Source organism: Xenopus tropicalis, chromosome 7, assembly GCF_000004195.4.
Source record: "Xenopus tropicalis strain Nigerian chromosome 7, UCB_Xtro_10.0, whole genome shotgun sequence".
Classification (NCBI taxonomy): domain Eukaryota; kingdom Metazoa; phylum Chordata; class Amphibia; order Anura; family Pipidae; genus Xenopus; species Xenopus tropicalis.
Window position 1 is genome coordinate 65,936,929 of NC_030683.2, and position 144,179 is coordinate 66,081,107.

A 144,179-nucleotide genomic window follows, 5' to 3' on the forward strand; every position below is an offset into this window, starting at 1 on the left:
GATCATTATATCATTATTATATTGTTATTGTTGTGTGGTGATTGTCAGTCTGCCCACCGCCCCTTGACAATGTTTGACCAAGATCAAGTAACTGCTCACAAGAATTCAAACTTGTGTTTTAGTTGGAGGTGTAAGCATCCTCCAAATAGCTGTCACTGGCGTATTTCTACCAATATTACATAATTACATTTTTCGCATTGTATTAGCTTTTGCCAGGGAAAAATTACCGTATATACTCTAGTATAAGCCAATCCAAATATAAGCCGAGGTACCTAATTTTACCTAAGAAAACCGGAAAAACTTACTGACTCGAGTATAAGCCTAGGGTGGGAAATGCAGCGGCTATTGCTAAGTTTCAATAATCAAAATAAATACCAATACAATTACATTAAATGAGGCATCAGTGGGGTATATGTTTTTAAATATTTATTTCAAAGAAAAACAGTAAACTAGCTCTGTAAGTGGAGAAGAGGGTCAACAAAAACAATATGGTATCAACAATGATACCTTAAGAGTACTACCCCCTTAGCTCAATCAGCAACCAAGCTAAAACACAAAGTTAAAATCATTCAAAACTATATATAGATTATATAGAATATAAAGTGCAATGTCTAGTGCAGAATGGGACAGGTGAGAACGGTAGATGAAGATGAATTTGCGCGCGGGCACTGGAGGGTCTGGTTGCGGGAGGCCTAATTTGCACACAAAAGACAGAGGGTGCTAGTCTGGAGGGACCCATGGCACCCGACTCGAGTATAAGCCGAGGGTGACTTTTTCAGCACATTTTGGGTGCTTAAAAACTAGGCTTATACTCGAGTATATACAGTATTGTTGCCACCAAAGCTATTTCTTCAACTAAAAAGGAAAGAATATTTGTGCAAACTAGGGCAGGGTTTTCCACGCGTTTTAGACAAAACAATGGCTAGTTTCGGCAGACGGTAGGTGAAACGAACCACAATTATCTTTTATTCTTCATTTAATCTAATCTATGCAGTTTACCTGTCAGTTCTGCAGGGGAACGTTCCAGGGTCCCAAAAGGTCATCCGTGAAGACCAGTGTTTTTCCTACGGAAAGTCGTTTTGAGTACCAGTCACAATTTACAGACAGATTATGGACAAATATAGGAGAACATAATGGGTAAAATATGCCAACAGTATAGTTTTAAAGGAGAAGGAAATGTAAAAACTAAGTAAGGTTTATCAGATAGGTCTAAGTAAATACAGCCATAAGCGCTCACAGAATCCTCTATCAAAAGAAACACAGGATTTAGTGTCCTTTTTTGTAAACATGTTTTTCCCATGTCTGACTTTCTCTCTCAGACAAATCCTTTATTCCTGTGGCCAGAGTTGCACTATTCTCTCCCCTCTCCTGCTCCCCCCTCTCACAAAAATGCTAAGAACTCCCACCCCCCCTCTAGTGTGATCTGAGTTATATAGAGCTGCAAGCAGGGAGCTAATTAAAATGGCAGCTGCTGTCTTAATCAAACGGAGAAAGCTTCTAGGGCTCTTTACTCAGGTATGGCAATGCTTTCTGCAGAATAAATATAGTGTTCTAGGTGGCACTAATGTGAATTAATTGGCAGTAAAATGCTAAATTGACTTTATTTCTCCTTTAAGTTTTTTTACACAGAGGTGTGAGAGGGGTCCAGTGACTTGGGAAAACTATGGCCAGATTTTTCACAATTTAAGGACAAAAAAGGCTAATTTAGCAGACCTGTTGTTAATATATTTAGCGTTTGCAGGTTTCCTGTCTGCAGCAGAAAGTACACGTAAACCTTTTTGTACAAAAAAAAAATAAAAAATCTAAAATTACTCTATACAGCCCCAAAATAACATACCTTTCTTGCTGTGTTCAGATTTATTTTGTTTCTCTATTACAAGATGCTGAACTGCAGTTCTTTTATTTACTTCTTTGTATATAGCCACCTTTTGCTGTATGAGGGCTCCTTTCTCCAGAAATGATGACCTCTAAGAGGTGCCTACTGCACATTCCTGATTTCCATTGGAGCAGTAACAGTGAGCATGCCCAGAAGGCACCTCTTTAAGGTCTTCATAGTTGGGGAGAGAAGGAGTTCTCAGAAAGCAAAAGGGGCAGAGCTTTGTCTTAGACAAGGAAGTAAGTAAAAGAGCTGGAATACAGAAACAAAATAAATCTGCATGCAGGTACAAATGTTAGAGCTGGGCGGTATGACCAAACATTTATATCACGGTATTTTTCTAAATTATATCGGTGTCACGGTATTTGACGGTATATAAATAAATATTGGTGGCCAGGGCCCCTAAATGTTTTGGAACTACAACTCTCTACACCCTACCAATTCAGCAGCTTTAATCACTAAACACACGGTGACACTGCATTACTCTATAAGAGGCAGCAGCACTGCAAATACCTTGCAATTCTATTCATAATCTGTGGGGGGTCCCCAGCAGGGGAGAAACTGTTCTGCTCTCTGTGGTAGACTTTATACCTGCTTTTAACCAAACGTGTCCTGTGTACTTAAATAACATTTTACAATCCCCGCCCCAACAGGTGCCCTCCTAATGCTGGAGACCAGGGCTAATTTTCCCTCTATACACTAAAACAATTAGCTTTACGGACATCTACCACACGATCTCTCTCAAATGGGAGTCGCTTGTTCAGAATCTCATTCTATTGCAAAGCAGCCAGGGATCTAACAGCAGGGCAGTATCAGAGAAGACGCCGCCCCTTCACATGACCAGAAAGAGAGGAAGTGGTTGGCCAGAGAGGGGAGGGCGCGAAAGGTCAGAGGTCAATACCCTTCTTTCCAACGCAGAGAAACTGAAACTGGAGGGAGATTCAAAATGGGGTGAGAGAAAATGGCGGCACTTCGGGAGATAGTGGGAACGTGTGCGAAGGGGGCATGGGGGGATACGGGGCGCACTGTGTGGAAAGTGAGTGGGAGGTGAGGGTAATAATAACAAAGGTGGAGGAGCAGGGTTGTGTTTATGGCGGGGAGCTATGCACTTATGTGATTGGATAATTAGACACAGGTCGAACCCTGCTTCTCTATAAATGAGTGCGCCCGTGCGTACTGACGTCACGTATGCACGGGGCGCACGTGCGTACGGATATCACGTACGCACGGGGCGCAACCCCTATCTACACCGGTATGGAGGTATGTAAAAAATGAATATCATTTTGTTTTAAAAAAACGGTATTCGGTATATGGCGGTATACCGCCCAGCACTAACAAATGTATGTTATTCCGGGGGCTCTTCAGAGTAATTTTTGGGGATTTTAAAATAAAAGGCTTACATATCCTTTAAGAACACCAAAAGGGTGTTAATAATAACAGTGTTGACAGGGCTTTTGTCTTATTCACTGAGTTTTCCCTATTTAAGCAGAAAATATTGGCTGATTTAAAGGAGAAGCAAAGGATGAAATCACTGGGGGGTACCAATTTAGGCACCCCCGGTGATTGTATTTACTTTCCTGATAACCCAGGCCGGTGCTCCTGTTAGCAGAAAACTAAGAAAAAGCCTGAGGTTCTCCTCAGCGAGCACCAAGAAGCCATCCTCTTCCTGCGTATTTGTCTCATAAACCTTTTTACCTCAAATGACCTTTAGTATCAGACTTTTCCATAACAATATACACCCCATTCTAGCTTGTCACTCCCTCTAGGCAGCTAAGTGAGCATCACTGAGCTAATATATATACAGTATATATGTGCAAGATGAGTTTTTGAAGTCTGGATTATCTGTCCAGGCAGACTGGTTTTCTATCTCCTGCCAACCTCCTTCTTTACAGCTCTCTAAGCTGTTAGGGCAGTGACACACAGGAGATTAGTCGTGCCACGTTGTCGTGGGTGACTAATCTCTCGCAATGCCATCCCACCGGCTAGAGTGTCAATCGCCAGTGGAATGGCATACACAGCGCCGCGATTTGCAAAGTCGCCCGTAGTTTCCTCTCAAGGCTAGCCGGTGGGTTGGCATTGTGGGGAGATTTGTCGCAGCGCATCTAATCTCCCCATGTGTCACTGTCCTTAGCAGTCAGTAGCCAATAAGTGACTAGAGGGGGGGTCACATGGGACATAACTGTTTAGTTAATTTGCATTTGAATCTGAACTGCGTGCTTTACAAAGTAACTGAACTAAAGTAACTGACTAACTAAGGTTAGAGAGCTGAAAGCAGGAAGTAGAGTTCTGGCTATTATATTAGACACTTGCTCACTCCAGCCTTTAAAGATTACATTTTTGCCTAACTAACTATATTACAAATATTTTTCATTTTGCACAGTCTATCTTACCCAGTTTCATTTTTACACTGAACTATTCCTTTAAAGTGATACTCACACCAAAAAATTTCTTATAAAAATATGAACCTACTCCCAAACCTACCTATAGGTCATGTTGACTGTTTTTTTCTAAAAATCCTGTATCTCTACATAAATCCTACTGAAGATCCTGAACCCGACAGTCTGGCAACCCGACTGTAGCTTCTCAATCTGTCAAAAGGACTACGTCATAAACTGGGAAGAGTTCCCCCTCCCTCTCTCCCTCCCTCGCATTGTGAACTAGATAGCAGACAGGCTTGACCTTTCCATTGCCTGCCTGCTTCAAAGGACTGCCCCCCCCCTCTGCTCTTCGCATGAAGAATTTAAATAGCAGGCCAGCTTAAGCTTTCCCGTGCCTGCCTGCCTGTCTGCTTCTAAGGGCTCTCCCTGCACCCCTCCCCATTACACATAGACAATGGAGCTGAGCTTGTCACACTCCGGCTGAAAGCAGAAGGGGCGTTGCAGGTTTGTGATTGGGCATATTTATTCACTTGGGAGGCATTTAAATTAAAACCCGGAAGAGGGTGCCAAACATGGCTGCTCCGTGGGTCTGTATTTCGTGCTACCATAATTATGAAGCGAAAAAACTTTGCAGATTTAGTTTATAAGGAATTTAAAGCTGATACAAATTAAAACACAACAGCAGGTGTAAAAAAAAATTTAAGAGGCTGTCAGTATCACTTTAAGCCTCAGCAAATTATCCTAACCTGTAAGTAGTTTTTGTATGCTTGTAGTTAATTTGGCCAGATCAGTCACACTTCCATTGTATTTGTATATTGTATTTAGCCTTGTAGTGCTCCCACAACTACCTTTTCTGTATCTATAAGCAATATTCGGCTACAATTTGTGCACGAAACACAGAAAGAAATGGCAAGCATTCAGTCTAACCCAAGCTGTGGCATTGACCAGCTGCTAGAAGCATCCTTGTGCCAGCGCTCGGTCTAACCCACATTCTGGAGTTGACCAGCTACTAAAATGCTAAAAAGGCATTATTTGTACACAAAAAGAAGGAGAAAGGTGCTCAGCACATTTGCAACTTGCTCAGTTTGCCTTTAAAAAAAACAATTTTTACAAAATTACACTTAGGCCAAAATATTAAAACTGACGTTCCAGTCAAGGCCCTTCATTGTACGGGAGTCCTATACTGCCTATTAGCATTCTGTAGTGCAATTAAAATCAAATCCTCCAGCAGTGTGACTGAGTAGTAAAACCATGTTGCACTTAATTTAAGCCCCTGCCAATTATCCTACACCTGTAAGTAGTTCCATGTTTTAAAGGTTGAATGGCAGCAAGAATCTCACAATGAGGAGCACCTAATTTTTTGTAAAAATTATTTTTAAAGGCAAACTAAGCCATAGTAATCTTTTTCCATCACTTAGAATTGCAATTGATTTGCCATTCCACAGATTCTCTTTCTATGCCTTGACCATACTGCAAATGATTAGTGATGAGCAAAGCTGTCCCGGGCAAACATTCATGAAATGCATTTTTTTTGACGCGCACAGCTTTTTTTGACGTGCCTGTGAATTTTCCATGGCAAAATTGTGCTTCCGTTTTGTGAAAATTTCGCCAATGGTGAAATTCAAAGTTTCGCTGTGAACCTATGTTTGCCGAAAAAATTCGCTCATCACTATAAATTATCCCTAGCATATATGTATTATACGTATTATGTATAATATGTATTATACACAGAAACAGATCTATCTATGCACTCACATATATAAACTGTAAATACTGATACCTATACAGGTAAGCGATCCATTATTCCGAAACCTGTTATCAAAAAAAAACTGCAAATTATGGACTTGCCATGTGCCACAGACTCACTTAATCAAATAATTTCATTTTTTTTTTTTAATAAAAATTGATCTACAGTACATGTATTTACCCATTTTAGTTTTGTCAGAATGTGTACTAATGGAAAATATATGGTTTTCTTGGTTCGCTGTACTGTTAGGGGGTCTTATTTTACATAATATACATTCCCATTTGGGTGCCTCTGTATATTTTATGCTGGAACATTACAAAACATGGGGCAGATAATGGAGTAAAATGCAAGCTTTAATACAATTTTTAAAAATTACATAAAAATCACTTTATTTAGCTTAGCTTTGCTGTTTGGTGCTTTACCATGCAAAGACATATTCATCCATTTTAGATTGGGCAGAATGTGTATTTTCTGAAAATATGAGGTTTTCTGGAGTCGACTTCCTTATTTGCCAATTTTACCACACCTAGTAGCCCGGGGGTATAGTTCTCCTTTAAGGGATTAAACCAAAAAGTTCTATTTTGACCTCATCCATTCACAAAACATTCTTCCAGTATCCTTCAGGTTTGTCCACATGATTGTTAGCAAACTACACGATCAGCAATATTATGGGGGAGAGCACTGGCTTTCTCCTTTCTACCCTGCCATACGCACCATTGCTCTTCAGTGTTCTCCTGATGTTGGACTCATGAGCATCAGCATTCGTCAATGTGAAACAGGCCTTCGGTTGCTTAGTTACCCTGGGTTCCTTTGTAACCTCTAGGACTATTGCAGTTGAAATTGTCTTTGATGGTCAACCGCCTCTGGGTAGGGTAACAATGGTCTTGAATTTCCTTCATTTGTACACAGTCTGTCTGACTGATTGGTGAAAGTCTTGTAACTTTTCCAGCTTTGTAGGCATCAACAACTCAATTTCTGAAGTCCTAAGACACCTTCTTTATTCAAGCCATGAAACACATCCACAAATGTGTTGTATGTGTGATCAGGCTTGCTGGATCCCTATTCTTAAAGGAGAAGAAAAGGTAAAAACTAAGTAAGCTTTATCAGAAAGGTCTATGTAAATATAACCATAAGCACTCACAGAAACACTGCACTGACTTCTCTGAAAAAAGATTTTTCCTGCTCCCCCCTCCCTCAAGAATGCTAAGAACTCACCCCCCCCCTTAGGAATGTGGATCTGAGCCAATCAGCAGGAAGCTGGCTCATAGTCTTACTAACTGAGCATGTTCACTTGGTCTGCATGTTTGTGCAGGAGCGAGGCATTTTGGGAACTTTCTTTACACATCTTAGCTTTTTTTCTTCCTGTCTGGCTTCACATCTTCTGAACAGGTGAAATATGGGGAGACTTAAGGGCACTATTGAGACAACTGAAGGTATGCCTGCAGCTTGAGATTAACTCTTTACTAGCCTTTCCTTCTCCTTTAAAATAAAACAGGGTATCTCACTCACACCTAATTGTCATCCCATTGACTGAAAACACCAGACTTTGATTTCACATTCAAATTATATGATAATCCTAAGGATTCACTTACTTTTGCCACACGCAGATTTCTTATTGGATAATTTTTTTTTTCAATAAATACACAACCAAATATAACTTGTGTTTCATTTGTTTAACTAGGTTTTCTTTATCTACTTTTAGGACTGTGAAAATCAGATTATGTTATTTGTCACATTCATATAAAAATATAGAAAATTTTAAAGAGTTCATAAACTTCCAAGCACCAGTGTATATGATACCACATACTGTATGCATATGATTGCATCCAGTCCCATTTTGTGGTTGCTCAATGTGTTGAAATACATTAGCAACACATGCACTATTTTTGAAGAATGTACAGTACATCCAGTATTTGCAGATATGTTAAGTTTGCTTAAGTATACTTGAATCGAGCACACATATGCATTTTAAGCACCATAATCCCTTGGTTTGCAACACTAGAATGCATCAGATAGATGAACTTGAAGGTTCATTTATAGACACAGTTGCAATGTGCAAATGGTAAAAACAAAGAAATTACCATGTTTTTTTTAGCCACTATACAGTCATAATAGTGGTTTTACTAAACTTGTATACAATTTACCAATTGGTGCAGGTATTTTTTAGTTTAAATAGTGTCATTTTGCCAAACAGGTGCGACAGTAAATGCATTACTCCGTCATTCACTAGACACCAGCTTTCAATGGGGGAATTCAACCTGCTGCCATTTTCACAGTATTTACACCAGGGTCCCCAAACTTTTCACGTTTGGTCACTAGGGGACTGCAGTTTTAGTTTTGAAAAGTGGGCCGAGCCACCAATAGCCAATCAGATTTTACCTATTGAATTTTATTGGTTTGATGCCAGGGTTCCCAAGCTTTGCACACTCAAGGTTACAAAAAGTGGGTGGGCCGCCAAAAGCCAATTGCATTTCTTTCATTGTCTTCAGTGGGGAAATTTTAACTGCTGCCATTCTCACATGTTTAATGTCGGGGTCCCCAAACTTTGCACAGTTTGTCACTGGGTGACTATGTTCCAAGTTTATAAAAGTGGACGGGGCTTAAAACAGCCAATCGAATTTCACCTATAGACTTCATATGTTTTGTTTAAACTGCTGCCACTTATTATATATATCAGTACTAAGGTCCCCAAACTTTGCAGAGCTAGTCACCAGGTAACTGCGGTTCAGAGTTAGAAAAAGTGGGTGGAGCCCCCAACAGCCAATCAGATTTTACCTATTGATTTTCAATGGGGAAATTCAACTGCTGCCATCCTCACAGTATTAACACCAGGGTCACTAGGGGACTGCATTTTTTAGGTTTTAAAAAGTGGGTGAAGCCACCAACAGCCAATCAGACTTCACCTATTGATTTTTTTTTGGTTTAAACTCAAAATGCTGCCTTTCTTACACTATTTATGTCAGGGTTCCCAAACTTTGCACAGTCAGTCACTGGCAGTATTCAGGGTTAGAATAAGTGGGCGGAGCCACCAGCAGCCAATACATTTCCACCCATTACATTTCATTGGTTTATATTTAAACTAATGCCATTATTTAAGTATTAATTCCAGGGTTGTTAAACTTTCCAAAATTAGTCACTGGGTATTTGCCATTCAAAGTTTTAAAAAAAAGTAGGCGGGGCCACCAACCACCAATCACATTTAGTTTCAATGGTGAAGCGTAAAATGCTGTCAGTCTCACAATTTTTATGCCCCAAACTTTGCATAGTTGGCCACTGGGCGACTGCAGTTCAAGGAAAAGTGCGTTCGGCCACTAACAGCCAATCAGATTTCATCCATTGAAGTTTAAATTTAAAGTTCTGCCATTTTCACACTCTTTATGCCAGGGTGCCCACTGTTTGCCACTGGGTGACTGATTCAAGGTTAGAAAAAGTGGGCACACCCACTAATCACAATTTACCTATTGACTTTTATTGGTTTAAATTTAAACTGCTGCTGTTCTTTAAATATTAATGCCAGGGTCCCTAAACTTTGCAGAGTTAGTCACTGGGTAACTGCAGTTCCAAGTTAGAAAAAGTGGCCGGAGCCACCAACCGCCAATCAGATGTCACTCGTTGACTTTCAGTGGGGAAATTTAAATTGCTGCCATTCAGACACTATTAAAACCAGGGTTCCCAAACTTTGCACAGTGGTTTTTAGTATATAACTGTGGTCCAAGGTTAGAAAAAGTGGGCGAAGCCACCAACCGCCAATCAGATGTCACTCGTTGACTTTCAGTGGGGAAATTTAAATTGCTGCCATTCAGACACTATTAAAACCAGGGTCCCCAAATTTTGCACAGTGGTTTTTACTATAGAAAAAGTGGGCGGAGCCAACAACAGATCAGATTTCATTTACTGACATCTTCAAAAATGAATGAAAACACAATTTCACAAGCAGAATTTTCATTTATAGTAAGTAAGCTCAGTATGACACTATCAGTGTCGGACTGGCCCACAGGGATACCAAGAAAATTCCCGGTGGGCCCAGGTGTCAGTGGGTCCTCCTGCTTCTAGCCATTTGGCCTAATTCATTGCCATTACTTATTTTTCTATGGGAACAAAGCAACTAAAAATATAGATTATAGTATAGATAAAGTATAGTAAAGATAAAAAAAACTAGGAAAAAATAGTTTGGCTAGTGGACCCATAGTCTAAGGTTTTCTGGTGGGCCCCTGGCATCCCAGTCCGACACTGGACACTATGCTATCCCTTTGAACACTTTAAAGTATTTGTCTGAGGTGATGCTACTATACTATCAATCGCATTCCACAAGTACATCTGCCTGCAGTCCGTATAATAAGTAAACACTACTTATGCTACATCCTTCATATGCAGAGTTTTTCTGTACTACATGCAGCTGTATGTATATATATATCACTGCAGGGGTTGCATTGCCATATACTATCCTGTTTGTTACATGTCAACTTGCATGCACTCTGCAAATATAGTAATTGTACTGTAATTACTATGTACAAGGAATTTAGTTTAACTGTGATATTTAGGGTAAATATTGATTTGCTGTCCTGGATACCCTGGGGAGTAAAATAAGGCAACTGCTGGGACAATGCTATGAGTTAATCCTGAGCATATGATCACAAGCAAAGGGAGGCTTGAGTTTGTTAACCTAGTATGCTAGTGTGTGGTTTTAATGGGACATTTCATCTAAATATTAACTTTTATAGGAAATCAGAATTAGCCCTTACTATAAAATACAGATTAATAAATTACATTGGCTTTAACCATTTGTTTGCTGGCCAGTTTCTAGTTTTGCTTTGAATAAATGGGAGCCAGGAGACACAAAATAGTTGGCATTTTGAATCTTTTACTTGAGTGTCTGTGGCTTTGGCTCCTGCAGCAAGTGCTTCAGACATTGTCCCAAGCAATTTGTTACAAAGAGAAGAGCCAAAGGCTGTAGGAAGGGGGTTCTGATCACCCCTCTTTTTAGGAACAGAAAATATGTGCAAAAAGAAAAAGTAGCAAAGGGATAAACAAAGGGAAAAGTAGACAACAGACCGGAATATGAAGGGCAAAAGGAGAGTGTAATATTGAGATTGTAAGCTATTGGACAGAGCCCTCTTTACCTCTTGTATCAGTTATAGGGTGCATTTATCTAAATCTATATGTTCAATGTATACACCATTTATAGTACAATGCTGTGAAATATGTCAGTGCTTTTTAAATGATGTGATGATAATAATGTAATGAGTGGAGATGTAATTAGATTTTGGAGGAGTGGGAAGAAGAGAAGGGAGCAGAATAGAAGACGACAGCACATGTTAGTGTAGTAGTGTAGTAAGTGTAACAGGAGAAAGAACAGGGTAGTGCCTGACATGCACAATGCACTCTGCTTGTCCACTGCTAAATATCCCATGAGCAGACAGCAGCACATCGTATTTTCCCTGCTGCTTTAGACCATTTTATATAGAATGTAGTTAAACTGTAATAATTGATGTTGTGCTTCACTTCATTTGCTGATGAGAATCAGTGTGCCCATCACTGTGCCATTTAAATCACATAATGTGGGAGAAACTGTGCCATTTGATGATGGGAGCAGCTATTTTCATTAAATGATGATGCTCACTGTGATACTGGCAGTGATTTTGTCATATGATATGGTTGGTAACTGCCATGTGATGCTGGAAGTTACTGGGAATCAGTGTGCCTCCTGTGATGCTGTGAGTTGCTATGCAATTTGATATTGTATACAGGACAAAGCACAGGATAAATGTGGTGCCAACTAAACCTCCTAGAGCACATGTTAGGATAAAGTGCAATTTGTATGATACTATATTCTGTGTGGTAAAAAACGCATTGGTGTTTCATTCAAATACTTCAGTGTGTTGACTTGGACTTGCGTAAAATTTATTAAAGATGGGAAAATATTGTTAAGTCATGCTCGTCATTATTTGTAGAACCATAAGGTATAGAGTAAGTATCGAACAATATAAAATAATAAAATCCATAATTTCGAGGGTTTTTTGTAATAGTAGTAAAATAAATCATAGTGAAATTAACCGACACGTTAAGACTAAAATCGGTACTGGCACTGAACTATTCGCCCCTGCTGCATGGGGGCACTATGCGCGGCACCACACGTGTTGCACGTACTCACTGCACATCTGGCCGGGGACACAGGCATAGTGCGTGACGCGGAGAGTGCCCAGACCTGTCCCGACAACATCTCAGAGGCCGCGGGGGGATAAATCGCTTCCACTTCCAGTCGCATTCATATACTTGGAGAAAGGAAATATCAGATAACACGTGTTAAATCGATATTCTATAAAATCTGCTAGATGACAAACTTAATTGCAAATTTGTTTTTGGGACGTATAACAAACTATTCTCCAGTACCTAACCGGTTAACGAAGAATTCAGGAAGTTAATATACGGGGGGGACAAACGCTGACCTATCAGAAGCAAACATTTACATAGGGGGGCGTACGCTTTCAATGCCGGGGGAGTGGTCGCAGCGTGGCAAAATTTTAGGGAACTCGGGATTGCCTGGTATTCCAGAGAAAGTTACTGAGTGAACCTTCAGGATGCGTGGGCTGTTATTGCCTCTTCTCCTGGGGGTCCTGGCCATCCAGCCCCAGAGCATGAACTGCGCTAACGCCAGTGGTAAGGGATACTATTGATAGACCTTTGTAATTTGTTAAACAACTATGGTATCTCTGAACTGAGTTATATAGCAAATAGCCAATTTATTGAAATCTATGCTATTTTAGAGCCTGTAGAGCTGAATTGGGTATGTCATTATTTAGACAGTTTGGTTCACACTAGCGCTTCCTTGCGATTCACGCAGTGTGGATGTGATTTGGGGGTTTTCGGCCACTTAAAAAATCATTGCCCCCTGCAGCATTTCAGATATGTACACGAACTGAGGGAAACTGTTTTGTGCAAATTGTGAGTGTTTCGTGTAATGTATATAACGGCTTTTACAGCATCGTTGTCTGAATTTTACCTGCTCATTTACCTATAACCCCTATTTCATTCTTGGATAATCCGAAGGCTACATTTATTGCAGAACTCTTATTTTTATTGCAGTTTATGTTTTGTCATGTCCGATCAGGAAATTTTCAGACAAATAATTTTTATGCTTTACAATGTATAACAGACTATTTTGCCCCTCTGCATCATATTTAAAGGGGCACTGTATACCTATTCACCCTTTTCACCATGATCAAAATAAGTGAAACTTCTGAAATAACCGCTATTGAATGTAATGTAGCATTGATCAACTTTCACACTTTTCGTTAGTATCACATTTCGGTATTAATTAGCTGAACCACCCGTCAAGTTACCAATCTGCGCAGCAAAGGAAGTCCCAGTACTCTGCATGCAGAAGTGTAACATCTACTTTCATGTGAAAAATCAAGTTTTGTGTTAGTTTGAAAGGTGTCAGTGCTGGCACACATTCTGTATTTTTTTTTTAATTTAAATCTCAAGAGTTACCCTCTACAGCCAGTGCTGGATTTCAGTGTATGGCGCCTAGAGGCCACCCCCCCCCCTCAGCATTTTACTCACATACAGAACACTGGGTACAGGACACACTGAAGTTTACTGCGCCTTCTGTCCCCAGTGCTCCGTATGGGAGCAAATTTTACATGTGGCTGGACGGCATGCCACCCTAGGCCCGGGGCTTTGTGGCCTCACCACAAATCCGGGCCTGCGTACAACCCCTAGAATAACATACCTTTCTCCCTAAATCCAGATTTATTTTATTTCTTTATTATAACCAGTTCAGCTACAGCTCTTTTACTGACTTCCTTGTCCAGCGTAAAGCTCCACCCCTTTTGCTTTCTGAGCACTCCTCTCTCCAACTAGGATGGTGCCTAGTGCGCATGCCTGATTGATTTAAATTGGGGTCAGTGAGCATGCCCAGTAGGCATAATAAATATCCAATGGTACCACTCAGGGTTATTACAGTAATAGCCAAGTTGTATGATCTTACCCCTGGTAAAGGTGGGTCCAGGTGCTCATGCCCAGTAGGCACCTCTTTGAACCTCTTTGAGGTATTCATAATCGGAGAGAGGAGTGCTTCATGCTAAACAAAGAAGTAAATAAAAGAGCTGCAGTTCATTTTGTTGTAATAGAGAAACAAAATAAACCTGCATGCAGGGAGAATGGCATGTTATTCTGGGGGCTGTTTAGGGTAATGGGGGATGTTTAGGGGATTTTAAAATAAAAGGCTACTACAAAAACAGATGTAATTTATCTGTTTTTGTAGTAGCTGTAAAAAAAAGTTAGAAATTCATGTCTTTATTCTGTTTTTTTAATATACATTTTAAATTATTTTTGCTAGCTGATAATCTTTTGGTCCTAACCATTGCCACTGAGGAGACAGATGGCTTAAAGCGTTTCCAAAGATCTGCACACTCCTTTAACTACAAAGTGAAGGTATGTGGAATCTACCCATTCAGCAGTTTTCAGGGGGAATGCAGAGACCAAGTGAGACTATGGTTTTGCTAGTTAGTGGCAAAAATAACTGGCCTAGTTATTTACTTTGTGGTTTTCATTTTACTTTTTGTTTAATATTTTCAAATCATTTTTAAAGGACATGTAAGCCCCCACAAAAAAATGAATACACGAACAGCCTCTTTGAAATCTTTAAATACCTGCCATTCATGTTGTTCAAAGGTTAATAGTAAGGCTGCAGCATCCCCTAAATTTGGCTAAGTGAGCATGCTCAGTTCTGATCAACTCAGGTTACCTAACACACCCTCCAATCTAGCAGCCAATGAAGAGATGGCACTGCTGGTTTCCATAGAATCTCAGCTCTAGCTGTGCAATCCCCTGGAGAAACATGTTTTTTCTCCTAACATCCTTTTCTGAGCTCAGCTTATCCATTACAGTGATTTTATCAAATAGGTTCTGCCTAAGTAAGCCTGCATTCTTGACTGCATGAATTTTACAGCGCACCTGTGCTGTTTGCAGATGTAAATGTCACTGAAAATGTGTTAGAGGAAAAATGGCCTCTCGGTGAATGTTGCTATTTGTTTTAGAAAGATGTGTTGGTGCTGGAGAATGGAAGAGATATATGCAGTATAAATGGTGTGGTTTGGATGGGGGAGATGTGCCCAACTCACTGACATATGCATGGTAGGAACATGTAGGGTTTACATGTCTTTTTAAAGGAGAAGGAAAGGCTAATAAAGAGTTAATCTCAAGCTGCAGGAATACCTTCAGTTGTCTCAACAGTGCCCTTAAGTCTCCCCATATTTCTCCTGTTCAGATGATCAGAAGCCAAACAGGAAGAAAAAACGCTGAGCTGTGTAAAGAAAGTTCCCATAATCCCTCACTCCTGCACGGAGACCCAGACCAAGTGTACATGCTCAGTTAGTAAGCTTCCTGTTTATTGGCTCAGATCCACATTCCTAAGGGGGGGGAGTGAGTTCTTAGCATTCTTGAGGGAGGGGGGGGGCAGGAGAGGGGGGAGCAGAGAGCTGCGTGTCTCTGGCAGAGGAAAAGAGACACAACAAATCTTTTGACAGAGAACTCAGTGCATCGTCTCCGTGAGTGCTTATGGCTGTATTTACATAGCCCTTTCTGATAGAGCTTACTTAGTTTTTACCTATCTTTCTCCTTTAATATTAAAAAATGAAGTCCGTATTAGCAACACAATTTGTGAAATAATATAGGTATAGGATCTGTTATCCAGAAAGTTACGAATTATGGGAAGGCCATCTTCCATAGACCGTCTATAATAATTCAAAATGTTAAAAATAATTAAATTTTTTTCTGTAACAACAAAACAGTAGCTTGTATTTTATCCCAATCTAGGCTTCCTGTTCTCTAAAAACTGCACCAGCTTAGGGTATTATGCAGAAGATCCTTGTCCGCCATCTTCTTTGGAGTCTTCTTTCTTCATTTCATTCCGGTTTTGTCAGGTGCATGCTCAGTAGAGTGAAAGTTGAACTTAGAAATTTAAAGTTGTGTCTTTTACTCTAGTGCGCATGCTCACGCCTGCACATTGGGTTTGAGGAAGAAAGGGAATCCTAAATGGTTAAGGGGATGCTGCAGGCTTACTATTAACCTAAACAACTGGAGTGGCAGGTATTGAAACATTTCAAGAGGGCTGTTTACTGATTACATTTTTTTTTGGTGGGGGGTTACATGTCCTGTAATATTTAAATAATTTTTAGTAGACTTGTGGTTTGGTGATCCAAATTATGGAAAGATCCCTAATATTGGAGACCCCAAGTCGCAAGCATTCTGGGTAACAGGTCCTATACCTGCATAGTATTATTATTACAATAGTATAATAACCGGCATATGACCGTGTAACATAAAAAGCCCTTTCTTTTTCAGAGACTTCCTGCATTGGGCAGGGTGTTATAGGAACATTTTCCTGACAGAGTAGTGTTAGGAACTGTCATAAAATTTGAAATGCTAGGAATTCCATTAGTAATTGCCAGTTTGAACTGCAGTAAATCTGTCTATCTGAAGAATTTTAGTTCACAAAAACACATAATTGGACATTATTTGACTTTTGTATTTAATGCAAAAGAAAAATATCCACTTACAACATCCCAAAATGTGGAGAAGTAACCCTAGAGTCCAAGGGGGCCATTTATTAATGGTTGGATTTTGTTTTCCAATTCAGATTTTTTAGCACTAAAAGTCGTTGAAAGAAAAGTTGTGACTTTTCAGAGATTTACTATGGGACAAAACTGTAAAATTTTGAATCCGAAAATACTCCATTTAAAACTTGTTAAGATCATGTAAAAGTCAATGGCAGATGTTCCCCTTATACAACTGGAAGATCTTACTTTGCTTCAAAGTTTTCGGGTTTTTGATGCTGGCTTTTGTGCGCAAATACGAAAAAGTTGAAGTTATTGTGTGCAGATTAGTAGCTTTAAAGGGGCAGCATATTGTTGCAATTTATTGTATTTACATTTTTTAGCATTAAATATTTAGATAATTAGCCTAGAATTGTTCTTTTCCTTATATTATATTTCAATAATTATATCTATTATTATGTAATTATTCTATCCAAAAAAAAGCAGTATACCACTAATTAAGTTTTCATGATTTACAATAATTGCCTTTTAACTTTTAGTATCTGTTAGCAAATTGTGTGATTGCCTAAATGTTTTTAATGCATTTATGTCTTTAACTTGTTGTCTAGGTTTTGGGACTAGGAGAAGAATGGCTTGGAGAAGGACAAAAGGTCCGACTTATGAAGTTTGCTCTGGAGCCATATGCAGACAAAGAGGATCTAGTTATCTTATTCACTGAAAGGTAATATATCCCCAGTGAGACAAGTCTCCAATTATTATCTTAACAATGGCTGACATTGTTGACAATCATTTGTAGGAAATGTTTGTCATCTTAAGTGTATTCTGTATCTGTATTACATTTCTTAAAAATGAATTGCCACTGTGGAAGCACTCTAGGTAAAACACACATAAAATTGATCACCACTGTGCTTAAAGTGATTTTTGGTTACCTTGGCATTTTCATGTGGGACTTTTGAACACCATTCAGAAGCACACTATGTTTTTGAGCTGTGTCTGCTTATCTTCACCACTCACCATGATAATTGGCGATTAAGGGTTTGTTCACCTTCAATGTCCAAAACATTTTAAACCACCAACACTGCTCTCAGCGTTTTAGAAAATACATTTTCCATAAGAAAAAAAAGTAAATAGTTGTTAAGGCTACTTTTATACCTGTTAAATCAGTCCTTCTTCTGTCTCTCTGATCAGTTTTCTGAATGGATGTGAGTGGCCTATTTGGGACCTGACACACTGAGAACTTCTTATTTACATCATCACGTCCAGGCTTTGTCCTTAATTTTCTCCTACTGGACTGTTTCTTTGGTTGCTTGTGCACTCTAACCAGTTGCATAAATTGAAAGGTCATTGGTTAATTTCCCCCATATCACAAATCTAACCTATGGTTATGTAAGATTTGCAGCACAGGAATCAGTGTCAGACAGACATGAGTTATTTTCTTAACTAGAGATTTAGAAATAATTAAAATAATAATTTGCACCTCACCTTCTAATTTTTTTCCAAAAGCATATGTCTGCACTCAAACACATTGTGCACACATGGCATTAACAATATTCCTGGAGAGATTAATCAACCAATTTTTGAAGAACATGGTTACAAATTCCATAGGTTTCACAAGACTATTGCAAGGTCAAGGGATTATTATATGTGAGTGTCTGGGGTAGGGGAAAAGGTTTTACAGTCCCATGTTTAAGTAACCTGTTAGAGGAACTCATCCTACTTAAATTCTGTCACCACAGATTAATCCAGTTGAATATCTACCTGCCCAAGCAGTCCTCAAAAACTCGGGGATGTTCTTTTCACAAATACATTTTAATTAATTGCTCAGAAAATTCACTACAGATTCTACTGATAAAGGAAGCTTTTGACTTTTATTTGTTTGACATTCCAAAAAAGTCTAAAGGGGGGACAAGTTATAAGGATTGTGCCCACAGTCTGCTACAGGGTTCTTTGTAGGTATTGTAAGGTGACTATGGGATTAAACATAGCCTATGTAAAAGTACTACACACTCATGGTGAGATGACATTTTCAGTGTCATTCATGACACTGGGGGCAATGTACATGTGAGAGTGAATGATTCTAATTATGCTGATGCTGTATATGAAATTGTTCTATCCCCCACACTCCTTGTAGATTTGCCCTCTTACATAATTTATCAACAGTAGTAGTTATTATATATGTAAATATCAGTTAGTTCGCAGCAATTTTCCGGGGGGCGAAATATTTTTTTTGAAAATTCTCTCTTTCTTTTTTTGCCTTTTACTGAGAAGATATTTTAGGGAGGTGCAAAAAGCAAGAAAAACAATTATCATGAAATGTAGAACTAATACATAGTTATTCTGTTTAAGACATATGTAATTCTAGAGTCCTGAGCATAAATAACCTTGTTGGTGGATTAGTACTTGGAGAAAGGACAATTATTAATAAAAGGGGTAAGAATGTAAACAGTGAACAAGAAAAGGTGTTGGTAGACCTTGATACTTTTACTCATTTGTGAACAGCTGTGGTAAGGCTTTGTATAGGGCAGATTTACTAATCCACGAATTCGAATCCTGAATAGGAAAAATTCGGATTGGAAACAAAAATTTCTGCTGATCACAAATATCCCGAAAATGCTTACGAAAAAATCGTATTAGTCACGATAATATCGTATTGGCGATCCGAAAGTTACGAAATTTTCTTCCAGTACTTTTGTATTCCTGTACACCCAAAGCATATATGCATTAGAGTAGGAGCAATTATATTAAGAACAGGATAAAATTAAACCAATTACTCATCAATGGCCTAGGACTTGCCTAGGAAAGGAACATGAAATCTTAGTAAAAAACTGTTCAGTCCTAATTATAAAAAGGTTGTATAATGACTAAAGAATAACTTTGTGTTGTAGCTGTATTTTTAAACTTTGTGTCTTTAGTATGCTTTAATTTTAAAATATTTCTACTTCTTTTAAGTTATGATGTGATTTTTGCATCTGGACCTGGGGAACTCTTGAAAAAATTCAGACAAGCCAAGAGTAAGGTTGTTTTCTCAGCAGAATCTGTAGCTTATCCTGACCGACATTTGGAGTCAAAATATCCTGCAGTTGGAGAGGGCAAACGGTTTCTGGGATCTGGAGGTATGTTCCTAGTAAATATAATTTTTTCCCTTGCATTCCCTTGCATTCTATGATGCATCTTGGGTAATGTTGAGTTCTCCGCCTTTAAAGATATGCCCAATACTGTGCAACAGTGACAGCCACTTTCCACTGATGTCAACAGGCCCCGACTGGCAATCTGTGGATTTTGGAAAATACTGCAAGATGCCTAAGACAATCACTATTAACTGGGCCTGTGGGGGTGCTGTTTGGTCCTCTGTATACTATTTTAAAATACCAGTCCGGGCCTGAATGTCAACAACAGAAGGCATGGTGGAGAATTACATGATAAGCCCCCCTGAGCCATTAGTTGTAGTTTCTTAATCCTATAAATGCGTAAATACGCAGTGGATCTTTTTAGGCCACAATCAGACATTCTTTTGTATATTATAGGTATATGTATTTTTTTTGTATTTTGGGCATTCTCCCTTTTGCTTCATACTATTGCTCCTACTTTGCTCTCTACGTTTTATTTAGACGTGCAAGTTAGGTTTGGTAGCAGATTTGTGTCTGTATATATACATATTTGTGTCTGCATGTTCTATGTCAGGTGATAAGGAAAGGGCTGGCATGTGCCCACTAAAGCTGTGCTCTACACCTTGCGCCACTCCCTGGACAGAATTGATCTGTGCGTGAGCACTCTGGCCGTGCTGCTGCCCTTTAATTATTTTGGGCCAACGCCTCCGGTGACTTTATCCGTAGTCTTTGCATAAATTCTAAAAATGTACAGGAAGCTTCTGATAAATGAAAATGTATCTTTTTGGGGCACAATTGGATGCACATGCCTCTACATGATAACATTTATGTAAATTTCACCATTATTTGATACCAATTGCTTATATGTAATTTCCTATCTACAGCATTTATAGGTTATGCCACACATCTGTATAAGATGGTAGCGGATTGGGATGGAAAAGATAAAGACAGTGATCAGCTCTTTTATACAAAGCTCTTTCTAGATCCTGTTAAAAGGGTATGTAGGCACTCCAAAGAAGTTTAATTGCACATATTGATTATATGGAATAATGCATATTCGTACATTCATATTTGTACATTTTTCATATAGACTTTATGGCTCTTGCACTCTTGTGTTTTATATGGGATATCAGTTTTCCCTCAAAGGGGCTCAGAGAACTCTGCTCTAAATACATGCAATTTAAACAGGAAGCAGTGTCTACAGCTGATATCATATGCACACTTACTACTTATTAAAAAGAAGCATTTTATGGGTTTTTTTTTTGTTTTAGAAATAATGCAAATCCAACAACTGATCTAGCAAAAAAAGAAAAGCATCTACCAAAAGTATTCACCAGTTAATGATTTTGCTTCATTTTGTTTTTATAAAGGGAAAGATTAATATAACCCTAGATCACAGATGTCGGATTTTCCAGAACCTCTACGGTTCTGCAGGTGAGACAATTTTGGCTTATTAAAATAAAACACTATATTCACAAATTAAGACAGTATAAAGATAATTTACAAATGTAGTGGTACATTTATTTTTCAGTTTTGCAAGCCACTCTAGAGTTACCACCTTACTGACCCATGTATATGGCCAAAGGGCCTTTTTTGGTATCTTGTCAGGGTCTAGGTTTATATGCTTCTTACTACTGTTTCATTTTAAGTCAGCCTTTCCTTTATGGTTGCAGAGGATGTTGCCCTGAAGTTTGAGAATGGCCGTGTAAGAGCTAGATATCTTGTATATGATACTCTTCCTGTCTTAATTCATGGAAATGGCCCAACAAAGGTAATTAAAGACTTGTATTGATCTTTCTGTCTGTGAAATCCTCTTACTTGTACCATATTTATTTTTTCATACTGGTAAAAATAATACTTTATGATTTCCCCCAGGCTGCAGTTTTGCTCACAATTCATTTAATTTTTGAGCCTGTACAATCAAATCTCACAAATCTATGGAGTGTGTTGGAGCTCCAATTGACTTGTACATGAACGTAAAAGCTCTCACATGCCACAGTCTTACATTTAAGTTTTTTAGCTCAATAAATACAGGTATGGGACCTGTTATCCAGAACACTCTGCACCTGGGATTTTCCAGATAAGGGATCTTTCCGTAATTTGGATCTCCACATTTAAGCCTGTTAAAAATAATGTAAATACTGAATAAACCTTGTTTTACCTCCAATAAAGATTAATTATACCTTAGTTAGGATCAAGTACAAGGTGCTGTTTTATTATTACAGAGAAAAAGGAAATCATTTTTAAAAATTTGAATTATTTGCTTATAATGGAGTCTATGGGAGATAGTCTTTCACTAATTCAGAACTTTCTACAGGTTTCCGAATAAGGGATCCCATACCTTTACTTGATTTAAAGTTATAATTCGAGTTTTAGTGCAAAAAACAAAACTTGAATCGTGGTAATATTGATAAATCTCCCCCTTAGTTTTATGTGTTCATGTCAGTGTTTCCGAATTGGTCCCTAGCCATGAGAAGAGAGATTGTTGCTGCCTGTAATAAAAGGAGGCATTATCAATCACTGATCTCTGTTCCCATGACTACAAAGCATTAGGCACCATGAGATAAATTAACTCACTTCCAGCCATACAGTGAATTAGTACCCTGACCTGCCCAATGTGAACCAGCAATCCATCTCTATAGACACACACCCGCCCAGCCCCATCTCGGACATCACAAAGGGGGCGAGGCAGGAGTGTGTCTATGAACAGAGGCTGCCAGAGTCAGAAACGGGGCAAAGTAAAGTCATGGGCAGGAAGGGAGGAAGGTAAAGCTTGGCCTGAACCTGCCTGCGACCCCCAAATCCTGTGTGAATGTTGGCCCAAGCTCATCTGACCCTGCAGGATTTCGGGCTGGCCACTACATCACTACCCTTAGGGGCTGATTTACTAAGACACGAATTCGAATCCGAATTGGAAAAATTCCGATTGGAAAACGAACATTTTGCGACTTTTTCGTATTTTTTGCGATTTTTTCGGCGCCTTTATGACTTTTCGGAAATTATTGCGACTTTTTCGTTACCAATACGATTGGGCTTTTTCGTAGCGTTAAAACTTAAAAGACGCGACTTTTCGCGTAAGTTTTAACACTACGAAAAAATCGCCAGATTTTGTGCAACTTTCGGAACGGCTACGAAAAACTCGCGTTTTTTCGCGCAAATCGTATTGGTAACGAAAAAGTCGCGTCAATTTTCCGAAAAAAATCGCAAAATACCGATCATTACGAAAAAAACGCAATCGGACGCATTCGGCCCGTTCGTGGGTTAGTAAATGTGCCCCTTAGAGTACTCTGCATTTTTTCCTCTCTGCTGAGTAAAGGGGAATACCAGTACTAGGATAGTTTTATAGCATCTTGTCACATTTACACAATGTATGAGCATTTGGTTCCAGTTCTATTGCTGTCTGTTGACAGAGGCCACATTTTATTTAAATTTTTTAAGCAAATAAAAGTACCAGCAATAATTTGTCATATAGATTTCGTTAGCTTACTGATTGCTGAAAATACACATGAATACTGGCAAGTATTTAATGTTCTAATTGTTTTTTACCAATCCACTCCTGTTGTTAAACCTTTAAACTACGCATTCATAAGGCTTTGTATATATATATATATATATATATATATATATATATATATATATATGATTAACTGGTTTATAACTTTTTGTTTTATGCAGCTTCATCTAAACTATCTCGGTAATTACATTCCTCGTGTGTGGACTTTTGAGTCAGGTTGCAATGTCTGTGATGAAGGCGTGAGGAATTTGGAAGGTCTTACGGTATGTTTAAAAATATGGGCTTCTATTAAAGAAAAACTATACCCTAAAACAATGTAGGTCTCTATAAAAGTATATTGCATAAAACAACTCATATGTAAAACACGGCTTTATTAAAATATACTTTTCTGGTTGTATGTGCCATTGGGTAATCCGAAGCGCCACTTCTCCAGTGTAAACAACCCTAACTTGGCCAGTCTTCTTCTTTTTTCAGAACTGACATTTTCAAGACCCTTTACCAGCTTAGTTGCCCTTCTCTGGATCCTCTCTAAGTAAATAATGTCCCGTTTGAGCACTGGAGACCAAAACTGCACAGTATATTTTAGATGGGGCCTTAACCAGCGCTTATTCAAGTGGAAGAATAACCTCCACTTGCGAATCTATGCCCCTTTTTTCATCTCAAAACCTTGTTTGCCCTTGCAGCTGCTGTCTGGCATTGCTTACTACAGCCAAGTTTATTATCTACAAGGTCCTATTCCATTATGGATTTGCCTAGTGCAGTCCCATGCAGTTCTAGATGGAGCCTTACCAGCATCTGTGAAGTGTAAGAATAACCCTCCCCCATCTGCCAATCTATGCCACTTTTAATACAGCTCAAAACCGTGTTTGCCCTTGCATTTGCTGCCTGGCATTGCTTACTACAGCCTAGTCTATTATCTCCAAGGTCCTTTTCCATTATGCATTTGGCTAGTGCTGTTCCATTAAGGGTATCTTGCATATTATTATTTCCTTACATTTATTGACATTAAATCTCATCTGCCATTTAGCCCAGATTGCCAGTTTGTCAAGGTCCTGCTGCAAGGATGCCACATTTTTTGAAGGAATCACTTGGGATGCTGAGTTTATTTACCATACCTTCCCTTAAATTATTAATGAACAACCTAAATAAAAGTGGACTCATTACAGAACCCTGAGGGACCCCACTAAGCCAACCTTACTCCAAGCAGAGAATGTACAATTAACAATCACCCCCAAACGACTTCACTAAGTTGGGGAGCTCTGCATGAAACACTTTGGCAAAATCCAAATACATCATATCTACTGCGGCTCCTCTATTGTATACACTGAAGAAAAGAACTGATGTAGTATGTTTGCCTTTTCTGTATCAGTTATTACATGCCCAGTCATGTGACTCATTGAGCCATGTTTCAGCATGTTAAACCTGATAAATATCTCCACTCCACCTCTTTCCAGGGCAGAGTCATCATATTCTGGTTCCCATGGTTGGGGGGCTGTCTGTTAAAGGTGTAGTTCACCTTTCGAGTGTTGCTTGACTTTTTCATTTTAAAGGCAGATGCTAATGCCAGAAAAGCATGTCTGGAGCAGGTATTTTTCTATGTTATAGTTAATACAACAAAGTTTGCACCTGGATTACTCTGCTGCTGGACTGAAACACCAGAGAGAAACTTTTAACTTTATTGTTAGAAAAACTGTTAAAAATAAAAACAGAAAGTGATTAAAAAAAAGTATTTCTGGTGTACAATCTGGAAACAACTGAATATAAAAATTGTATGGAAGGTCAACTACCCCTTTAAGCATGGCAAATGACTTCCTTTGGAGTCCTCTAGTGCCATAATGCTTACTCTTCATCATTAGTCAGACCTATTGAAAGCATGTCCATTCAAGATACAGTCTTTATCGTGATGACGGTAGTCTACATTAGATATTTGGGGCTCACTCTATTTGCGATTTTTCGATATTGGACTAGATGGGAGATTTCTTGAGTAGGATAGTGGGCCTTACATCTAGAAGTGTTTTCAGATCTGATCTGGCTATTGTGATGACCAGCTTGACCCTATGCCTTTAATAAAAGCCAGTGCCAAGCTCACGAGCTGCATGTTGCAGATCAGAGATCCAAACAATATAGGGATGAATATATAGCATCTTGACTTCAGACTTCATTCTTTCTTTACCTTACCTCACATCTTTACACAGAATTAGGCTAGTGCCACACAGGGCTGATTGGCAGTCTTCTACCTTTTACGTACCCTTGAAGCATTGTCTCCTCCCTGGTGCAGGCAGACACGGTGGAAATTGGCTAGAAAGTCTTGCATTTTTTGGCTGCGTCTGCCTGCACCGGGGCAGAGACAATGCTTCCAGGGACAGGCAAGGTAGCAGGCTGGTGCCAGCATAGGGGCTAATTATGTTGGGTTGAAAAAACCCAACATACTATTCTTCGACTTCAGCTTATTCTTCCGCTTTTTCTACTTCTTTTTCTTATTTGTAGTGTCCCCCAATTTTCTAAACGCTACTCCTCCTACAGTTATAGGGGTACAACACCCAAACTCCCCACACTCCTTCGCCATATAGCGGAGCAGGTTGCTTGTGCTTTTCTAAGTGATCCCGCCCCCTGTCTTTTTGTGGCACTGCTTCGAACACCTCAATTTTTCCATTGACTTTGACAGGGAAAATTTTCAAACTGCTGCCACTCTTACAGCTTTGAAGCTACACCCCCAAACTTGAATAACATAATAATGGGGTCACCCCAAATGAAACAGCAAAATTTCTTGGATGACCCCAAAGTGGGAGGGGCAAACAACAGTCAATCAAATTTCACCCATTGACTTTAATGGGGAAATTTAAACTGCTGCCAATCTTTCAGCTTTGAGGCTACACTCCCCAAACTTGAATCACATAGTCATGGGGTCAGCCTGAATGAAAATATGATGATTGGTGGATGCCCAAAAGTGGGCAGAGCTTAGAACAGCATTCAGATTTTACCTATTAACTTGGAAGAAATCCAACCTGCTGCCATTCTCAAAGTAATTACGCCGGGGCCCCAAACTTTGCAGAGTTAGGTACCAGGTAACTGTTGTTCAAGGTTAGAAAAAGTGGGCGGAGCCACCAACAGCCAATCAGATTGTACCTATTGACTTTCAATGGGGAAATTCAACCTGCTGCCATTCTCACAGTATTAACCCCAAGGTCCCCAAACTTTTCACATTTGCTCAATAGGGGACTGCAGTTTTAATTTTGAAAAGTGGGCGGAGCCACCAACAACCAATCAGATTTCACCTATTGAATTTTATTGGTTTGATGCCAGGGTTCCCAAACTTTGCACAGTCACTAGGTGACTTCGTACTTAAGGTTAGAAAAAGTGGGCGGGCCACCAAAAGCCAATCAAATTTCTTTTATTGTTTTCAGTGGGGATGACCCTGCCATTCTCACATGTTTAGTGTCAGGGTCCCCAAACTTTGCACAGTTGGTAACTGGGTGACTATGTTCCAAGTTTAAAAAAAGTGGGTGGGGCCAACAACAGCTAATCACTTTTCACATCATATTTTTAAATTTAAACTGCTGCCATAAATATTAATACCAAGGTCCTCAAACTTTGCAGAGCTAGTCACCAGGTAACTGTGGTTCAGAATTAGGAAAAGTGGGTGGAGCCACCAACAGCCAATCAGATTTTAAATATTGATTTTCAATGTGCAAATTCAACCTGCTACCATTCTCACAGTATTAACACCAGGGTCACTAGAGGACTGCATTTTTAGGTTTTAAAAAGTGGGTGGAGCCACCAACAGCCAATCAGACCTATTGATTTTTTGTTTAAATTTAAAATGCTTCCTTATATAGTTAAAGATCTATGTTGCTGTATGGACTGGACAAATCCATGTGCCACTGCACAGCCTCTAAACAAAGCACACATCTGTTACTAATGATGTATGTTTGTTCATATCACCAGGCACGTGCTGTCATTTTTCTGTAATCTTTGTAAACTGAGTTTAAATTATGCTTTGTATAAATAATTCCATCATTCAGGATGTAGGCCATACCAAATCCTCCAGACTCAGATATATTAATTGATATGCACTTGTGGCAATTTACTACAGACTACATATTTTTTGGTGTAACAAACCACATTACATTTTCCCTCTTGTTTAATTTTCTTCCAGGTTGATACTTTTCCATTGGTAGTAATTGGCATCTTTATTGAACAACCAACACCATTTGTTTCTGAGTTTTTTAAACGACTAAATAACTTAAATTATCCCAAAAAGCGAATCCAGCTTTATATCAACAACCATGTAAGTAAATACAGACTGCTTAGAACAGAATTAAAATAGAAGAAGGTGAAACAGAGCACAAGCTGAAAGGTTATTGAATGTATTATGTTTATTGTGTAGTGTGTTATATTTGCCTTCAGATATTATTAAGTTGTTTGGTGTACATAGATTTTTACTGTAAATTTCGTTTTTGCTGTTGACTTTAAGCCACAAGCTGTAAATTCAACAAGATCGGCATAAAATTACCATAGTGCTAGTCCCATAGATTCTGCAGTTTTATGTTTCAGTTTGATCTATGCCATGCGTTTACACTTAATTTTTCAGGATTCATTGAGGTCTGGCATGGTGCCAAGAGACTGGCGGATTGCTAATGTGGTGCCGTTATTTAAAAAGGGATCCCGTTCTCAGCCTGAAAACTATAGGCCTGTTAGTCTGACATCAGTAGTAGGAAAACTTTTGGAAGGGGTAATAAGGGATAGGGTACTTGAATACATTGCAGTTCACAATACTATTAGTTTGTGCCAGCATGGTTTTATGCGTAACAGATCTTGCCAGACTAATTTAGTTGCCTTTTATGAGGAGGTGAGTAGGAACCTTGATGCTGGAATGGCAGTTGATGTCATCTACTTGGACTTTGCTAAAGCGTTTGATACAGTACCTCACAGAAGGTTAATGATCAAATTAAGGAATATTGGCCTAGAACATAATATTTGTAATTGGATAGAGAACTGGCTGAAGGATAGAGTACAAAGAGTGGTTGTAAATGGAACATTTTCTAATTGGACCAGTGTGGTTAGTGGAGTACCGCAGGGGTCAGTCCTTGGGCCTTTGCTGTTTAACTTGTTTATTAATGACCTGGAGGTGGGCATAGACAGTATTGTTTCTATTTTTGCTGATGACACTAAATTGTGCAAAACTATAAGTTCCATGCAGGATGCTGCCGCTTTGCAGAGCGATTTGACAAAATTAGATAACTGGGCAGCAAACTGGAAAATGAGGTTCAATGTTGATAAGTGCAAAGTTATGCACTTTGGTAGAAATAATATAAACGCAAACTATCTACTGAATGGTAGTGTGTTGGGGGTATCCTTAATGGAGAAGGATCTAGGGGTTTTTGTTGATAACAAGTTGTCTAATTCCAGGCAGTGTCATTCTGTGGCTACTAAAGCAAATAAAGTGCTGTCTTGTATAAAAAAGGGCATTGACTCAAGGGATGAGAACATAATTTTGCCCCTTTATAGGTCCCTGGTAAGGCCTCACCTTGAGTATGCAGTGCAGTTTTGGGCTCCAGTCCTTAAGAAGGATATTAATGAGCTGGAGAGAGTGCAGAGACGTGCAACTAAACTGGTTAAGGGGATGGAAGATTTAAACTATGAGGTGAGACTGTCGAGGTTGGGGTTGTTTTCTCTGGAAAAGAGGCGCTTGCGAGGGGACATGATTACTCTGTACAAGTACATTAGAGGGGATTATAGGAAGTTGGGGGATGTTCTTTTTTCCCATAAAAACAATCAACGCACCAGAGGTCACCCCTTTAGATTAGAGGAACGGAGCTTCCATTTGAAGCAGCGTAGGTGGTTTTTCACGGTGAGGGCAGTGAGGTTATGGAATGCCCTTCCTAGTGATGTGGTAATGGCAGATTCTGTTAATGCCTTTAAGAGGGGCCTGGATGAGTTCTTGATCAATCAGAATATCCAAGGCTATTGTGATACTAATATCTACAGTTAGTACTAGTGGTTGTATTTATAGTTTATGTATGTGAGTATAGATTGGTAGGTGTGGGTTAGGTGTGCTGGGTTTACTTGGATGGGTTGAACTTGATGGACACAGGTCTTTTTTCAACCCTATGTAACTATGTAACTATGTAACATGGCAGTATTCGGCACAGCAAGATTTTAAAAAAAGATGTTTAAGGCTTAAAGCATCTTCTTACTTCCATTCATTGTTTATAGATTGATTCTTGAAATTTAGCAGTGGTTTGCGAGGTACATTTTTTGTCATTTCTTAGAAGTACCTCATAAAAAAACAGAAGGCTATAGGGCCGGATTGTTGGTCTACTCTTCACTGTATGAAACGTGTCAGAATGAGTGTGACCATCTTTAGAAAACCTCTTCCAACAGTTTATTATCTATCTTTTGTTATATAAGTTTATCTTAGACACCTGTTGTGAATGAGTACTGGCAAGGCATTGTTTTTTTAACATAACCAGTTGGAAGGTCAATTTGGTATCATGCAGTGATACAAACTATATTTTTTTTACTAATATATGTGAAATTTGATGCAGATACCAAGGTCTGAACTTAAAACTAAACTAGGCTTTGTTGACAAACATTTTAACGTTTAGTAGCAAAGTTAGCAGTTTAAAGGAACAGTAACACCAAAAATTGAAGTGTATAAAAGTAATTATAATATCTTGTACTGTTGCCCTGCACTGGTAAAACTGGTGTATTTACCTCAAAAAGACTACTATAGTTTATATAAACAAAGCTGATGTAGCCAAATTGTAGCCTGTATTTTTTTGGGGGGGACTGAAATATATCAGTCTAATCTACTTCTGCATGCATGTTTGGAATTCATTTCCTGTTCTCCACCAGTGATTAAAGCCATTAGTGTATGTGAATAAGCTTTGTGTACTTTATGCACAGGAGCCTCATCACCAGAGACGTGTGGAAAATTTCCTGCAGGCTTATGGTACACAATACAGCTTTGTTAAAACTGTGGGGCCAGATGAAAACTCTGACTTTGCTGATTCCCGTAATAAAGGAATGTAAGTACAAATACACATCTCATTTCTAAAATCAAAAAACCTATTCAACCTGTTGTATATCATGGCTAACAGCCTTACATGTTGTAGTGTAATATTAGTACTAATTGTGTTGGGTTGAAAAACCCAACATACTATTCTTCGACTTATTCTTCCGCTTATTCTTCCGCTTCTTCTTCTTCTTCTTTTTTTTTATTCTTAGTGCCCCCCAATTTTCTAAACGCTACTCCTCCTACAGTTTTAGGGGTACAACACCCAAACTCCCCACACTCCTTTGCCCTATAGCGGAGCAGGTTGCTTGTGCTTTTCTAAGTGATCCCACCCCCTCGTCTTTTTGTGGAACCGCTCCGAACCCCCCAATTTTTCCATTGACTTTGATAGGGAAGATTTTCAAACTGCTGCCACACTTACAGCTTTGAACCTACACCCCCCAAACTTGACTAACATAATCATAGGGTCAACCCGAATGAAACAGCAACATTTCTTTGATGACCCCAAAGTGGGAGTGGCAAACAACAGCCAATCAAATTTCACCCATTGACTTTTATGGGGAAATTGAAACTGCTGTCAATCTTACAGCTTTGAGGCTACACTCCCCAAACTTGAATCACTTAGTCATGGGGTCAGCCTGAATGAAAATATGATGATTGTTGGATGCCCAAAAGTGGGTGGAACTGTGATCATATTTTACCTGTTGACTTAGCAGAAATTCAACTGGCTGCCATTCTCACAGTAATAACACTGGGGTCCCCAAACTTTGCAGGGTTAGGCACCAGGTAACTGTGGTTCAAGGTTAGAAAAAGTGGGCGGAGCCACCAACCTCCAATCAGATTTTAACTATTGACTTTCAATGGGGAAATTCAACCTGCTGCCATGCTCACAGTATTAACCACAGGGTCCCCAAACTTTTCACAGTTGGTAACTAGGGGACTGCAGTTTTAGATTTGAAAAGTGGGCGGAGCCACCAACAGCCAATCAGATTTCACCTGTTGAATTTTATTGGTTTGATGTCAGGGTTCCTAAACTTTGCACAGTCAGTCACTGGGTGACTACGCATTTTAAGTGGGCGGAGCCACTAACAGCCAATCAGATTTTACCTATTGACTTTCAATGGGGAAATCCAACCTGCTGCCAGTCTCACAGTATTAACCCCAGGGTCCCCAAACTTTTCAAAGTTGGTCAATAGGGCACTGCAGTTTTAGTTTTGAAAAGTGGACTGGGCCAACAACAGCCAATCAGATTTCACCTATTGAATTTTATTGGTTTGATGCCAGGGTTCCCAAACTTTGCACAGTCATTGGGTGACTACGCATTCAAGGTTTTTTTTTTCAAGTGGGTCGAGACACCAACAGCCAATCAGACTTTACCTATTGACTTTTAATAAGGAAATTCAACCTGCTGCCAGTCTCACAATATTAACACCGGGGTCCCCAAACTTTTCAGAGTTGGTTAATAGGAGACTGCAGTCTTATTTTTGAAAAGTGGGTGGGGCCACCAACAGCCAATCAGATTTTACGTATTGAATTTTATGGGTTTGATGCCAGGGTTCCCAAACTTTGCACAGTCACTGGGTGATTTCAAGGTTAGTTAAAGTGGACGGGGCCGCCGAAAGCCAATCACATTTCTTTCATTGTTTTCAGTGGGGAAATTTAACTGCTGCCATTCTCGCATATTTAATGTCAGGGTCCCCAAACTTTGCACAGTTTCATAGTCATTGGGTGACTATGTTCCAAGTTTAGAAAAGTGGGCAGGGTGAAATCAGATTTCACCTATAGACTTCATATGTACAGCTTTGAGGCTACACTCCCCAAACTTGAATCACTTAGTCATGTGGTCAGCCTGAATGAAAATATGATGATTGTTGGATGCCCAAAAGTGGGTGGAACTGTGATCAGATTTTACCTGTTGACTTAGCAGAAATTCAACTGGCTGCCATTCTCACAGTAATAACACTGGGGTCCCCAAACTTTGCAGAGCTAGTCACCAGGTAACTGCGGTTCAGAGTTAGAAAAAGTGGGTGGAGCCAACAGCCAATCAGATTTTACCTATTGACTTTTAATGGGGAAATTCAACCTGAGGCCATTCTCACAGTATTAACACCAGGGTCACTAGGGGACTGCATTTTTATGTTTTAAAAAGTGGGTGGAGCAACCAACAGCCAATCAGAATTCACCTATTATATTTTATTGGTTTCATGCCAGGGTTCCCAAACTTTGCACAGTCAGTCACTGGGTGACTTCATACTCAAGTGGGCGGGGCCACCAAAAGTCAATCACATTTCTTTCATTGTTTTCAGTGGGAAAATTTTAACTGCTGCAATTCTCACATGTCAGTGTTCCCAAACTTTGCACAGTTTGTCACTGGGTGTTCCAAGTTTAGAGAAGTTGGCGGGGCCAACAACAGCCAATTAGATTTAACCTATAGACTTCATATGTTTATATTTAAACTGCTGCCATTCTTTAAATATTAATACTAAAGTCCCCAAACTTTGCAGAGCTAGTCACTGGGTAACTGCAGTTCCAGGTTAGAAAAAGGGGGCGGAGCCACCAACTGCCAATCAGATATCACTTGTTGACTTTCAGTGGGGAAATTTAAATTGCTGCCATTCAGACACTATTAAAACCAGGGTCCCCAAACTTTGCACAGTGGTTTTTACCATTTAACTGTGGTCCAAGGTTAGAAAAAGTGGGGCGAGCCAACAGATCAGATTTCATTCAGTTACTTCACGTTTTTCAACCCAACATGAAGTTTGTTCTCAAACTTCCCTTTCTAGTTAATATAATTATTATCGTTAACACTGGTAATTTCTCTCTTTTCCAAAATATCCTACTATTTTTTATTGATATTTCATTCAGTATATCTAAATTAAAATGTTGTTATTATGCTTTTGTGTTGCTAAAGGAAAGGTATAATCACTAGGGGGTGCCAAAATGTTAGGCACCCCCCTCCCCCCAGTGATTGTAATCACTTAATCACTTACCTGATACATTGGGTCGGTGCTTCTTTTAGCAGCACCAGCCCGGGTACCTGCAAGTGGGTGATCCTCTTCCTACTTCTGTCTTTGTGCCGCTTGCGCAGTAGTGTTAAAGCCAAACTTTAATGCAAAAGGCAGCTTTTCACTGTACTGCAGGCCCCGGGTTCGCAAACAAACAAGATAGGAGGAAGAGGATCGCTTGCGCACAGGTACCCGGTGCAGTTTTCTGCTGACAGGGGCACCGGCCCGACTCCACCCCCCGGGTGATTAAACCTTTCATTTTCCTTTAACTACTTTTTCCTTGACGTTACATTTTTTTTCTTATTGTTTCCACTTAAACTTGAAATGACTAACATACTAAACTACTCTTTGATCAGATTTTATGGGCCAGACTTTATCTGACCTACAAAATCATGTCATGCAACAGCATGCAACAACACAAAATTTTGTGGGATCCTACAAATGTTGGATCAGATACATTTGAATGGTGTGTTTTGTTCATGCACCTACATCCAACATTTAATGTATTTTAATAAAAGGAAAAATCTGTTAGACACCATCAGGTTTTATTTTGTTGAATACAGATGCAGCATTTCCTTTTTGTTGGATGGCAAATCTTTCATACATCTGACTTGTAAGATGCGATTTGTCAGTCTGACACCATCTGTGTACTTTTGATGTTAGTTCTCTTTGTTATTAATCAAGTTTCCCACCTGTGTGTTTAGTAGGCCCCACAGACATAACTATGTTTTAGAAGCAGTCATAAAGCAAACTTAAAAACAGATTTTTTTTTTTACACTTTACTTTTAGGGACATGTGTCGGCAAACTCCAGAGTGTGAATATTACTTCAGTATTGATGCCCCAGTAGTGCTGAAAAACATCAACATCCTTCGGATCCTCATAGAACAAAACAAGTATGTTAAAAATATTTCAGATAATGTGAATTGGTAAGGAAGTTGATAGGTTAATGGGCAGATTTATTAACGCTAATATTTTTTCCACAAAGAAAAATTTTTAGAGCATCAAATTGAGTATTTAAATAATAATGCTAAAACCACAAGTTTTTGTAATGTTTTAAATGTAATACGGTAGCGGCATCAACTTGGCCTCCTCAGGACGGCAAGGACTCCTAAGGCGGCACTGCAAGACATTAATATCCATGAGTGAAACTCTGACCATTTGGCCAAGTTATCATAAATATGGTAGTGTATTTACCTGGCTTTTCAGACAGTAACACCTCTCAGATTTGGAAGCAACCAAAGCAAGAATATAGATGGAGTGTTATGTTTGTGGGCTAGTTATTTATTCTCAGGAGGATTCATTTATTTATTTTGTCACATTGTTGCAGTTCACACAGGCAAATAATGTCAATTTGTTTTGTTTCCTTTTTTTTTTTTATTTAATAATAGGTCTGTAATTGCCCCCTTGGTGAGCCGAACTGCAAACTTGTGGTCAAACTTTTGGGGTGCCTTAAGTTCCGATGGATACTATGCACGATCTGAAGATTATATACATATTGTTCAGAGACAAAGAATGTAAGTACAGTGTTCAATCTTATTTACATTTTACTCTGTATTGTGTAAGACGTATGTAAATGTTTATAGCTATTGGGTAGCATAGTTACATCAGTAGGGCATTTTTAGTTTCTTTAAAGGGCCATTATACCTTTATTTTCCTCATAATTTTGGCCACTGATTGTATTAAAAGCTGAATGTTCATTTATTTTACATTTGCTTCTGTGTTACTTAGACAAAAATACAGGCCCATAAATAGCAAGGAGAACACTTTTGTTATCCCCTAGTCTATACAAAGAGATAACATAAGTCAACGACAGCATAGATGCTTCTCTGTATTAAAGGACAATTTTGTTGAATGCAAGAAGCCCAGTTTACTATGCAATAAGCAAAGTAATAAGAAGACCAGAAGCTCTGCCAATGACAAGGTGGCAAAGTTAAAAATGGTGGTATGTATAACACAGCTGAAAAACATGCACTTTAAAGGATTAGACCAAAAGGGGGCCAGTGTCAAATTTTTGGGGGGCCCAAACTCCCCTGCAAAAATTTTTTCTAGCCCCCCACCCTCCCACAAGAAAACATGGGTCACCTGATTTGTCTTTCTTCAGGATAACAAAACAATTCCACCAGTGCCTTTATAACTGATTTGCAAGCATCTGTTGTGTAATGCAAGACTATTGTGTAATGAATTGATGTAAACTTACTCAGAGTGGTCCATTTAGCACTTTAGCAATTTACATTTCTATTCAGAGCAACAGCTGTCTTCGAAGGTCAGAGTGTCAGCGACCCTTACAGTCTATGCACTAATCAGTTCTTGTATTTACTTAACCCTAGGGTTGCTGACTCTAAGTCTAAAAATGCAAATATCTCAGAAACCCCTAAAAATCAAAAATTTGAAAGAGAAGTACTCTAAGTAAGTTTACAGTTTTTGTTTTTGGTTTACACATCCTTTTAAGAACAAAGAAAGGTTTATTTGTTAGGCACCTGCCAGTGGTTATAATTGCTAACTTCAGACCATCGGGTGACTGTGCTCTTTGCAGAAAGCTCCGAATTATGGAAAGCCCTTCTCCCATAGACTCCATTTTAATTAAATAATTCAGAACTGATTTCCTTTTTCTCTGTAATAATAAAACAGTACCTTGTACTTAATCTCAACTAAGATATATATAATCATTTTTGGATGCAAAACAATCCTGTTGGTTTCAATTAATGCTTTCTTGATTTTTTAGTAGACTAAAGATATGGAGATCCAAATTACAGAAAGAGCCCTTTTCCGGAATACCTTTGGTCCCGAGCATTCTGGATAATGGGTCCTATACCTGTACTAGTCTTAGGGAGCAGGGCCACCTCAGGGGGACACAGGGGGGAAGGAAGTCGCTGGGAGGGGGGGAAAGCTGAGGGGAGCCGGAGGAAGTCGCTGGGGGTGGGGGACTGGAGGAAGTTGCTGGAGTGGGGGGAAGCTGAGGGGAGCCGGAGGAAGTCGCTGGGGGGGGGGACTGGAGGAAGTCGCTGGAGTGGGGGGAAGCTGAGGGGGGGGAGCTGGAGGAAGTCGCTGGGGTGGGGGGAAGCTGAGGGGAGCCAGAGGAAGTCGCTGAGGGGGAGGAGCTGGAGGAAGTCACTGGGGGGGGGAGTTGGAGGAAGTTACTGGGGGTGGAGCTGGAGGACAATGGGGGGTAGCTGTGCAGATGCAGCGGGGAGCCACATGAAGTTGCTGGGGGGAGCTGGAGGAGGAAGTCACTGGGGTGGGGGGAAGCTGAGGGGAGACAGAGGAAGTCGCTGGGAGGGGGGAGAGTTGGAGGAAGTCGCTGGGGTGGGGGACTGGAGGAAGTCGCTGGAGTGGGGGGAAGCTGAGGGGAGCCGGAGGAAGTCGCTGGGGGGGACTGGAGGAAGTCGCTGGAGTGGGGGGAAGCTGATGGGGGGGAGCTGGAGGAAGTCGCTGGGGTGGGGGGAAGCTGAGGGGAGCCAGAGGAAGTCACTGAGGGGGAGGAGCTGGAGGAAGTCACTGGGGGGGGAGTTGGAGGAAGTTACTGGGGGTGGAGCTGGAGGACAATGGGGGTGAGCTGTGCAGATGCAGCGGGAAGCCACATGAAGTTGCTGGGGGGGAGCTGGAGGAGGAAGTCACTGGGGTGGGGGGAAGCTGAGGGGAGACGGAGGAAGTTGCTGGGAGGGGGGGGTTGTAGGAAGTCGCTGGGGGTGGGGGACTGGAGGAAGTCGCTGGAGTGGGGGGAAGCTGAGGGGAGCCGGAGGAAGTTGCTGGGGGGGACTGGAGGAAGTCGCTGGAGTGGGGGGAAGCTGAGGGGGGGGAGATGGAGGAAGTTGCTGGGGTGGGGGGAAGCTGAGGGGAGCCAGAGGAAGTCACTGAGGGGGAGGAGCTGGAGGAAGTCACTGGGGGGGAGTTGGAGGAAGTTACTGGGGGTGGAGCTGGAGGACAATGGGGGTAAGCTGTGCAGATGCAGCGGGGAGCCACATGAAGTTGCTGGGGGGGAGCTGGAGGAGGAAGTCACTGGGGTGGGGGGAAGCTGAGGGGAGACGGAGGAAGTCACTGGGAGGGGGGAGTTGGAGGAAGTCGCTGGGGTGGGGGGGAAGCTGAGGGGAGCCTGAGGAAGTCGCTGGGAGGGGGGGAAAGCTGAGGGGAGCCGGAGGAAGTTGCTGGGGGTGGGGGACTGGAGGAAGTCGCTGGAGTGGGGGGAAGTTGAGGGGAGCCGGAGGAAGTCGCTGGGGGGGGACTGGAGGAAGTCGCTGGAGTGGGGGGAAGCTAAGGGGGGGGAGCTGGAGGAAGTCGCTGGGGTGGGGGGAAGCTGAGGGGAGCCAGAGGAAGTCGCTGAGGGGGAGGAGCTGGAGGAAGTCACTGGGGGGGGAGTTGGAGGAAGTTACTTGGGGGTGGAGCTGGAGGACAATGGGGGTGAGCTGTGCAGATGCAGCGGGGAGCCACAGGAACTTGCTGGGGGGAGCTGAAGGATTCTGATGGGAGCTGGGGGGGAGACGGAGAATGCTTGGGGGGGAGCTGGAGGATGCTGGGAAGGACTCTGGGGGGGAGCTGTAGTATGCTGTGGGGGTGAGCTGGAGGATGCTGGGGGGCCCTGGCTACCAATGTTTTAGGGGGACCCTGGCTACCAATGTTTTAGGAGGCCCTGGCTACCAATGTCTGTGTGTCCTTTGTACTAATGCGAGGGAGCATTGGGGGGCAGGTCGTGAGAGGAGGGGGGCCCAGAAAATTTGGTTGTGAGGGGCCCCGTGATTTCTGATGGCAGCCCTGTTAGGGAGCACTGTACAACTATCTGACCTCCTGTCCCAGGGATCCCTTGTGGTTAGCATGTGCAGTTGAGTAAAAGTTTAGTATTTACCATTTAAGTTCCAGTTTTACTTACTGTGCATGTGCACAGCCCAGGGCAGGCAGTGAATAAGCTTCCTTCTCCTTTAATTTCAACAGGAGAATTTGCAGTGGAAGAAACTAATCTATTTCAAGTGAAATTAATTTTTTGTTGCTATTTTATGTTTTTTAGTGGAGTCTGGAACGTCCCTTATATCTCTAGTGTTTATTTGGTAAAAGGAAGCATTCTGAGGTCTAAACTAAGTCAGAACGATATATTCCACAGTGGTACCCTGGACTTTGACATGGCTTTCTGTCATAATATCCGCCAGCAGGTCTGTATAAGAGAAAGCAAAACCAACATTGATTCAGATGCTCTTTTGGTTTTATATATCTTTTATATACATGTATGGGATCTATTATCCAGAATGCTCAGGACTGCCATTTGGATCTCCATACATTAATGGGCTTATTTATTAATTTTCGAATTTGTGAATTCGATAGTTTTTTTTTCTAGTTCGAATAAACTCGCATTTTAAAAAAACTCGAATGCGTGCTTATTTATTAACATGGTAAACTCGTTTGAGTAAAAAGCTTGAATACCTTAAATTTTCAAGTTTACAAACTAAACTAAAAACTCTAATATCTTGCAACTCTTATTGACTTTTACACTGACTTTTAGCTGGCGAATTTAATGTTAATAAATAACAGACATTCGAGTTTTTGAACCATAACTCTAATTTTAGGGCAAAAAACTTGAATTGTGAAAAAAATAAAAATTTGAACGTTGATAAATAACCCCCTATTAGTCTATTAAAAAATCATTTACACATTATATAAGCCAGTGGGATTGATTTGCCTTCAGTAATGTAATGATTAATTATGCCTTAATTGATATTAAGTACAAGATACTATTTCATTTCTTCAGAGAAAAAGGAAATATGTTTTTTTTTTTAAATTCAAATAATTTGAATTACGGAAAGGTTATCTCCCATAGACTCCCTTTTAAACAGAGTTTTCTGTATAACAGGTTTTCAAATAATGGATCCTATACCTGTGTGTATATGTGTATATATATATATATATATATATATATATAACAAAAAATAAAAGGTACCGCACTCATAGGACTTAATCAAAACTCAAAGTAATTTATTTAAGAATTGTGTCTAAGTCCTGTGAGTGCGGTACCTTTTATTTTTTGTTACATTATTCATTCTTTTTGGACTACACCCAGGCATTTACATTCATTTTTTACGTGAGTGCCTGTTGTTACATTGTTGATATATATATTGTAAACTAGCGGGATCCACGACAGACACTTTCTTGACTTTAAGGCAGTTTATTTACACAGGGGTGCCCATTTCAGCATACAAAACAAATCATAAAAATAAATCCTCCCCTGTGGGTGCTACCTTCACACATTAGATTAGTTCCCTCACTAACCTGGGCCCCTTGTGGATTACCAGTGAGAAAACACAAATGTTGGGGCCTGTACTCACAACACTTCTGGGGGATTAGCTTACCCTCCTGGCTTTCCTTTCAGCTACTTAGATCCTCAGTCTCTTGGTAGCTTTCTCAAGTCTGGGCTCCCTCTGCTCCGTGCAGTGGCAGGAAGCACCCCCAGCCCCTCAGGGAGTCCTACAACACAGACAGGTATCCTTTCTGTTCTGTGCCCTGCTCTGAGAGACCGTCTCACACCTATCTATACAATTAAATACCTTTCCACAAGACAGCCTTCCTGTGGAAAGTAAGCTCCAATAGATGAGCTGGACTAATGGAATGGATCGCCTGATCCGCTTGTTCCTTCCAGAACCCTATAGCTTTCGGGGCCAGACAGCAACATCCTTTAAACAGAGAAACCATTTTCTGTTTATCAACATCTCCCCTAAAGGTTACATCTCCCACTATGGAGAACTTAAAGGGAAAACTCACCTTTACTCTCATTTGTTGGGTCACTCTACCACAATATATATATATATATATATACAGTATATAATATGTACACCTTTTTGTAAAACATAGGAATGTTAGAAGTGACAAAGGAGTTCTATGACCATATAAAGCTGCAAGGTTGAAGGATAAGTGTTTTGCAAATCCAAGATGACCTCTAAAATCCTTTTATTAAGTACAGGAGGTTCATTAATTTTTTATAATACAATATATATATATAATTTTTTTTAGTGAGTCATGTGATGCACATTACATTACTATGCATTGTTTATAAGGATATAATGTATAGCATACTCATGGCTCTTTGGCCAATTTCTCCGGCACCCCTCAACTTACCTTTTATCCTGAGCTGGTGCTTTTCCTCTTCAAAAAGCCCATTGACCTGGTGTACTTAGGTGCACAGCAGGCTGCTGCTATATTGCCCCAGACTTCCAGGTGAATTATATGCCCTTCTCTTTTGCCTCTTTTTGCCTTTGAATTGGAGTCACTTACCTTTGCAGCCAAAAAAAATATCCAGTGAGGCATTAATTTTGTTGTTGTTGTTATTTTTTATTACTTGACTTTCTACTCAGACCCTCTCATGTTCATCTTCACAAATAAGACCCTAGCAACCAGATAGCTTCTGAAATTCCAAACTGCTGAAATTACACCAGCTGCTAAACAAAAAGCTTAATAATTAAAATGCTATAAAAAAAGACTAACTTCAAATATCCCTGTCTACAGCATGCTAAAAGTTCATTTTTAAAGAATTTTCTTTCATGCTAAATTTTGGCTCTACAGCTCATATCATGTTATCAAATTAAGTACAAGCCTTCATGTATTTCAGTATTCTGACCACAAAATGTCATTTGGCTGCAGGGAATCTTTATGTTTGTTACAAACAGACAGGAATTTGGCCACATCCTTTCCCTGGAGAATTACAAAACAACACATCTTCATAATGATCTTTGGGAGATTTTTGAAAACACAGAGGTAAGATCATGAAGTAACTTTGTTTTCTTTTGGTATGATATTCCTTAATTTTCAGTTCTACACAAATACAGTAAAAAGATGTAAAACTTGTAGTAAAGTTGCATGTAGAAATATATAGATAGATATATTATCTATTACATGTATAGTAGCAGCAAATTGTGTGATGTTTACATGACATTATTCATTACATGAATTCCTGCCCCAATGGAGCTTACAAGTTCTGTATTTTAGTCATGCAACACACATGCACTAGGGTGAGTTTCATAATGTGCCAGTCAATCTGCTTGGATGTTTTTGGAGTATGGAAAGAAATTGGTCTACCTAGAGGAAATTCACATAGACACAGGAAGAACATACAAACCATACCATATCAGAATGAATCAGGGCACCCTGCTCTGCAAGGTAGCAATGCCTGTTACCTGTGTTTATAATGTTAAAGGCCACCTATCATAGGTTTTCCCTACCTGAGAAGGGAACAATCCTATTTTAGCATGAAAATTCTCAGAGGAAGTACCCAGTTTGGTGATCAGTTTGGGACTCTTTACATGTGTAAAATGAGCAGTGCTATTTTGCACATGTGTGTGATGTAGGATCGTTGATTCCTCCCCCAGTCTTATGTCACATATATGTGTGTGACCAAATATGCCCACCTGCAACGGGACTCTGAGAGCAGGCTGCGTAGCACTTGCTAGAAACATTTTCTGGTCAAAATAGCTTGGCTCTATTAGCTTGCACCTGTTGGGGGGAAACAATATTTATATGCCTTATAAATGAAAACATAAAATTTGATTTAAGATTCACCTCATGGAAATAACAATCTTTTTAAATAATGTTTCTGAAATATTTATATTGAGGACAAAGAGAGTCCAACACACAAAAATAATTCTCTAAAAGAACAGAGGGCACAAGGTGTCTGCCACCTATACTCAATAATCAAGTCACAAAAAGAGAAAATGTTTTAGTGCTTAATCTCTGAAATTAATACTTAACCTTTAATTCATTATATTAAAAATCATGTGAGAAGATAAAAATACATATTTACAAACCAGCAAGAACGAGATCTCAATTCAATGGACCATATCCACTAGTGATATGGTTAGATAGTTAAAAACAAATACACCTGCTCCGAGTGAGTTTGTTTAATTCATTGATCAGTCAGAATATTTAATTTTCAGAGCATGATAAAAAAGGAAAAAGCTAGGGTACCTAGTTCATATATTTACACTCACATAGGTGAAGGGGAAGCTCCCGAAATTCCAAATTATTAAACTACCAAATTCTCAAACAGTTAATAAACACAGGAGCAACAGAGGATCACTGGCATTGCACAAGTGAAAACGATTGTATTACTGCGACTCAATCAAGTGCGTGTCATTATGTAGTGTCTATAGCACAGTGATTATGCAACAGAGACAGGCCATCAAGAACCGCATACTGTGAAGGGAACTAGGCGAGTCCCTGGACACGGTTAACAAGAGCTGCACAGTGTTCCCAGGGGGGGGAGGGGGGGAGATCGAGAGACAATGTGCTGTTAGTATCGGTACAATGAATGACACCGCACAGCCAAGAGGAGCGCGTCTGTTGATTTAGCCGGCGTGTCTCTCACTTCCACTGTTCGCAACTCCCACCATTACATACGGCTATCAAGAGCTGCCCCAGACTTCACAAACAGCCCCTCACCACCAGACCAAATCCCTTACCACTACCTATGGGTATCAAGAGCCGCCTGCTCTGATCCCGTACCACCAACTAGGCTACCCTAAGCTTATCTCCACCCACGCCCAACGTGTTTCATCACCATCAACGTGACTTCTTCAGGGGATATCATTGGATAGGGTGTATTTGTTCTCATTCTGGTTTGTAAATATGTATTTTTATTTTCTCACATGATTTTTAATATAATGAATTAAAGGTCAAGTATTAATTTCAGAGATTAAGTACTAAAACATTTTCTGAAATATTTCTGAAATATTTATGTTGCTTATCCATAGCCTGTCAGCACACCTCATATCTTCACATAAGAGTCAGAGTTTGATTTCGAATGGCAGGTTGAATACATTAGAGTTGGGATTACCACATTACACACTGCAAAAAAGAGTTGGGAAGCCACTCAAGCATATAAAAAAAGTTCCTAGGGGGTTTCTTAATAAGACCTGTAATAGGCTATTTAAAAGCCCATATGTGGAATGGTCACCTTCAGAAGGCTCTGTTTGGCAGTACACCTGATTTTTATGAAAGCAAAACTTGCCTCGAAGCCAGGAATTCAAAAATAAGCACCTGCTGTGAGGCCACTGGGAGCAACATCCAAAAGGAGCAACATGTTGCTCATGAGACACTGGTTGGGGATCGTTAAATTAGCGCGTTCCCCTTTTCCTAAGGGGCAGATTTATCAAAATGTGAGTTTAGAGCTTAATACATAGAAACTCACCATGTCCATGTCTTCGATTAAATTTGTTTAAAATAAATGATTAGATAAAACTGGTCCCTAAAACAGATTCAAAGATTTTCTGATGTATTTTTTTTGTAACAAAACAGGACTGGAAAGAAAAATATATTCATCCTAACCATTCAGAAGCATTAAAAGGGAAATTAGTTGAAATGGTAAGTATGAACAAGGTGCGGTATTCAATTTCATAAAAGTTGGTATGGGTATGGGACTGGGGACCTGTTATCCAAAATGCTTGGGACCAAGGGTTATCTGGATAAGGGATATTTCTGGAATTTGGATCATCATACCCTAATTCTACAATAAATCATTTGTCACCAAATTAATTACATCTCAGATGGGATCAAGTACAAGTTTCTATTTCTATCATTACATAGAAAAAGGAAACACTTCTACAAAGTTGTAGCCCTGGTGGGCCTAGACACTGCTGATGTAAGGAAGATTTTTTAACCTTAGGAAGACAAGAAGCAGTTTTATAACAGTATTTTTTTATAATGCATTGAAAATAATAAACTGTATGCATCATAGGACTATTATTGGAACAGGGTAAAATAGATTTTTTACTTAAAATTTTTTAGTGTTACATTTCCTGTAAGGCCAATTGCTAATTGTCTCAGAACATCACTACATCATAACAAAGGTTAATTTAAAGGTGAACTATCCCTTTAAGGCCAATTCATAAACCAAACACATGTTTTTTTTAATGGGATGACTACTGTAACAATCTTTCTGTTCCATTTTTTTTATTTTTTTAAATTAATCTAAAGAGTTAGCATCTCTCATCTTATTTATCTGGTATGGCATTAAACCTATAGGTGATATTCTTCCCTGTGTTTTTCAGCCCTGCCCAGATGTTTACTGGTTTCCCATATTTTCAGAGACAACTTGTAATGAGTTGGTAGAAGAAATGGAGAACTTCGGCAAGTGGTCAAGTGGCAGTAACAAGGTTAGAACACAGCATATAATTGTAATCTATCTATAATTTAAGGCTGTAGATGTCCAGATTTGGTACTGCCGATTGACCAGCTTTGAACTTACTGCCCTACCATTTGGACATAAATGTCAGCTCAGGGATTGGATTAAACAGACCATCCCCTCATCCTGTCAGATCTTGGCTAATCTGTCAACACAGTATATTTCATCTGCCAGTGTACCTTGTCAGTGGGGAATGATGCTCTCATCCATATTTGCTGCAGTTGTCACAGCCCAGATATATAGAACAATTGCATTTGGTCATCCCTGGATATGACCAGCTGTGTGGTATTCTGTTTTGCTTGCAGGCTGATAGGTGGCATATTCTTAAAGCAATTGAATAATAATAATGTACCGTTGCCTTGCATTGGTAAAACTGGTATGTTTGTTACAGAAACACTACTATGGTTTATATAAATAAGCTGCTGTGTAGCCATGGGGGCAACCATTCAGGTTAGAATATGGTTAAATAGCACAGGTTAAATAGCAGACAACAGATAATCTCTGTAGAATACAATGGGTTTCATTTTTACACATAAATCTAATTGTACAGAGCTTATCTGCTATGTAAACATGCACCTTTTCTCTTTTTAACTACTTCTAACCTCTACTTTAATTACTTTAAAACAGTTTTATTTTGTTGATCTTACTGTTCCTTTAAAGTCAGCCAGTGTATGTACTACCTTAACTGGCCAGTGACTGACCTTATACAAGGCTTACTTGTTAAAGGAGAAGGAAAGGCAAAGTCACTTGGGGGTGCAAAAATGTTAGGCACCCCCAAGTGACTTAAATCGCCTACCTTTTACCCCGGGCTGGTGCCCCTGTTCGGAGAGAACAGCACCAGCCCGGGGTAGCTGCAGCACTTCCGTCTTCGCTCACGCGCGCATGCGCAGTAGAGTGAAAAGCCGAACTTTAACAGAGAAGTCGGCTTTTCACTCTACTGTGCATGCGCCTGTCGTGTAGTCCTTGCAAAACAAAGCCGGAAGGAGGAAGCTTACCCATAGCCCTCCCATTACCTGTGTTGGGCCATGGTTGCTGTTGCAGCAATGATGCTAGGTTTGGTTAGTGTTCCTAAATGAACCTCATATCAGATATAAGATTGTCTCCTCTTTAGGAGTCTGTTAACTTATGTGTTGTTTCCAAGTTCTTCATAGTAAGGGCTCTGGCACACGGGAAGAACATGTAAGTCGCCGGTGGGATGGGACACGCGGCAGCGCGATTTCGGGAAATCGCTGAAAATGCCTCGCGAGGCAACTTCTGCGATTTGCCGAAATCGCCTGCGCAGCGTGTGCCATCCCACCGGCGAGTTACATTTTCACTGGTGGGATGGCAATTCGGGGAGATTAGTCGCCAGAGCCCTAAGAGGTATCTGCTGAGCCTATGGGCCTGATAGCAAATTAGTCAAATACAGGAATTGCTCATAGAGCAACAAGCAATGGGATGTCTTGAACACCAGAGAGGGCTTAGCTGCTTGTACATTTTCACACCTCCTAAAGTCTGAATGTCCACTTATTAATTTCTTACAAATCCTATACATCCACTAGGTGAAAGGAAAATTATTTTTATATAGCGATTTTCTCCCCTGGAACTCAAAGTGCTTTTTACAGCAAGCAAGGGAACCATTATAAATGTACTAAATATGCTAGGACACCAGAGGATTAAGGGACTTGCCCAGGATAACATGGAGTCACAAAATATCTTGTCCTAATTACTGAAAGTTGGTCATAATTTATTTTTATTATGCTTTGTAAAAAAAACTGTTTGTATTGCCTTGATATTTATTAGAAACAGATTATGTAAAATGCTTATAAAGTCTTTACTGATTCTGATTGAGCCCAAATAGCATTATGACTGGCTTAATTCATTTATTTTAGGATAACAGACTCCAAGGTGGCTATGAAAATGTCCCTACAATAGACATTCACATGAACCAGATAGGCTACGAAAAAGAATGGCACAAGATACTATTAGATTTTATTGCACCATTAACTGAGAAACTGTTTCCAGGTTACTATACCAGGGTAAGTATGAGTAGTTGCAGTTTGACAGATTACTTTTAATTGTAACTATATCATAAATACCAAAAAATATGTAAATATCTATTGGTTCAGTAATTTGATTTTAAAATGAAATCCAGTAAGTGATAATAATAATGAGCATAATATAAATATGCCCAGTATGTTTATATTTACCAAACACTGACTGCACTACATGTAGTATCCCTATGTAGGTATGAAATCTGTTATCTGGAAACCCGTTATCCAGAATTTACAGGAAAGTCATCTCCCATATACTGCGTTATAAGCAAATAATTCAAATTGTTAAAAATTATTTTCTTTTTTTCTGTAATCCTATTGGGTTTATATAATGTTTAAATGATTATTTAGTAGACTAAAGGTCCCCATACATGGGCCGATTCTAGCCGCCGATATCTGTCCCTTAGACCGATTCGGCAGCTAATCGGCCCGTGTATGGGCACTAAAAAATCTAGTTGGATCCGTCCCCGAACCAACTTTGCCTATACCCGTCGAATCGAATTAGCCTGGATTCTCCCAATATCGCCCACCCGTAGGTGGGGGATATCGGGAGAAGATCTGCTCGCTTGGCGACATCGCCAAGCGAGTGGATCTGAAGGTGTATGGGGACCTTTAAGGTCTGAAGATCCAAAATTCCCTTATCCGGAAATTACCAGGTCCCGAGCATTCTGGATAACAGGTCCCATACCAGTATATTGATCATTACTCTGTGTCTGTACTGAAAAGCTGTTTGGTATGGTGTTCAGGTACAAGATCCCTTATCCAGAAAGCTCCAAATTACAGGAGTATAATTTTAATCAAATAATTCTCATTTGTAAAAATTATTTTTTTCTGTAAAATAAAACAGTACCTTGTACTTGATCCCAACTAAGATATAATTAATCCTTATTGGAGGCAAAGGAATCTTAAAGTAAATCCTTAAATTATATATGGGTTTATCCTAAAAAACCCAGGTCCCAAGCATTCTAGATAACATGTCCTATACCTGCATTTGTGTTTTATATATTTAAATATCTCCATTAAGTGCAGTTTTTTACAAAATGTAAACACAGTCAAGTTTCAGTACAAAGTTGTAATGAGGTAACTGCCCCAAAGTGCATATAATCCATTCTAACATGCAATTAAATAGCTATTCATGGATATACTATGGCTATTGTTTATATTAGTGCTTTAATCAGTCAGACCCAAAAATTGAAATAAATGAAACAAAATCAATTTCAGTGAAGTGGTATGCATATAAAAAGATCTGAAAGCAGGGCTTGAGTGGTCATAGATAAAAAATATCTAAAAGGGAAAGGGCACACTAAGAGGCAGATTTATCAAAATGTGAGTATAGACCATTATACATAAAATCTCACCCACAATCTATTAATGCCTATGGGGTTTTTAGAAGGGTGTTTATCAATGGGTGAAAGTTAGAACTCACTGTTAAATAAATATTCTTCTAAAAATCCCATAGGAATGAATAGAACATGGGTGAGTTTTTATGTATTAAGCTCTAAACTCACATTTTGATTAATCTGCCCCTAAGGAGCAGATCTATGAAAATGTGAGTTTAATGCATCAGTGGTTGAAAGTTAAAGTTCACTATTTGAAAAATATGCTTTTAAGAACCCCATAGGAATGAATAGAACGTGGGTGACTTTTTATGTATTAAGCTATAAACTCGCATTTTGATAAATCTGCCCCTTAGCATAGGGTTCACGTCTCTCCGCCTGCATTTGGTCTAGCTGCACTGATAGTCACAGAAATGGCCAGAGTGCAGCAACACAGAGCAGAGATGGGGCTGAAAAATACAAAAGCATGCATTTGGCCTGATCTCTGATCCTGCATTCAGGCTAGACACGGGTGGAGTGCTGCAGAGTCTTTTTACATACTTTTATATTCACTGCTGCAGCGTGAATATGAATTCTAAATCCACACGCTTTGTCAATTCAGTTTTCTGCTGTAATACTGTAGAGAAAAGGGGCTGCCCCTGCTGTGAATATACTGTTTTGGAAAAAAATCCCATCCCCAGTATATATGGTCCAGGATATTGCGTCCAGGGGATGACATAGGAAAAAAGTCAAAATATTGTCTGTATCTCTGTAATTTTGCATCAGTTAGGAGCAGACGCTGGCTGAAGAACCTAGCTAACTCTGAATGTATATTGTTTTGTTTTTTGGAGAACAGTGGGCAAGTAAATGTCCTAAATAATTTTAACATACCGGTATATATTTAACAATGTTATATGTTGCTGAAAATAAGAAGGTTATTGAAAGGTGGATTCTCTGACCTAGGAGATTTCTGTTTAGTTGCTGTATAATAAATAATTCTAAAATTATAAATAGCTCTCTTTGTTCATTACATTTATGTTTCAATCCTGTTACATTTATATCTGTAGTAAAAGTAGATCTAATTGTGCATAATTGTTTTTACAGGCACAGTTTGACTTGGCTTTTGTTGTGCGATACAAACCAGATGAACAACCATTACTTGAGCCTCATCACGATGCCTCAACTTTTACGATTAACATTGCCTTGAACAGTGTTGGGCAAGATTATGAGGTCAGTAGTTCAGTATATATGGTATTTTTTTGTCTCCATGTAGATATATGATGCAATAACATTTTTAATGACCTTTAAACAGGTATGTTCAAGGGAAATAAGTATATGTTCCATTTAAAATGGATTTACATTTTAAAAAAATGCATTGATAAAAAATTCACTAGAGTTCTTTCCTGGCAACTTTTTGCAATTTACATTTATTTTCTATTTTTAGAGGCTTCTGGGATAATTGCAGTTTTAGACTGCAAATTTCTCAGAAACAGCAGTTGAGCTGAAAGCATGATAATTGGCAGTTTACTGTCCTAAACTCCTAATATCAGATATTAGAAACCACTAATAATAGAAATGTAAAGGTTGACATATTGTCAAAAAATAAAAATTGGCATTCATGTTTCTTATTTAAAAAAATCTGAAGTTGGCTGAATTACACATGTGAAACAGACATGTACACTGCTTTCCTAAAATCAGTGGTTAATAAAATGCTGTAATGAACATTCTTGGATGAGATGCATATGTACTTTCGTGTCAGGCAGTTTTAATATACGTCATGAGAAAGCTGCATGGGTGGCTTCACTTATTTCTTTGACAGCTTAAATGTGCTGTGTAACTTCTCACTCTTGTATAATAAAGGTCATATATATATCTATATATATAAACAAAGGATGGCACACCGCTACATAACATACCTTGGTGCTCGGTAAAGGGTTCCAATAGTATAAAAAAGACCAGCAACTCCGGGATTTCTTGTGAAAAATCAAAACATGTATTCAAAGTAGCATAAACAGCCTATATATATATATATATATATATATATATATATATATATATATATATATATATATATATATACACACACATACACTTTTGATCAATGGTACAATGACTTCTAACGACAACATTCCCACATCCAAAATAAATTTTACAGTGAAAGGTAGAAGTACCCAATACCCCAAATACTACCTTACATTTCCAAAATGCAGATTACCTAATGGCTGTAGCTAGAATCAATTATTTGAAATGCACAAAGTATAAAATAGTAAGTACTACACCATAGAAATCACGACAGTATTCCTTAAAAAAATAAAAAAATAGATATATAATGAAAGGACATTTCCACTTAGCCATAAATTCTGTTATATTTGACTAAGGTCAGTATCGTATCATGAAGAGACATCTGCTATTTCAAAAGAAGTGCCGAGGGGAGTTTTTATAGTATATCAATAAATAAATGTAGCTAAATGATATCATAGTTTATTGTGTGCTTAGAACATAGATTCTCTGTACCTTCACATTTAAATGGCAGCTAGAATTAGTGACAACAATAATGACAATGCCAAATTAAGACAAGCAATATGGCAGCTACCACTTATATTTAAAAATGCAGCCTGGCAGAACAGATATTTTCCCCTTACACTTATTTGTTTACAGAGCATTAAATAGATGAAAATGTCCCTGAAAAACAACTTTTGAAAGTTTAAGTCTATTCTTCCTTCCCACAAGTGAAAGCAGTTCTGCTTAATTCAGTTATGGGTGTTTTTTATTTACATTTTTCTTTCTCTTGATTAGCAATAATTATAGTTTACAAAAACAAAGCATTATGTAAGACACGTGTTCAGAGATGTGCTTTTTACACGGCTGCTAACTTATATTTGGTTTTCTAGGGAGGTGGCTGCAGATTCCTGAGATACAATTGCTCTGTAAGAGCCCCAAGGAAAGGCTGGGCCTTGATGCACCCAGGACGATTGACTCATTACCACGAGGGACTGCGTGTAACAAAAGGAACAAGATACATTGTAGTCTCTTTTGTGGATCCTTAAGTGTCCCTTCCTGAAAGAATGACTTGTGACTTTACAAGGTCACTTTGACACAGTATTTAGAGAACCTGAATGATAACATATTTAAAAAAGTCCAGTTTCAGAAGCCTCAGTGTGGATATTGAACATTGTCCTTTCTAAAAAAGGACTGTGCAAAACCTATTTTAAAGAGAAGATAACTGTCTAGAGTTGCTCACACAAGTACTTGACAATAAACATAACTGTGAATTCAGTGGTACTCAAAATTGGAACCTCTCCAACAGGTACGTGGGACAGATCCTATGTTATAGATGTGGATTTTACTACATTAAAAACATTTATTGTGCCTTATAGATTTAGATTTATACAATGCAGGATTAATACAATGCAGGTGTACTGTACTAACATTTCTTCTATATATAGATATATATATATATGAGAGAGTGTTTTACTATAAAGTGTTATTTATGATGATTTATTTAAACATTGATGTTATTAGCTAAGATTTCAATTCCATTTTCTCTGTAGCAGCTAAAGGAAAACTTTGCCCTTTCAGAATAAATACAATTTTGGGGTTATGCATGATTTCCAGATCTTAAACTTTTTTCGATATGCATCTATCATGGTATAGCTAAAAAAGCATGTGCAAGCCTAAACACAATAAGGAGGTAAGCTGTTTTTGTTAAATAAATGTTCTTGTGGGGATTATATTAGCCTTTCAGGTTGTCTCTAACAGGGGACCTAGGAAAAATTCTCGTAGTTAGTGCAGTGGCCCAGGAGGGTTTGTTGCCTGTGGTTGAATCTCGGCTACTGTGGGCAACTAATCTCCAAAAAATGCCTTCCCACTGGCAATAAAGTGAATGGCTGGTGGGTAGGCATACATGGTGCTTCTTTTTGGAAAACAATATGCCACTTATGCCTTTCCGCTGGTGATTCACCTTTTTGCCAGTGGGAAGGCATTTATGAAAGATTAGTTGCTTGTGGTAGCCAAGATTTAACCGTGGGTGACTAATCTACCTGTGGGCCATGGCCCTTAGGTCACAGTTATGCACCAAACTAAGTCTGGCCAATAAATGATGTTTTGATTTATCTGTGAGATAATCACTGTAAACTGGATATTACTAATGTTAGTAGCTGCCTCAGATGAGTATGCCTTGTTTATCTGCAGATCTGCTTTACCTGACCTAAATTATAATTTATGGGGCTCAATTTTCAATGCATTGATTTTATGTGTACAGTTTTTTTTTCTACTAGGACAGGAAAGTTAAAAGTTCAGTTTGTTGTAATATTATTTCATCCCTGTCCATAAACCTCTAAATATTGTGCTTTGAAATGACTATTAATGTACAGTTTGGTTTTGAGAATTTTCTATTAAAGTTTTGTGCTTGTTGATTCTGTGTAGTGTCCCTTAATCATACATCTGTACATATGTAAAATTGGGGGTGGGATCTAAAACTGGAGTGAGGAGGATTAATTCTGTATATATTAGCTGCTTTCAGTTTCATTTATGGCATGTAACGCTAAATGGTGGGTGATGGGTAAAGCAGATTAAACACACAATAGAGCAGAGGCTGTGCAGCATTATTACTCAAAGGTTAGGTTATAATCTGAGCGATGAGGCATACATGCCATCAACTGGCCAGTGATATGAACTGCAGCACAACACTTCATTAAATGATTATCAACTGAAAGTATTGAAATAATAGCTGTTATTTTTGAATCTCAGAATAGCTGGGTACAGCAGCCACCCCAAGCCTACCCTGGCATTAGAAATATGCCATGTGCCCCCTGACCTATGGTACTAGAATAATTGGGGTCTCGGCAATACATAATCGGGGGTAGGGGACGGTCACAAGGGTAGTTGATTCTCAGTAGCTGAGTCACCAACAGAATAAAACTACTCCACTGGCACAAACATGAGGCATCACAGAAACCCAGAAAGAAGGAGATAAGAGGAGTCCAAGCATCAACATATAGGTCAATGCCACGCGGGGCAGATTTTCAGTTTGTGGATAAACACAAGCCAAGAACGTGGCATTGCCCATACAGTACATACATACACTGAGATACTTGCCTCAAACCTTCCTAAAGTAAAACATGGTTCATACAATTTTTATATCTGAAAATCTGTTCACTGGGTAAGCAAGCAAAAGGGGCAACAAAATAGTGTGTATAGCCTACTTGTACTCCCAATTTTAATACAATGCATTCAAGGTCATGTCAACCCCAAAAATAATTTTTGCATAATAAGAAAACATAATTCTAAGCAATTTTCCAGTATGAAATAATTAAAAATTTGTAGCGCTTTAAAAGCTATTTGTAAATGTAATTGCTATTGAAAGCAGCATTTGCTGAACTCCTGGTTGTTACGTTTTAAACAATGTTAAAACTGTTAGTCTCCTCCAGCAAGTGAAGTCTGTCAATCTGCTGCCTTGTGTTACATTGTTTTAACAGTCAGAGCCACCAGGGCAGAGAATAGAAAAGGACAGGCAGACACTGCTTTTAATAGCAGTTATATATACAAATAACTTAAAAATCATTACAAATTTGTAATAAATGTATATTGCAAAGCTGCTTAGAATCTTATTTTCTTTTATAAGGCAAAAAATTATATTTTGCGTTGCCTTGTCCTTTAAAATGAATGCATTTACTAAAATGTCCCTGGTAACAATACATTAACGGCATAACAGATCTGGTCAACAGAACTCTAGACGGTCTATGTCAACAAGAAAGTAGAATAGGTGGATCTGAGATCCCCTAGGCCTAGCAAATACGGTACATGGCGTAACAATGCTGTACTGGGACTGGTTAGCTTACACTAAAATCTATAGTCACAGCACACAAAATTTTAGGCATGCAGCAAATTTCTTCTATGGTGGTCTTAGTGAGATCTTTTATACTGTTAAGCTCACTACAAGATTTCTCATGGAAAGTCGCATTCATCATTTCCAGCTTGCTGTTTTGCTAGATTTCACACAGGTAGAAATGAGACCCATGCACCCTGATATGAACTTTGGGCCTATCCCACAATACATTTTATGCCCACGCATTCTACCTTGTCTAGTCACTCGCATCCTACTGCCGCTAAATTTGACACTGTGCTTTGCTCATTATCTATAGGCCCCAATGACCAAGATCAATTTGTTAGGCTTAATAAGGCTTGGTACTCATAGTACTAGACTCTGAACTTTCTGGATAATGGGCTTCCGGATAAGGGATCCCATACCTGTATATATAATCTCATACATGTGAAGAGGACTTTGGCTTCAAGCATCACCTGAAGTGAGAAATGCAGATTAAGGCATAAATGTGTTCATTGTTAGTCTGTTCTGTAATGTGGTGCCATTATTTAAAAAGGGATCTCGTTCTCTGCCTGAAAACTATAGGCCTGTTAGTCTGACATCAGTAGTAGGAAAGCTTCTGGAAGGGGTAATAAGGGATAGGATAGTTGAATCCATTGCAGTTCACAATACTATTAGTTTGTGCCAGCATGGTTTTATGCGTAACAGATCTTGCCAGACTAATTTAGTTGCCTTTTATGAGGAGGTGAGCAGGAACCTTGATGCTGGAATGGCAGTTGATGTCATCTACTTAGATTTTGCTAAAGCGTTTGATACAGTACCTCACAGAAGGTTAATGATCAAATTGAGGAATATTGGTCTAGAACATAATATTTGTAATTGGATAGAGAACTGGCTGAAGGATAGAGTACAAAGAGTGGTGGTAAATGGAACATTTTCTAATTGGGCCAGTGTGGTTAGTGGAGTACCGCAGGGGTCAGTCCTTGGTCCTTTGCTTTTTAACTTGTTTATTTATGACCTGGAGGTGGGCATAGAGAGTACTGTTTCTATTTTTGCTGATGACACTAAATTGTGCAAAACTATAAGTTCCATGCAGGATGCTGCCGCTTTGCAGAGCGATTTGACAAAATTGGAAAACTGGGCAGCAAACTGGAAAATGAGGTTCAATGTTGACAAGTGCAAAGTTATGCACTTTGGTAGAAATAATATAAACGCAAACTATCTACCGAATGGTAGTGTGTTGGGGGCATCCTTAATGGAGAAGGATCTAGGGGTTTTTGTAGATCACAAGTTGTCTAATTCCAGGCAGTGTCATTCTGTGGCTACTACAGCAAATAAAGTGCTGTCTTGTATAAAAAAAGGCCATTGACTCAAGGGATGAGAACATATTTTTGCCTCTTTATAGGTCCCTGGTAAGGCCTCACCTTGAGTATGCAGTGCAGTTTTGGGCTCCAGTCCTTAAGAAGGATATTAATGAGCTGGAGAGAGTGCAGAGACATGCAACTAAACTGGTAAAGGGGATGGAAGATTTAAGCTATGAGGTTAGACTGTCGAGGTTGGGGTTGTTTTCTCTGGAAAAGAGGCGCTTGCGAGGGGACATGATTACTCTGTACAAGTACATTAGAGGGGATTATAGGCAGTTGGGGGATGTTCTTTTTTCCCATAAAAACAATCAGCGCACCAGAGGTCACCCCTATAGATTAGAGGAACAGAGCTTCCATTTGAAGCAGCGTAGGTGGTTTTTGACAGTGAGGGCAGTGAGGCTGTGGAATGCCCTTCCTAGTGATGTGGTAATGGCAGACTCTGTTAATGCCTTTAAGAGGGGCCTGGATGAGTTCTTGAACAAGCAGAATATCCAAGGCTATTGTGATACTAATATCTACAGTTAGTATTACTGGTTGTAATGTATGTGAGTGTATAGATTGGTTAGTATAGGTTGTGTGCTGGGTTTACTCGGATGGGTTGAACTTGATGGACAATGGTCTTTTTTCAACCCTATGTAACTATGTAACTATGTTCTTGCATTACCACATGGTGGATTCCATTAAAATTCAAACAGAATTAAACACTCTGCGAAGCTTAAGGAACACATTTATGAAAGATCACATATTATTTGTGTAGGGACCCATAGGGTTAAGCTCCCTATGGCTTTACACCCTACCTCTTCACATCCTTATTATTATTGGGCAGAAGCCCTTGTACTCAGTTACAGTTGTAAAGCTATCCCTTATAGGTTTAGCCTGGTTGTACATGCCCCCTGCAGACTAATAAAGTGTCTGGCAGGAGGGTGTGACTTTCTCTTTGGCTGCCGGTCTGCTACCTGATGCACCACTCCATTGAGCCTGGGTACAGACACAGGCCCCAGTAGCCATTTCATCCAAATTAAAATCGGGGACAGGGCCCCGTGAACGAGGTACAGTTAGAATAGGTTATATTATAGGACTCTTTAGGAGAGAGACTGTGTAACTACACAGTCAGGATTTATATAGAAAGAGCAGCTAATTTGCTCCATCCAGGAAAAGAGTAAAGGAGTAGTCTCCTAACAGGCTTACTTGTCTTAGATTAGGGACACAGAAGTGCTAGGGACATAGGCCAGCGATTAACCCTGCCAAGGGAAGGGATTAACCGGTGAGCTGCCTCCTACCACTCTGTTGGCTGTCGTATCCTACCCATACTTGTTTATGAGAAGGGATAAACGGAAGGCACCATACTTCATCTGCTTGATCTGCTTTTACGTCATTTGTGCTATTGAATACCTGTTACCTCATCTGATATCCCTGCATTTAGAATTCGGTCTTGGACAAATAAACAGTTCCTTTGTTTTGCAAGAGCTCATGGCGTCCATTATCTATTCTTAAATATGCATTTACATCTAATACACTATACAGTGGCAGGTATAGTTCAACAACATCCTCCATTAGTTTTCTCCCACTTAGCGGAGGCCCATCCTGATGTATGAGAGTCGCATGTAACCAATGCTCTACTCCTAGCCTGGATTTTTCCCCCGGGTGAATGTAGGGACCCATAGGGTTAAGCTCCCTATGGCTTTACACCCTATCTCTTCACATCTTTATTATTATTGGGCAGAAGCCCTTGTACTCAGTTACAGTTGTAAAGCTATCCCTTATAGGTTTAGCCTGGTTGTACACGCCCCCTGCAGACTGATAAAGTCTGGCAGGAGGTTGTGACTTTCTCTTTGGCTGCCGGTCTGCTACCTGATGCACCGCTCCATTGAGCCTGGGTGCAGACACAGGCCCCAGTAGCCATTTCATCCAAATTAAAGTCGGGGACAGGGCCCCGTGAACGAGGTACAGTAAGAACAGGTTACTTTATATTATAGGACTCTCTAGGAGAGTTACACAGTTAGGATTTATATAGAAAGAGCAGCTCATTTGCTCCATCCAGGAGAAAAAGTAAAGGAGTATTCTCCTAACAGGCTTACTTGCCTTAGTTAGGGACACAGAAGTACTAGGGACATAGGCCAGCAATTAACCCTGCCCTCTACCAAGAGAAGGGATTAACCGGTGAGCTGCCTCCTACCACTCTGTTGGCAATACAACTGGTTTTTATGCAACCAACACTTGCCCAAAAGCCAGGAATTAAAAAATAACTACCTGCTTTGAGGCCACTGGGAGCAACATCCAAGGGTTGGAGAGCAACATGTTGCTCACGAGCCACTGGTTGGGGATCACTGCACTACACATTGGCAGTGGGAGGTATAGTTCAACAACATCCTCCATTAGTTTTCTCCCACTTAGCGGAAGCCCATGCTGATGTATGAGAGTCGCATGTAACCAATGCTCTACTCATAGCCTGGTTTTGGCAATATAGCCCAAAATAGTTTTACATTTGGTTACAGGAGTCTTGACAAACAATAGGAATTCTGGGAATGAATTCCAGACTCTTAAAAAAAATCCCATTTACATGGGTTTATCCTGTAGGCTACAGCTCACCCACTGGGTTTGAAGCTGAAGCCAGTACAATAGCTGATCAGATTCTTAAAAAAAATTCCATTTACATGGGTTTATCCTATAGGCTACAGCTCACCCACTGGGTCTTGAGGCAACTGTCCTCTGTGAAACATACTTCATAGGCAAAAAGCAAGTCCCCCTCTTGTTTTATAACATTTAAATTCGAGTGGTCTACGGTCACATTGTTATTTTTCTAGATTTGTTATTTTTTTAGAGTAGTAGCCCACTACTTTTTTATTTAGAAAAAAGGACGGGATGTACCAAATCTCGCCTTCTGTATTATATTCAATCCTACAAAATGTTACCAAGCGCTAATAACCACAGCAAATCTTTACAGCCATCACCTCTGTTTTCTACTTCTTATATCGATTCAATCACCTAACACCCACTACCCCCACGCTATTACTGCCTTTATAATTTCCTTATACCGCACGGTGACATTTCTTGCTACCAGTGAACTACAAATCCCAGCATGCCCAAAACCAATCGGGATTGTGCCGCGCCTCCTTTTTGACCTTTGCTTGTAGGGGCGGAGTGTGTGACGTCACTTGCTGGGTTCCCTGTTCCTTATGGTGTGTGCCAATCGGGGATGGAGGGTGTGGCTTAGCGCACCGCTGGCAGGAGGTTAGTGCAGACCCCTTCCTGTCCTGTACCCTTCACTGAAGGCCTGGATGCTGCTAAGGAAATAGCGCAGCGGTACAGCATGTGAGTGAGCACGGACCTTAGAACATCGCATGTGCTGTGTGCAAAGCTGCCTGCTCCTAGTAGCGTCCCATCCTGCGATTGTTTTCTTTGCTTGAGCAGCCCCAGTCCGGCTGAATAGCATGCGGGCCTAGTAACTGCTTTCCTTGCACTACAAGTAAGACATTTATGATCCTATTGCGCTGTGCTTGTGATGGCAGAAGGGCACTCAGGGTGATAGTGGTTATTGGTTCCCTTCTGTGTGTGTTGTACCTCAAATGCTGCTGAGCAGAACTGTCTCCACACTCCAAATGTAACAACATTAGGAGTGTGGAGACAGTTCTGCTCACATACCACTATTAGGTGCTTTATGAGTGAATACTTATTTGTCAACCTGCTCAGTACCTGATCATCTGATAGGTACTGTTTTAAATCTTATATCATACTTTCAGTGCAGAGCTGTCAAATAAAACATAGCCTGAGGCCAGTGAAGACTGATAGACATTATGGAAAATACTAATATTGCTGCTTTGTGTTGTAGCAGAAAGTCATAGTGACCAATTGAAAATTTGCTGTATTTATTCCAGATGTGCTGGACCAGTCAAAGTTTAATGCTCATCGGTTGCTATGAGCTACTAGACTGGAGTAAAGCTGCACCAGTGTCTTCAACCTGATGATCTCAAACCACCTTGGGGTGTATTTATTAACATTGGAGACATCTGTCACTGGTGATGTAGCCAATAGCACCCAATCAGCAATTAGATTTGAACAGTCATCTACAAGTTAGCAAACAAAAGCAAACATCTGAGTGGTTGTTATGGGCAAAATCACCAGCGATGTTTGTCTCCACTGTTAATGAATACATCTAAGATGTATTTATTAGTGTGGTACTGTCTTGTAATTAGGGAGTTGTTGTAACTGCAGTTTCAGGCCAACGTTCCCACCCTGCAGTGTAATAATTAGTATTCACAATTATATAATGATCACATGTGATACGTAGCCTCTGGTGCACACTGGGTGGGCTTTAAGGTATGGGCTACATGAGGAAGCAGCCAGATCATAATGACACACAAAATTGTGGGCCTATGGTTGTTCAACTACAACTCCTTATTTCTCTAGGGTAATGGCTGGAGGATACTAAGCACTGAAAGCTTATATAATCTTGTCTTAGCCAAAATCTTGACATCTGCTTTGGAAATTACTAGTATTCTTCCATGGGGCAGTGAAGATGTGGGAAATGCTTTACTTTTTTGTGAATTATTTGCCGCTGTCTTCTAATCTTTGCAGTTTTTAAATGGTTGGCACTGATCCCAGTAGCCGAAAAACTTTCTTGAAGCTACAGGTTTTTTTGTTATTGTTACTTTTTGTAACTTTCTTTTCTATTCTTTTCCACTCCCTGGTTGCTAAAGTAAATTGGACCCTAGCAACCAAATAACTGATGAAACTTTACACTGGAGAGCTCCTGAACTGAAAACAAAATAACTAAAAAACTACAAATAAAAAATGAAGACCAACTACAATTTGTTTTAGAATAGTGCTCTAATCTAACTAAAAGTTAACTCAAAGGATAACAACCCCTTTAAGCTACGTCCACACACACACACACACACACAAACCGAACCATACCCAAATGCTATATAAAGTGAAAGATTTGATGCACATTTATCACGCACATGTTAGATTGTGTGCGCTTCATGTGCTTCTTCACTATTTCTATCCATGTGCCACCAATTTCCAGCAGCACAGAGGGTTTGGGTTCGGTTAGGTATCGGTTAGGCCAAATCTGTTATGGGGGATTTGTATAAATACAAATATAGATGCCCACTTTGGTTTTAAGTGAAAATTACAATAATCTTGTAGGCAAGAATGAATAATATATGTGTCAGCTTTTACTCAGGACTCAAAATTATGATTGTTTATCCCGTTTATTGGAGCTTCCCATAAATATGCTACGGTTACTGCCATGTTTCAAATGCCCTATAGGGTTATAAGGTCTTAAAGTGGACCAAATGCAGCTTAAGTGGTTACACAGGTTTTGCAAGCAAAATAAAATCAAGTTTAGTGGTGTTGAAGCCGGTCTGTCCTGTGTAGCTGTCTATGATGCTGATACTACTTACTAAATTACTACTTTTCTAAATTATCACTACAGTGTAGCTGGTTTAAATATACACCAGTGGAGAAAATCCATTCTGCTGCCTTCCACACCTTGAATGTGTGCTCACCGACCGGCATAGAATCAGCCTGTTGCCATTAGCCTAAGATATCCACACATCTACCAAAAGAATCAACCTTCATCATCTTCACTTAACCCCTTGTTATTTTGTATTAAAGGACATGTAAACCCCCCACAAAAAAATAATTAATGAACAGAATGAATAATAAGGCTGCAGCATCCCCTTAATCACTTAGGATTCCTTCTCCTCCTCAAAACCACTTTGCCCCCTCCCTTAGGCTAATGCCACACGGAGTGTATTCTCGGCAAGCTGTAAACTGATATATGCCAAAAATGTGAAGTCTCTCATTTTTTGGCAGATAACGGCTACATGTGCCTACACACGAGAGTATTTCATTTCTTTGTGCAGGCATAAGGTAAGCCCATTTTACAGTAGCGGGGTATATACTTGGCAAGCGTTTTTAGGCTTGTGGCATTAGCCATTGGAATTTACTTTGGCTGTTGGCTACTGAGCATCCTCAACTCAGGTTATGAAACACACCCTCAAGTCTAGCAGCCAATGAAGAAATGGTATTGCTGGTTTCCATAGAAACTTGGCTCTAGCTGTGCACTCTGCTGGAGAAACATGTTTTTTTTTTTTTCTCCTAGCCACCTCTCCTGACCTTATCTTAACCATTACAGTGTTAAATTCAAGCAGGACTTTTTCTGTGTTCTGTGTAATTCTGCCATATGACTGCATAAACTTTACAGCACACGTGTCCAGGAAACTCCATAGACTCCATTTTAAAAAATAATTCTAATTTTTAAAAATGATTTACTTATTTTCTGTAATAATAAATTAGTGTACAGGTATGGGACCTGTTAACGAGAATGCTCTGGATCTGGGGTTTTCCAGATAAGGGACCTTTCTGTAATTTGGATCTCTATAACATAAGTCTGCTAAAAATAATTTATAGTGAGGAACATAAGTATTTGAACACCCTGTGATTTTGCAAGTTCTCCCACTTAGAAATCAGGGAGGTGTCTGAAATTAACGTTGTAGGTACATTCCCACTGTGAGAGACAGCATTTAAAAAAAAAAATCAAGAAATCACATTGTATGATTTTTTAAGAATGTATTTGTATTGCACTGCTGCACATAAGTATTTGAACACCAGAAAATCAGTGATAATATTTGGTACAGAAGCCTTTGTTTGCAATTACAGAGGTCAAATGTTTCCTGTAATTCTTGACCAGGTTTGCACACACTGCAACAGGGATTTTGGCCCACTCCTCCACACAGATCTCCTCTAGATCTGTCAGGTTTCGGGGCTGTCGCTGAGCAACATGGAGTTTCAGCTCCCTCCAAAGATTTTCTATTGGATTTAGGTCTGGAGACTGGCTAGGCCACTCCAGAACCTTGATATGCCTCTTACGGAGCCACTCCTTGGTTATCCTGGATGTGTGCTTCGGGTCATTGTCATGTTGGAAGACCCAGCCACGACCCATCTTCAATGCTCTGACTGAGGGAAGGAGGTTGTTGCTCAAAATCTCACAGTACATGGCCCCATTCATCCTCTCCTTAATACAGTGCAGTCGTTCTGTCCCCTTCACAGAAAAGCACCCCCAAAGCATGATGTTACCACCCCCATGCTTCACAGTAAGGATGGTGTTCTTGGGATGCAACTCATCCTTATTTTACCTCCAAACATGGTGAGGGAAGTTTAGACCAAATAGTTCTACTTTGGTCTCATCTGACCACATGCCTTTCTCCCATGCCTCCTCTGGATCATCCAGATGGTCATTGGCAAACTTCAGCCGGGCCTGGACATGTGATGACTTGAGCAGGGGAACCTTCATGCAATGCATGATTTGAAACCATGACGGCGTAGTGAGCTTTGAAACTGTGGTCCCAGCTCTATTCATGTCATTGACCAGCTTATCCTTTGCATTTCTGGGCTGATTCCTCACCTTTCTTATCATCAGTGCTACCCCACGAGGTGAGATCTTGCATGGAGCCCCAGTCCTAGAGAGACTTAGTCGTCTTTAGCCTCTTCCATTTTCTAACAATTGCTCCAACAGTTGATCTATTTTCACCAAGCTGCTTGGCAATTGCCCTGTAGCCCTTTCCAGCCTTGTGGAGGTCCACAATTTTGTCTCTGGTGTCTTTTGACAGCTCTTTGGTGTTGCCCATAGTAGTAGCTGGAGTCTGACTGACTGTGGGGTGGGCAGGTGTCTTTAAAGAGCTCAGACAGGTGCTACTAATTTAGATTAATGAGTGGAGTAGATGTGGACTATTTAGGCTGATGGCAGACGTGGTGTAGGGACACGTGCAGGCACATGTAGCCGATATATGCATGAAAACGCGAGACTTTGCATTATCTCGCGTTTTCATGCGAATATCGGCTACATGTGCACCCGAGCGTATCTCATTCATTCGAGTGCAGGCAACAAGTAGCAGGCGTAGGGCTGTATTTTCGCCAAGCGTTTTTCCGCTTGCCGAAAATATCAGCCCTACGCCACGTCTGCCTTAAAGGCAGAGTAACAGGTCTTTGAGAGACAGAATTCTTGCTGATTGCCAGGTGTTCAAATACTTATGTGCAGCAGTGCAATCAATTCTTTAAAAATCATACAATGTGATTTCCTGGATTTTTTTTTTTAAATGCTGTCTCTCACAGTGGGAATGCGCCTACAATGTGAATTTCAGACCCCTCCATGATTTCTAAGTGGGAGAATTTGCAAAATCGCAGGGTGTTCAAATAGTTATGTTCCTCACTGTAAATATTGAATAAACCCAATAGGATTGTTTTGCCTCCAATAAGGATTAATTATATCCTAGTTGGGATAAAGTAGAAGGTACTGTTTAATTACTACAGAGAAAAAGGAAATCATTTTTAAAAATTAGGATTATTTGCTTATAATGGAGTCTATGGGAGATGGCCTTTCCGTAATTCATAACTTTCAGGACAACAGGTTTCCGGATAAGAGATCCCATACCCGTAATTGATCCTAACTAAGATATAATAAATTCTTTTGGGAGGCAAAACAATCCTATTTTACTTTATTTAACTTATTTTTTAGTAGACTTAGGGGCACATTTACTAACCCACGAACGGGCCGAATGCGTCCGATTACGTTTTTTTCGTAATGATCGGTAATTTTGCGATTTTTTTCGGCGTCTTTACGATTTTTGCGCAAAAACGCGAGTTTTTCGGCGTCTTTACGATTTTTGTGTAAAAACGCGAGTTTTTCGGCGTCATTACGAAAGTTGCGCAAAGTCGCGATTTTTTCGTAGCGTTAAAACTTGAGCGAAACGTCGCGCCTTTTAAGTTTTAACGCTACAAAAAAGGCGCGACTTTGCGCGCAAGTGTTAACGCTACAAAAAAATCGCGACTTTGTGCAACTTTCGTAAAGATGCCGAAAAACTCACGTTTTTACGCAAAAATCGTAAAGACGCCGAAAAAATCGCGTTTTTACGCAAAAATCGTAAAGACGCCGAAAAAATCGCAAAAAATACGAAAAAGTCGCAAAATGTTCGTTTCCAATCGGAATTTTTCCAATTCGGATTCGAAATCGTGTCTTAGTAAATCAGCCCCTTAATGTATGGAGATCCAAATTATGGAAAGACCCCTTATCCAGAAAAGCCCTGGTCCCGAGCATTCTAAATAATAGGTCCCATACCTGTATTTAAAATTAATATGTAAATATTATATTATTTTGTTTTCTTTTTAAATATTTGATCCATGTTTTCCCTGGAAAGGGCTAGACTTGACTGTCCTACTGGTTCTGAAGGCTGCACTACACATTACACCTTCATACCAGACTGTGGGGTGGGGGAGAATCTAGAGAACAGATGTAAAGATAATAATACTACTGTAACTGCTTACAAACTTGGTGCTACTTAGGGCAGGAGACTGAAGGCTAACTTAAAACCATACTGACTCGCTCCTTTAATAAGCAGAAAAATTACATTTTTAATTTAATAGAAGCCTTTTATAAAATGTCCCTTACGTACAGATCAGTTTCTTTAGTGTTGCCTGTATCTGCCATATTAACAAGACTTCTGTTTATTTGCAGCGCAATGTCCCTGTTGTTTTCCCGTCCAATAATAAAAGTCAACACAAAAAAAGACAAAAGATTCATGGCTGAAGTTACCGCTTCCCCTCTCAAGCACTTTGTTACTGCCAAGAAGAAGATCAATGGTATTTTTGACCAGCTTGCTGCGTACACGCAGGAGAGCTACAACTTTCTGGAGGGTAATTATTATTGCCAGGCAGCTGTGTTTTTTTCCCTTCATCTATTATGTGACTTCCTCAGGGGCGTCAATGACAAATCATTGCCTAATGATTGACACATGGGGAGATTAGTCGCCACGCAGCAAATCTCCCCGAAATGCCATCCCACCGGCTAGAATGGAAATGGTTTTCTCTCAAGGTGACTTTGGCAAATGTATGCCATCCCACCAGCGATTTACATTCTAGCTGGTGGGATGGCATTGCGGGGAGATTAGTCGCAAATCGCCACGTGTGGCCACCTTTAACCTTGTAGAAGTGATACATAATGGCTTTGTATTGTCACTACAGAAACATACAAGGATGCTGAGTTGGATCCAGTAGCCTCAGAAGAGCAGGTGTTTGAAGTTAAGGGCTATCTGACGAATGTTGCTGGCATTAGTGAAGTTTTAGCCCGACGGCACATGAAAGTGGCCTTTTTTGGCAGGTAAGATATTCTTTTATCTAATTAATAACAACATTCTGACATTTCTTACACATTTAAACTAATTATTTCTTTTATAAAATGTAATATCATGCTTTAGATTTGTAATTTAAATTTAGATGAGGCCTGGATTCCTAATATAACTTCTAAAATCCAGCTATTATGTGTTTTATAGAGTATAGGGATTAATTACTTAAAGACTATATTCTAATAATAATCCTGAATTACAACTGGTTAGCAGAGAGCACTTACAATTAAATTGTGATGTTTGCTATTCATTTTCACACAATTGCACTCTTTTACTTACATTGGGGTCCTCAACCTTTTTTTTACCCTTTAGCCACATTCAAATGTAAAAAGAGTTGGGGCACAAACACAAGCATGAAAAATGCACCTGGGGGTACCAAATAAGAACTGTGATGGGTTATTTGGTAGCCTCTATGTGGATTGGCAGCCTACAGGAAGATCTGTTTGGCATTACATCTGGTTTTTATGCAACCAAAACTTGCCTCCAAGCCAGGAATTAAAAAATAAGCACCTGCTTTGAGGCCACTGGAAGCAACATCCAAGGGTTTGGTGAGAAACATGTTGCTCCTGAGCCACTGGTTAGAGACCACTGACTTACATGGTTATGATAATACAATGCTTTTCTACTAAAGGGTAACACTTTATTCCAGTTGTCCTTCAGAACTGGAATGGTGCAGGGGTTGCTCCATGTCAGTCTCTTTAGTTGAATGTAATGTGTGTTTTCCTGTATCAGGACTAGCAATGGAAAAAGTAGTGTGATTAATGCAATGCTGTGGGACAAAGTCCTTCCTTCTGGCATCGGGCACACTACCAACTGCTTTCTGCGAGTGGAAGGGACAGATGGCAATGAGTCTTATCTACTTACTGGTGGATCAGAGGAGAAAAGGAGTGTAAAGGTAATACTACAGCAAACATGATACTTTTCATTCATAGTGAAAATTATTAATACATTAATGGATGTTTTATAACTGACATCTTTGAAAGTGGTCAAACTTTATCTTGTCTGCGACAAGATAGATGCAGCTATTATAAAGCTGCATTTTTTGTCTATACCACTGTGATTTGGACACAATGCCCCCTGCAGCAGTTTGGATTTCTTTTTGCAGTAACCAAGATGCTGTAAAGTACAACCATGCCTATTTCCTTATGCAGGTACATTATAGCAAGAAAAAAGCAAATGGCACTCAGGACTACAAACAAGGGTAATACCCTTTTAAAATTTTATTGCGGAGGTGCAATAAACTTTTAAAAGGGTATTACCCTTGTTTGTAGTCCTGAGTGCCATTTGCTTTTTTCTTGCTATAGTGTATTTGGAGGGTGCCGATCCCTCTAGCAGTGTGCACCGGACAAAATAATTTTTGGAGAGTGAGGGTGTGCGGATAAGGTCTCTGTGGTCTTATGCAGGTACATGCCATGATTTACTTAATGCATGGAGTTTATTTTGGGAAAAAAGTTCAACTGGGAAGTAATTAAGGTCACAAAAGGCACTTATTAGATCAGATCGTAATAACAATTCACCCATAAAGGACATCAAATCCAAAACATTTTTTGCCTAATAAAAGAAAACATAATTTTAAACAACTTTCCAATAAAAATTTATGGAAAATGTTTAGTGCTTTAAAAGTTATTTGTAAATGTAATTGCTATTTAAAACAACATTTACCAAACTCCTGGTTATTACTTTTTAAACAATGTTGCAGAAATCATTCTCCTCCCACAAGACTGATCTCAAAATCTTGTGTTACTTTGTTTCAAAAGTCAGAGCCACCAGGGCAGAGAATAGAGATAGATTACTTTAATACCAAATACTGTCATGGGAAAACATGTTTTTTTTTTTTTTCTAAAACACATCAGTTATTAGAGCTTCTCCAGCAGAATCCTACATTGAAACAGATTTTTTTAAATTTAGTTTTGAGATTTCACATGAGGATAAGATATATTCTTCATTCCCTAGGGTGCCACAGACATTTGACCTGTGCTCTGATAAACTTCAGTAACACTTTACTGCTAAGCTGGAAGTTGGAGTGATATCACCCCCCTCATAGCAGCCAATCAGCAGAACAATAGGAAGGTAGCAAGATAGGAGTTTCAAGTAGATATCAGAATAGCACTATGTAATAAGAAATCCAAATCCGGCCCGCAACAAATCTCCCTGTTTTAATCTCCCCGAAATGCCATCCCACCAGTGAAAATGTAAATCGCCGCTGGGATGAAATCGTGGAAGTTGCCTTGAGAGGAAACTGATTTCAGTGAAATCGTGCCGCCGCGTATGCCATCCCACCGGCGATTTACATTTTTAAATGGGAATAGGAGAAACAATAGGTTATCTAAAATCAGTTCTAATGTGTAGCGCTGGCTCCTTATGAAAGCTCAGACTCAGGCACAATGGCACTGAGATGGCTGCCTACACACCAATATTACAACTAAAAAGAATACATTTGTTGGTTCAATAATACACTTTTAAATGGTAGAGTGAATTATTTGCTATTTGTGAACAGTGCAATTTAGAAATAAAAATCATGACTGTATCCCTTTAAACTGTGTAGTAAGTTTAAATGGCAATAAGATGGTAGCCTTGCAAAGCTTCCTATGCCTACAATCCTATAAACCTTTAGGTTAGGGGAGGTACATCCAATAAAGGATGTTTGCTTTCCCACTACATGTTAGAGAACTGTATAAATATCACCATACAAAGTCTTACTGCATTTTCTCAATTGTTTCTGGTGTATGTATTTTGTGATGCTGCAGTTCAACAAAGAATGTTATTGCGCACATGCAAAATGGTTCATATGTAATTATTAGGGGTACTTTATATAGCTTTTAATTGCTGGGTGTTTTTCAGGGAGTGTTAAATGACTAAGTAGCAGCACAAAACACATCAGGCTGTGTGTTAAATGTGAATGTGTTTTCCCAGTGAAGAGCATTTCATACATATTTATTGTATATTTTTAAAAGAGCAGTTCAGTGTAATATGGATAGACTGTGCAAAATAAAAAAGGTTTTCAATACAGTTAGTTAGGCAAAAATATAATCTATAAAGGCTGGAGTGGGCAGATCAGTGACTTGAAATGGGGGCCATATGGGCCACAACTGTTCATTTAGTTTGCTTTTGAATCTGACCTGTGTGCTCACAGACTAACAACAGTTATGTCCCATGTGGCCCCCCACCTAAAGTCACTGACTAAAGGTGCCCACACACCTTAAGATGTCGCCAAGCGAGCAGATCTTCTCCCGATATCCCCCACCTACGGGTGGGCGATATCGGGAGAATCCAGGCTAATTCGATCATTTGGCCCTGGCAAAGGCAAAGTCGGTCCGGGGACCGCATCAGCTCGTTGATCCGACTAGATTTTCTTACCTGCCCGATCGAGATCTGGCCGATTTCAGGCCATATATCGGTCGGCAGGCCCATCTAAGGGACCAATATCAGCAGGTAGAATCGGCCCGTGTGTGGGGACCTTTACTAAGAGGTTTGAAAGCTGAAAGCAGGAAGTAAAGTTATGGCTATTATGTTAGACATCTGTTCACTCCAGCCTTTATAGATTACATTTTTGGCAAACGAACTATATTGCAAATATTTTTTTTTTTTTTTTTTTTGTGCAGGTGTATGTGACAAATTGATCCTCTTCCTTCTTCGGTCTTTGCGCATGCGCAGTGGAGTGAAAAGCTGAACTTTAACAAAAAGGCTGGCTTTTCGCTTAACTGTGCATGTGCGGGCACCGAAATCTTGTCAGAAGGACAAGGAAGAAAGAGGATCGCTCGCCTGCATTTACCCCTGAGCAGTGCAGTTTACTCATGGCACTGGCCAGGGATTTCAGGTAAGAGATTACAATCACTGGGGGGTGCCTAACATTTGGCACCCCCAGTGATTTAGCCTTTCCTTCTCCTTTAAGTTTAACATTTTATGAAAAGACAATTCTTTATGGCTATTTTTCAAAAAATACTCAAAAGTTCTATGCAAATCCACTAGTCTTAGGTTTAATTAAAACAGAAATGTGTTTTTTTTACCCTTTGACAAATTATGTCAGTTATACAAAAAAGGTGAATATTTTAAGTTTGTTTTCTCTGCTGATCTAGTAAACCTATTGTATTTCAGACTGTAAATCAGCTTGCCCACGCTCTGCATCAGGATGACCTATTGGATTCTGGCTCTCTGGTCAGTGTTATGTGGCCTAATTCTAAATGTCCTCTTTTAAAGGATGACCTTGTGTTGATGGACAGGTAATGAACTTCTATGAACGTCATTTCGTTATCATTTTGTTATCTAGGATCAGCAAGTAAACATATCATACATGTCTTCTGTTATGTATGCAATTTGATGTTCATTGTGTGTGCAGAACTTTACGAGTAATGGCAGCTTATTTTTCTTGTGTCCTGGGGGACACAGGCACCATGGGGTTAAATCTTCTCCCATCAGGAGGCAGGACACTTTACAATTTTAATTTCTCCACCCTCTATAACCCTCTTCCCACAACTAGGCACCTCAGTTTTTTTAGTGTCCTCGCAAACAGGAGGTTGGACAGAGTCTCTAGGAGACAAACGAGAAAAGTTGGGGGCTTAGCCCTAACACCCCGGGTGGTACCTGAGACAGCTTAAGCAGCGCACGTTGTGTCAGCCCCCTACTCTGGATGGCTCAGTGAGCCTAGTGCCTAAAAGGCACGCTCCTGGTGTGTACAGGAGGAGCGTGAGGCCCCCTCTAGCCTCCTCCAATCCACCACACATACCCACAGGCGACGGGATGAGAACAAGGGACTAAAAAAGGCTCCCCCTCCTACCTACATGGGAGGTCCCCCCCTCAGAGGGCAGGCAGAGGGACAACAGGATCCGCCGCCAACCCTGTCCCTAACATCTCAGGCCTATCTGCACACTCAGGAGGCGCAATGAGACTTCCGGTGGAAAAACAGGGACTTCCAGAGGCGCTCTGGGATCACGTGATCTCCCTTCTTCACGCCTTCGTCGGCACATCCCCTTCGGGCACCCTGTTTGAGCGTGCACTTGCGACAAGGCACTGCTCTGATCCTGCTCCCAACGCCAGGCAGAACACTATTCTCCACAGCTCTGTTGCCCTCCGGCTCTCCTCTTCCCTCTATCAGGCAGAGGCACGGTAAAAGGGTCACCAAGCACCGGTAAAAGGGTCAGTCCATCAAGTTCAACCCATCCAAGTAAACCCAGCACACACAACCCACACCTACCTACCACCATCTATACACTCACATACATAAACTATATATACAACCACTAATACTAACTGTAGATATTGTATCACAATAGCCTTGGATATTCTGATTGTTCAAGAACTCATCCAGGCCCCTCTTAAAGGCATTAACAGAATCTGCCATTACCACATCTCTAGGAAGGGCATTTCACAACCTCACTGCCCTCACCGTGAAAAACCACCTACGCTGCTTCAAATGGAAGCTCTGTTCCTCTAATCTAAAGGGGTGACCTCTGGTGCGTTGATCGTTTTTATGGGAAAAAAACACCCCCTATCTGCCTATAATCCCCTCTAATGTACTTGTACAGAGTAATCATGTCCCCTCGCAAGCGCCTCTTTTCCAGAGGAAACAACCCCAACCTCGACAGTCTAACCTCATAGTTTAAATCTTCCATCCCCTTTGCCAGTTTAGTTGCACGTCTCTGCACTCTCTCCAGCTCATTAATATCCTTCTTAAGGAGTGGAGCCCAAAACTGCACTGCATACTCAAGGTGAGGCCTTACCAGGGACCTATAAAGGGGCAAAATTATGTTCTCATCCCTTGAGTCAATGCCCTTTTTTATACAAGACAGCACTTTTATTTGCTTTAGTAGCCACAGAATGACACTGCCTGGAATTAAGCTGGCCATACACGCACCGATAATATTGTACGAAACCCGTACGATATTCGGTGCATGTATGGCAAGTCGGCAAGTCGACCGATATCGCAGGAGGCTGCTGATATTGGTCGACTCGCCGATCGGCCAGGTTAAAAGATTTTGATCGGGCGCCATAGAAGGGGCCTGATCAAAATCTGCTTTCAGGGCTGAATCGGCAGAAGGATGTAGAAGTCCTATTGTTTCTACCTCCTTATCTGCCGTTTCAGCCCTGAACGCTTAGTAGCCAATTGTACGATCTTTCGTACGACCGTCGGAAATCGCCACGTGTGTGGCCACCTTTAGACAACTTGTTATCTACAAAAACCCCTAGATCCTTCTCCATTAAGGATACCCCCAACAAACTACCATTCAGTAAATAGTTCGCATTTATATTATTTCTACCAAAGTGCGTAACTTTGCACTTATCAACATTGAACCTCATTTTCCAGTTTGCTGCCCAGTTTTCCAATTTTTTCAAATCGCTCTGCAAAGCAGCAGCGTCCTGCATGGAACTTATAGTTTTGCACAATTTAGTGTCATCAGCAAAAATAGAAACAGTACTGTCTATCCCCACCTCCAGGTCATTAATAAACAAGTTAAAAAGCAAAGGCCCAAGGACTGACCCCTGCGGTACTCCACTAACCACACTGGTCCAATTAGAAAATGTTCCATTTACCACCACTCTTTGTACTCTATCCTTCTGTTACGCATAAAACCATGCTGGCACAAAAAAACTTAGTATTGTGAACTGCAATGTATTCAAGTACCCTATCCCTTATTACCCCTTCCAAAAGTTTTCCTACTACTGATGTCAGACTAACAGGCCTATAGTTTTCAGGCTGAGAACGGGATCCTTTTTAAATAATGGCACCACATTAGCAATTCGCCAGTCTCTCGGCACCATGCCAGACCTCAACGAATCCTGAAAAATTATGTGAAGAGGCTTGGCAATCACAGCACTCAGCTCATTTAATACCCTGGGATGAATCCCATCTGGTCCTGGACCTTTGTTTACCTTTACATGTTCAAGTCTCTTTTGAATTTCCTCCCGAGTGACCCACGCGTCAGTAGCTAAATTACTAGAACTGGGCATATTAAAAGGGAAGCCTTCATTACCTGGCTCCTCAGATGTATAGACAGATGAAAAAAAAGAGTTCAAAATTTCTGCTTTTTCCCCAGTTCTCATCAACCAACTTACACCCCCGTGATAATAAGGTTCCCACCCCTTCTTGCTTCATTTTTTTACTATTCACATAATTAAAAAATAAATTTGGATTCTTTTTACTCCTAGCTGCAATATCCCTTTCCATCTCTATTTTAGCTTGCCTGATAGCTTTTTTGCATGCTTTATTTGCTTCCTTGTACCTGATGAAAGTTTCTGCTGTCCCAGTTAACTTGAATGCTTTAAAAGCACGTTTTTTCTTACCAACCTCGACACTATCACTTTTATTCAGCCATAAAGGTTTTGTTTTGCGATGCCTCTCCTTGCTTACAAGGGGAATATACTGTGTATACCTGCAAAGCAATGTTTTTAAGATGTTCCATTTTCCTTCTGTATCAAACCCTATGAAAAGCCTTTCCCAGTTGACACATTGCAGAGATGCCCTTATACTGGTAAAGTCTGCACGTCTAAAATCGAGCGTTTTAGTTACTCCCTTATAGAGCTGTCTCTGCAGCATTATCTCAAAGAAGACCATGTTGTGATCACTGTTCCCCAAATGCTCACCCAAACAATTGTTAGAGATGAGTTCAGTGTTATTAGATATTACCAGGTCCAAAATAGAGTCATTCCTAGTAGGTTCTTGAACCGCCTGAAATAAAAAGTTGTCATTTAGCATATTTACAAACCTACTAGCTTTTTCTGACTAAGCCACCCCATTACTCCAGTCAATGTCCGGATAATTAAAGTCCCCCATAATAACAACTTGACCCAGTTGTGAAGCCTCCTCCATTTGCAACAATAGCTGGGTCTCATCCCCCTCATATATACGTGGTGGTTTATAGCATACACCAATGATCATTTTCTTTGTGACCTTCAGCCCTACTGATATTTCTACCCAAAGAGATTCAACGTTTTCATTGGTAATGTCTTTATTACATGGCTTTAAATCTGACTTTACATAAAGACAAACCCCTCCACCCCTTTTAATCTGTCATACGGGCACTAGAACCCCAGCAGTTCTTGACATCCCTGGACATGAAGGACGCCTATCCATGAATGTCGCAATCCATCCTCTTCACCAGAAATTCTTGTGGTTCGCCTATAGTGACCACCACTACCAATTTGTGGCCCATTCAGGCAGACCTGCTTCATCAAGGTCCGATCTTCCACCACAATCCTCAAATGTTCCATTTGGTGGTGTGGCACTTGAGACCACTATTCTGACCCGAAAGGGGTTTTCGGCAGTAGTGACTCAGACCATGATCAAAGCTAGTAAAGCGGTATCCTCCAAAGTATACCATATAATCTGGAAGATTTTCATCCTATGGTGCTCTGAAAAGCACGTATCTTATGAGGGTGCAGGAGTCCCTTATGATTCTCCAATTCCTTCAAGACGGACTGGACAAAGGTTTGAGCCTAGAATCCCTGAAAGTTTAGGTATCTGCCCTATTCATTCTACTACAGAAAAAGTTAGCAAGGTTGGAAGACATAAAAACATTCCTACAGGACGTAGCTCTCGTGTCCCTGACTGGGAGGGCCCCGGTCCCACCCTGGGATCTCAATCTCGTCTTGTCAGCACTGTTGGAGGCTCCCTTCAAACCTATCCAAACCATTGAGTTCCCCTGGCTTACCTGGAAGGTAGTCTTCCTTACGACCATTTCTCCATTTCGGAACGAAGTGCGCTGTCGTGCGACTCTCCTCATCTGATTTTCCACGAGGAAAAAGCAGTCCTGCGTACAGTTCCCTCCTTTCTTCCGAAAGTTGTGTCACCCTTTCACCTGAATGAAGAGATAGTGCTTCCATCCTTTTGTAGCTCACCCAAGAATTCCAAGGAATCCAAACTACACAAACTTGACGTAGTTAGATCCCTGAGAGTCTATGTAGACAGAACGGCACACTTCCACAAGGTCAGAACCCTCTTTGTGATTCTGTCTGGCAGCCGTAAGGGTTGTTCAGCTTCTAAGGCCACAATTGCTTGTTGGATCAGGGAAGCTGTTCGCCAGGCGTACATATCCCTCGGAAAAACTCCTCCCTTCGGGATAAAAGCCCATTCCGCTAGAGCACTTGGTGCGTCATGGGCATGCAGGAACTTGGCCTCTGCGGAGCAGCTGCGCAAAGCGGCAACCTGGTCTTCCGTTCACAAAATTTTATCGATTTGATACCTTTGCCGAGGCAGCCTTCGGGCAAAAAGTTCTGCAGTCTGTAGTTCAAAGTTAGACTGCAATATGTTATCATCTCTGTTTCCTCCCTCCCAGTTGGGGACGGCTTTGGTATGTCCCCATGGTGCCTGTGTCCCCCAGGACGCAAGAGAAAAGGGGCTTTATTACTTACCGTTACATCATTTTCTCTTAATCCTATGGGGGACACAGGCCACCCTCCCCAGAAACTTGGGAGTCATGCATACCTTCTCACTCAGCCGTGTTATAGCTTATTGTTGTTAAGAGCACAGTTTGCTCGGTCTTTGTTAAATAACTGAGGTGCCTGGGAGTGGGAAGTGGGTTATAGAGGGTGGAGAAATTAAAACTGTAAAGTGTCCTGCCTCCTGATGGGAGGAGATTTAACCCCATGGTTCCTGTGTCCCCCATAGGACAAAGAGAAAAGGATGTAACGGTAAGTAAAAAGTTAGTTGTGTCATTCAAAACGGGATTTATTTTCAGACCTGGGTATACTATTTAACAAATTATTGAATTGGTAAAACCCAGGTATTTTTGAGTATTGTGGTAAAGAGGCTTTGGTAAAAATCTGGTGGCAAACAAGTGTTTCAAAATAACCATGCTTATATGTTCCTCTGTGGAAAAGAACTGTTTGTAAAGATGTGCTTTTTTCACTTATATTAGTAAAATTGTAGGTTTAAATAACATCTTTAAGTAAAATGTTTTGGCTTAGTAGTGCACTTAACCAATAGTGAGGTTCTCTGTTTGCAGCCCTGGCATTGATGTAACAACAGAGTTGGATAGCTGGATAGATAAGTTCTGCCTCGACGCTGATGTGTTTGTGTTGGTTGCAAACTCAGAGTCCACGTTAATGCAGACAGTAAGTGTTGTAGTGCTTTGCAAGACTGCAGTGAATTCTCCATTGTATAATTCTATGAACCCTCAAACTTGGCTCCTTCTTTCCAAAGGAAAAGCAGTTTTTCCACAAGGTTAATGAGCGACTTTCTCGACCAAATATCTTCATCCTGAACAATCGATGGGATGCTTCTGCCTCAGAGCCAGAATATATGGAAGAGGTGAGCATACACACTTTTAGAATACATGCAACACTTCCTTATTTTGTAATGTTTTATTTTCTAGCTATATTATAGTATGTACTTAGAGATACAAAAACAGCTTTCATCCTATTTTGTTGTTATGATCAGTTGCCACCCTCTACATTTCTGCTTCAGAAAATACATTTTGGTGTTTTTTTTTATTTTATGATGTATAACAGATTTCTGAATTTACTAAATATAATATATAGTTATATAAAATATATACTGTACACAAAGGGAATATTTTAAAGGATGTCTGACGAAGGGGCGAGCCCCCGAAACGTTACATGGTTTGCTACTATTAAAATCAGCAGGGTTTATCCCGCTAAAACAAATCCTGTTGTGCCGGTATTTTGTGCTATTTTGAATATTTTAAAGGAGACATTTTATATAAAGTTCATATTCAGTTATAATATTCATCCTCCCTCAAAATGTGAAATGAAAGAAAGATGTTTTGAAAACATTTTGCCTCCAAAAACTGTAATTATATGAGAGCTGCATACACAACCTCTCTAATCAGAAGCCAGAGCAAAATGAAAGTTGGGAGTGTGGCTTCAGTCTTCCACAGGAAGTGGTCACAGCACTGACTGACAGGCTTTACTCAACAGTAGCAGGGAAAACCCAAAGATATATATATATATATATATCTATATATCTAGCTATATATATCTATATATATATATATATATATATATATATATATCAATCCAAATGGTGTCCGCACTCCCAGGCTCAATATTCTGCGGGGTGCTTAGCCAAAATTATGTATGCATTAAAGCCATATAACAATATATCTGCAATAAAAATTTTTTTGATGAAACATTGAAGGGTGTGCTGGCCACAGATGATTATTTTCTATATATATATATATATAAGTTAGAATGACAGCACTCGCAGGCAATTTTTCATGAAGAATTACAAAAGGTTTACGTAAGAAAATTTGAGGCTTTATTCAGTCCGACGTTTCAGTTCCTGTCTGGATATGGCAATGAAAAGCCGGCACTCACGTTATTCAGGAGTCGATAGTGCCTGAATGCAGTATATGAACATGTTGTACAAAGAGAAAGAAATTCCGCACTCACAGGTCTTAGTGCAAAAAAATAGAAAAATGTCTGCTTGAATAAATTTTTCTATTTTTTTGCACTAAGACCTGTGAGTGTGGCATCTCTCTCTCTCTCTCTCTCTCTCTCTCTCTCTCTCTCTCTCTCTCAAATCAAATCAAATGAGCTTTATTGGCAGGACCAAATACATTTAGCATTGCCAAAGCAGGTATAGGGTGTAATGGGTTGGGTTAGGGGGTCAGTATATGGGAATGGGGGGGGGGGGGTTTAAGGGGTCGGGATATGGGGACAGGGGAAAGTCCTGTCTCTCTGTCTATGACAGTCAGTTATGTATTGTGCTGCCATTGTTGCTGTTGGTGCCTCTTCTCCCAGTAGGATGCGGAGTTTTCTCTTTTCAGATGGCAATTCTGGGATGTGATGGGAGAGTCTCTGGCAGTGGGCGTCTCTCAGTGCTGAGTATTTGGAGCAGTGTAGCAGGAAGAGGGTCTCATCCTCTACTGCCCCCTTGTCACATCGCTGGCACAGCCGGCTCTCCCTGGGCCTGTAGGTCTGTCGGTGCCGACCCAGTTCAATCTCCAGGCTGTGGGCACTCAGTCTGTACTGGCTCAGGATCTGTCTGTCTTAAGGCTTCTGTAGCCTTTCCAGGTATGGGGCCAGTTTGTATTCCCTCCCTAGTGATTGGTAGATCGTAAGCTTCTGGGAGTTTGCTATTTCTTTCCTCCAATCACAGATATATTGCTCTTTTGACTGGTTTGTTGTTTGTTTTACTTGGCCTTTAGTCAGTGGGTGGGAGGCTTGGGTGGGCAGGGTGCTGATGAGTTGTTTCAGGGCACAAGGCTTTCCCTGGGTCTCATTGTGCAACATGGCTTTATGATGGTAGGTCTTGGGGTTGCTGTTGTGTAGGTGTGCCCAGCACGAGAGCGCCCTCTTCTGTATGGCAAACAGTAGGGGGAATCTGCCCAGCTCAGCCCGACAGGCACTGTTTGGGGTGCTGCGGTGGACCTGGAGAAGGTGCTTGCAGAATTCCAGGTGGAATATTTCTGTTGGGCTTGAGTCCCATTTGGGTGGGTCTGGGTAGGTGATCGGACCCCACACTTCGCTGCCATAGAGAAGGATTGGGGCAATGACACTGTCAAAGATTTTAAGCCAGACTCTTACTGGGGGTTTAAGGTGGAACAGGTGTCTCCTGATGGCATAGAAGGTTCTGCACGCCTTGTCTTTTAGAGCAGCTACTGCTGGTTTAAAGCTTCCTGATTGGCTGATTTCTAGGCCAAGGTAAGTGTACCTGTCAGTGTGACTTAGTGCGAGGTTGTTTAGTAGGAAAGAGGGTGTTTGGCTTTGTTTACTGTTCCTCTTCTGGAAAACCATGATTTTTGTTTTGTTTGGGTTGATGGGCAGTGCCCAGGTTGTACTGTACTTCTCCAGCACTGCCAGCTTGGCCTGTAGGCCGCTCTCTGTTGGGGACAGGAGTAGGAGATCATCGGCATACAGCAGGAACTTCACCTCAGTGTCATGTAGGCTCAGTCCTGGTGCTGGGGAGGAATCTAAGGCTGCTGCCAGCTCATTAATGTATATGTTAAAGAGGGTTGGACTCAGACTGCAGCCCTGTCTGACCCCTCGGCCCTGCCGGAACCACTCCTCTTCCCATTCACCTTGATGCTGCATTGGTTCCCAGTATATGAGCTCTTTATAACGTCATATGTCTTCCCCCCTATCCCACTCTCCAGCAGTCTCAGGAATAGGCCGGGGTGCCACACTGAGTCAAAGGCCTTTTTTTCCTTCCTTCCTTGTTTTGTATCGTGGACATGATCTCTGATGAGGCTGTGCAGGGTGTAGATGTGGTCTGTGGTGCGGTGGTTTGGCAGGAACCCTGCTTGGCTCTGGCTGAGGACATTGTGCTGGGCTAGGAAGGTGAGGATTCGCCTGTTCAGAATACTGTTGAAAAGTTTTCCCAGGGTGCTGCCCACACAGATCCCTCCGTAATTGGCTTGGTCGTACCGGTCCCCACTTTTTTAGATGGGGGTTATGAGGCCTTGGTTCCATGCCTGGGGGAAGTGGCCCACACTCAGGGCTAGGTTGAAGAGTTTGGCTATTGCCGCATGTGTTTCTGGGGGGCCGTATTTAATCATCTCCAGCAGGATTCCATCTGTACCGGCAGCTTTTTTACATTGTAGGTCTTTTATTTTCTCTGCTATTTCCTGGGGTGTCATTGGTGCATCCAAAGGGGTCTGGAAATCCTTGATTTTCTCCTCCAGAGCATGGAGCTTTGCTTGTATATTCTTTTGTTCTGGGGTTTGCTCACATGGGGGGATTTCTTTGTACAGATCCTTGAAGTAGTTCCGCCAAATATTGCCATTTTGTATATGGAGGGGATTTTTCTTGGGTCGGGTCCCCATGTGGTTCCACACCTCCCAGAATGAGTTCTCTTGCAGGGCATCCTCTAGTTGTTGGAGATTGTTTGAGATATTATTTTGTTTTTTCTTTCTAAGGATCCGTTTGTATTGGTTCTGAATGTGGTTATGGGCTGCCTTTAGCTCTGGGTTATGTGGCTCTCTGTGCTTTTGGTTAGAGGCTTTCCTTAGAAGGTTCCTTATTGCCTTGCACTCGCTGTCAAACCATTTATTAGACTTTATATTGGTTTGTTTATTGCAGTTGGTCCTTTTCAGGTCAGATAGTTCTGCCATGGTGTGTAGTATTTTGTTGAGGTCCTTTGCTGCTTGGTTCACCCCACGTGGGGTTCTCCCATATGAGTTGCTTTGGAAGCATTCAAGCAGTTGTTTGACCTGAGATCTGGTGGTGGCTTTCTGGTACCTCAGGGCAGAGTGCTGGGACCATTTAAATGCTGGGGGCAGGTTGTAGAGGCCGGGATGGTGTTGTTGTGCGGTTGGTTTGTTGCTACATTTAACATATAAAAGTATTTGATTATGGTCTGACAGGTGGGTTTCTGGAGTTACTGTAAAGGCGCTGATGTTTGCAGGGTGCATGTCGGTGATGGCATAGTCCACCACACTGCTACCTACATGGGAGTTTAGTGTGTATCTCCCTAGTGTGTCTCCTTTGGTGCGGCCATTAAGAATAGAAAGTCCAAGGCTTCTGCACATGTTTAACAGTTTTCTCCCCATTCTCTCTCTCTCTCTCTCTCTCTCCTTATTTTTCACTAAGACCTGTGAGTACGGCATCTATTTTTCTCAAGTACTATACCATTTTGCATACTGCACCCAGCCACCATTGACCTTATTTTGACGTGACTGCCTGCTTCTCCTCTTCTTTCATATATATATATATCGGAAAGAAGTATGCCGCACTTGCAGGTCTTAAGGTGCAAAATAACAAAAATTTTATTACAACAAAAGACTGATGTTTCGGATGTCTAAGCAGCCTTTCTCAAAGTGCAGATATGACAAACATACCCCCCTGATAGACCCAACAGTGGCACCAAATACACAGTGACGTCATGTAGTGGGAGTGTAGTTACACATAAAAACTTAAAAATTTATTTTTGTTTGTTTTACTGTTTACATTATCACGAGAGTGTGGAACCAAATAAGAGAAACACTGTGTGTGTGTGTGTGTGAAAATAAGAGCATAGTTGAAAAAGGAAAGAGCACAGATATCGCTGTAGAGCTGAACTGCAACTCCCAATGCCCAATCAACGTATTTGGCACATCAGAACAATAAAAAATAATAATCAGTAGTGAACAGGGGAGCACAACCCCAATGCATACGTACCCTTAGTGGAATGACCCGCTCATACGAGCGATAGAAGAGACCTCACGGGGTATCCATATAGTATGCCGATGTGGGATGACAGGCACCTGTACTCATATTGCGCCACTTGCGCCGCTGACTCCAATCAATCGTTCCTCTCAGCTTAGATTCAAGGCAAGGCACTCGTACTCACATCGCGCTGGTTGCAGAGCTCTCTCAGCTCGTCCTCTCATCTCAGTATAGGCACCAACGGCTAGTCACATATATGACCAAGGAGTCTACCCTCGCATCGGGGAGACCCTAATGCAATACATCGTGTCAAATTATACCGTCCGGCTTTAGATATAGTGAGTTAAAAGTACCAATTATCAGGGGGGCTATTGATAAATTAAAATGCCTTGTACGCTTGTGATATTGCATCAGTGGGTAAAGACCTGTGCGGTGCTGGAACAGAAGCCCATCACAGGGGCAATACAATAGTGGCCAAACACAAGAAATTTTTTGGAGGTAGGGGATGTTGAGGCAACAGCGCCTGTCATATATGCGCTTAAGGTGTGCCAACAATAGAGTAAATATGTATAAAAAAAAATCATTAACGGAGCCAGGCAGTAAGGGGGAGTGTGAGCCTACTGTTACAGGATATCAATGTTTGATGAAAATCCCAATTTCATAGAAAGGAGCAATAAGCAGAGATGAGATGAGTTAGTAATATAGGTATAAGCAAAGACTAAAGAAATAAAGAAACAAGCTGCATAAGTAGGAACATTTCATGAGAGAAAATGATACAAAGTAACCCAAATCGTTAGTACAGCGTCATTCCCCACAGCAATAGCAGCCACATGAGTCCTGTCAGGGCTCTGGCACACGGCGAGATTTGCTGAAATCTCCTGCCCAGCATGTGCCATCCCACCGGCGACTTACATTTTCGCTGGTGGGATGGTAGTTCGGGGAGATTTGTCGCAGGCGACTAATCTCCCCGTGTGCCAGAGCCCTTAATCATTTCAAGTAGAATGGAGAATAGGAAACCAATTCATTGAGACCATACGGGCTTATAGTGTTTAGTTTATGCATCCACTTAAGTTCGCAGCATAAGAGGAGTTTCTCACGGTCACCTCCCCTACTGGGAGAGGAAATAAAGTCAATCACCATACATCGTAGACTGGCAAGAGAATGTCCATGGGCCAGAAAATGAGCTGCTACAGGGGTGTCTGCTTTCCCAGTGGTCAAAGCTGACCGTATTGCGGACCTGTGGTTTGCCATTCAATCACGAAAAGAAGTAATCGTTTTACCAATATATAAAAGTCCAAAAGGGCACTTAATAAAATACACAATGTATTTAGAGGTGCAGGTGAGCCTATGTTGCAACCGTATTATGCGGCCAGTATGTGGATGATTAAATGAGGCGCCCGTAATAACTGAACTACAGGTTGTACAGCTGGGGCATCTATAGCAGCCCGGTCTGGCAGAAGGAAGCCAGGTGTGGGATGTTTCCGATTGATAGTGGGTAGGGTCAGCTTTGACCAGCAAGTCTCTAGACTTCTCCCTCTTCTGTAGTACTTTTAACTCACTATATCTAAAGCCGGACGGTATAATTTGACACAATGTATTGACATTAGGGTCTCCCAGATGCGAGGGTAGACTCCTTGGTCATACACGTGACTAGCCGTTGGTGCCTATACTGAGATGAGGGGACAAGCTGAGAGAGCGCTGCAACCAGCACAATGTGAGTACGAGTGCCTTGCCTTGAATCTAAGCTGAGAGGAACGATTGATCGGAGTCAGCGGTGCAATGTGAGTACAAGTGCCTGTCATCCCACATCGGCATACTATATGGATACCCCGTGAGGTCTCTTCTATCGCTCGTATGAGCGGGTCATTCCACTAAGGGTACGTACGCATTGGGGTTGTGCTGCCCTGTTCACAGTTGATTATTATTTTTTTATTGTTCTGATGTGCCAAATACGTTGAGCGGGCATTGGGAGTTGCAGTTCAGCTCTACAGCGAAACTGCACTCTTTCCTTTTTCAACTACAGTGGTGTGAAAAACTATTTGCCCCCTTCCTGATTTCTTATTCTTTTGCATGTTTGTCACACTTAAATGTTTCTGCTCATCAAAAACCGTTAACTATTAATCAAAGATAACATAATTGAACACAAAATGCAGTTTTTAAATGAAGGTTTACGTTATTAAGGGAGAAAAAAAACTCCAAATCTACATGGCCCTGTGTGAAAAAGTGATTGCCCCCCTTGTTAAAAAATAACTTAACTGTGGTTTATCAATTTCAATTTTCAATTTCAATATCAATTTCTGTAGTCACCCCCAGGCCTGATTACTTCCACACCTGTTTCAATCAAGAAATCACTTAAATAGGAGCTACCTGACACAGAGAAGTAGACCAAAAGCACCTCAAAAGCTAGACATCATGCCAAGATCCAAAGAAATTGAGGAACAAATGAGAACAAAAGTAATTGAGATCTATCAGTCTGGTAAAGGTTATAAAGCCATTTCTAAAGCTTTGGGACTCCAGCGAACCACAGTGAGAGCCATTATCCACAAATGGCAAAAACATGGAACAGTGGTGAACCTTCCCAGGAGTGGCCGGCCGACCAAAGTTACCCCAAGAGCGCAGAGACAACTCATCCGAGAGGCCACAAAAGACCCCAGGACAACATCTAAAGAACTGCAGGCCTCACTTGCCTCAATTAAGGTCAGTGTTCATGACTCCACCATAAGAAAGAGACTGGGCAAAAATGGCCTGCATGGCAGATTTCCAAGGCGCAAACCACTTTTAAGCAAAAAGAACATTATGGCTCGTCTCAATTTTGCTAAAAAACATCTCAATGATTGCCAAGACTTTTGGGAAAATACCTTGTGGACCGACGAGACAAAAGTTGAACTTTTTGGAAGGTGCGTGTCCCGTTACATCTGGTGTAAAAGTAACACAGCATTTCAGAAAAAGAACATCATACCAACAGTAAAATATGGTGGTGGTAGTGTGATGGTCTGGGGTTGTTTTGCTGCTTCAGGACCTGGAAGGCTTGCTGTGATAGATGGAACCATGAATTCTACTGTCTACCAAAAAATCCTGAAATGAGAATGTCCGGCCATCTGTTCGTCAACTCAAGCTGAAGCGATCTTGGGTGCTGCAGCAGGACAATGACCCAAAACAAACCAGCAAATCCACCTCTGAATGGCTGAAGAAAAACAAAGTCCTGACCTGAATCCTATTGAGATGTTGTGGCATGACCTTAAAAAGGCGGTTCATGCTAGAAAACCCTCAAATAAAGCTGAATTACAACAATTCTGCAAAGATGAGTGGGCCAAAATTCCTCCAGAGCGCTGTAAAAGACTCGTTGCAAGTTATCGCAAACGCTTGATTGCAGTTATTGCTGCCAAGGGTGGCCCAACCAGTTATTAGGTTCAGGTGGCAATTACTTTTTCACACAGGGCCATGTAGGTTTGGATTTTTTTTCTCCCTAAATAATAAAAACCCTCATTTAAAAACTGCATTTTGTGTTTACTTGTGTTATCTTTGACTAATAGTTAAATGTGTTTGATGATCAGAAACATTTTGTGTGACAAACATGCAAAAGAATAAGAAATCAGGAAGGGGGCAAATAGTTTTTCACACCACTGTATGCTCTTATTTTCCCACACACACACACACACACACGGTGTTTCTCCCTATTTGGTTCCACACTCTTTCTTGATAATTTCTTTTTGTTTGTTTTACTGTTTACATTTTTACATTTTTATGTGTAACTACACTCCCACTACATGACGTCACTGTGTATTTGGCGCCACTGTAGGGTTTATCAGGGGGGTTTGTTTGTCACATCTGCACTTTGAGAAAGGCTGCTTAGACAGCCGAAACGTCAGTCTTTTGTTCTAATAAAATTTTTGTTATTTTGCACCTTAAGACCTGCGAGTGCGGCATACTTCTTTCTGATATGCATGTAGTTTTATACTGCACCCAGGCAAACTATAACTTTGTTAGACGCGAGTGCCTGCTCCTATAGATTCATATATATATATATATATATATATATATATATATATATATATTTAAAAAAAAAAAACTCTTCTATTTTACATTATTTTACATGGTTTGGTGCATTGTAAAAAATTATGGTATATATCCCCTTTAAGTCATACTATTTTTTTTTTTTTTTTAGAAATGATGGTGTTCCTTATCCAAAAATATAATATACATGCTGGGGAAATTATAAAAAAACATGATACTTTAATCATAAACTGCCTTGTTGTCTTTAAAGTGATCAAAAGGTAATCCAGAACATTCAGCCAGCTCAGAGGCATCAAGAAATGCCCCTGACTTAATTTTCCAAAGTCATGCAAAGCTTTCTTCTCAGGAAACGGAAGCGACATGCATGGCTTTCCACCCGTGATTCACTTTATTGCCAATGGGAAGGCATTTTGGGGAGATTTGTTGCCCGTGGTTAACTCAGTTACCGTAGGCAACTAATCTCCCCAAAATGCCTTCTCACCAGCTAATCTCCCTGTGGGCCATGACCCTAAAATGTGAGTCCACAACAGTTTTGCACATTTCTGAGGTATATCAAAGCACTGACAGGTTCCAATACAAAATTATGATTTAGGGGGCCTACTCCGTCCTGAGGAAATAAAATAACTCAACCAGTTGAGTCATTAGTGGACTTTAGTGTCTTTGGGGCCTTGGAATAGCTGCATTGTGTATAGCACATCTCTTTTAATAGCTAGAGCATATTTTAAAGTAAAAAAAAAAATGTAAAAAGTAAATTTAACATATATTTGCTTAAATACAGCATTTCTAAGGTACAAACCAAAAGATTAGTGATGTGGTTTTTCCTTTTTGTCAACTTCCAGGTACGTCGCCAGCACATGGAACGTTGCACTAGTTTTTTAGTGGATGAACTGGGAGTGCTGGATCGAACCCAAGCTGGAGATCGTATATTCTTTGTGTCAGCCAAAGAAGTTTTGAATGCCAGGATACAAAAAGCTCAGGGAATGCCTGAAGGAGGTATGTTACTGCCACCAATCACTTGCATATTGACAGTTTGCAAGGTGTAAGGGCTCTGGCACATGGAGAGATTAGTCGCCCGCGACAAATCCCCCTGTTCGCAGGCGGCTAATCTCCCCGAAATGCCATCCCACCTGCGAAAATGTAAATCGCCGGTGGGATGGAATACGCGGCAGCGTGATTTCAGTGAAATCACAGAAGTTGCCTTGAGAGGGCGACTAATCTCCCCGTGTGCCAGAGCCCTAAAGATAGTTGACCAGCACAACAAGTGTAATGCAAGCGGGGCTTAGCCCCTGCGTGTTTATTCAAAAAATAGCAGCGTACAGGTGTGCCATGTTAATGGAAATTTCCAGTATCCTCAAACCAACAGTAGACTGTTCCATATGTTTTACCGATGCTGTATTTTCAGGAAAAAGTCTCACACAAAATTGCTGTATATTCATTGTTACATTACAGTTATATGTCGATCACCTTCTTGATTTATTGTTTCTTTACACGCTTGCATCACGCATAAATTTGCACTGTTGCCTATACCCCTAAGATTTGTTTTGGAACTCCCACTTATCATGTACGTTAGAATTGATTATAATTTGATCTTCAGAGTTCATACGAAAGGCAAGTTAGTCGTCTACCTTGCAGTACACTTGATTGTGCCAAAGGCTGAGCTTAGCAGCTTTTGGAAAACAAATAAGTTAAACCTTACACCTCCTACTGTTACTTAGTATAGTCCCACATACCTGATTTCTGTAATACCAGAGAAGCAAACTCTTCCATATTGCTTTTTTATTTTATATGGAGTACTGTAATGTGGCAATAAAAAAAGTATGCTTTTCTAGCCAGTGTGTGTATGGTTTTGCAGTATGGACATTTACCCCTTCCTGCTAGTCAAAGAAAATACAGACACAAGGGCAAAAAATCATTGTCAAACTGCCAGCTGTAGAACTTCAGAGATAGTGGTGGAGCCCTTGCCTTGTCTTTGACTCAAAAACACATCTCAACTAGTGAAAACGTAATGATAAAGGGATTCAGAAAAATAAAAAAATGTTTATTAAAGTGGTGCATTGCTGTTTGAACAGTGATTAACTGTAATTTGAAAAGTCTGAATAATCAATTATTAGTTTTTTTTATGCATGCAAAGAGTAGTTTTATTTCTTGGTAGTTTCTTCCTGTAAAAGCATGATAATCTTCTCATGTGCTTTAATAGGAATATATTTGTAGTCATTATAACACAGCATTAGTCACAATAAAGTCATAGCAGGATCAGTGGTTTTCATTGTAAATTCAGTACACTCATTATGCTATTTTTTCAAAAGACATACAACAAAAAACGTACTACGAAAATTAGTTTTCTGTAAAGTAAAAGACACAAACGGCAAAAAAAATGACATTAAACAGACTCATTAAAATTAACTACATTAGTGCTTGGAATGCCTGTGACTGATTTAACAAGGAGTATTAAAGAGATAAAGTGGAGTCAAATTCAACAGATATATGCATTCATGAAATCTTGGGCAAATCCCACATAGGGCTGAGAATCTGCCCCTGCTTGTTGATGTACCTGTACCCGGAGCCATTGCATCGGCCAGGGTGCAGGCGCACAAAGCGGAATTCGGCACAATTTTTTTGAGCATAGAGGCTGATTCTTGGCCTGCATTTATATCTGCACTGACCTAAACCTCTATAGGCAAGGCCACACGGAGTGTTGGTTCTGCTGCTGTAAGTCTGTGTTTTTAGGCAGGCAGAGAGAAGTGGATACGATTTCTTCCGCAGCTCCGTGAATCTGCACTAACAAGTACAGATAAAGTCTGAGTGGAGGTACACAGAGCAAAAGCGGAGGTTGGGCCAAAAACTGCAAAAGCGGGCATTTTCAAACCAATCTCTGTTCCATGCACCTGCACTCAGGAGGAGCTGTAGAAGAGGGTGGATCCACTGCTCTCTGCCTGCCTAAAAAAAAGCAGGCTGAGAGCAGCGGAGCCCCTGTCTCTCCGAGTTGCCTACCCCTGCCATCCCACCGGCGAAAATCGCGCAATGGCTGGGGTAGGCAACTCGGGGAGATTAGTCGCCCGCGAACGGGGAGTTTTGCCGCGGGCGACTAATCTCCCCGTGTGCCAGAGCCCTTAGGCATAGGGGTGGGGTGGACAGTTACTTTCACTTTCAATTCAGAACGTCTTAGATGTCACTGCACTCCTTACATTCCCCCTCCTTCCTCACCATTTAATTGTGTAACCAGTGCATGGATATGGGTATCAGGTCCCCCCATACTGGCAGAACCAAGATTTTAGCAAGATGCAGTGTCCACAAAATAGAGCCTGCCTGTTTTCTGCAGTTGTTAGTTCCAGTGCTAAAGGATTTAAGTTTAAAATAATTTTTATAGTGTAACTGAAGTTTATTTTGCTTGGCAAACACAATTGAAAACAATATGTAATTATTTCTTAGGGTGATAGGTCCCCTTTAATTTTGAAACTTCACATGGAGCTAGCTGTATTCTTCTGTTTTCCAGGATGCCACAGCCATGTGACCTGTGCTCAGGTTAACACTTTACTGCTGCGCTGCAAGTTGGAATGATATCACCCCCTCCCTTTCTCCCCAGCAGCCGATCAGCAGAACAATGGGAAGATAGCAGCTCCCAGTAGATATTAGTATAGCACTCAATAGCAAGAAATCCAAGTCCAGCTTGGGACTCCTCCAGTTACATGGGAGTAGGAGAAACAATAGGTTACCTGAAAGCAGTTTTAATGTGTAGCGCTGGCTTTTTCTAAAAGCTCAGAATCGGGCAAAATGCACTGAGATGGCTGCCTACACACCAATATTACAACTGGTGTTGGTTCAAGAATAACATTTTAAATGGTAGAGTGAATTATTTTCTATGTAAACTGTGTAATTTAGAAATAAAAAAGCACACCATAAAAATCATGACATTATTCCAGTTGAAGCTGTTCTATATGGCTGAATGGGCTAAAATAACTCCGATTTAGTGTGCAGGACTGATTAACAGTTACCGCAAATGTTTAGTTGAAGTTATTGCTGCACAAGGGGGTCACACTAAATACTGATGGCACAATTCACTTACTTTTGCCATACACAGATATGTTATTGGATCATTTTTTCTATAAATACATGCCCAAATATAATCATTTTTGTTTCACTAGGTTTTCTTCTTCTACTTTTAGCACTTGTTTGAAAATCAGATGATGTATGTTTTAGGTCACATTCATATAAAAATGTAAGAAAAATTTACACACACAAACTTTAAAGCACCACTGTATTTACAGAAAGACCCATTTCCCCCTTTTCCCTATTAATGTTGTTTAGTGGTGATAACAGTGAAACTAGCTTTGCCCTATTATCCTGCTTTACTAGGTGGAGCTTTAGCTGAGGGCTTTCAAGCAAGGATGTTTGAATTCCAGAATTTTGAGAGAAGATTTGAGGTATGTCATTAGATTTTTTTATAGGTCATTGTGTTTATAATGGTGATTTTCTGTCATTGTTTAACAGTTTCATGCTTGAATCCATATAACTTTATAGGAGTGTATTTCCCAGTCAGCTGTTAAGACCAAATTTGAGCAGCATACGAAGAGAGCCAAGCAAATTGCTGAAGTTTTGCGACAAATAATGGAGTCTGTCCATGTTGCTGCTCAAGAGCAGAGGTAAAAATGGCCACCAATAAACACTTAACAAATGGAATTAAACAAGATCTCAGTTTATATGCGAAGTCACAGGGTATAGGTTTAAAAGCAGCCTTCCTCTCTCTTTTCCGGGATATAAAGGATCTCCCACAGTCCTCAATGCAATCAATCCATACACAAAAAATCCCAGCGCTTTTAGCTATAAGAAAGCAGTCAGAGTAATATCATGCAGTACAGGTATGGGATGCGTTATCCCGAAACCCAGTTTTTAAAAAGCACCAAATTACAGAAAATCCATGTGCCATAGAATCCATTTTAAACAAATAATTAAGACCTTCAAAACATTTCCTTTTTTTCTGTAATAATAAAACAGTACCTTGTACTTGACCCCAACTGAGGTTATTTAATGTTTATATGATTTGTAGCAGAATTAAGTTATGGAGATCTAAATTACAGACCCCTTATCCGGGGGGTAAAACCCAGGTCCCAAGCATTCCGGTTGATAGCTCCCATACCTGTATTTAAAATTCAAACAGCATGTCTGAAATAAGAATAAAGGTGTGCAATCTTTTCTTCACTTCCCTATAGTTACAGGAGGCTTTTGTAGGAGTTTTTTGGAAAGATCCCAAAATGTACACTCCAACAGATAGGTAAGGTGGGTACTTACAGACCCCTCAAAGATAATAGCATTCAGAATTCCCAGATTTTGCTTCCTCCTCCAAAGCCATTTACTACAATATATTGCACTTACAAGATTTTCATTTTCCAAGGCACTCACTAAAAACATTCAAGGCCCATAGGTCAGGGTGTACAGATGGATCCAAATGGCGGCTTTACCGCAAGTCTCCTCCCTAGTGATGACGTTGCGTGTTTCACCAATCGGCCTTCATCAGATTTGTGATAGAGGGTAGCGCCAGCATTGGAATCCATCTGTATCCCCAGAGATTCCTGGGGGTCCATTTTAAAGGAACAGTAACACCAAAAAATGAAAGAGCTTTAAAGTTATAAAAATATAATGCACTTTTGCCCTGCACAGGTAAAACTGGTGTGTTTGCTACAGTAACACTACTATAATTTATATAATAAGCTGCTGTGTAGCCACGGGGGCAGCCATTCAAGCTGGAAAAAAGGAGAAAAGGCACAGGTTACATTGCAATTAACAGATAAGTTCTGTAGAATACAATAGTGTTTTATCTGTTATCTGCTATGTGCCTGTGCCTTTTCTCCTTTGAATGGCTGCCTCCATGGCTACATAGCAGCTTATTTATATAAATTATAGTAGACTTTCTGGAGTAAATACACAACTTTTACCAGTGCAGGGCAGCAGCACATTATATTTTAGTTACTTTTATACACTTTCATTTTTTGGTGTTACTGTTCCTTTAATCAAATAATTTAAATGTTATGTTTTAATTATTTCCTTTTTCTCTGTCATTATAAAAACCATAGCTTGTATTTGATCCCACGTAAGATAAATTCAATCCTTATTGGAGGCAACACAATCCTGTTGGGTTTATTTAATGTTGAAATAATTTTTTAGTGGAATTAAAGTATTGTGATCCAAAATTTTGGGGAAAGATCCCTAATCAGGAAAACCTCAGGTCCTGAGTATTCTGGATAATAGGTCCCTTACCTGTTAGACTTTTTAATGCCCTATCCTTTTTCAGGTTTAACGGAGCTCTCTTTTTAGTCTTTGCATTAAAATTTGCTTAGGGACAGTTATAAGTTGCTTCATTAAATTAATGCAATCAATCTTAAACTCTGCTGCCAGGATCCTCCTGCTGTCTCTGAAGAGGGAACCTGCTCAGCCTCAATTAAGCTCTCTAGCATGGCTGCCTGTTAAGCAAAGGATAGCTTACAAAATCCTTCTGCTAACATTTAAAGCCCTTCACTCCTCTGCTCCTCACTACATTTCTTCACTGGTCTCCCTGCATGTTCCTGGTTGTCTCCTCCGCTCCTCTCAGAACTCTATCCCTGAATCCCACTCACTAACTCTCTTTAAGAAAAAGCTCAGCTCTTACCTTCTAGAGCACTAAAACATTATTTTGCCTAGTCCTGCGCTTAAGGGCAAATACCCATACCTGGTGCACTCTTACCTTCCAATTTGTGCCTGTATGTTACCCAACCACTTAGATTGTAAGCTCTACGGGGCAGGGACCTCCTTCCTGCTGTGTCTCATACCACATGGCACTTATTCCCTGTAAATTTATATATATTTATTGTAATTATTTATTATAACACTTGTCCTCCCTGTGTGTGCGTACACTTGTGGCGCTTTATTAATAAAGTTATACATACATACATACAATTTAATGGGAAAAACCTAAAAAGTAAGAATTATAGCAAAATACCATGGCTATAATTTTTAAATTGGTTCTTGTTCTGTGCTCAAGTGCATGTACAGTGCAGTACTTTGTGTAGTAACTTTCGTAAATGCTGCCTTTATATGAAGTCACTTTTTTAACAGATGCTTATGTTTGGAAAAACGTGAGGAGTTCAGGGATCGTTTGGAATTTATTGAGAAACAACTGGAGCTTCTGACAGAGGATTACAAATTTAAAATCAAACAGATAACTGATGAGGTAGAAAGACAGGTGAGAGTACCAAAGAAGCTTTAAATGTGATTAAGATATCCACAGGTAGGTACTTAAAGACCCCTATAAAAGATTACTATTTATACATCACAGATGGGTCATTCAGGTTCTAGTGTATATACGCCAACTGTAATATAGGGAATGGGGGAAGCACCCAAATAGTTTTAAAAAAACGTCTTTCTATTTTATTACATAAAAGTATTGCAATTAAAATATTCCCATATAGGGATAGACACTCAGAGTCATACGTTCTACCAAAGGTTATGTGAGGGGGGTATTTTTAGCCAGCTTTCCTTTTTCCCATAAGTCCTTTCCTTGGTATATGCCTAATGATGACGGCAAAGGTGTGATGTCATCATTAGATACCAGGGAAAAGACTCATGGGAAAGAGGAACTCTGGCTAACAATACTTCCTTCACATATGAATCCAGACTTTGGCAAAAAGACTGCTTGTGGGAAGATTGTCATGACCTTATGATGATGATGAGTGGATTCATTCCTGCTTCTCACACTATGGGTCACATTCATTTTGATAAAAATATAACTGTAATAGAAGACTCTGGGTAAATCTGGAATTGAGAAACAAAAATCCTCCTTGCACTGTATCTGGCCCTACTTAGGGAATAATATACCCCATCTTGTAAAATATAAGGAAATTAGAAGTCACGTGGAGTTCCATGACCATATAAAAGTACAGTGCCAACAACCTTGTGCTTTAAAGGGGTTGTTAACCTTTGTGTTAACTTTTAGTAAGATATAGAGAATAATATATGAATAGGAGAGGACTTCAATAGAAAATAAGTACTAAAAAGTAACCATAACAATTAAACTGTAGTTTCACAGTGCAATAGTTTTTTGGCTGTGGGGATCAGTGTCTCCCGTTTGAAAGTAGCAAAGAGTTAGAAGAAGAAGCAATGGCAATTCTATAACATATTAAAAGTTAACTTAAGAGTGACCATCCCTTTAACAACCATTTTGGTCAAAGCGGAACGTGTATTGCCAGACAGTTTTTGAACATTTTGCACTGTCACTTTAGGGGCCTTTCCTTGGGGGAACTTTTAGTTTCTATAACTATATATTGTTTTTTTCAGGACAACCTAACCTTTCAAAATATGGTAGAATTTTTGTGTAATTCCAATTCTGTAACAAGATATAGGCTTCTAAATGTCTAAAATATGAAAAAAAAGACATTTTCCATAATACAAACATATACCAGAAACAAAAATAATTTTATGCGCGAAAATACAACTGATTTGTAAAGTACTATGTCTTCTCATCGTACCAATACCAAATATATATAGTTTTATGGTGATTTCTCACTTGTATAGGTCAAAAACTCCCTGCAGTACACTACCAAATTTCCAAAACACTGCTCCACTAAGCTGCATACTTTAGATTTCAAGGCCAAAACTTACACTAACAGAAAGTTTATCCCAGAAAATTATACATTTTTGGAAAGAACAGATTCTGGGGAATCCAGAATAGGTAGAACTGTCTGTCTACTCCAAACTATCAAGTTGCAATGCTTTCCTAAAGTTATTGGTTTTTATCAAAATTTGTGAATTTTTTGAAAAATCGCTTCAATGCTTCCTGTCTATAGTATCTTATCTTCTATAGGTCATAAAGTAACCAGATAAAACACCCTAAATTTGAATGCCAGGGGTCCACTGAACAGTTTTATATACAAAATGTATAGGTTTACCTAAGTATGTGGCATATAGGGGCCCCCAAAATGATCATACTCATACATGCAATCTATCATTTCTGTCATTTCAGCTCCTGCAAAATCAACACATTTACATCATTTAATGTGGAATAAAACTACAAAAAAGTACGCTCACCCCAGAAAGCCATATATTTTTGGAAAGTACACATTTCCCCGAATCTAAAATGGGTACCCATGTTTTTCTACTCCCAAAGTACCAGACCGCAAAGCTTTCCTAAATTTGGTGATTTTGATGACATTTCCAAAAATCCCCTCAAAGCTTCCACTTTGCAGCATCTTATCTCCCACATAGCATTAGGTACCAAGATAAAAAACCCAAAATTTGAACACCAGGGGTCCACTGAACAGTTTGATACACAATATGTTTAAGTTTACCTAACTATGTGTCATGTAGGGGCCCCAATGTGAACTTACCCCATGCAAGCTATCATTTCTGTCATGACTTTTCTGAAAAACGCCTAGAAATGTTGCTATTTGCCACATTTATCTTACAACATTTCTTACATACAATGACACATCACCCTAAATATGAATGCCAGAGGTCTAATGAACAGTTCGATGCCCAATATGCAAAGATATGTGGTGTACAGAGGCACCCAAATGAAAATAGTGCATATGAATTGTCTCAGCGGTCAACTTAGTTTCTGCAAAATAAGCCCAATGACTGTGTATTATGTGCCGTAAGACCCCCAAACTATACAGAAAAACCCAGAAACCCATATTTTTTGGAAAGTACACATTCTGACAAATCCAACATGGGTAAAAAACCCTTCCTACACCAAAGTACCAATCTGCAAAGCTTTCCTAAAGCTAGTTGTGTCTATGACATTTCAGAAAATTGCCTAAAAATGTTGCAATTTGCCGCATTTATCTCACACAATTTCTTGCATACAAAGGCAAATCAACCCAAATAGGAACACCAGAGGTCTACTGAACAGTTTGATGCCCAATATGCATAGATTTACCAAAGTCTGTGGTGGGAACAGACCCCAAAATGAAAATAGCGCATAAGGATTTGTCGCCTGCCAATTCAGCTTTTGCACACAGAGCCCCCTGACAGCATATTATGTGCTGTAACGCCCTCAACTATACAGAGGCCCCCAGAAAACCATATATTTTTGTAAAGTACACATTCTGATGAATTCAAAATAGGTAAAGTTATTTTTCTACACATGTACCACATGGCAAAGCGAAGCTAAAAAACAGATTAAGAATACTAATACAGGGATAAAAATGCAATAAAACCACAAAAAATGTGCAAATTAGTGAAACAGCAAAATAAGTCACACAACAGTGTAATTAGTGGTCAGAATATCTTATCCAATAGTCACGCTGTCAAAATAAACAGTTTTTAGGAAAAAACTAAAGACAAAGGGGTAAAATAAATAAGTAAAAAGAAAAGTGTTTGTGTATACAGTGAATATAAAAAGTCTACACATCCCTGGTAAAATGGCGGCAGGTTCCTTTGCTGTACAAAAATGAGACAAAGATAAAACATTTCAGAACTTTTTCCACCTTTAATGTGACCTATAAACAGTACCACTCAATTGAAAAACAAACTGAAATCTTTTAGGTGGAGGGAAGAAAACCAAAAAAACTAAAATAATGTGGTTGCATAAGTGTGCACACCCTTTTCTAACTGGGGATGTAGCTGTGTTCAGAATTTAGCAATCACATTCAAAATCATGTTGAATAGGAGTCAGCATACACCTGCCATCATTTAAAGTGCCTCTGATCAACCCCAAGTTCAGCTGCTCCAGTTGATCTTTCCTGACGTTTTTTTAGTTGCATCCCACAGCAAAAGCCATGGTCCACAGAGAGCTTCCAAGGCATCAGAGGGATCTCATTGTTAAAAGATACCAGTCAGGAGAAGGGTACAAAAGAATTTCCAAGGCATTAGATATACCATGGAACACAGCGAAGACAGTCATCATCAAGTGGAGAAAATATGGCACAACAGTGACATTACCAAGAACTGGACGTCCCTCCAAAATTGACGAGAAGAAAACTGGTCAGGGAGGCTACCAAGAGGCCTACAGCAACATTAAAGTAACTGCAGGAATATCTAGAAAGTACTGGCTGTGTGGTACATGTGACAACAATCTCCCTTATTCTTCATATGTCTGGGCTATGGGGTAGAGTGGCAAGACAAAAGCCTTTTCTTACAACGAAGAACATCCAAGCCAGGCTACATTTTGAAAAAACACATCTGAAGTCTCCCAAAAGCATGTGGGAAAAGGTGTTATGGTCTGATGAAACCAAGGTTGAACTTTTTGGCCAAAATTCCAAAAAATATGTTTGGCGCAAAAACAATACTGCACATCACCAAAAGAACACCATACCCACAGTGAAGCATGGTGGTGGCAGCATCATGCTTTGGGGCTGTTTTTCTTCTGCTGGAACTGGGGCCTTAGTTAAGATAGAGGGAATTATGAACAGTTCCAAATACCAGTCAATATTGGCACAAAACCTTCAGGCTTCTGCTAGAAAGCTGAACATGAGGAGGAACTTCATCTTTTAGCATGACAACGACCCAAAGCATATATCCAAATCAACAAAGGAATGGCTTCACTGGAAAAAGATTAAAGTTTTGGAATGGCCCAGCCAGAGCCCAGACCTGAATCCGATTGAAGAGGGCTGTGCACAGGAGATGCCCTTGCAATCTGACAGATTTGGAGTGTTTCTGCAAAGAAGAGTGGGCAAATCTTACAAAGTCAAAATGTGCCATGCTGATAGAATCATACCCAAAAAGACTGAGTGCTGGAATAAAATCAAAAGGTGCTTCAACAAAATATTGGTTTAAAGGTGTGCACACTTAAGCAACCACATTATTTTAGTTTTTTCTTCCCTCTGCCTAAAAGATTTCAGTTTGTTTTTCAATTGAGTGGTACAGTTTATAGGTCACATTAAAGGTGGGAAAAGTTCTGAAATGAACTTTCTGAATTCTGAAACCCTGTTCTAATATGTGTACTGTATGTGCCTGTAAATGCATGTAATTGTATATATGTGTGTGTAAGTGTGTATAATAGTGTAAAGAAAGGGCACTTACCTGTCCTGAAGCTAGATGGCCGATCAGAATGCTTGGAGGGGTCCTCATCGGTCCTGCAGGGTCCTCTGTGCAGAGCTCGCACAGCAGGAAGTGAGTGGGCGTCGCTGGAGGGAGGGGGAGAAAACGGGGGAACGCAAGGAGAACCAAAGGAGAAGCAGCAGATGCAATCGCATCTGCTGCTTGGAGGTCGGTCCTGCGATGACCGACATGACAGCCCCCCTGGCTCATTGCCCAGGCTATCATCGCTCAGAACTCTCTGCAGAAGCGGTACATGCCGCCTCTGCAGAGAGAAACCTAGTTCTGCCAAACAACAGATGACATACGTGGTTGGCAGATAATGAATATTTCTGCAATCACGTATGCCATATGTCGTTAGCATCAGAAAGGTTAATACAGTTCAGAGAATTCCAATGTAACACGTTTTACAAGGGGTGCTTTTTTTTTTTTTTTTTATACATATAAGTATTAACAATGCTGAGCGTGCATTTGTACAAACATTGTTTGCGACAGTAATATAGCTTTATCAAAATGAAGAATTTTCATATCACCCATAATATGACAGAACATCAGTTAAGCTGTTGCAAAATAGACAATGAATAAGTTATTATTCCTTTATATCATTATCTTTTAGGTTTCCAACGCAATGGCTGAAGAGATTCGCAGACTTTCTATTTTGGTAGATGAGTTTCAGTTGGATTTTCATCCTTCATCCGTTGTCCTTAAAGTCTACAAGAATGTAAGAAATGATCAGATAAAGTATCTGATCATCTAAATGTTTCCCTCTTACATTAGTATATGCTTTTCTATAGATTTCTTCATGTTTTCTCATAGGAACTTCACAGACATATTGAAGAAGGTCTTGGAAGGAACTTGTCAGATCGTTGCTCCAGTGTGATTTCTGTTTCACTGCAAACTACTCAGCAGGAGATGATAGGTTTGATAAGTTTTATTTTAACATTGTATAAAGCTGACTCACAGACAGTCTCCTGTGAGTGCAGTGGGTGCTTTTTTTTTGTTTAAATTAAACAAAGAGTAACTGTAGATTGAAGTATGAACATTGGCTCAACATGCATGGCATAATAAGTATGGAGGTCTGTATAAGATGTTTGCAAATATAACTGCAACTATCAGCTGGAAGTGTAATCAAGTGCAATCTGTTAAGACTTTCACAGCCAAAAAAAAAAAAATAAATATATATATATATATATATATATATATATATATATATATATATATTGGTATTAAAAAACAAGGATTCTATTTATTTGGGGTTTTTTATGTACAGTATGTATCAAGCAATGTATATAAAATCCTGTAATATTAAGCCTCAAGTCTGATATTATTTTAGGGTAAAAGCTTAACTTACGTAGTAGGGGACAAATGTACATCAAGTTTTGGGCTTCTGTACCAGCCCAAGGCAACCACAGCCCTCTAGCGGTGGAGAAATGTGCCCCCAAAGATGCCCCCAATAGTTCCCCATCTTCTTATTTGCAGATTCACTGCACATGCTCTGTGCCACTGTCACTTACTGAGCTTAGGGACCCACTCGCAATATACTGTATATCTATAAAATCTAAATGTTACAAGATAAGGCTGATTAAAGGAGACATATTCTATAAAAATTATGAATGTACCAGTGAATTATACTCCTCTAGATATAGAAGGATTGTGCTTTAAAAAGTTGTGTTTCTGACTGATTTATTGAGAAATTCCACAAAAACCCCACTAGTCCTGCCCATCTGTTCCACTTCCTGCTGGCTGAATTCTCTGGATGAGCTGGGGAGCCGGCGGCCCTCCGTACACTGCACTGTAGGATAGGAACCAATCAGCAGCTAGGCTGACCTGATAGGGAACTGAAGCCTGTCTTTGCTTGTGTGAGTGCAGGGCTGTGATTGGCTATCCCCCTCCTACTGTGCTTCTGGCAGGGACCGTTAGGACACGCCTACTCTTCATTTCACACTGGACGGAGAAGTGATACGATCTATAGGGAACTCCAATAAAGGGGCCATTTTTACAGAGAGGATTAATTTTTAGCACAAAGTGAAACCAGCACCTGTGACAAATACGAAGGCCTAGATCATTACTGCCATAGAGATGCTGAACCTTTGAGCTGGTGTAATAAGTTCACTATGTAAAATATGGCCTTTTAGCTATACTCATTTTTAGGGTTTAGTTCTTCTTTAAATGAAGTTGAATATGTTTATGGTATCCATGCATTATGTTATTAGTGACAGTTCTGACTCTTTTCCTGTAGAAGGAATGATGCCTCTTCTGCCACCTACTGCAAGAACCCAAACAGATTTATTGGTTCCACGACAATGCTTTAATCTCAGCTATGACTTAAGCTGTGATAAACTGTGTGCAGATTTTCAGGAAGATGTGGAATTTCACTTTTCTCTGGGCTGGACAATGCTAGTGAACAGATTCTTGGGCCCTAAAAATGGACGGCGAGCTTTAATGGCCTACAGTGATCAGGTATATATCAAATGGTTATTAGTTTTTTTTTTGTATTTTAAAATGAAAAGTGAAAGGGTTGCTGACTTCAATTAAATTTGTAGTAGCATAGGACTGGGAAAATGTATGTAATAGTATATATAGTTCTAAAATGGAGTTATGTGACTTGGTTCTCATGTGAGCGATTCCGCAGCAGTGCTGTGTGGCTAGATATGCACTCAATTTTCTCACAAGATACATGGTAGGCCTGCAAAATTTTTATTATTTAAAGGTTTTATTTATTTAAAAAAAGAAACAAAAAAGTAAGTGGTAACTCTAATTGTTACAGGGTTTTCCAGATAAGGGATCTTTCTGTAATTTAGATCTCCCTACCTTAATAAATAATTTAAACATTAAATAAACTCAAGATTAATTATATCTTAGTTAAGATCAAGTACAAGGTACTGTTTTATTATTACAGAGAAAAAAGGGCATATTTTTTAAATGTCTGAATTATTTCCTTAAAATTAAGTCTATGGGAGATGGCCTATCCATAATTCGGGACTTACTGGATAACGGGTTTCCGGATAATGGGTCTTATACCTGTACAGACCGGACAATCTATTGTTATTCTAGTTACTCTTCTGTATGAGAAATACAGTGTGTGATATATTCTGCAAGATCTTGGTTTCTTCTTTGATTTACAGGATAACTTTAAAACTGAAAAGTTCTTAAAACTATTAGGAAATGTAGTTCCGAATGAAAGCAGTATCGGGCAACCCATTATCCAAAAAGCTTTAAGTTACAGGAAGGCTGTCTTCCATAGGGTCCATTTTAAGCAAATAATTCTAACTTTTTAAGTTGATTTCTCTCTGTAACAATAAAATAATAAGCTGCATGAATCTATTTTGGTGACACAACAACCCTATTGGGTTTACTAATTGTTTTTGTTAGCAGACTTAGGGTTTGGTGATTCAAAGATTACTTATCAAGAAGATCACTTATCCAAGCATTCTGGAATATAGATCCTATAGCTGTATTTGCTTTTCTGTTCTTTGGCTCTAATTGTGGAAACAGTGTAGCAGAACTCAGTTCTCCTCCAGGTCTGCTTTTGAGCTGCTTTTTCTACACTGTTTTAGAAGTCGGACCCAGGGCAACAGAGTATATAACCAATCCAAAGTTACTGCTTTCTCAGTAAGATTTTGAGTTTCAATGGAGTTGAGTGTCGTATTTGTCTGCCCCCGTGACAAGTGATGTCTTTTTGTGAAAGGACCCCTCACCTTCTGTATTGACAGGGAGGAAGCAAAGGGTCAGTGCATATTACAGATCAGCAGGAATCTCTTAAATAACGACACCTGTAAGGAGTTTGGCCCTTAGAGGCCATTGAAATTCTGCCTCTGTTTATTTTTATGATCTTTCAGACTATTGGCAAGCTGTTTGAAATGGTCTTTTATTTGGTGAATTTGGACACTGAGTAGGTTATATAGGTATAGGTATATACTCCACGTTGCATACTTCACCACTTTCATTTTATTTGAGAGGGTTCACATGCAGTTGGTAATAGCTGACACTTTTGAATCCGCTAGCTGCATGATCCTGAGATTCCTTGTATACATTCCTTGTTTCAAGGGAAGCAGCTGCCACCGTGGAAATAAGTTCTTGAAAATTCTTCCTGCACCCGTGCCTGGTTTAATGTTTTGGGCTTTTCTTTGCTTGAAATGTAACAGTTTGAATAAGAGTAACTTTTATGCTGGAACAGGATATTCCATGATAGAGTTATGTTGCAATAAATGGTGTACTCCTTTCCTAAATTTTTTGTTATGATACATTTTCAGGTACCTCGTGCGATGCCTTTGACACCAGTAAACCCCAGTATGCCACCAATGCCACAAGGCTCTATGACTCAGGAAGAACTTATGGTTTCCATGGTAACTGGACTGGCTTCTTTAACTTCTCGTACTTCCATGGGAATACTTGTGGTAGGAGGAGTAGTAAGTATTCATTCTATTTTTATGTTTTCACCATTTATTTTTCATAGTATTTTAAAATACTGTGAATTTATCTATACCGTTTCTACCTTTTACAGGTTTGGAAAGCAGTAGGGTGGAGGCTCATTGCTCTCTCTTTTGGGCTTTATGGACTACTTTATGTATATGAGCGCCTTACTTGGACCAATAAAGCAAAGGAAAGGGCCTTTAAAAGACAGTTTGTTGAATATGCTGCAGAGAAACTGCAGCTAATTGTCAGCTACACTGGTTCCAATTGCAGCCACCAAGTTCAACAGTAAGTTACCCAGTCATTTAAAGCTTTATATTGACTCTGCTTTAGAAATTTCTCTATACTTTTGTTTTTTAGTTTAAATACTTTACATAATCTGTTATATGACAGGCAATGATTTCAAATGATTTAGTATAAAAAAGAAAACAAATCTCAAACATTAATTTTTAGTAAGTTGAGAAATGTGTGTTTTATCTCATTTTCCCTTCTAACACAGAGAGCTCTCCGGTACATTTGCTCACTTGTGCCAGCAGGTAGATGTGACTAGGGAAAATCTGGAACAAGATATTGATGTTCTGAATAAGAAGATTGAAATCCTGGACGGTCTACAGAGTAAAGCAAAACTCTTAAGGTATTCTGTTGATTTTATTTGATTGCGTGTTCTATTTTTTTTGTCTTGTTATATTTTGTAATATAATCTTGTTATATGTAAAATATTTTACATTTTTCTTGTGATCAGTCTTAATTTATGTAACAAATAAACTTTGAGGGGTGGCAATATATCAGCAGCAATCCTCCCTAACAATTGTATAAAGAGAATTCATATTCTTCCACACTTTTATTTAAACCTTTTTTTGCTTGCACCCATTAATAAAAGCATGTCTCAATCTTCCACCTTATAACCTTAAAAGTAGGCTGAAAGGTCAGTTTTACCTTCCCAGTGCATTATGTATTTGGTATGATATATTGCATTAAATTTTTAACCCCACTCCATCATATAGATTTGGAGATATTGATGTGTCTGATTTAATGCTACTATGTAAACCCCAGAAGCTTAAAAACAGTTTGCTATATATTTCCACAGTATAAACGGTTCACCACCAACCCAAATGATCATTTATTGTAGTCCACTCTAGAAAGCACATTGCATGAAGAGCTGCATGATTATTGACTGAAATATAATCTCTGTTTAGCACTGTGGAATATTAGCACTGTTTAGCACTGTGCAATACAAGCAATAATAATCACTGTCTGTACTCATGGGGCTAGGAAAGCATACCGGTACATATTCACTTTGTGGTAGCAACTAAGGATGTACCAAATCCAGGATTCGGGTCAGAGTTTGGCCAGGATTCGGCCTTTTTCAGCAATGGAATCCTTAAAATCACATGACTATTCAACACATGAACATGGAACCTGAATTTGTTTTTTGCTGTGTACTGCATGTGCGGTTCTCTTTAGCCCCTTCAAAGCCTAATTTGCATATAGTTTGGGCGAATCCCAAAATAGTGGATTTGGTGCATCCCTAATAGCAACACCTCTATTATAAAAGCAGCACTAAATTATTTGCTAAAAATTACTACAACTTGGCATTGTTTGTTTTTTGTTAAAATAAATAACTTATTTAAAAGGAGAAGGAAAGGCAAAGTCACTTGGGGGTGCCAAAATGTTAGGCACCCCCAAGTGACTTAAATCGCCTACCTTTTACGCCTGGCTGGTGCCCCTGTTCTGAGAGAACAGCACCAGCCCGGGGTAGCTGCAGTGCTTCCTCCTTCGCTCGCGAGCGCATGCGCAGTAGAGTGAAAAAGCCGAACTTTAACAGAGAAGTCGGCTTTTCACTCTAATGCGCATGCGCCGGTCCCGGGAATTTGCCGGCAAAACAAAGCAGGAAGGAGTAGCAAAACAGGGGAGCACTCACCATATGGGTTGAACTGCAACTAGGTACTCCGTGCTGCAACATCTCAAACACGCCCCCGATCCAGGCAAAACTCAGTGAAATATAGATAAATTGTGGATGGAGCACAACATCCTTCCATAAAATATCACTTTTATTCAAACAATTAAAACCATCACGGAGTTAGGCACCGACAGCTTTACGTGTTTCATGGCTTCTCGCCACTTCATCAGAAGCTACACATGTGCCATGACACAGTTGCATTTAAATACACACCCCCAGCCCAAACCCTCTACATAATTAACCCTATATAAACCCCAACCGATCCCTTTAAGAACAGAAGTTAGAAAACATCGAAAAATACATATTATTCAATGTATATCCATTATCTCAAGAAGCCCAAACTCCGTAATAATCCCCATATAATACGGTTTATACATTAAACTTCGTTTATACATTGCACATATGTCCATATATTATACCATCTAAATAATTGCAAAACAATCTCAAACATGAAGCTAAACTGGTGGTATCTGTCACAATAAACCATACAGAACAATGTCTATCCCCATTATATCTTTTTGCTCGGAAATATTTTGTTGAGGTACATAAATTTAATGTATTTATTACAGGCCATTAGCTCTCTTATGATGTTATCATTATAGTATATTTTATGTTAGTATATTCCAATATATTTTTTCAATTATGTTTTATCATGGCCCACACTGCAAATTTAAGTAATATCAGTCATTACACGTCCTGATCCCTTTAACAAAAGCATGAAATGTCCCATTCCCAATTTAAACCACCATACTGTTCTACAGACTTCAAATGATATATCCAATATACCTTTCTCTGTGATAATTTAGTGTCCAGATCACCCCTCCTTACATTCCACTTTGGTTTATCAATGACCTGAAACATCACCGTCCCTCTGCCAGCATGCTTTTCAACGACATGTTTGGCAACAGCAGATTTCAAATCCTTCCTGTCTATTGCTGCCAAGTGTTGAAGGAACCTAGTTCCTGCTCTCCTAATGGTCTTACCCACATACTGGGCTCCGCATTCACAAGTCGCCAGGTAAACTATACCCTTAAATTGGCAATTAAAATATTGAGGAATGGTAAAACTGCGACCTGTTTAAGTACAGGTAAAAGTATCTGAAACCTTAATCCCATTACAGGCTTTAAACCTGTTTTTACCACATCTGAAAGTGCCCTTATATCGCAGCCACGTCGCTCCTTGTTCATTAGTACCAGAGGAATACAGACTCCTGGAAACCCAGGAGGCTATGTTCCTTCCTCTCCTGAAAACAAATTGGGGATTTTTATCAAGGGTACTACCCAAAACAGGATCTTGTAATAGCACTCCCCAATGCTTCCGAATACTTTTCTGTATATCGAACACTCCTCTCCCGTATGTTGTGCAGAACCTGGGTCTAGATTTTATTCCCTGTTCGCCCCCTGAATCCTTAGGTTTCTGATTCAACAGAATTGCATTGCATTGCTTGATTTTGAAACGCATCCCAGGATGAGCATATACGTCTAAGACGCAAAAATTGTCCCACTGGGATACCGCTCAAACACGTAACAGGATGCCCACTTATCAGCATCAGAGTGTTACGCGTGATCGGCTTACGAAAAAGATCTGTCTGTATCATGTTGTTATTTACACTAAAAACTACATTCAGGAATGGGATCCTCACCTTATCTGTCTCATAGGTAAATTTAATACCCTCCACCGCTTCATTGCAATAATTTACAAAAGACTGTAAGGACGGTTCATCACCATCCCAAACTCCAATGCAATCGATAAAAGTGGACAATCTGACTTTGGAACCGATTCATCTCTCCAAAGACGTGGAGCCTCTCCCACCAACCCATAAAAAGGTTGGCGTAGGTGGGAGCAAAGGAAGCACCCATCGCGGCTCCACGCCTTTGGAGATAGAAGTGACCATCAAAAAGAAAATAATTTGTATACAACAGAAACTTAATAGACTGCATAATGAATTCAATCTGACTACTAGAAAAATGGTCACCTCGATCCAACCAATACTGTATGGACTGTAAACCCACCTCATGGTCTATAGATGAGTATAAGGCAGTAACATCCATTGTAAACCACCTATATGTGGGCTTCCATTCCAAGTCTGCTAACTTATTAATGCACATCGTTGTGTCCTGCAAATAAGTTGGTAGTTGCAGAACTAAAGGTATTAATAGTCTATCCACATAACGTGAAAGGCCCTCATTCAAGCCCCAATTCCAGCTACTATCCGGCAGCCTTTAACATCATCCAATGACTTGTGGACTTTTGGAAGGATATGGAAAATGGGAATAATTGGATGAGTACAATATAGATATTCATATTCCTTTTTATCTAAAATACCCATTCCATAGCCCTCCAACAGGAGATCACCCAATTGTTTCTGAAAAACTTTTGTGGGGTCTTCTGATAGGGCTGTATAAGTGTCTGTATCTAGCAATTGTCGCATTATCTCCTTCTCATATGTACTCGCATCTAACACTACCACTGAGCCCCCTTTATCCGCAGCCTTAATAACCACATCCTTATTTTTACTCAGGGACTTAAGGGCATGACATTCCCCAACCGTCAAATTTTTAAATGCAAATTTCCTTGATTCTCGGCTCCACCTATTGACTAAAGTATCAATATCCCGTTTGACCAATTTTTGGAACATATTAATATAATGACTTGTAGATTGCACAGGATAATAATCAGATTTTTTCTTAAGACCAGAATGGACCGCCGAAATATTACCTGGGTCCACATATGAACCCTCCTCTTGTAGATCCTGTAAAACCTGTAATGTATATTCATCACGAAAATCAAACACATGTAACCCAATACTGTGGCTCTCACCAATATGAATATCAGGACTACTGTCCAAAAGATTAATATTGTCCATCGTTAGACCATGTACCTTCTATGTGTCTCTCTGAGTAATGTCTATGTAAAGTTATCAGACGGACAAACCTATTAAGGTCCAGAATGGCCGTAAAAGGATCACAATGTGCTTCAGGTATGTAATTTAGCCCCCGGGTCAGCAAGCTCAGTTAATCCGAAGTCAAGGTATGCGATGATAAATTAATAACATTTACTTTAGCTTGATCGAATCCATTCAAATCTTGGAGGAAGCGCTCGCTACAGGTACCCCAGGCTGGTGCTCTTTTCTCCTAACAGGGGCACCAGCCTGGGGTACACGGTAAGCGATTAAAGTCACTTGGGGGTGCCTAACATTTTGGCACCCCCAAGTGACTTAGCCTTTTCTTGTCCTTTAAAGCTCATTGCAGATCTGGTATTTCTGCCTGCAACCTTTTCTTTATATTATTAAGAGCAGACATTGGGATTTGGAATAGAGAAAATAGCAGATAATGCATGCTTAAGGCTGCCATATACTTTGCGTTGTTTCTCAGTTTTTTCTTTTCTCCTTTCCAGGAATAAAGCTGGCTGGTTGGACAGCGAGCTCAATATGTTTACACATCAGTACCTACAACAGAGTTGATACTGTAATTACAACACAGCAGAGGACAGAAAATCTCCTTTTCACATACCCTGTGTAAAAACTGCAGTGATTCCATGACATTTCTTCTGTACTTTATCAACGGAGACAGGAGATGTTTCCTAATTACAGTTAATTTCACACAGGCTTTAAGATATGTTATGTTTTGAGATCACTGCCATTTCTTAACTCTTGTCTGGTTCACATGTTTTTCTGCTGTGCGTTACCAAAAGCTGCTGTGTGTCAGGTTGGAAAGGAGTCTAAGAAGGCCTGTGGGTTGATTCATGTTACTAGTTTGTTGCTTTGCATCATATGTTTGCTATTCATTTGCAGCAGAAAATCTCAAAGTAAGTGAAGAATTGCACCTGTGAAATATGTGAGAGATGTGGGGGTTAGCAGTAGCATGTTTGTGATCATCCCTCCGTTTGTCACTAAAGGAGGTACCTAACTGGGTAGCATAGAGCAAATGTTTAGATTTTTTAAGTAGCACTGAGATAGCATTATATTATTAGATGATATTGCAATGTTTTATTTGCAGTTTAAATCCGTTATTTCTGTGATTATTTATTATTAACCAATTAGATCAGCAAACTGGAGTGAAAAACAAATGATGCCGTTTTTGGAGCGCATAGGCATTTCTGGCTATTGTAATTGTTTTCCAGAAAGTCTGTTTGCATCTGCTTACTGACATATAAACAGATATTTTTGGATAGAAGATGTATACATGGTGTTTTGTTGTTGCAAAAAAACCTGGTGGTAGGGGTTTTTTTTTTGTTTTTTTGATTTTGTTAGATTTTAATTTATTTTGCTGCAGGGTGATGCCTTTGTCCAGAGCAACACAGAACCAATGTGCTGTGGATCTGTTAATATATCCATCATTCTGAGAAAACTGGCCATTAATTAAACAATTTAATACGTACATTAAAGCACTTCTGTAGTCATCTTCCAAAAACATTATTTATTCTTGTCTTTTGTCTAGCACACAAAGGACTACACTGAAAAAAATGAAAATGTGTTTGTGTTTAGAAATGGTTAGTGTGCATTACACAGTTGTGCCCAGTAGCTTTTTTTCCCCTAAATGTATGTAAATCGCCAAAAAATGTATGATCTAGAGCTGGTGAACATGTTGGCTTAACTGTTTGTTCTAGCTCCATACACACTCACCTACAGAATCTCTTTTGGATTAAATGTATAGTTCTTATTTGGACAATGACCACATAGGCTGTTGAATATCTGCCTTGGGCTCATAAGAATATTCCACACCAATACATCCTTTTGTTCAGTTTGTCCATCTTCATGGCACAATTGATCATAGATCCGATGAGCTGAATTTTGACATGACCAGTGTGATATTACATATTAAAACATCACAACAACATATTTCTAGTAGCTTTGAGCAGACACAATGGCTGTAAATGCTGAATACAGAGGGAATTCATTCTAAATGGTTAATATCTGTACCTTCATAATAGTCAGCATTAGAACTTCATGTCCTGAAGGATTGTAGAGTCATGCTGTCCTTATAAAGGTCTCATACCTGTCAACCTTATTAATTGCCAATGCCTTTATGTTACTAATCCATCCAAAACAGGGGTTCAGGTGGAAGAGTTATGCTGATCATTGTTATCAGATGTTAGAAGTGGTTACTGTAAAGTACTCTGTGATGGACCTAGAGAAGTAGACATGTCTCTTCTCTGCCTGATGCAGGTACTACGTTCTCCTGTGCCTTGTTTTTGAAATTTACTTTCAGTGATCTATGAACTTCCTGTGGCTGTAAAAAATAAAAACTGGCTACCAGTTTGGGTGCATGTAAGTCTTTGCTTCTGAATCTGTTAACATATGTGGAGGTGGAGAAAAAAAATGTATAAAGTTAAACTAAAACCCACAGTGGTGACTTGGGTTTTCAAAAACTTTCCTCTGTATCTTTAGCCATGAAATAATGGCTAATGGAAATGCACTTGCAGGCTTAATGCTAATGATCTTATAATTTACTGTGTCAGAGCACTAATTCATATATTTGCTTGTTTAGTATCTACTTAACTGACTGCACAACTTTGCTCTGTTCAGCTTTCCTGTTGCCAGTAGCAGATCATTCTTTACTTGAAAGAGGCAAATGAACAATCTTGAGAATTTTTGATGCTAGTTAAAAATGCACTTTATTTTATAGATCATCATAGTACTTTATTGTTTGTGTTTTTGTTACAGGGCATATGTGAATTGACTTGCAGTATTTTCTCCTCTGTATTCAATGTAACAAAACATAACATGCATGTCTTCTGTGCCTCTTCACAATAAAAAAACAAATTCTGAACACCATTGTTTCTAATCTGAATTTTGTATTTAAAGAAACAAAAACAATACTTTGCATAGTCATGCTCTCCGTAAAAGGTCTCATACCTGTGAATCTTATGAAATGCCAATGTATTTATGTTAATCCACCCAACATCAAGGTGTGATGGACTTAGAAAAGTAGACGTGCATTCTCTGAAAAGAATTCTGAAATACTGTTTTTATACTTTTTAAATCCATATTAACATCAGTTTTAATTGCCAGTACACTGTATCCATACAAACAAAGCCATAATTGCTGGTTGTACTCTGACAAGTTTTTGCAGAAATATTACAGCACTCTCAGAGCATTACAAAGTGTATATTTTGATATTTGTTTTCAGGACCAGATAGAAAGTTCTATAAAGTCAGCTACAATGTCTGCTTTATAATGAAAATCCAGCATACCGGTATATAAACAAGTAAAATAAAAAACCACCTTACATATGTGGGTCTCTTACTAAACATAGAATTTGAGTCCTTACTTAAGACTGGGTCCCTACTGGGATTCACAGTAAAACCAAATTACAGTGAAAACAATCACTGTTGTCTTTCCTTCTCAAGTACCTGACAACAAATTTTATTGAGACCAAGATTAGTTAGGAACCTATCAGGGCCTAACCTCTGTATTAGTTGATCTATTTTAGGCTTGTTAGTCATAGAATGTCAAAAATTAATTTAATTTATTTACAAAATCTTAGACTCCCTTTGACTTTAATAATCAAAACAACTGGGCTAGACCAATAACTATGGGGCAACATACAGTTTGGTCCATAAATATTTTGACGGACAACTTTTTTCTAATTTTGGTTCTGTACATTACCACAATGAAATTTAAATGAAACAACTCAGATGCAGTTGAAGTTCAGACTTGCAGCTAATTCAGTGGGGTGAACAAAACGATTGCATAAAAATGTGAGGCCACTAAAGCATTTTTTTTTTTTTTTAACAATCCCTTCATTTCAAGGGCTCAAAAGTAATTGGATGATTGACTCAAAGGCTATATCATGGGCAGGTGTTTGCAAGTCCGTTGTTATGTCATTATCAATTAAGTAGATAAAGTGCCTGGAGTTGATTTCAGGTGTTGTGCTTGCATGTGGAAGATTTTGCTGTTAACAGACAACCTGCGGTCAAAGGAGCTCTCCATGCAGGTGAAAAAAGCCATCCTTTAGCTGTGAAAACAGAAAAACCCATCCGAGAAATTGCTACAATATCGGGAGTGACAAAATCTACAGTTTGGTACATCCCGAGAAAGAAAGCAAGCACTGGTGAACTCAGCAACGCAAAAAGACCTGGATGTCCACGGTAAACAGTGGTGGATAATCATAGAATCATTTCCATGGTGAAGAGAAACCCCTTCACAACAGCCAACCAAGTGAACAACACTCTCCAGGGGGTAGGTGTATTGATATCCAAGTCTAACATAAAGAGAAGACTGCATGAAAGTAAATACAGAGGGTGCACTGCAAGGTGCAAGACTCTCATAAGCCTCAAGAATAGAAATGCTAGATTCGACTTTGCTAAAGAACATCTAAAAAATCCAGCACAGTTCTGGAAAAACATTCTTTGGACAGATGAAACCAAGATCAACCTATACAAGAAAAAAGTATGGAGAACAGCTCATTATCCAAAGCATACCATATCATCTGTAAAACACAATTACTTACTCTGGCTCGTTGTGCAGATGTGACGCGCTCATTGCGCGCACCCACCCACCCTCCCTTCCTCCACTTGTGTCCGTGCATACATACCTCCCTGCCTCCACTTGTGTCCGTGCATACATATAACAATGCCTTGGTCATGCTAAGGACAGCTGTATGGCAAGGTAACTGACAGACTGTGTTTTACTGAAATCGGATGTCTGGTGGTTTAAAGGAGAAGGAAAGGCTAGTAAAGAGTTAATCTCAAGCTGCAGGCATACCTTCAGTTGTCTCAATAGTGCCCTTAAGTCTCCCCATATCCACGTATTTCTCCTGTTCAGATGATCTGAAGCCAAACAGGAAGAAAAAAATGCTAAGCTGTGTAAAGAAAGTTCCCATAATCCCTCACTCCTGCACAGACATGCAGGCCAAGTGAACATGCTCAGTTAGTAAGACTATGAGTTAGCTTCCTGCTGATTGGCTCAGATCCACATTCCTAAGGAGGGGCGTGTCTGTGGCACAGGAATTACAGACACAATAAATCTTTTTTCAGAGAACTCAGTGCAGTGTTTCTGTGAGTGCTTATGGCTGTATTTACATAGACCTGATAAAGCTTATTTAGTTTTTACCTTTCTTTCTCCTTTAAGGCTAATGTCCTCGATAAATCTATGCTACCACAGGTGAATAATCTCCCCGAAAAGCCTTACCACCGGCAATAAAGAGAATCGTGGTGGAAAGGTCTACACATAACGTTTTCTGAAGTTGCGCACAGTTGCCTGCAGGAGGATGCCATTCCACTGGCGATTCCCTTTATTACCACTGGAATATATATTCTTCTACTTTTCCGTTTAACAGGTCCACTATGTAAAGACATTGTTCCAGTCTGGATAAGGGAAGCTAATATCATACTTTACATGAGGTACCTTCTCTGCACAATGTCAATGGGTACTCACCCTGATAGCACACACCTCCCCCCTGCTGAAACTCAAAAACTGTCCTTCCCAGGGGCACAGACAGGCACACTTTGGCAGAATAAGCCAATACAGGTAAATGCAGGTTACACTCAGTCTTTTGTAGTATTCCTGCGCTTCCTCAGAAACAGCTGCACTTCAGTCCCTCAGTTTTCAGGGCAGCATACAGTAGCTGGTCCTTGCTACTAGGCCATCCACCTTTGTGGATAAATATTCCTCCGGCTCTCAGAGGAAAACAGTTCCCAACACACTTTTCCCCAAACAGGAAAAGTTCCACATTGCAGCTCCAGTGTCTCACCTCTCTCCCAGGAGAGAGCAGCCCCCACACTACTCTTGGAGCACCCTTTAAGTACAGGTGAGGCTAATCAGCCCTCACAGCTGCACAGACCCTTAATTTCACAGCCCTTTGTCCTGCTTCATAGAGGATTCTGGGAGGAATACACTTTCCTTCTATGATTTTCCCAACCATGCTACAATACATACATGTGCATATACATAAATATACACATACATGTACACCCAAATACAAACATAAATACACGTGCACTCACAAATATATACTTGTATACATGGTCATATACATGTTATACATACATGTACACATACATATGAGCATAGTGTACATACATATACAAGCATGTAGAAATACATATGAGCATAAAAACATATACATATATGTACTTTACAAGTACATTAGAGAGGATTATAGGCAGATGGGGGATGTTCTTTTTTCCGATAAAAACGATCAACGCACCAGAGGTCACCCCTATAGATTAGAGGAACGGAGCTTCCATTTGAAGCAGCGTAGGTGGTTTTTCACGGTGAGGGCAGTGAGGCTGTGGAATGCCCTTCCTAGTGATGTGGTAATGCCAGACTCTGTTAATGCCTTTAAGAGGGGTCTGGATAAGTTCTCGAACAAGCATAATATCCAAGGCTATTGTGATACTAATATCTACAGTTAGGGGCTGATTTACTAATCCACGAATCCGAATGGGAAAAAATCGGATTGGAAACGAACATTTTGCGGCTTTTTTGTATTTTTGCGATTTTTTTCGTCGCCATCACGACTTTTTTTAAAATTGTCGCGACTTTTTCGTAGCCGTTCCGACTTGCGCGAATTGTCGCTTGTTCGTATATTGTCGCGACTTTTTCGTATTGAGCGCTCGTAAAAGGCGGGCAAACCTTCGCGACTTTGCATGATTTTGGAAGCCTCCCATAGGACTCAATGGCACTCTGCAGCTCCAACCTGGCCCAAGGAAAGTCACGATACTGAATCCAAAACTTTCGTACTCGGTGCGACGGCTACGAAAAAGTCGCGACAATTTCCGAGCAAGTCGTAATGGCTACGAAAAAGTCGCGACAATTTACGAGCAAGTCGTAATGGCTACGAAAAAGTCGCGACAATTTACGAAAAAATCGCAAAATACCGATCATTACGAAAAAAACGCATTCGGTCGCTTTTCGGACGTTCGTGGATTAGTAAATGTGCCCCTTAGTATTAGTGGCTGTATATATAGTTTATGTATGTGAGTGTGTAGATTGGTAGGTGTGGGTTGTGTGTGCTGGGTTTACTTGGATGGGTTGAATTTAAAGTCTTTTTTCAACCCTTTGTAACTATAAACATGCAGGTACACAAACATACATAAATACATGTACACATATATACATACATGTGTACATACATATATGTATAAATGTGTATATATATATATATATATATATATATATGCATATACAAATACATACAAAAATGTACACACATTCATATGCACATCCACATATACATACAATTGTTTACGCATACAGTCATACATATACAAATACATGTCTACATACGAGTATATGTACATAAACATACACACACGTGTACAGACATGCAAGACACATACACTCCAACATACATGTACACATATACACCACACACTACACTTCAGTACACATACTGCTCATTGTTTTTCTAAGGTGCTTTTAACTTCCTACAATATGCCATGCTAATAAAATTATTTAGGAGCAAATACAATATGGAGGTTATTTATTTTTTCTTAAATAAGAAGGTTAACACCCAGTCAAGTAGAGATGAGGAATTGTAAGACGCCATATTAAATAACATAGAAAGGCTAAGAACCTCTTTTCCCTTTCCCCTTACATTCTTCGGATCACCTCGCCATGTAACTGTTCTGCTGAAGGTTATTACGCGTATTATATAGCAATATAACGAGTATTAAAAAAAAGAAATGCTAGTTTTCCGGCTAAAAGATTTGCATTGAACGGTATCCATGACAACGCAATTAGCGTTACTCCATTACAACGCGGGAGAAACCGCGGTTTCAACTCAACCAATCAACAACGAGCAGTAAAACGTAATGGCGACACTGCGCTGTTCCTAAGATGTGCATCACTGATACGGTTAAGGCAAGTAGAGTTTCTTGTGTGCGGTGCCGGTTGAAGGACAGTAAAAGACCAAGATAAGGGACGTGTATCAGTTTAGAAGAAAAACAGGTTTAATTTTAAAAACACGTGGCCGATGTGTAAAACAGCACCGATCGGTTCAGTAGCTGCAACAAGCGAGGTTTGGTTAATGGCTTTTACTACCTTAGCTTTTCTGACATTGATTTAACGTTAGTCTTTGTATGAAAATAGTTCTGGGGACTTTTAGCAAAGAGTTGGACGCGTGTTCATTTGAAACATGAAACAACTTACGGCGACCCCAAGACCATTATCTGAAAGTACCGCTGAGTAATAACATTCTAGAACTTAGTGGAAAAGTAATGGGGGCAATTTGCAGGACTGTTTGAAAACTTTGTAATTAGCTACATACAGTTAAAGGAACATGTTTTAAAGTAATTAAAATGCATTGAGTCCCTCTACTGGTACAGATTGTGTTTGCTGTAGAAATGCTACGAAGTCTATATAAATAAGATGTTGTGTTACCATAGGGGTAGCTGTCACTGAAAAAGGAGAAAAGTCATAGGTTACATAGCAGATAACATAGTAACATAGTAAGTTGGGTTGAAAAAAGACGTACGTCCATCACGTTCAACCATAATGCCTATATATAACCTGCCTAACTGCTAGTTGATCCAGAGGAAGGCAAAAAACCCCATCTGAAGCCTCTCTAATTTGCCGCAGAGGGGAAAAAATTCCTTCCTGACTCCAAGATGGCAATCGGACCAGTCCCTGGATCAACTTGTACTAAGAGCTATCTCCCATAACCCTGTATTCCCTCACTTGCTAAGAATCCATCCAGCCCCTTCTTAAAGGAACAGTAACACTAAAAAATGAAAGAGCTTTAAAGTAATAAAAATATAATGCACTGTTGCCCTGCACTGGTAAAATTGGTGTGTTTGCTACAGTAACACTACTATAATTGATATAATAAGCTGCTGTGTAGCCATGGGGGCAGCCATTCAAGCTGGAAAAAAGGAGAAAAGGCACAGGTTACATAGCAGATAACAGATAAGTTCTGTAGAATACAATAGTGTTTTATCTGTTATCTGCTATGTGCCTGTGCCTTTTCTCCTTTGAATGGCTGCCTCCATGGCTACATAGCAGCTTATTTATATAAATTATAGTAGACTTTCTGAAGTAAACACACAGCTTTTACCAGTGCAGGGCAGCAGCACATTATATTTTAATTACTTTTATACACTTTCATTTTTTGGTGTTACTGTTCCTTTAAAGTTATATAATGTATCAGCCAGCACGACTGATTCGGGGAGGGAATTCCACAACTTCACAGCTCTCACTGAAAAAATCCTTTCCGAATGTTTAAATGGAACCTCCCTTCTTCTAAACGGAGTGGGTGCCCTCGTGTTCGTTGGAAGGACCTACTGGTAAATAAAACATTAGAAAGGTTATTATATGATCCCCTTATATATTTATACATAGTTATCATGTCACCTCTTAAGCTCCTCTTCTCCAGTGTAAACAGACCCAACTCGGCCAGTCTTTCTTCATAACTGAGCCTTTCCATACCCTTTACCAGCTTAGTTGCCCTTCTCTGGACCCTCTCTAACTCAATAATGTCCCGTTTGAGCACTGGAGACCAAAACTGAACAGCATATTCTAGATGGGGCCTTACCAGCGCTCTGTAAAGGGGAAGAATAACCCCCTCCTCCCGTGAATCTATACCCCTTTTAATACAGCTCAAAACCTTGTTTGCCCTTGCAGCTGTCTGTAAAAGAAAAAAAAAATGGGTTTAGTTCTTATACATGAAGATAAATGGGTCAAATTTCATTCATGGCATTCTATAGAAGTATACAGGTATGGGATCCCTTATCCAGAAACCTGTTATCTGGGAAACACAGGAAGGCTGCCTCCTATGGACTCCTAATTGAGTTTATTACCTGGTACAGGCTTAAGGCAAATTACAGAACGCTCTCTAATCCAGAATACCCACATATATCAAACATTGTGGATAATACATCCTATACCTGTATGATGAATACATCTCGTAAACATTTTTTGCCAAGAAATGGTTTACACCTTGTGTAACACTGCATACAATTGTGGTGCTATATAAATATATACAAATTCTCACATACATTTGTAGGTTCTAGATCAACAAATACAACCTTTTAATTTTACTATAACTTTATTAACTTTAATATTGTTCTCTAATGATGCAGATTGTAAACATCTTCAGAAATGTCCCTTTCAATTCAACTTGAAGAACTGCGAAGTGCAAATCAGTGCCTTCTAAATCGCTTGAAAGAAAAACAGGATGAATTTAGAAAGTGGTCAACAGAAGAAGCAAAAACTGTTCTTCGTGGTGAACATTGTTGTAAGGTGACCATTTTCAGTGATAATTAAATATACATCATTGTAGCATTTGAAAGGCAGACAGTTAACTGTAACAGATTTATTGGACCTGTATACATAGCTATAAAGGTATGGGATCTGTTATCTGAAAGCTCCAAATTATGGGAAGACCATTTCCCATGGACTCCATTTTAAGCAAACAATTGAAATTTTTAAAAATCATTTTTTTTCTCTATAATATAACAGTACCTTTACACTTATGCGAATTAAGCTGCATATTGGGTTTATTTTATGTTTACATTTTTTTTTAGCTAACTTTAGGCCACATATTTTGGATAATAGATCCTATACCTGTGCTCTAAAGCTGCCCATAGCATCCAATCAGCAAGTAGTTTTGCTCAGTCAACCACCAGTTGGAAAATAAAAGCAAAATATATCTGATTGGTTGCTATGGCCAACTTCTTTGGGGCAATTTAGCATCTGTATAAATATTAATTCAAATACTGTTTTATTTAAGTCATACGAATTATCATATTATAATGTGTATATAATTAGATCTTGTTAGAATTAATCCATAGAAAGAAATCCCTTATTTCTCCTCAAATTGAGTACACTATAGGTTAACGTTCACAAACTGGGTCTTTAAGCACAACCAGAACAGTTGGTGATCAGAGACTCTCCTCACTCAGAATTTTTATGTACTTATCCTATTAAAACAATGTAGCCTTGTTTTATGATTTCAGTGCTACAGGAACATATGATGACTAACTACTACAGGGGTAGTTTACATTATTAAATGTCCATGTGGGTTCCTGTATTTGAAGGAAAACAAGCAGACACAAACAGGCAACCTAAAAAAAAAATATCAATGCATAGGGCAAGCATTAGAGCTGCTCTAGAACCATAGAGAAGGCAACAATAAACAGAATATATGGTGGTTGCTAAACATTGGCTTGAGGCTAAAAATGTACCAGCAGCATTTAAATGCATGTCTATATATATATATATATACCAGCACTGAAGAAAGGTGATCTTCTTAACAAATCGATTAAACATGAGGCCTTCTGAACCCATGGGGGCAGATTTACTAATCCACGAACGTACCGAAAGCGCCCGAACGCGTTTTTTCGCAGTGATCTGTATTTTTGCGACTTTTTCGTCGCCGTCACGACTTTTCCGTATGTCCCGCAATTTTTTTCGTCGCCGTTATGACTTTATCGTATAATTTCTGCAACTTTTTCGCCGCCGTCGCGAAAAAATCGGATAGGTTTTTCCGCCATTTACAATTGCTCAATACGAAAAAATCGTGCAAAATATGAAAAAACACGACGGCAACGAAAAAGTCGCAAAATTTTCGTTTCCAATCCGATTTTTTCCCATTCGGGATTCGGATTCGTGGATTAGTAAATGTGCCCCATGGACTGGATCGTGTAGCTCCTATGGGTTTGAATAGGTAATTGGTGCTTACTTGTTTTTTGATTGTGTCAATGAAAGTTATCATGAAGATTTACATCTAACATAAAGGATATAGTTAAAATGAATTTTGCAGATTAACATTGTAAGTTAACTAGTGGATTGGTAACATGAATCTAATTTTCAATAATAGCAATATTGTACAGTAGAAGCTGTTTAATTTTTACAGTTGAGATTTTCTGATTGATACGTTTTATGACGATAAGGACATATGTTTCGTTTAATGTTTTCACCTAATATACTGTACTGACACCATGCGAAGAAAGCATGATTGCACAAAGAAAGTGTAATGTTAAAGTCTTTTTTTTTTTTTTTTTTTGAATAGGGAGTAGGTATATATGTGTTTAAAAAAAAAAAACAAATTGCTTCCAATTTCTTTAATGTCCCAGGGGGACCAAAACACATAAATGTATATTAAATGTAATTTTTTTTTTTTTTTAAGGACAATAAAGCACAGACTCCTATCAAACTTTTTAGTATGCAAAGAAGCCTGAACAGTGATCAAGATCCTACTATGTTTACCACTCGGGGCCAAGCTTCAGCTGCTCGTGAAGCTCTGAGTTCATCTAAAAAAAACTCTTATGTTTTGCTTCCAACACAAAAAGAATTTATTGCAAAGCCTACAAACAATCATAAATCACATAATGAATACAGAAACTCAAAGCATGAAAAAATAACATTTTCAGGCAAACACCAGGCTTTTTCAGAACCTGTAACACAGGCAAGCACTTCGGCTGAGTTGTGTAAGGTTGCTGGTCTGCAGTACGCTGACCAATTAATGGATGAAGGCAACATCAAAAATAAAGAACCCAGAACTCCCAAATCCATTCTCCTGACCCCAGGGAACAAAGGTTCAAAGGTACAAAAGCGTGAACAAACCAAGTTACTATATTAACAAGAAATTAGTACTGCATAGTACAAGAATATTCTGAGTCTGAAGTAGTATAATAAGTAATAGTAATAAAAAATAACTGTTTGTAAATGTTTTGTTTGATATACAGCCCTAGAACATGTAATATCTCGATATATGCAAAACTTAAAATAAATATACCTGTATATTTACTGTTTATTCCTAAAGTATTTTGAGCAACCCTAATTATATGCTATGTGCTATGTATAAGAAAAACAAAAAAAAAACTTTTCATTGTGCTTGGGGAAAATATATAGTAACTGTTTGTTACCTTCCTTCCTGTTCAAAGAACTTGCTACATAAATTAGCTATACAATGATATATTAGGCAACAGCCATGTAAACTGGCAGGAATTATAGTTTAACTAGGCTTAACCAATTGATACAAATAAATCAAGCAGTATTACCAAACTGCAGTGTTTTTTATTAGCACAAACATTAGCTACAAACATTTTGTTTTTGTTTTTCCCTTCTAGCGAGATTTTGGACATGTTACATTTCTGCCTGATAACACAGACAAAACACTGAATTGGTCACCACGTCCGTTCCTAGGCTATGATTGGATAGCTGGTAAGTGTCCAGATATATGTGTTCGGCAATAAAAATATTTGTTTCTCAGATGTTTTTAACTTACATTTTCTGAGTTTTCTGATATTTTCCAACCTGCACTTGTTTGGGTGTACAGACTTATGCTGCCTGTTGACTCTTTCACATTTCCCAGTATTCTGTTTTAGTTATGCTAATGCATTCTGTAACTTATGGTGGCCATATACTGGCTGTCAGCCTGTGTATGGGCCCCCTTAGGTGGGCCTGTCCGACCTATATCTAGCTGAAATTCTGGCCAGATGTTTATCTGACGGATTTAAGAATCCCTTGCGTTGCACATTGATGCTGTTCTTATCTCGACAGCCTGCATCCCATCAGTGTGATGCAATATCACCTACCTCAAGATGGGCATAAAGGTAATATATTTGCTTGTTTGGTAACCTTGCCAAATCAGCAGATCTTCATGTGTTGGGCCACCTTTCCTTTTGTTTGGTCTGTAATATTTGAAGTTATGCAGATGTAAGCACAGTGTCACTATAAAAATATTAATGCCATACTCCATTTTTCTGTTAATAGTTGACCAGAAAAGTGTACTATTGCCTGTCGATTATTGCCTTGATCTCCATGTTTTTAAAGAGAACCTGTCAATTTTCTGCTGATACTGGAAATGTCAATTAATTGTTAGCACTAATCACATACCTCTATATGTATTTTCAAAGAATGTAACACATTCAGTAGTTTTGAAACTGTGCACAAGACTTCTTAAGTAGAGCACTACATACTGTAGTATGTTAGGACACCTTAACCACAACAGGATTTTAATATACTTAAACTTTTTTAAGGCAGTAGTAATCTGGCAAGTTTGTTGATTAGCATAGCCCTATTTCATGCATCTTGTCAATAGTAGTGCTCCTTTACCTGCAGTCGTGTTATGTTAATGGAGTTTTGCCTGCAACATTCATAAGATAAATTCTGACTGAATTGTATCCAACATTTTCCCAGTACTAACATGACTATGAAACTAACCATCAAGTTGGATCCTTAAGTCAATTAAAGTGAAAAAAAAAACACTATCAATTTATATATTTTCTTTAAAAAAAATGTTATAAAATAATATCCTTAGTTATCTTTCATATGGAGCTGGTTTTGTGGGTAGCACAGAACAGAACCTTTCTGAACATCAGAAAGGTTTGGGAGTGGAAAAGCAATTTCTTGTTCAGGACTTAATAATCTATAAGAATTACTCATCTTTTAACCTTGTGTCTGAAGAAATTTTGGACTCTAAATAGGGCTTTGAACATAAGTCTAAAGCAGGCATCCCCAACCTTTTTTACCCGTGAGCAACATTCAAATGTAAAAAGAGTTGGGGAGCAACACAAGCATGAAAAAGGTACCTGGAGGTGCCATATAAGGGCTATGATTGGCTATTTGGTAGCCCCTATGTGGACTGGTAGCATATAGAATGCTCTGTTTGGCTTTACACTGGGTTTATGCAACCAAAACTTGCCTCCAAGCTAGTATTTAAAAAATGAGCACCTGCTTTGATGCCACTGGGAGCAACATTCAAGGGGTTGGTGAGCAACATGTTGCTCACGAGCTACTGGTTGGGGATCACTGGTCTAAAGCATACATTAATTCATTTTATACATATACAGTATAAGGGTTGATTCACTAAAGTGCGATAATGCTTTTCGCATGCTTTTTTGCATTAAAATTGACGTGAAAAAAGCGCGTTTCGCGAAAGTATTATATCATGCGTTAAGTCGCATATTAAATAGCGCACAACCAGATGCGTTAAGTTTACCGCATTGCGTTGATTCTCGTGCAGAAAATACTAACGCGTGATTCACAAACTCTTAGACGCGCTAAATATCGCATTAGTCTATGCGAAAATTAACTCCTACTTGGGGCAGGCGGTAATTATAGAAAAGTACAATTCATGAGCTTTTGGCAACACAATATGGACTTTGCAGTGTGATTTATTCAAGTATGTGTTGGCCCTAGAGTGATGTTTGCAGGGAAATGGTTATTTTCAAAAAAAGTAGTTTTCCGAACGTAATGGTGTGTATGGCTAATATGGCGTGCCCGCGATAAGTAGCGCATGTGCGTTAATTAGCGCATGCGACAAGTAGCGTGCTGCATTAATTAGCGCGCGTTGCGTCAAATACTGCACGGAAGTAGTCTGCGCGACTTAAATAATGCAAACAGCATCGTGTCTAAATTAACGCAAATATCCTTTTAGTGAATTGTGCATTAAAACGCGATAAAAGTTTTAACGCATGCTATAAATAGCGCTCGTTTTATCGCACTTTAGTGAATAAACCCTATAATCTCTTGTTTGTTTGTTTTCTTTTTTCTTCAGGGCTTTTAGAAGTAGAATCACCTATAGCCAATAAGTCAGAGCAGTTCTTTTCAGATATAAATGAGTTTCGACGCGTGAACAGAGAAGAATGCTTGCATGAATATTACACGAAGTGAGTTACCAGTGGCTTTTTTTGTGATTTAGGTTTTTAACAAAGAATGAAGAAACTTTTCAGAATATAACTAAATTGTCATATTTGTTTATAGCATTGCACTCTGTCAAATATAGGATTAGATAATGTTGGTTTACAAAGAAATATATTCGTTTTCTGCATATTTCTGAATAATTGTTTCTAGAGCAGAAAGAATGCAGCCCTTTAAAATCCCACAACAGTGCACCAATAAAAATAAATGTGTAGCTTTGGGCATTTTGACAGCTAGTGATAATTCTACCTTCTACCAGAGCCATTTTTAATCTGGATGTCAGATTTATAACCCTTGCTTGCTATTTACTTACTTAAAGGAGAAGGAAAGGTAAAATCTAAGTAAGCTTTATCAGAAAGGTTATGTAATTACCAAGAACTAACAGAAATGCTGTCAAAAGATTAAAAGATTTCTTGTCCTGTGCCAGAGACACTCGGCTCTCTCCTCTCTCTCTCCCCTCTTCTGCTCCCCCCTCCCTCAAGAATGCTAAGAACTCACCCCCCCCCCCCCCCCCGTAGAAATGTGGATCTGAGCCAATCAGCAGAAAGCTTCCTCATAGTCTTACAAACTGAGCATGTACGCTGGTCTGGGTCTCTGTGCAGGAGCGAGGCATTTACAGAGCTCAGCGTTTTTTATTTTCCTATGTGGCTTCTGATCATCTGAATGGGAGAAATATGGGGAGACTTAAGGGCACTATTGAGAGAACTGAAGGTATGCCTGCAGCTTCAGATTGACTCTTTATTAGCCTTTCCTTCTCCTTTAAATATATAACCCCTTATTTTTTTAAATGTCTGCTGTATCTCCTACAGCTTTGAGCAAGTTGCCTTTTCTCCAGCCTGGATTGTCTATTTCTGTGGACATGATGACTGTTGTATTCCACTGCCCTCTAACTTTCCTCTCTATCTCCATGTGTTCAGACATTTGTCCTGCTAGATGCAGTGTTTTTCAACCATTTTTGGGCAAAGGCACACTTGTTTCATGAAAAAAATCACGAGGCACACCACCATTAGAAAATGTTAAAAAATTTAACTCTGTGCCTAAATTGACTATATATAAAGTAATTCTCTTGAATAGGAATCAAATAAACACAAAGAAAGTATTTTCCGGGACATTTTCTTCACAAACCCACCCCCCCACTGATTTTTTTTTTTTTTTGTTTATACACACAAAAATTTTATATTATATATATATTATTATTAATTGTTTTCTTACATATCAGGCTGCGGCATCCAGGGGTGTCCCGGGATTGTCCTCCGGTGGGGAGTAGGGCGGCTGTGCATGGGCCTGGCCCCTGGTGGATCTGGTCTGTCGGGGCAGGGCCTGGGCAGTTGCTCCCCCCGGTCGGGTTGTGCCAGGGCAGGATAGTGCTGCCTCTCCTCTCTGGTTGCTCCGCCCTCCTGGATCCGATGCCGGATGACGTCACAGGCAGTGACGATTTCCGGGCATCAGGGAGCCAGGAAGTGGAAGGTGTCCCAGAGGGGACCGGGGGAGTCTTGTCTTCACCTACGGCACACCAGGCAACATCTCGCGGCACACTAGTGGAACAGTGGTTGAAAAACGCTGGTGTAGAGGCAAAATACAGACCTATTTGTTCTGTATCCTGCACTAGCCTGCTTAAAGGGGACCTGTCACCCTAAGAAATAACTCCAACTTATTTTCTATATTCTTAGTTGAGCAAAAATAAACTTTACTTACTCTATATTAATAATATAAATCTTGTTTCCTTCCGTCTTGGAATTACTCAATCACAGCAAGCAGGCAGCAGCCATTTTGTGGACACCATTATGAAGGCAAGCTTTGTATCATGCCAAAATCTTGTTTCTGTGCTAGAATGGGGTATCAGATGTCCAAGCCATGCACTGACTACACAATTAGATGATGAGGAGGGAGGGGAAAAGTGAGATGTGCAGTGACATCTAGGTAGTGCTGAATGGAAAGCTAAAGTTGTCAGCTGGGATTTTTAAATGCTTTTATAATGGGTTTGGATGTGTTAATATAAAAATGAATTTAGGTTTCATGTTTAATTTGAAAAGGACTTTTATTATACAGCTTTTTATGCCTGGGTGACGGGTCCACTTTAAAAACCATCTCTGACTGCGGTGCTGTACTGATGAGGAAGCAGATCTTCTTGTGATTCCAGCAACTTCTTATCTTAAAGGAATAGTAACGCTAAAAAATGAAAGAGCTTTAAAGTAATTAAAATTTAATGCACTGTTGCTCTGCACTGGTAAAACTGGTGTGTTTGCTACAGTAACACTACTATAATTTATATAATAAGCTGCTGTGTAGCCACGGGGGCAGCCATTCAAGCTGGAAAAAAGGAGAAAAGGCACAGGTTAAATTGCAGATAACAGATAAGTTCTGTAGAATACAATAGTGTTTAATCTGTTATCTGCTATGTGCAACAAAGACACTGAATTTTAGGAAGGCAAATTTTAGCACCTTAAGGGCAGCGCTTCAGGGCATAGATTGGGGCTTTGTGTTTTCTGATAAAAACACAGAGCAGAAATGGTTGTCATTTAAAAAGATATTAAATCATTACTGTTCTCAATTCATTCCATTAATAAGAAAAAGTAGAAGTGTTAAGAATCACCCTATGTGGCTTAACTCTGAGGTAAAGAAGTTAATAGGGAAAAAAAGGAAAGCTTTTAAGAAATATAAGTCAGAGGGGACAGTAGCAGCGTTTAATGATTATAAACACTATAACAAGTGTTGTAAAACAGCAATCCGGAAGGCAAAGATAGAAAATGAGGAGCGCATTGCGGCCGAGGCCAAAACTAACCCCAAAAAGTTTTTTAAGTATATTAATAGTAAAAAGATGCAGGTTGAGGGTGTGGCCCCATTGAGTTATAATAACAATATGGTTACAGCGGATACAGAAAAGGCAGATGTGCTTAACCAGTTCTTTTCTTCTGTGTATACAGTAGAGGAGCCAGAGTGCCAAGTCCCACCCAATAGCTGCACTGTTGCCTCTGCTCCAACTACACAATGGTTGACACAGTATATGGTGCTTAAAGGGTTACACAAGATAAATGTAAACAAGGCACCTGGGCCAGATGGAATACACCCTCGGGTACTGAGAGAGCTAGGGGCAGAATTGCAGTGGCCCTTGTTTCTGATATTCTCAGACTCTCTTTCATCAGGTATGGTACCTAGGGATTGGAAGAAGGCGAATGTCATTCCCATATTTAAAAAGGGAGTAAGATCTCAGCCTGGCAATTATAGGCCTGTAAGTTTGACATCCGTGGTGGGCAAGTTATTTGAAGGCTTGTTAAGGGATCACATTCAAAATTATGTAGTGGAGAATGGCATTATGAGCAGTAATCAGCATGGCTCACTCCTCCTCCTTTTCTATTGCCCCTGTCCCTCTGAAACAATGTATAACCCCCAATATTAACTGCCCAGTCATGAGACTCATTCAACCAAGTTTCAGCAACACCAATCACATCATATTTCTGCTCCAACGCCAGTACCTCCAGCTCTCCCATTTTACCAGTCAGACTCCTTGCATTGGTAAACATACATTTAATACTGGTACCAGCGTGAGAATGACTTATGGACTTATGGGCCTCCCTGCCATTATCAGTATCCCGAAGCAAGTCTCCTTCCCCATTTTCCCTTACTATGCCCACTACCTCATCTATCCTGTCTACCACAGAATTTCCTGCTGCACCCTTCCCCCCCCCCACTCCTAGTTTAAAATCTCCTCCAACCCTCTAGCCATCTTTTCCCCCAAAGCAGCTGCCCCATCATCATTGAGGTGCAGCCCATCCCTGGCAAAGAGCCTGTAGCCGATTGATATATCAGCCATGGTCCATAATTGTGTAGTTTATGCACAGGCATAGGTATTTGATCTCCCATTCTGGTAGATACACAAGATTTGGTGTGATACAAAACTTGCCTTAGTGACATTGCCTACAAAAGGCACTTGCCTGTTTGCTGTGATTATGAATTCAAAGACTGAAGGAAACCAGATTTAAATAATTTATATAATGGAAGTAAATTATTTTTGCTCAAAGTTGTTTTGCTATTTGGAATAGCTTTTTGGGTTGACAGATGTTTAGTACATCTGAGATATTAGACTAACCTTTTTTTTTAGGTACACTTCTTGCCACCAAACCATAGGACCAGTCAAGATAGCATAGCCTGTTTGCATTATAAGGGTAGCACAAGGTACTATGATTCCTAACATAAAGTATGGTAGGTGGAGCATAGGAGTACTTTTATAATTTGTCAGCAGTTCATCAGATGTAGGGGCAGGGGAACAGGTAAGGAAAATGGGGCTGTATGCGTTGGGAGGGGGGTTTACAGTGGTGCAGGCTAATTACTTTTTGTGATCTATTAGTAGGATTGCAGGGCAGGGAAATAGCATCTTGCTACATATTGTTGGGGTTGAAATTTGGGTTAGGTAGACAAGGCATATGCCTAGGGTGCAACAGTGGAGGGGGAGATAGGCACATACCTCTCCTGTTGCCTACACCTAGTCTGGGCCCTTGTTCTTCCACTCGCCCCCCCCCCCCCCCTACCTCCAGGCTGACTGTTGGTCCAAAACCGCCCCTAACCCATCAACCAATGCCCACACATAAGCATGCTTGTTCACACATGCAGATTGGTTGTTTAGGGCTTCCTACCGGTTGGGAATGGCACTGCATATTGTTTATTCTCGACTGTTCTGTGTTCTCTAAATAAATCAAAAGAAAAGGAATTGTATTTATAGGGTTTCAATAGAAGGGTCTGTACATCAACATATATAGATTAGAAAGGCCTGATTTTAAAATCTTATAACAAGATCTTTCTGCACTATAATGTTAATATTTTAATTTGCAGGCCAGAAGCTCAGGAAACCTCATTGTCCGAAGACGAGCCTGATTGCATCATTGACACACATGAGTGTAAGATTACATTTCAGTGAAAAAGACACACAAACACAAAGGTTCCTTTGTCCCTTGCTACTTTAGTGATTTTAGTACTTGCCAGTTGCCTATCCCCAGTGTATTAATTCTCTTTTAAATCCTGTAGAACTATGGATATGAGAGGTATGCTAACTCCTGCTTTTATGCCAAACACTGCTATTTTTTTCTCAGGTGGGCCCTTGCAAAATAGTGAAGAGAATTGGGTCTTTGGACTGAACTGTAACTCTCACACACTTTAAACCAATTCTTGGGGGTCAGTGGATCATTAACAGGAACAGCAGATTTACTGTAAATGAAAAATGTTCTTCACTTTGTACATTGAATTTTTGTGGCTGATGATCATTATACTAGCTTTACTTTAGTTACTTTGGTATTACTTCTACCTGACATTGTACCCTGTGATCCATTTGCACAGCTACAAAGATCCTATCTAAAACCCATTGTTAACATTACTGCAGAAATATTAACAATTAACTGGATTACATAGTGATGGAGATAGAAATGTTTATCAAGGCAATACAACTATTCCAGTATAAAAAGAAAATGTATATTTAGTTGCAGAATGCTGTCTCTCACTATTCACATGTGCAGGGTCACCATCAGAAATCATGGCGCCCCTCACAACAAAATTTTCTGGGCCCCCCTCCTCCCACGCTCTGCCCCCCAGTGGCCCTTCCCATCAGTACAAAGGACACACAGACATTGGTAGCCAGGGCCCCCTAAAACATAGGTAGCCAGGGCCCCCCAGCATCCTCCAGCTCCCCCCCCCCCCCCACAGCATCATCTGGCTCCCCCCCCCAGAGACTTCCTGCAGTTCCCCCCTCTTGATATGTGCCCCGGCTCCCTGCTGCATCTGCACAGCTCACCCCTAGCGTCCTACTGCGGCTCCCCCCAGCATCCTCCAGCCCCCTTTAAAGTGGCCATCGCCCAGGCCCCTGATGGCGGCCCTGCACATGTGTATTCAAATAGGAATGACGTAGATATAAAATGTTGGGAGGCATAATTAAATCTTTAGGCTAAGCTTTCAAATACAGGCTGACTTTTTATATTTTTTTTTTTAAGATGGAAAATATCTATGTTGCAATGGAGATATATAAGGACAATTTTATATCTGTATTGAAAGTTTTTTTTCCTTTTTCACATCAGGTGTCTATTGCTATCGTGTGAACAGTCGCTTATTTACTTCTCCTGTAGGCTCAGAATCTGCCTGTCCAATATGTAAAAAGCACAGGTCCAGATGTCCTCCAACCATAGAAGAACCTGCTTATATTCGGTTTGTTCTGACTTACCTATGTACATGTTTAGATGCATAACCCAAAGAGCCATATTAACATTAGAAGTAGTTTCGGTTTTGTTTTCCTTAACTACAACTGCCTGCAACAGCCCTTGTTAGTGGGATGAGCTGTTGAGCCAGTGGTGCTGGTTGCTTTTAATTATCTGATATGTTGTCATGACATAATGCAAGTGTGCAATATTATAATGCCTTGCTTTGCCTGGGAAGTTATTTTGGAAGCCATTAAAGATATTTTATAAACTGCCTAAAAAACACAGTGCTATAAGTTTGGAAGACTTCTAGTGTGTGTACTATGACTAGCTATATTTGCCTTGATGTTTGTTTTTTCTTTTTAATTATTTATAAAATGCATACATTATTTTAGTGTCAGCATCCCCAGAGCAACACTTCTTCCCCCTTATAAATATAAGGCTCACAGAAGAAAAAGCTTTGATCCAACAGACAGTCTTGCCTTACCATCAGTAAGTAGATATGTCTTTCTAAGATTACTTGCAAACTGTTATGGTTAATGCAATATATAACTCTGAATAGGGGTGAAAGTGCTGTACATAATAAGTTAGGTTCACATGAAAGTGAGTTTCCATAGGGTCAGGTATAACAATTTAGAAGAAAATACATTGTGCAACCTCAGGCACTGGCTCCATATTCAGACCCCTTTTATTAGAGCACACTGTCGTGTGAGATAATAGAGTTGTGGTACTAGGATTTAAAAGGTGATTTTCATTAATGCATGCCCTGTACACATTGATCAAACTTCTGGGATGTGGCCACTCCTGTCTCACTTAATAACAGCCACTCATTTTGATGATGCACTAACTGCATCCATGATTTGCTTCCGACAATTAGGGGCATATTTATTATGCTGTGTAAAAAAACGGCGAGAAAATCCGGCACACATCACCAGGCTTCGCCGTGTAAAAACGGCGTAATTTTTTACACGTTTTTTACACGTTTTACACGTTTTTTCAGACGGCGACCTTTTCCATTTACTTTACACAGCTTTTTACTCCATTTTTTCGGCAAATTAGTTTTACACAGCATAATATATACGCCCCCTTAGTTGGGATTGCAAGGCTTCCCATTTTTCGGTTTGATATAATGCTACATTTTTGTGATTATTCTAGTCGTGAAGGTAACCTCGCACAAGAGTATTGGGTGCACAGTATGTGTAAGTTACGGTTACAAGTAGGATAGATAGACACAAGTTTACTGGCACACCACTTGGCACATAAAATAAATCTTTATTAAATTTTAATTAAAAACACAAGATTAAAAAACAGGAAAAGAATATAAAAATTAAGAGTTAAAATTAACAATAGGCTCGTGTCCTGTGCAGAAAGCCGTGCAGTAGTGTTACTATTTCATTCGCAACAATTGTTGCTAATACGATGACATACTAGGCAGCTCTTCCTGGCTGCTTCTAATGTGGTTTTAGACTTTCAATAATGTTACAACTTTATTCACAACAGTTGTTGCTAGTGCTGTGATAAGTTTGGCAGCTTTCCCAGTTACTTCTACTGTAGTTTAAGCGCTGGGAAATGATTTCCACATTGGAGGTAAGTCTATCCCAAAGAGTCCTACCATGAGGAGTAACTCAAATTATGCTGACGAGTTATATAAGAGGTTAAAAATTACCTCAGCTTACTTATTTATAGCAGATTGGTATATTATTAAAATTCAGGTTAATCGGATTCTACATTAACAGCGCAAGTGAATCATACGTCCTAACAGGTAAGTATACCACAAGTGTGGGGTAGTTGTGGGTGCTTCTGTCTAAACAGGAATTGCTGGGAATTTTACATTAGTCCCAATTAAATCACTACCAGCAAATTAATCTGCCCTTCTCGATACAAACCTCCCACCGACAGACATTTAGATACCCGATACAACTCCCCACAGACAACCACCTGAGTGAGTTAGCCCCGATTGGGCACCACAAATGATTTAGATCGTATTGAACCGGTAAGTTATTAATTCAGAGTTATTGCCCCATCTCTCTCACTCTTATGAAAATCAAGTGATCCAATCCACAGAGACCGATTACCGGGAGAGGGAGCCATCCGAAACTGGAATTAGGAGCTCAAAAAAGAGAAATTCAAGTTAGGTGCTTCAGGCTGAGTATCTTAATGATTTATATCGATGAGTCGTTAATTCAAAATTATTACCCCCTCTATCTCGCCCCCATAAGTACCAACCAGTCAGATTCAGGGAGACTAAATACGAGGAGAGCGGGCCACAAAAAAACGAAATACGGACTCCAAAAATAACTGCTCAGCCAAGGTGCCCCAAACAATTGACCAAATCTTCGCTGTAATTACACAGGTATATTGTAAATTATAGCTTCTACACTAGCATACGCCTAGTATGTCATCGTATTGGCAACAATTGTTGCGAATGAAATAGTAACACTACTGCACTGCTTTCTGCACAGGACACGAGCCTAATTGAGATACTTAGAACAAATGCAATATTTCTGCTGGCAGTTCTTATATTTTTAGGAATCTGCAGTACTTTGCTAACCTAGTTATTACATTAAGAAACACCAGCCGTTAACAGAACATTCAGTTGGTCTGTTTTGACCGTGTGCAAATATAGAGGTACTAAGATTGCCCGTTGTTAATTTTAACTCTTAATTTTTCTATTCTTTTCCTGTTTTTTAATCTTGTGTTTTTAATTAAAATTTAAAAAAGATTTATTTTATGTGCCAAGTGGTGTGCTAGTAAACTTGTGTCTTTCTATCCTACTTGTAAACATTTTTGTGATATGGCTGCATGACTACTTTACATATAATTGGTGAAAATCCATGGTATATTCTGTATATACATCTAAATTGTTCTCTCTCTCATTTCATTTCAGTGTAATTGCATTTCTCTGTTTCTTGTGGCATTTTTATGAATTCAATAAATACCTTAATTCCTAAAATCCACCCCATATGCAGGCAGACACCATTCCTGCCAGTGTTTGCACACATTGGGTGGTTCAGTGCCATATCTAAGTTTAAGTCAAATACTGCTTTTATTCCTCCAGGAAAGCACACAATGTGTGGCATTAGTCTTAGGGCGAAGACATATGGGGCAATTAATCCCCAAAATATTTAAAACCCAGTCATGTTGACTAATTCCCACTGCTAAATGCTGTGGCAACTTGTACCACACAGCGACCTGTATCTTTAGTCACCACAAATGTATTTTTAGTTGTGGCAACTAATTGCCCCCATCTGTCTTTACATTATGGTAAGCGTGAAGACACACAGAGCTACTAGTAGCAGCTACTTCTTATGGCTACTAAACGCTAGAAAATACCCTGCCATAGACAATACTGAGAGTTGCCTCTGCTAATACACACAGACAATTATCAGTAAATGATTAGCATTGTCTATTTTTGTAGCAGTGTAGCTGCAACCAATAGCCCTGTGTGTCTTTACCCTAAAGCTGGCCACATGTACTTTTTGGTATGCTTCAATTAAGAATTAAGTAAATTGTACAATTTATCTGAGCTTGCAATGACACAAAAAAACATTGATGTGGCTTATAATGAGTAATCTCATTAAAGTTGTTTGCCCAAAACGGAAATGCATGGTATGCATTGCATCATCATTTGATTTAGAGAGGGGTGCACTGCATGCCACATATTACCTATCCATGAATTTTTTTCAAGGTGGCCAGCAGCATAAATAATTGGTTTCATATATAAAAGCTTGATTTCTAAAGTATGGTCTCAGCCTGTGTCTGATAGATTGAAGACCCCATAGATATGTCCTTTACCTGCAGTATTTTTTATTTTAGCTTCCTATCTCTTGTCTGATCTTTATAACATATAAAACAATTGTTTTTATGATTCCACATACATGGAATATTAGTCTGTTTTTTGTTTTTTGTCCTTTTTCATTTACCATATGCATAGCATATTAGACTTAATAACCAACATTTTTGTTGTATGTAACAGCATTGTTTGGTTGGCTGGGAAAATACAGTACCATCTTGTGATTTAAGTGTTACCAGCTTGGACCTTAAAACATCAGTGCAACCCAGTACCGGTGCATCTGTATCAACATGTGAAAATTCCACTGTGGTAAGAAAAATTCCAGAAAATAATTTATCATAAATTCTCTGGGTTGAGGTAGAGCCTTTAATTCAGCTGAATTTGACAAAGTTTGCATAATTTTACTTTTGATTTAGAATCTAGTACAGATATGGGATCCCTTATCTGGAAACCCGTTATCCAGAAAGTTGCAAATTGCGGAAAGGCCATCTCCCATAGACTCCATTATAAGCAAATAATTTTTAAAAATGATTTCCTTTATCTCTCTAATAATAAAACAGTACCTTGTACTTGATCCAAACTAAGATATAATGAATCCTTTCTTTTTTTTTTTCCAACTTTCTTTTAATAAATTACATGCCTTATGGAAACAGTAGTATTTCAGCAGTGACAAAAAGTTTATTGGATTAACAGAAAATATGAATCATAACCATATGAGACAGGTGCATAAATTTGGGCACCCCAACAGAGATATTACATCAATACTTAGCTGAGCCCCTTTTGCAAATGTAACAGCCTCTAGACGCTTCTTTTAGCCTTTGATGAGTGTCTGGATTCTGGATGGTGGTATTTTTGACCATTCGTCCATGCAAAATCTCTCCAGTTCAGTTAAATTTGATGGCTGCCCAGCATGGAAAGCCTGCTTCAAATCATCCCATAAATTTTTGATGATATTCAAGTTGGGGGACTGCGATATCCATTCCAGAATATTGTACTTCTCCCTCTGCATAAATGCCTTTGTAGATTTCCAACTGTGTTTAGGGTCATTGTCTTGTTGGAATATCCAACTCCTGTGTAACTTTAACTTTGACTGATGCTTGAACATTATCCTGAAGAATCTGTTGATACTGGGTTGAATTCATCTGACCCTCGACTTTAACAAGGGCCCCAGTCCCTGAACTAGCCACACAGCCCCACAGCATGATGGAACCTCCACCAAATTTGACAGTAGGTTGCAGGTGGTTTTCTTGGAATGCGGTATTCTTCTTCCGCCATGCAAAGCGCTTTTTGTTATGACCAAATAACTCCATTTTTGTCTCATCAGTCCAAAGCACTTTGTTCCAAAATGACTGTGGCTTGTCTAAAAGCTTTTGCAGGAATGGCTTCTTTCTCCTCACCCTGCCATACAGATGAATTGTAAAACAATGTACAGATACACTGTCTGCAGCAAAATGTTCTTGCAGGTCTTTGGAGGTGATCTTTGGGTTGTCTGTAACCATTCTTACAATCCTCCATATATGCCGCTCCTGTATTTTTCTTGGCCTGCCAGTCCTGGGTTTTACAGCAACTGTGCCTGTGGCCTTCCATTTTGTTTCCATTCCATTCTCTTTAAAACAATGCTTCATGTTTGTAGTATGTTTAAAGTTAAAGTTTAAAAGTTTAAAGTTGAAATGCTTTCATAACCATGTAAATCATTTTTTTATTTTTTTTTTAACCTTCAGGATAACGCATCCTACTATTCCTCAAGAGCAAGATCGGAAAATCTTCTCAATATGTCTCGCTGTATGTTTTTACAGAACTACAGGACCAACTCTTAAAAAATATTTAGAGAGTGGTGAAAAAATTGACATGAGTACAATTTGTTCCAGAGAATTTGTACATCTAATCATTCTCATCACACTTAAAGTAATAAACTTGCTTCCAGACTGTTACAAATGTTCACAAAATATTTTTAAAACCTATGTAAAATATTTTAAGACCATGGTTTGCACTCAGTAATTGATAGACTAAAATCATTGTTTCAGGCCCCCCAAAAAATGTTTCTTTCAAAATTTGTAAAAAAAATTAGTCGAAGCCTCTAAGTGATTTGTTCTGCATATGCCAGTAATAAATAACACAGCGTTTTTGTTAAAAATGTGATCTTGCCTGCAATAAAAGTTTCTGATCTCTTTGGTGTAATGTTGGGCTGCAAAAAACTACTGCTGAGGTAAAAGAATCATATTACCTGCTGTATTGATGCATTATTAATTGGGCAATAGAAAGTAGTGCTTAATTAGTCTACAAGTCTTGCATGTCACTTGAAGTGAGCCTCTACCCGAGAAATACTGAAGAACCAGCATTTTGTGGCACATAGTAAATGGGTTTTCTTACATAGCTGGTGCTTAGTATGGTTGTAAAAAAACAAAACAAAACAAATGCTGTAAGCTGTGCAGGCTTTTAGTGATATTTCTACTGTTACTAACCATGTGTGTTTTCCACTGAGAAATTAAAATCGTTTATGTAATGGTGGCTTCATCTAAGTCTCTACAATATGCATGTTTGCAATTTCCAAGAAAGGACTTGGTAAAACTTTATTTCTTAAAGGAACAGTAACACCAAAAAATAAAAGAGCTTTAAAGTAATAAAAATATAATGCACTGGTAAAACTGGTGTGTTTGCTACAGTAACACTACTATAATTTATATAATAAGCTGCTGTGTAGCCACGGGGGCAGCCATTCAAGCTGGAAGAAAGGAGAAAAGGCACAGGTTACATAGCAGATTACATTAACATTTATTTATAAAGCGCCAACATATTCCGCAGCGCTGTACAATACATAACAGATAAGCTCTGTAGAATACAATAGTGTTTTATCTGTTATCTGCTAAGTGCCTGTGCCTTTTCTCCTTTAAATGGCTGCCTCCATGGCTACACAGCAGCTTATTTATATAAATTATAGTAGACTTTCTGAAGTAAACACACAACTTTTACCAGTGCAGGGCAGTAGCACATTATATTTTAGTTACTTTTATACACTTTTATTTTTTGGTGTTACTGTTCCTTTAAATGAAAAGACTAGATTGCTAGATTTATAGACAACAAGTGCCAACAATTAGTTAGTAGGTACTTTATTCAGGGTCGGACTGCCCAATGTCCTCCACTGAGCATGTGTAAGTGAAACGCTTCAGGGGAGGACATCGGCAGCCAGGGGAAGCCGCAACAGGGATCGGGTCTGGGCCGACCGGGCCTTTTCCCGGTGGCCAAGTCCAACTCTGACTTTAATGTCAAATAGTGTGCTTTCTCCAAGCCAAAATTCCTTTGAACAAAGCATGCAGTCAATTGGTTATATTAAAAGCGAAACTAGAGCTCAGCACAGGCCTGCAGAGTGAAATTCTATGCCTTTTTTATTTACTTTATTTCTTTGGGAAAGTAAGTTCACTATTTAATAAATGTGCCTCTTAAACTCCCATAGAAATAAAGAGACTAAAGAGCAGCAGGCTAATAGTGGACATATTGTGCATTTTCCAGATATTTGCCCCTCTGAACAGTAGCAGGCCTTTGACATTAAAGTCGCTGTATTGTTTGGAGCAGTATTGCCATTTTTTTTTCTCACTGGGAGGGGGGAAATGTTTGATGATAGCTTGAAAGTTGCTTAGAATTGTCCATTTTACGAAATACTAGAAGTTAACTTAAAGGTGAACCAGCCCTTTAATAGATTTCATTGTTAACCAGACCTTCTGTTAAATAGTCAAGTGATATCTATAAATGCACAACTATAAACTTTATTAAATCCCCTGGGCCCTTTTTTCTTAATCAGGGGCATTTATTTTTTTTAACAATCTTGTTTATTTAAATGTATAAAAGATTACAATTACAGTGGATAGGCTGAACAAACAAATACAACAAACCAGAAACGACTTTTTGGTATAGAGTCTTATTTCATGGTGGTATTTAAACTTGGAGAAGTTTTATTTATACTGCACTGGTGCTGCACGATTACCTTTTGAGAGTATTTTAGTGTTCAGTGGGAAAGCACTGGGGGAGTATAGACTCAGGAAATGAATAACTGTACAGGTAACCTAACACATCAGGACTGGGAATTCAGACGGTATCATCCAGATCTAGCCAATCTCCCTGCACTTTCTAAAAATTGTCACGGCAGTTATGTCTCGTATGTAAGTTTATACAGAGGTTTTGAGATCTGAACAGAATGGAATTATTTGGCCAGTGTTTGCATGCCAGTGGAGGTCTAAAGCTTTTTTTTCGGCATGAATAAAAAGAACTGACACAAGTGTATGCTGTGCCCTTCTTGTGGTTATTTCCTCTATCCAACTTAAGAGGGTTATTAGGGAATCCATTGGTACTATCAATGCTGTCTTCGTTTGACCAGTCAGTCGTTCTGGCAACAGGTACTTCTAAGTCCACAACATATGAATATAATCTGCAACTGGGGCAGAGCATTTATTCTATATAGCAGGGTAAGAGATCCTATGAAGGTATTTCAACTGAGTTTATTTATCTTTACTACTGATTATGCTTAAACCTTGACTCTAAAGCAAGACGGGTTAAGGCAGGTCAGGTGTATGGGTGCTGACTATCTTTCTAGGGGAGGTATCCACCATATAGCGTGGAACTGAGAGCCAACAGCATGCCTCAACTGTAAATATATAGCGAACAGTTTGGAAACAAGAACTTGGTTTTGAGATGTAATTGCATAACTTTACCCTCTATGAATATTGGGCCCAGAGGTGCGGGTTGGGTACAGTGCTGAGTTGTTTCAATTTAGCATTACACCATAAGGAAGTATGGGAAACTTGCAATGTTTTCATTGTTGCTACCATCAGTGGTGTGGTTTTGGTAGAATATTTGGCCCTGCTAAAAGTACATACTGTATTTAAACTCTTTGAAGGAACTACTCACTTAAACATCTAAAACTGTGGAGGCATTCTGTGAGGAGGGAAAAAGCCCAACAACATGCAGTGACCAGTTGCACTGTCATGTAGTGTAAAAATACATTTGGTGCTGCTGACCACCTGGTCTCAATGAGAGTTAAAGGGTAGCCAGAGCAATTCTCTGTGTGGATTAATTCTAAAACAGTGTAATTTTAAAGCTTCTAAGGCTAATGTCCCACGGAGAGGTTAGTTGCCCACGATAAATATCTGCTACAGTGGCCGACTAATATCTTCTAAATGCATTTCCACCGGACCAGGACCAAGCCTCAACCTTGGATTCAGTGTACCTGAGAACTGGAGTAAGTTTCAGTTCACCATTTCTTAAGCTCTCTGAGGATCCATATCCCCAGGTATTTTAATGTGTTAGATATTTGTGAGGGGGTTTCTATATTTTTTGATATGGGGTCTATGGCAAAGAGTATGAGCCCAAGATACAGTCATATGAAAGAGTTTGGGAACCTCTCTTAATTCTTTGGAGTTTTGTTAATTTTTGGCTGTGCTTTCAAAGTAGCAACTTCCTTTTAATATACAGTATAACATGCCTTATGGAAACATTAGTATTTCAGAAGTTACATAAAGTTTATTGGATTAAAGGAGACATTTTATATAAAGTTCATATTCAGTTATAATATTCAAACTTCCTCAAAATGTGAAATGATGCAGAAAGAAAGATGTTTTGAAAGCATTTTACCTCCTGAAACTGCCATTATATGAGAGCTGCATACACAAGCTCACTGATCAGAAGTCGGCCAAATGAGACATGGTAGTGTCCTTCAGTCTCCCACAGGAACTGGTCACAGCACTGACTGACAGGCTTTACTCAGCAGCAGCAGGGAAACCCCTCCCTCCTGTTTCTCTCTGCTTGTGCTGCTGCCAGGGGGGGGGGAGAGGAGCTGTGAGCTCGCTAAGCCCCGCCCACTCTGAATATTCACTTTAAGTAGGTGAGGAGGGTGTCATAGAAGTGTATGAGGGCCAGTGGCTCTGAGCCGATATACTGAAGAGTCTAAACCGGAAGCTGGCAAAGGGTCTGTGTAGAGCACAGTTTTCAAGCAGTTATGGACATATTTGAACCCAAAGGTATTAAAATAAAAGCACTTCCTTCTATTTTACACTTTTTTTTTACATGGTTTAGTGCATTGTAAAAATATGCATTATAACAAAATTATACAGGTGCATACATTTGGGCACCCCAACAGAGATATTACATCAATACTTAGTTTAGCCTCCTTTTGCAAATGTAACAGCCTCTAGATGCCTCCTATAGATTTTGATGAGTGTCTGGAATCTGGATGGTGGTATTTTTGATTTTCGATGATATTGAAGTCGGGGTTCTGGGACGGCCATTCCAGAATATTGAACTATTGTACTATTGTACTAATACTCCCTCTGCATAAATGCCTTTGTAGATTTCCAACTGTGTTAGGGTCATTGTCTTGTTGGAATATCCAACCCCTGCGTAACTTCAACTTTGTGAGTGTGTTAGGTACTGTAGGGTAGAGGAGCCCGTAAACTGCCAGGAATACCTTTTAGGTGTAGCAGGCGAGCCCTGCCAACTCCGGTGTTCACCGACTCCCTTTTGGGGCCCCGGGCTTTCTGCGGCGGAGCGGACAGGGATCCTACATACGGCCAAAGTATTCCGGTGAACGCAGTACAAGAAGGGATCAGGCAGAGGCGTAGTCAAGTCAGGTAAAAGTCGGTGGCAGGCAGCAGAGATTCAAAGGGTCAAAATACAGGCAGAAGTCAAAACCAGCAAGGCAAACGATAAAAGGCTTTAGCTAGTATCAGAAAACACAGAACCAGCTTGGGCAATCCAAAACAAAACAGAAAGCCCTTTTAAAATAAAATTTGGCGCCAAACATAACGTCAGCCCGACTGCTGACGTCACGGCACATCGCCACACGTAATTGCGCATGCGCGCCCAGGGAGAGTGCGCCCCATGGGAAACCATGGAGATGAAAAATCTCTTTAAGATATTTGCCAGGAGAGCTGCAGACGGAAACTTCCTAAGAGGAAAGAAGTGGGCCATCTTGGAAAATCGATCTACGACCACCAGGATAGTGGTACATTCTTCTGACTTTGGTAAATCTACAATAAAGTCCATTGATATATACGCCCAGGGTCGGCTTGAAACAGGCAACGGATGGAGGAGACCACAGGGGAGACACAGAGGAATCTTCTGATGTGCACAAACAGAACATGCAGCAACATAATGGGAAACATCTTGGACAAGAGAAGGCCACCAGAAGTATCTGGAAATTAGATCAAGTGTCTTCTTAACCCCTGGATGGCCTGCAATCTTAGAGGAATGTCCCCACGCAAGGATCTGAGAGACCTTAGCCTGAGGGACGAAAGTCTTACCAGACGGCAATTAGGCGTACTTTCAGAAGCGGCTAGGGACACAGGAGCCACTACACGTTCAGGAGGAATAATAGAACAAGGAGGAACAGAAGGAGCTTCTTCTGAAGACAGGGATCTGGACAGGGCATCAGCCTTGACGTTCTTGGACCCAGGTCTGTACGAAATAATGACGTTGAACCTAGAAAAGAATAATGCCCATCTAGCTTGTTGTGGGTTCAGTCTTGGAAATCTATTCGCTGGGATAAAATAGCTCCTACCCCTGTATCAGAGGCGTCAACCTCCAAGGTAAATGGACGATAAGTGTCAGGATGGATCAGGACCGGAGCAGAGGCAAAGTCTGATTTCAGAGATTCAAAGGCCTGTTGGGCCACAGGAGACCAGAATGACTTAGAGTCCTTATGAGTGAGAGCTGTGATGGGAACTATGATCTGAGAAAAACCTTTAATAAATCTTCTGTAGAAGTTGGCAAAGCCAAGAAAACATTGTATGGCCCCTAGGCCTACTGGAGTAGGCCATTCAGACACTGCAGAGACTTTAACAGGATCCATCTCAAAGCCTGAAGAAGAGATAATATACCCAAGGAGGGAAATCTTAGACTTATGGAACTCACACTTTTCCAGCTTAGCGTAGAGATTATTCTCCCTGAGGCGTTGTAACAAGGACCTTACTTAAAGAATATGTTCAGAGAGTGAAGAGGAGAACACCAGAATGTCATCAAGGTATACCACAACACATGATTGCAACATATCACGAAAGATGTAGTTGATGAAGTCTTGGAAGACAGCAGGGGCTTTGCATAAACCAAAGGGCATGACTAAATACTCTTAGTGGCCATCACGGGTATTGAAAGCAGTCTTCCACTCATCCCCCTGGTGGATGCGGATAAGGTTGTAAGCACCACGAAGATCAAGCTTGGAAAAAAACGTGGCTTCCTTTAATCTGTCGAAAAGTTCTGGAATTAAGGGGAGAGGATAGCGGTTTTTGACTGTAAGTTTATTAAGACCACGGTAGTCAATGCAAGGTCTGAGACTCCCATCCTTCTTCTGGACAAAAAAAAGCCAGCACCAGCAGGAGAACTAGATTTCCTAATGAAGCCTCTGGAGAGATTTTCTTGGATGTATTCCTTCATGGCTTGATTCTCAAGAACTAATAGTAGATAGGTTCTACCCCTCGGAGGCATAGTGCCTGGGATCTTAAAAAAGGAATCTCTTCAGAGTGTAACAACCCCACCCGTAGTTGTAGCAGCACAGTGGAGGAAGTTAATTCTAGAGTCAATGCAAATAACATGAGACACTAACTGTGAACTAAGGGATCATCTCCCTCCCAGAGTGGTGACGCCCAGGCCAGAGCTTTGCCATGGAGCAGTGCAATGATGTATGCCACCTTAGACTTCTCAGAAGGGAACTTGAAAGGAGACAGTTTGATTTAGATGGAGCACTGGTTTAGAAATCCACAACAAACCTCGGGATCCCCTGTGTAGCGCAAAGGAGCAGGAATCTTTGGCTCAGAGTACTGTACCATAGCAGGAGGAGCAGCCAGGACAGAAACCTGAGGAGGTGGAGCAGAAGCACCTTGCTCCCCTTGGAGGGAATCCAGGCGGGTAGCGAAGAGCTGAAGGGACTGGGAGAGAGGAGCCTGTTTAGCCTCTTGAAACTCCAGGCCTTGAGGAGTGCTTCCAAGACATTCTCCAGAGAACCAGTAGCGGCAGTGTAAGAGGGCTCCATGTTGGCTCAAGCTAACTGTTACAGACTGTAGGGTAGAGGAGCCCATAAACTGCCAGGAATACCTTTTAGGTGTAGCAGGAGAGCCCTGCTCAAGTCAGGCAAAAGTCGGTGGCAGGCAGCAGAGATTCAAAGGGTCAAAATACAGGCAGAAGTCAAAACCAGCAAGGCAAACGATAAAAGGCTTAGCTAGGATCATAAAACACAGAACCAGTTTGGGCAATCCAAAACAAAACAGAAAGCCCTTTTAAATTTAAACTTGGCGCCAAACAGGATGTCAGCGAGACGGCTGACATCACGACGCATCGCTGTGCATAATTGCACATGCGCGCGCACCGAGGGACAGTGCCGGGGCGTGCTGAAGAAGGATGCGCCGTTGTGGGGGAGCCCAGGGACCGGTGCGTATAGAGGTAGGGACGTGTGCTGGACGCCCGAGCCTCCTTAGAGAGTGATGTGTGAACATTATCCTGAATATTGGGGTAAATTCATCCGACCCTCAACTTTAACAAGGTCCCCAGTCCCTGAACTAGCCACACAGCCCCACAGCATGATGGAACCTGCACCGAATTTGAAAGTAAGTAGCAGGTGTTCTTCTTCTGCCATTCAAAGCACTTTTTGTTATGACCAAATAACTCAATTTTTGTCTCATCAGTCCAAAGCATTTTGTACCAAAATGACTGTGGCTTGTCTAAATGAGCTTTTGCATACAACAAGCAACTCTGTTTGTGGCAGGAAGGGCTTCATTCTCATAACCCTGCCATAAAGATGTTCTTTGTGCAAATTTGCTGAATTGTAGAACCATGTACAGATACACCATCTGCAGCAAGATGTTCTTACAGGTCTTTAGACGTGATCTTTGGGTTGTCTGTAACCATTCCCACAATCCTCAGCATATGTTGCTCCTGTATTTTTCTTGGCCTGCGAGACGTGGGTTTTACAGCAACTGTGCCTGTGGCCTTCCATTTCCTGATTATATTCCTTACAGTTGAAACTTCTGAGATAGCTTTTTGTAGCCTTCCCCTAAACCATGATACTGAACAATCTTTGTTTTTAGAGTTGCTTTGAGGATCCCATGCTGTCACCCTTCAGAGGAGAGCCAAACAGAAACACAACTTGCAATTAGCCACCTTAAATACATTTTCTCATGATTGGACACACCTGCCTATGAAGTTCAAGGTTTAACAAGCTAATTCAACCAATTTGGTGTTGCCAGTAATCAGTATTGAGAAGTTACATGCATTCAAATTAACAAAATAACAAGGGTACCCAAATGTTTGCACCCTGGGATCTGGTATGATGTGACATGCCATGTTTCATGGCCAGGGAGAAAGGAAGTGGGGATAGTGGGCAGCCCTGGTGAATTCCTCACTTTATAGGGAAGGGTTGAGAGACCTTGAAGCTCGTTCTTACTCTAGCTACCGGCTTTGTGTATAATGCTTGGACCCAGTGGATGAAGACCGTCGAATGCCGACTCATTTCAGTGTGCACCATAAAAACGGCTACTCTACAGAATCAAGGCTTTTTTATTATCAAGGGTAACAGGTTGGTGAACAGGCTTCTGATATTTATATCTGTTGATAAAACCAGTTTGGTCTCTAGAAATGTTACACAGAACCAATGGGAAGGCCAATATTTTTTGCTAGTATTTTGGAGTCAGAGTTAATAAAAGAAATGGGTCGTATGATGCACATTCCAGTGGATCCTTGCCTGGTTTTGGTATCAGAATAATTAGTGTTTTATGCATAGAGAGAGGGAGAGGGGCACCCATCAGTACAGCTTTAAAAAGTTTGGTGAGAGTGTGGGAAATGGTTCTTTATAGGTTCTGTACCAATCCATAGATATCCCATCTATGCCCGGGGTTTTTCCTGCTGGAAAGGATGAGATGGCATCGAACACCTCCTGGATTGATATCAACACCCAGTGGTTGGGAGTATTAAGTTTCAAGTGTGGGGCTATCTGTGGTTTTTAGGTGTTCATCTATATCTTGCTCCTCCAGTTGGATTTAGTGCTGGAAAGGTCTGCATAGAATGTCTTGAATGCATTGTTAATTTTACCAGGGTTAGAGGTATTTACACCAATGGTCTTACCATTGCAATATTAGTTTGGGTGTGATTGTTTTTGGACAAGATGCATAACAGTTTGACATTTTTATCTCTGTATTGAAACATGTTGGCATGTTGAGAATGTGCTTTTTGTTTAATTCTACCAGGGCTAAGGTAGTTTAGAATTTTGGGCATTAAGCCAAATTTGGTGTATTCTGAGTGTGCCCCTCCAGTTCCTGTACTTTGTGAGTAAAGCTATTTCAGAGTTGATTGAATTGTTTATAGATTTAATATTACATATGTATTCACCCCTGATGTAGGTCTTTAAGGCATCCTAGACCATTTCATGAGGGAATGATTTATGGTTGGTGGCAAAATAAGTAGTTATGCCATTTCAGATGGGTTCTACCAGAGCTTTGCTCTGTGATTGCCAAACCTCTTCACTCAGTTTTTCAGGATTTATTGAGGTCTGGCATGGTGCCGATGGACTGCTGAATTGCTACTGTGGTTACTGTATTAAAAAAGGCATCCCATTCTCATCCTGAAAACTATAGGCCTGTTAGTCTGACATCAGTTGAAGGAAAGCTTTTGGAAGGGGTAATAAGGGATAGGATAATTGAATACATTGCAAATCACAATACTATTAGTTTGTGCCAGCATGGTTTTATGCGTAACAGATCTTGCCAGACTATTTTCTCTTAAAACCATGAGATAGTGAGCTGGAACCTCGAAACTGGAATGGTAGTGGATGTCATCTACTTGGACTTTGCTAAAGCATTTTATACAGTATCACACAGAAAGTTAATGATAGTGGCCTAGAACATTATATTTGTACTTGGATAGAGAACTGGCTGAAGGATAGATTACAAAGAGTGGTCATAAATGGAAAATTTTCTAATTGGACCAGTGTGGTTAGTGGAGTACCGCAGGGGTCAGTCCTGGTCTTTTGCTTTTTAACTTGTTTATTAATGGCCTGGAGGTGGGCATAGAGGGTACTGTTTCTGTTTTTGCTGATGATAATACATTGTGCAAAACTATAAGTTTCATGTAGAATGCTGCACCTTGCAGAGCAATTTGACAAAACTGGACAGCGAAATGGAAAAAGTTGAAAAGTGCACTTTGTTAGAAATAATATAAATGCGAGTTTTACACTAAATGGCAGTTTGTTAGGGTGAGACTCTATGATCCTGGGACCCTCAATGCAGCAAAACACCCTCCTGCCCACAAAAACGGTAAAGGGCATTTTTTTTATACACACATTTACGCACACATACATGAATACAACACACCTTTTAGTAAATGTAGCTTTTTTTCTGCTTTTCTGACTTTTTTGCATTTGTACATATTTACACACTTACGTACACATATACAGACATTTGCACACTTTTTAGATGTGTACTCACAAACATACACAAACAGACACATCCTTTTTCTTTTTTCCTTATTTTATCATTTTGTCTTTTGTTCAGGGTCTGAATAGAAAGATAAGTAATAAAAACAATAAGAGTGAAATTGTAGCCCCAAAGAGCAATAGTATTTTGGCTGCCAGGGTCAGAAGAGGAAAGCAAATAAATGAAAACAATAAATAAAAAATGAGGATGAATTGAAATTGAATGATGAAATTGAAAGTTGCTAAGAGCTGGCCAAGTTAACTAAAAGGTGAACCGCCCCTTTAAATAATACATAAATTGATTGTTCATAGTCCTCCACTTTCCAAAGAATCATTATTCAATCGCCATATAGAAAAATGTTTATTAAAATAAAGTCAGGTTATTTAGACTCTATGCTTTACAATTATCTTGCACCTTTTGTGTGAAATTCTAAGGGGCTGATTTACTAACCCACGAATCCGACCCGAATTGGAAAAGTTCCGACTTGAAAACGAACATTTTGCGACTTTTTCGTATGTTTTGCGATTTTTTCGTTACCAATACGATTTTTGCGTAAAAACGCGAGTTTTTCGTATCCATTACGAAAGTTGCGTAAAAAGTTGCGCATTTTTCGTAGAGTTAAAACTTACGCGAAAAGTTGCGCATTTTTCGTAGCGCTAAAACTTAAC

At 39.8% G+C, this 144,179-nt stretch overlaps 3 protein-coding genes across 7 annotated transcripts; all 3 read left to right on the forward strand.

Moving 5' to 3' along the window:
- Window positions 1-12,499: 12,499 nt before the first annotated feature.
- plod1 (procollagen-lysine, 2-oxoglutarate 5-dioxygenase 1) lies at window positions 12,500-51,304 on the forward strand. The gene is given in 19 exon segments (NM_001078872.1): window positions 12,500-12,658; window positions 14,343-14,437; window positions 17,169-17,281; window positions 19,510-19,673; window positions 20,552-20,664; window positions 21,038-21,101; window positions 21,341-21,438; window positions 23,343-23,444; window positions 27,338-27,469; window positions 30,091-30,212; window positions 33,994-34,098; window positions 34,594-34,719; window positions 38,202-38,343; window positions 40,820-40,933; window positions 43,469-43,534; window positions 44,221-44,325; window positions 46,226-46,372; window positions 48,808-48,933; window positions 50,595-51,304. Coding segments are annotated over 19 exon segments (2,169 nt in total). The 5' UTR covers window positions 12,500-12,579; the 3' UTR covers window positions 50,751-51,304.
- Window positions 51,305-58,037: 6,733 nt separating this feature from the next.
- mfn2 (mitofusin 2) lies at window positions 58,038-108,280 on the forward strand. Of its 3 annotated transcripts, none has more exons than XM_031905087.1 (18): window positions 58,038-58,122; window positions 64,409-64,587; window positions 64,915-65,050; window positions 65,808-65,970; window positions 69,171-69,295; window positions 75,014-75,122; window positions 75,211-75,318; window positions 84,971-85,124; window positions 88,485-88,552; window positions 88,650-88,771; window positions 91,218-91,344; window positions 96,751-96,855; window positions 96,951-97,053; window positions 98,374-98,594; window positions 100,388-100,543; window positions 100,639-100,835; window positions 101,047-101,181; window positions 105,904-108,280. In XM_031905087.1, exons 2-18 carry the CDS (start codon window positions 64,413-64,415, stop codon window positions 105,968-105,970), a joined length of 2,271 nt encoding a protein of 756 aa, XP_031760947.1. In that variant the 5' UTR covers window positions 58,038-58,122; window positions 64,409-64,412; the 3' UTR covers window positions 105,971-108,280.
- Window positions 108,281-113,197: 4,917 nt separating this feature from the next.
- On the forward strand, window positions 113,198-133,571 carry miip (migration and invasion inhibitory protein). Of its 3 annotated transcripts, none has more exons than XM_031905922.1 (10): window positions 113,198-113,317; window positions 115,534-115,693; window positions 117,582-117,998; window positions 118,525-118,618; window positions 120,957-121,068; window positions 125,927-125,991; window positions 127,159-127,285; window positions 127,671-127,767; window positions 131,252-131,377; window positions 132,790-133,571. In XM_031905922.1, exons 2-10 carry the CDS (start codon window positions 115,553-115,555, stop codon window positions 132,883-132,885), a joined length of 1,275 nt encoding a protein of 424 aa, XP_031761782.1. In that variant the 5' UTR covers window positions 113,198-113,317; window positions 115,534-115,552; the 3' UTR covers window positions 132,886-133,571. The 3 variants fall into 3 exon arrangements, with proteins under 3 accessions (XP_031761782.1, XP_031761783.1, XP_031761781.1); XM_031905923.1 differs by having other exon boundaries at window positions 113,278-113,317; window positions 115,534-115,688; XM_031905921.1 differs by having other exon boundaries at window positions 113,317-113,474.
- The last annotated feature ends 10,608 nt before the right edge of the window (window positions 133,572-144,179 follow it).

Bases quoted from the DNA above. Each gene is read 5' to 3' on its own strand.
- miip (XM_031905922.1), top strand. From the start codon at position 115,553: ATGTCCCTTTCAATTCAACTTGAAGAACTGCGAAGTGCAAATCAGTGC. The intron at 121,069-125,926 runs GTGAGTTACCAG...TTTAATTTGCAG, and splicing joins TTGCATGAATATTACACGAA to GCCAGAAGCTCAGGAAACCT. The intron at 127,286-127,670 runs GTTTGTTCTGAC...ACATTATTTTAG, and splicing joins GAAGAACCTGCTTATATTCG to TGTCAGCATCCCCAGAGCAA.
- mfn2 (XM_031905087.1), top strand. From the start codon at position 64,413: ATGTCCCTGTTGTTTTCCCGTCCAATAATAAAAGTCAACACAAAAAAA. The intron at 65,051-65,807 runs GTAAGATATTCT...TTCCTGTATCAG, and splicing joins AAAGTGGCCTTTTTTGGCAG to GACTAGCAATGGAAAAAGTA. The intron at 98,595-100,387 runs GTATATATCAAA...ATACATTTTCAG, and splicing joins TAATGGCCTACAGTGATCAG to GTACCTCGTGCGATGCCTTT.